This window comes from Peromyscus maniculatus, chromosome 4 (genome assembly GCF_049852395.1).
Source record: "Peromyscus maniculatus bairdii isolate BWxNUB_F1_BW_parent chromosome 4, HU_Pman_BW_mat_3.1, whole genome shotgun sequence".
In the NCBI taxonomy this organism is placed as follows: Eukaryota; Metazoa; Chordata; class Mammalia; order Rodentia; family Cricetidae; genus Peromyscus; species Peromyscus maniculatus.
In genome coordinates, this window is record NC_134855.1 from 134,856,084 (window position 1) to 134,974,180 (window position 118,097).

Here is a 118,097-nt window from a genome sequence, read left to right on the forward strand (position 1 = left end):
AAATATTTCAAAAATTATTTTGCATGTATGTATGTCTCCATGTGTATGGTCATGCTTGTGCAAAAGTGTGTGTGTGTGTGTGTGTGTGTGTGTGTGTGTGTGTAGATCAGAGGACAACTTTGTAGAACTGGTTCTCTCCTTCCACCATGTGGGTCCAGAGAACAAACTCAGGTTGCCTGGCTTGGTGGTGGGTGTCTTTATCTACTGATCCATCTCACCAGCCCCTAGGTTTTTGTTTTTGTTTTGAGAGTCTCCTGTAGCTCAGGCTAGCCTCAAACTTGCTATGTAGCTGAGGATGACCTTGAACTTCTGAACCTCTTGCATCTACTTAGTGAGTAGAGGGATTCCAGGCATACCATACCTGGTTTTGATCATCTCATTTTTATTTTGCTGTCCGTCTTCTTAAACTAAAGTTCATAGGTTTTCAAGGATGCAGGGAATGGAGGAGATAGGGAGCCACTTCGCCATCTGTGTGGGTAACAGGATTATAGGCCACATAAATACTTCTTGTCCATAGGAAGGCAGCATAGGAACAAAAGCAGGTCTTGAGTTGGCTTATCCAGGAGGATGGCTACAGGGTCCGAACTGAAGCCAATGCACCCAAGGCAGATTCTAGCCCTGCTGCTTATTAGCTGTGTGGTGTCGGGCAGATCCCCCTCCTGCACGGGTGAGAAAACTGGAACCAAGAGGAGATAAGTGATGTGTCCTACAGTGCCCAGAATATGTTCTTTTACCTTATTTGTATATGGTGTATGTGTGTGTACACGTGTGCATGTATGTGGAGGCTAGAGGTTGAGGAAGGGCGTCCTCTCAAGCGCTGTCTACCTTGTGTGTTACATCTGAGAGTACAGGCGTGTGCATGCCAGAGTGCAGATGTGGAAGCCAGAGTACAACTTTCCAAAGTCATCGTCTCCTTACACCTTGAGTTCCAGGGATCCAACTCAGGTTGTAGCCTTGTGAGACAAGTGCTTTTACCCATCTTGCCAGCCCTGTGGACCTTATTCAGGAGAGGCCTCTCACTGAAACTGGAGCTCGCTGATTTAACTAGGTCAGTTGGCCAATGAGCCCCAGGGACCCATTTGTCTCCGCCTCCCTGGTGCCAGAATTACAAGTGCTTGCCACCAGGCTCAGGGAGATGTGGCTTTTTGTTTGGTGTCCCTAATAGACTGTAAGCTTCCTCAGGAAGCTAATTAACTTTTTAATATTTCAGTTGCTTCATCTGTAAGATGCAGACATCCAAGGTTCTTAAGGTTATCAACAGATTTAAATTGTTCAATATGTATAAATGTTCAGAAGTATGCTTGACACAAATGCTATCATTAACAAGCAACAGATTAGCTGAGGCTTTGAGAGAGGCTGTTTCACAGAACATTTTAAATAAGAAGAATGATCCTACAACACCCAGGATTATTCTCGATTATGACTCAGGACAAAGAAAAAGCAAATCATGGAACTAGAGATATGAATCGGTGATTAAGAGCATGACTGTCACTGGGTGGTGACATGGGTGGCACATGCCTTTAATCCCAGCAGAGGTAGATGGATCTTTGAGTTCAAGGCTAGTCTGGTCTATAGAGCGAGTTCCAGCCAGGATTACACAAAGAAACCCTGTTTTGAAAAAAACAAAACAAACAAAAGAGTGTCGTGGGTAGCTGCTCTAGCTATGATCTTGAAGCACCGCCCCTAGTGAGGCAGCGGGTAACTGCTACACCTGCCTATGACCTTGAAGTACCTGCCCCTGGGGTGTGGCCACTTGGGGGGACACGGATGCATGTAAATGTGGGGCTCTTTTCTCTCTCTTATAGTTTGGATGCTGGGACTGACCAGGAAGATCTTGGACCAGGAAGAAGATCAGTGTGGGACATAGCTCAGCTTTCACAAACCCTACAATAAATACCCGTGCTGGAGTGAGTTACCCCCTAATAAATTCCTTTGTTCATTAAATAGACTCTGTGGATTTCTCGATTTAAAAGAGCATGACTGTTCTTGCATGGACCCATGTTCATTTCTTAGTACTCACGTCAGGTGGCCCACAGCTGTCTGTAACAATGCCTCTGGCTTTCACAGGCTCATATGCACACCCTCACACCTTATATGTACATAATTAAAATAAAAATAAAAACCTGAAAAAAGAAAAGGCAAATCAATTTCTCTTTGATAAATGGTTTGACTAGCATGCATTGAGTTCCTACTTTTCTATATGTGTCAAATGGACTTAAGATTTGCAGTGATGAGATTGTTAGTGAATATCAAACATGGAGAAGTTGAACTGGTGCCTATCTAGAAGCTTCACCCCTACTGACTAGCATTGATGGTACTGGGAGGTACTCTGCAGGATACAGGGGAGAAAGGCAATCACCAACCCAGCTATATACCTACAGTGGTTACCTGCCGGAATATAGTCTGGGACAACAGTGGTACAAACAATGTGGGAGTAATTAACCACTCTGGTTGGATTTGAGGCTGACTCCATGAGATGGAAGCCATGCCTGACACTTGGATGGTCAAGAACCTGACTGGATAGACCACAGAAGGGAAAACCAAGTATTGGTGTTGTGCTAAAGGAACATAACAACAAAATGACTCTTAATGTGGGGCTGGAGAGATGGTTCAGCGGTTAAGAGCACTGGCTGCTCTCCCAGAGGTCCTGAGTTCAATTCCCAGCAACCACACGGTGGCTCACAGTCGTCTATAATGGGATCTGATCCCCCCTTCTCTCTGATGCTCTCTTCTGCCATGCAGGCATACATGCAAATTACATAAAATGCATGAATAAATATATCTTTAAAAGTGACTCCTAATGACATTCTTCTCTACCTCACTCAGCCATCCTAAGAGAAGCAGTAGATGGGAACGCAGCCCCACAACTTGACAATTTACAGAGAGTGAGAGATACTGGAGCACTCAGTTCTAAATGGCATGTCTCCACCAAACCCTCCCCATAGAGATCAGGGACCTATGCCGAACAGGAGGTGGAAAGATGGTAAGATCCAGATAGATGAGAGGTGACAGATGACTCCAAAGAAACAGTGTCTTTCCTCCAGCTACAATAGACCTAGTGCACATATAACCTCACAGAAACTGGACAGCACATGCAGGGCCAGCGCAGATTCAAGCTGGATGGGCTCTCAGGACGGCAGCGGGGACTGGACACGGGCTCCTACCCCTAACCAAGGGGCTCTCTGCATCGGTAGGAAAAATTAGTCTTCTAAAATGCAATCTCACTGGGTATATTAATCACAGTTTACAGGAGGCTCCATCCCAGGAGTAGATGACCAACACAACGTAAACTAAATAGTATTTTTGTCGAGTTTGTGTTTCATATGGCTTTGTTGTTTATTTTATTGGCTTTTTATTTGTATATTTTGGTTTCTCATTTTATGGTTTTTTTGTATGTGTGTGAGTTTCTTTTTTTGTTTGGTTTTTTTTTTTTTTTTTTTTTTTTTTTTTTGGTTTTTCGAGACAGGGTTTCTCTGTGTAGCTTTGCGCCTTTCCTGGAGCTCACTTGGTAGCCCAGGCTGGCCTCGAACTCACAGAGATCCACCTGGCTCTGCCTCCCGAGTGCTGGGATTAAAGGCGTGCACCACCACCGCCCGGCTGTTTTTTTTTTTTGTTGTTGTTGTTTTTTTTTAACAGAGATAGAACATGTATGGTGATGGGTGGGAAGTGAAGAGGATCTGGTAGGAGCTGGGAGAAGGGAGAGGCATGATCAGAAGATATTGTATGAATTTTTTTGAAAATTTTTTCAATAAAACTATTTTTATCAAGTAGACAAACAAAGTCAGACAAAACCAGTACTGTAGCATCAGATTAAAAACAAGTTTGGCTCACACCTTTAATCCCAGTATTTAGGAGGCAGAGGCAGGAGGCTCTACATCTTGTGTGGAAAAAAAATAACAAATGGAGTTGGAGCAGCTACATCTCACTGTTTTCAGGGCTTATCACAAAATGGCAAAATAACAAGGCTGATTCGTTTAGTTGGGTGAGTAGTGCCCTATAGGGGTACACCGCATCTAAGTGGGCGGGCTCCATTCACTGGACAAATGTGCTGTGTTAATTCATTGATAGGTAAGTCATTCACCAGTAGGTGGCAGTAAAGTGCCTTGATACACAGCCAGAGGAGCACCTTTTTAAGGGAAGCATTACTTTGTATAAAATTTATACTATAACTGCTTAATGTGGGCAAACAGTAGAAGAAAGAATTAAAAATGGAAGAAATAGAATGATAACTACATGATTAAAAAATGAACAGCATCAAGAAGTGACCTCCTTGAAGGTAGGTAATGTTAGAATTCAAAGATCTGGTTTTTTTGGGTTTTTTTTTTTTGGGGGGTTTTTTTTTTGGGGTTTTTTTTTCGAGACAGGGTTTCTCTGCGTAGCTTTGTGCCTTTCGTGGAGCTCACTTGGTAGCCCAGGCTGGCCTCGAACTCACAGAGATCCGCCTGGCTCTGCCTCCCGAGTGCTGGGATTAAAGGCGTGTGCCACCACCACCCGGTCAGTTCCCTGAAAATTTTAAACTTCAAATAGCAAATAATACAAAGTCATAAAAGTTGTACAAATCATAAATCTGATGAGTCTTCACAAGGTACAGCATGTGTCTAATCAGCACCCATATGAAAAAATAAGAAATGGGCTGGGGAGACGAGGCAGCAAGTCAAGGTGCTTGCTACCAAGCCTGATGACCCGAGTTTCATTGCTGGGACCATAGGGTAGAAGGAAAGAACCAAGTTCTGCAAATTCCGACCTCCACAGAGCATGATAGCACCTGAGCAGGCACACACACGCACGCATGCACACACACACAAAGACACACACACACCACACAAGGACACACACACAGGCGCACACACACACACACACACACACACACACACACCACACAAGGACACACACACAAGCACACACACACACACACACCACACAAGGACACACGCACACACATACCACACCACACACAACACACACAAGGACACACGCACAGGCACACACACATTTAGAAAGAGGAGTAGAGAAGGTAGGGAGGAAGGGGAAAAGGAGAGGGAGAGAGGGGAGAGAAAATGAGCATGAATATACATTATGACACCATAAGAGCTCTGTCAAGTCACCTTCTAGAAGTTACTAGGACTCCCCTTAGGGTAAACAGTATTCTGACTTCTCACCCCACAGACTAGGCTTGACAGGAGTTCAGCTTTATATGCTGTAAATGGGGTCGCACGGAATGAAGCCTCTGAATCTGGCTTCTTTTGCTCAGTGCTTCTATTTTCTGGATTCATCCACATTGTTGCATGTAGTTGTAATTTATTCCGTTTTTGTTACTGGGTGGCATTTTACTATGTGAATATATTACGGTTTATCTGTTCTGCTGCTGCCGACTGCATCTGAGTTTCCACTTTAAGGCTATTTTTGGTTTTGTCGTGTATTGTTTTTATTTCAGACAGTGTCTCACTGTGTAGCTCCGGCTGGCCTAGAACTTACTATGAGTCTAGACTGGCCTTCAGCTCACAGGGATCCACCTGCCTCTGCTTCCTAAGAGCTGTGAGGAATGTCTATCTCGCCATTTGAGGGGTAGAATAGCTTAAGAGATATGCATCTTTTAAAAAGTTTTTCGTTTATTTTGTTTGGAAACTTGGCCTCTGTGTTGCCCTGGCTGTCTTGGAACTTGCTATGACGGCCAGGCTGGCCTCAAATTCACAGAAATCCACCTGCCTCTGCCTCCCGAGTGACGGTTTTGTTGTTTTTTGTTTGTTTGTTTGTTTTGTTTGAGTCTGTGTTCATTTTATGTGTATTGGTGTTTTGCCCATATGTCGTGTGCCATGTGCATGCAGTACCTGTGGAGGCCGGGAGAGAGCCAAGCGCTGGGATTACAGGTGTGTGCCACCACTCCAGGCCTCTAAATTTTTTAGTGTATTTACATTGGATATTTTTCCTCATTCTTTATTTTTGACCTCTTTGTGTTTTTGAATCTGAAGTATGTCTTTTTTTTTTTATAGACATTGAACTGCTGGATCTTATTTTTCTATCCCGTCTAATGAGGTTCCTTGATCAGGTTATTTTATCCATCCACATTTAATGTTACTGTTTTACAGTACTGGGGCTCAAACCTAGAATTTCATGCATACTAAACAAATGCTTTGCTGCAGAACTACATCCTTGGTCCCATTCCCATTCATATTGACTTCTTGCATCTTGGAATGATGTAACTGGCCCAGATTATTTTCTTCCTCGTGTGGAAATCTCTCTCAATTAAAAGATGATTTGTAAGAATCAGGCCTATAAAATCGATTAGTACAATAAAGGTCATTTAAAACTCTCCCTAAAGTTAAGCAAGGGGCTAGAGATCCTCAAATAGCTGACCTCAGTTGGAAGAGTGCTTGCCTAGCATGTCTGAAATCCTAAATTTAGTCTCCAGCACCACATAAACAAGGTGTGGTAGCACATGACTGTCATCTAAGCACTTGGGAGGCAGAGGTTGGAAGACAGAAGTTCAAGGTTGTCCTCAACTGCACAGTAAGTCTGAGGTCATCCTGGGACCCTGTCTCAAAACAAAACAAAACAAACGAACAAACAAAAAAACTGGTATGGAAAATACCAAAAGTTAATAGGCAAGTACTTTTAACTTTATGTTATTTGAGGCCTCAGGGAATAGTGTGACATTCTTCACAGTTCCAAGTTTCTTATTTCATTTCATAGTAGCCAATTATATTCTTAACATGAGGCAAACTTTCCAATGTTCCTTATGTCATCACAAGACGGTACAGTCTAAATAAGATAAAAGTGATTAGGAATAGAAGATCTTGGAGAGCACTGATCTTGTCTTTTTCACTAGTGTCTCTGGGGCCTTGGGCCATGCATGACAGAGTAGAGAGAGAGAGAGAGAGAGAGAGAGAGAGAGAGAGAGAGACACTTGCCGTGTAGCCCAGGCTGGCCTTGAAGTTATGACCCTTCTGTCTCAGTCTCCTATGTAGTAGGACAGTATTAAAATAGACTTCCTAAATCATCAGAATTTTAATAGTCAAGAACCTTAGCTGGATGCGCGGCTCACGCCTATAATCCAAGTTCTCAGGAGGCAACGGCAGAGCCCTGCTGGGAGTTCTTTCTAGCAGCCAGAGGAGGGGAAAGGTGGCAAGTACGAAAATATTGTCTCATTTTTACTTTTTAAATATATCTATAAATGTGCAGAAAGAAGGGAGTTGGAGAAACATGTGCTAAGTTATTGGCAGTGCTATTCTTGGGAAGTGAGTCCTTTAGGAGGATAAACTATATTATATATTTCTGAAATAATTGATATTTGAGTAATTGTCACATCGGTAACATACACGAGGCATGCTATAGAGCTTGTTGTGTTGCTATTGTGTCTTAACTTACCTGTATCATTCGGTCCTGTTTGCCTGTTTTATATTTTGTGGTGGTGGAGATTGAACCCAGGGCTTTGTGCAGGCTGGGGACGTGCTCTACCACTAAGCCACTGCCACTGCCTGGCATCTCTCATCTTATTAGTCTTTGTCTTGTTTAGGACTGAAGTCTAGGGCTGGAGAGACGGCTCAGCCAGTAAACGTTAGGCTCACAACCAAAATATAAGGACTGAAGTCTAGTGCCCGAAATACAGTAGATAATAAGACACACATGTGGTGGTTTGAATGGGACTGGCCCCAGGGACTCACGGTCTCCAGTTGGTGGAGCTGTTTGGGAAGAATTAGGTGTGGTCCCTTATTAGAGGAGTTGTATCACTGGGAACCGGCTTTGAGGTTTCAAAAATCTCCCAGCAATTCCTTGTGCTCTGTCTCTTATCTACAAATCAAGATGTGTGGTCTCAGCTGCTGCTCCAGCCACCTGTGGGCATGCCCTCACTCCAGCATCCTAGACTCTAACCCTCTGGAACCGTACGCTCAGTTAAACTCTTTCTTTTAAGTTGTCTTGGCCACAGTATTTTGTCACAGCAATAGACGATAACTAATACAGCACGTAGAAGTGACATTATCTATGAAAGATACTTGTCTGTTATGTGAAATGTTGTTCACAGCAAATAGCTCACCCAGTAGTTATGAAACTGGAACACAAGTTGTAGAGTCAGACATCCTGAAACTGAACCCAAGTTCTTCTTTTTAATAGGTAAGAAACTTTAGACAAGTCCTTTAAACGACATTTTGCCAATATCCTCACCAATAAGGTGATAATAGTATCCATACCTAACTTATGAGGTTTGTGACAGATTAGGTAAGATTATTCCCATAAAGTGCTTAACATTAAATGCTCGATAGATATCTACAACAAAAGTTGTTGTTGTTGTTGTTATTATTATTATTATTTTACTAGTACAAGTTTTAGAAACACAAAGTTGATTTCAGGTTGTCCTGGTGTCACAGGCTTCTGAGACGGTGAGCCTCTGAGACAGGGTGAGCCTCTGAGACAGGGTGAGCCTCTGAGACAGGGTGAGCCTCTGAGACAAGGTGAGCCTCTGAGACAGGGTGAGCCTCTGACAGGGTGAGCCTCTGAGACAGGGTGAGCCTCTGAGACAAGGTGAGCCTCTGACAGGGTGAGCCAAGATTTCCTCTCTCACTCTTACTTCCAACCCCACATGTTTGAGCACTTGGTCCCCAGCAGGTCATACTTTGATGTGATGATATTGTGTTCCCCAATATATTGTAAACACTAATAATAAGCTTATCTGGGGTCAGAGAACAGAACAGCCACTAGATATAGAGGCCAGAAAATGGTGGCACACACACCTTTAATCCTAGCATTCCAAAGAGATCCATTCAGATCTCTGTGAGTTCAAAGCCACACTGGAAATAGCCAGGCATGGTGACACATGCCTTTAATCCCAGGAAGTGATGGCAGAAAGGTATATAAGGACCAGGAACTAGAGCCTGGTTACGCTTTTAGGCTTTTGAGTAGCAGTTCAGCTGAGACCCATTCGGATGAGGACACAGAGGCTTCCAGTCTGAGGAAACAGGATCAGCTGAGAAGTTGGCCAGGTGAGGTTAGCTGTGGCCTGTTCTGCTTCTCTGATCTTCCAGCGTTCACCCTAATACCTGGCTTCAGGTTTGTTTTTATTAATAAGAACTTTTAAGATTTGTGCTACACTTTGACGTTTTTTTTGGAGGTTACAGAACCCCTGGGGTGGGGTAGGACCTAGCTGGAGGAAGGGGGTCTCTGGAGAATAAGGCTTGAGGTGTAATTACTGACCCCTTCATTCTAGTGCTGTCTCTACTTCCTGACCCACCTAGGTGTGAGCAAGCTCCCCTGCCGTAGCTAGGAGCTGTTCTGCCGTCATGCTGTCCCGGCCTGAAGGACTAGTTCCCCTCAAACTGCAAGCCAAGTTAAGTCTTTCCTCCCTTAAGTTGCAACTTGTCAGGCGCTCTATCACAGCTATGAGAAAGCAATTACATCAGTTAGACAGAGATCAAGCCAGAGTCACGGTTAAGCAATATTCTTTCTTTAATTCCCCTTTGCAAATGGAAGCCCCTGAGCTGATACCCACCCCCACCCCTACCCGACTGCCTGGGGACCTTCAAAGGCAAGGTCCCTGCCTCAACCTGGTGGAAAGGGGAGGATTACCTCTCCCTGTGATGGCCTATTTAAAAAAAATCCTAGTCACTTAAGAAATGGGGCCAGGTATAGGAAAAGGGAGCTGGAAGACAAGGCCTAGGTCAGACCAGTCTGAAGGTGTTGGGGTTGTGGGACCCTTGAGAAGGGTTTGCAAGCACATCCCTAAGCTCAAGGGCAGCATGGCTGAGAGAGGAGAAGAGACAGACAGACAATCTGACTCCTCAAGGACCTGCCTGCCTGGTCATGGACACTGACCATTACCACCAAAGGCCTCCAGTTGGAGAATTTTCCAGTTACTCTGGGATAGGGTTTGCTAAGCATCCCCTCTGGCCCCTGATCTGAGGCATCCATGGGGTCCCCCTGAGACCAAACCTGGGAGAAAGAGGGACTCTGGGAACATGCAAAGGCGGGGAGCAGAGATCCCGCCCACCCCAATGCTCTACAGAATGGTGGCTCCGGCTGCATCTGGGCTCCGAGGGTCCTTCACAGCGATGATGAAGTTGTTGGTTCTCCGACTGCCGTGGACCCAGGATAAGACATCTACCTTCTCCACGTGGTGACCCCTGGCTTCCAGGAACTCAATCTCTTCCTCGGTGAACTCACCTGAAAACCATTCGCCCCACCCCCCCAAACATATATTTAGAGCACTGGCTCAGGGACCCCACAGCCAGATCTGACTCGTAGTCTTGATTATTTCAGCCGCAGGAACTGTGTGATTTCGCAGAATTGCTTTAGTTCTGCGAGCCTCCTTGTCCTCATGCACAAAATGGGGGATTATAGAGAACCTATAATAATAATATATAATATAATAATAAAGTTGTTGCAGGGACAAAAGGAGATAAAGGAGAAAGCACTGAGCTTGGAGCCATACATACAGTCAGGGATCAATGATAAACAGTAATTTGTTTGTTTGTTTGTTTTGATTTTTTTGTTTTATTTTTTTCCAGACAGCGTCTCTCTATGATGTAGTTCCAGCTGTCCGGAACTTGCTATGTAGACTAGGTTGGCCTCGAACTCACAGAGATCCACCTGCCTCTGCCTCCCAAGTGCTGGGATTAAAGGCGTGTACCACCACACCCAGCCTCAGCAGTCATTCTTAATAATGGCAAAGGCCTGGACCCTAACTCTTAAGTGCCACCACTGCTCGTGGGGGTTAGTGCACAGTCTACTTAATGTTCATCTGCCCAGTCCTTCTTTCTCTTTTTTTTTTTTTTTTTTTTTTTTTTTTTTTTTTTTTTGGTTTTTCGAGACAGGGTTTCTTTGTGTAGCTTTGCACCTTTCCTGGAACTCACTTGGTAGACCAGGCTGGCCTCGAACTCACAGAGATCCGCCTGGGTCTGCCTCCCGAGTGCTGGGACTAAAGGTGTGTGCCACCACCGCCCGGCTCAGTCCTTTCTTTACAGCTTCACACACTAGCCAAAGGTATCCTCCCCCCCCAACCCTCCCGGGCTCTGACAGGTCTTAAAAGCCTCTAGGGCCCACCGTCAGCTGGGACCCTAGTCCCTCTCTAAAGTCCTCTCCTGAGCTCCTTCTGTTCTCCGCCTTGCTCAGCTCTCTTCCAGCCATACTGGTCCCCTTGCTGTCTCTTAAGTACAAGGCCTTTGCATCTGCTAGGGCTTCATTTTGGAATGCTTTCCCATGGAGGGTCACAAAGTTTTACTTCCTTCCTGTCCTTGGCCAAAAGGCACCCTCTTTGAGAATTTCCCTATTATCTAGAATATCAGTCCCTACCAAGTTTCTCTCTCCCTCTCTCTCTTTTTTTCATGTTGCCCAGCCTGACCTCAGACTCCCTATGTCCCTAGTAGCCAAGATGACCTTGAACTTCTGATCCTCCTGCCTCTACTGCCTGAGTGCTGGAATTGAGGGCAAGCACCAAAAGGTCCAGTTTATATGGTGCTGGAATAGAACCTAGAGCCTCATGTGTTCTGGGCTAGCACTCTACCAACTGCTACATCCCTAGTCATAACCTGCTATCTTATTTTATTTTGTCTGGTTTGAGACTGAGTCTCACTGTGAATCCTTTGCTGGCCTGGAAGTTGCTATGTAGACCAAGCTGGCCTTGAACTCACAGAGAGCAGCCTGCTTCTACCTCTCAGTGCTGGGATTAAGGGTGTGTGCCACTGCACCCACACCTCCTGCTTTTCCTCCAAAGTATTTACTACTGTTTCTACTGATTGACTGTATCTCTTTCCTTAATTTAAGGGTTTTAAAGAGCAGGTGGTCTTGTTTGTGATTGTCTGCCGGTGCTTAGAGAAGGTCATCACACTGTAAAAATTCAGTCTGTATTTGCAAGACTAGAGTTGTTTAACCTCTGGTTTGAGTCCAGATTTTCATCATCTCCTGCCCTGGGCCCTATCCCACATGCTTCTCTAGATCCATGCTCTCCTCTCTTCAGTCCACCTCCCCCACCTAAAGCCAATCAGGCCACAGTCTCTCCTCAGTTGAGGACTTCTAAACTTAGACCTCAACAACAGGCCTAGTTTATGTCACTTCCCTTGTTCCTTTATAAAGATTTGGTCTTCTTATGTCCCCAGACAGGGTGATTTTAGGTGGTATTAAGAAAAAGCATTATTATTTATTTGTTTGTTTGTTTGGTTTTTTTTTTTTTTTTTTTTTTTTTTTTTTTTTTTTTTTTTTTTTTTGAGACAGAGTCTCTCTATTATGTAGCTCTGGCTGTCCTGAAACTCACTCTATAGACCAGGCTGGTCTCGAACTCAGAGATCTACCAACCTCTGCTTCCTGAGTGCTGCGATTAAAGGCATGTGCCACCATGCTCAGCCACTAAAAACTCCATATTATTGAATAGCATCAAATAATCATATGATAAATCTAGTTCCTTTGTGGTTCACTTTTCATTCTTTTGATCATGGCAAGGATCAAGTTTCAGGCTGGTCTCTAACATTTCCTGAACTCTCACACAGTGAGAGTGATGCTCCCGGCCTTCTGCAGACACCACCACGTAATGATAACCTAAACATATTTGAGTTTTAAGTAACTACTCATCATCTGTTTGTTGCAAATGATGTCATTTTCCCATTTGTGATTTAGATTTATGTTCAAACTACACTTAGTAAGAAGGGAGGGGAGGGGAAGGCTGGAGAGATGGCTCAGAGGTTAAGAGCACAGGCTGTTCTTCCAGAGGACCTGAGTTCAATTCCCAGCAACCACAGGGCAGCTCACAACTGTCCGTCACTCCAACTCCAGGGGATTTGACGCCTTCAAATAGACATACATGCCCAGACAAAACACAAACGCACAGAAAATAAAAATAAATAATTTTAAAGGAGTGCATCTGTAGAGATGATGCAGAGTGACGTGGAGTTTGTGTAAAGTAACAAAGGTGCTGGGTAAATTCAGAAGGTTGGGAGACAGCTGGTCTTAGTAATGCTCTCCCACGCCATCCTTTCTGGCTCGTTCACAGACTGTCCCTCCTGCCCAGAAAGTCATTTATCACTACATGCCGAATTTCCACTCCCAATTCAGCCAGTCACCACCTCCTCTGTGAAACCTTCTAAAGCCACTTGCTGGTAGATTTTTTAACTAGTTTATAACCGCCATGAGCTTCTTGATCTGCAAAACAGTGATGACATTGACTAAGCAAGGACTGTCTCAATCAATTCTGGATCTCTTTGAACTAGCAGAGTAGATTATAATAAAAACTACTCAAAAGTGCAACGTTTTCCTATTTATAAAACTAAACCATGTCCAAAAGTAAGCTTTTGTTGTTAGGGGCAACTCCTCACCATAAACTGCTGAGGTCATGATCTGGTCCCTGCTCTCTCCTCTCTGATCTTAGCACATCCTCATTCACCTAGGTCTCTTTTTATTTCTTAAAAAAACCCACGAAGCCCAATTCTGCTCTGAGTTCTCTGCTCTTGTTCTTGGTCTACAAAGCTCTGCCCCAGTTTTTGGCATGGTAGGGGCTTTCTCACTCTTCAGATCTCAGCTTAGATGTCACCAAAGAGAAGCCTTCCCCGATCCCTGTAGGTCCAATTACATCATCCTGCTCTGATGCTGTGCCTAAGCGGTTCTTTTGCTGGTGCACATTTCTCTGATTATTTTTCTGTCTGCTTATAAATGCAGTATCCTTGAAGCTGGGATGATGCTTGGCACACAGTAGGTGTTCATCATACATCACAGAATGAAACTTTGCATAAAACAGCTATTATCTCATTTTATAAGAAGAAACTGAAGTCTCGAGAGTTGAGACATGGATTTCCTATTGTCACAAAGTCAGGAAATGTCAAGGTGGTTCCAATCCCCAGATCTTATATTAGCTCTACAGGAATTTGTCATGGGAACCGCCCCCCCTCCCCGCCCTGCCCAAACCTTCACAAAAAGGAAGAAAAGGCAGGAGAAACCCTGGGAGATCCCTTCTCCACCAATCCCTGTGCCCATCCTTTAGGATTTGCTCTGCACTCACTGTCCACCTGCAGGAGGTTGGACTGCAGGTCTGGGTGGAGTCGTCCTCGGGCCAGGCTGTCACTCAGGTTCCGGTTCAACGTCAGGACATTCAGTAGAACCTGTGGGCAGGCAAGGAGCAAAAACATCAGAGCTGTTCTGGGGACAATGATTCAAGACTTCATAGCTCTCATCCTGGGTCCAAACTCTTTAGTCTTCAGAAAGCTTACACTAGGTGTGCCATCTAGGTCTTGCAATAGCTCTGGAAACCTATGATAACTGTCCCCATTTTACAGAGGAGGAGCCTGAGAGCCACGTGACTCCATTTCAGAGTTGAAGGAAGAGGCACTACTGGCATTAGTCTTCTATAATCTAGCCAAGGGCTTCCTTTTCTTCTCCCTGAGAAGGCAGGGTTAACAGTGAGGGTGACTTAGGGATCAATATGGGTAGTTTCAGCTTAATGGTTAGGGGTTGGATAGACACTGGAACTGAACTTCCTACCCAATGCTACTAGCCAATGAACTTGAGCCAACTTCTTAACCTGTCCGAGCTTCAGTTTCCTTCTTTGTGAAATCAAAACAGTCATCCCTCCCACGGTTGTTAAAGGGGTCCACATACACATCACTAGCCAAGCACCTAGTAAGGACTCTGTGATGTTAGCTATTGTTATCTCCACTTCACAGGCAAGGATACTAAGGCACAGGATGGTTAAGGGATTTCCCCAGCATCACACAGCTGAAGACTGGCAGCCCTTGGGCCGGAACTCACGGGAGTCTAATTCCAGAGTTAGCTCATCAAAAACACGAGCCTGGTGTGTGTCAGGTGTTCAAGGCACTCATGGAACTGTCTTGAGGTATTCTGAAGAGCAGCAGGACCTTCCTTTCAAAATAAGACCCCACAGAGGGCTGGTGGTCTATTCAGATACAGAACAGGGGATGATGGGACTTGAGGCTTTCAGAACACAAGCAGCCCAGAGGTTAAATTATTTCTGAATTCTATGGGCCCTGTGATTTCCCCTGAACCTTGTGGAGACAGAGATCTTCAGGGCCCCACTTTCACTATGAAGCCTATCCCAGCCCATCTGTGGCCAGCCCAGGCCTGGTACAATGTAGTATAGCTCGAGATTGCCGGGGAAGTGATGAAAAACAACCCGGCGATACGTGGGGCATCTGCAGACCAGGTCACAGCATGGCTCCTGACTACAAAGGACTCAAAATGGAGTACATCTCACCTGGGTCAGGCCACTGAGGCCTCGGGCAGCTCCATTGGCCCCCAGAGCGAGGTAGGTCCCACAGAGCCCCTCTGCTGGTCGGACTACAGTGGGCAGGAGGAAGGAGAGGGGCCGCTTCCCTGGCTGGACTGAGTTCTCCTGTGGCCAGAGGGCAGAGATGGAAAGGGAGATGTAGAGCGGAGCGACACAGGGAAAGGACCAGTTTATCACCATACCCACTGCTCTTCCACGCGGCCCACAAGTTCAGCTCCTGGGAGATGGGTCCCTTCCTGGCAACAATGTGCTGTCTGTGAAAGAGGAAGTGTTCCTGGAAGACTAGCATGGGGAGAGCAAGTGAGCCGTGGAACCACTGAGCTGTGACGTTGGGATGGACGAATCGGGAAGAGACTGAGCCGAGAAAAATGGTAATGGGGACAGCAGAATTCCCATTGGACCATCTCTGTGTCTTTCCCCTATAGGAAGCTTGCCAGGGTGGAAGTGCTGGTCTCCAAGGAGACCGGTAATACCTAACTTCCTCCTCCTGGCCCCTAGCTGGTGTCCAGTCACAGATCTGAGCACCAGCCCAGCATTATATAACCTTAGCAAGAGCCCAAGCACCAAATAGGGGTCAGTGGTCTCACTGCCCATAGAGGAGGCAAGACTCCGCTTAGTCACACTAAGATCGTGACGGAACGGCACAAGGATTCCTTAGACCCACCAGCCTCCATGCTCCAGATTTAGCATGGATGGGGATGAAGTGAACATCTTGTTTCCTTAAAGGACACAGGGGGAAAGGAGGATCCATGGTGCTGCATGCCCTGTCTAGCCTCAAGGTCCCTGGGAGGATAGGGAAGCAAGAGCCTACCAGGCTGGGTGCAGAGTGGTTAGCAGTCCTGTTGGGCCAGGAGAAGTCCAGCATCTGGCTGTTGAGTAGGATCCCAGAGGGAGTGATGAGGCCACTACCAAAGGGCCGGTTCAGGGAGCTGGGTGGGCAGAAGAGAGGTTGAGTGAGCCCCGTGGCTGCCTTCACCTTTACCCAGGCCCCTGGTTCCATCCTGCTTGGAATGACTTCTTGTCACTGGTTCTAAGCCTGAGCTGACATACCTGACCATGGCCACAATGAAGTCGTCAGGGCCCATGATCAGCACCTGGGCGGCCGTGGGGGCCCCATCCAGCTCATAGACAGGGAGGAGTGGGGCAGGGGCTGCCTGAGAGTCGCTGATGTGGCCCCGGAAGTTGGCGGCCTCCACCTTGCTGCAAAGAGGGCGGTAGAGGAAAGAGCACACAACACCTTTGATTGCATCCCACCTGTCTGTGATGTTCATGTGATCACTTGGCTAAATCTGCCTTCTTTTACTGGGATATTAAGCCTGCAATGGTAGATCACACTGCTAATGCATAGGAAACTCCCAGAAAATAACAATTGAACCAACTTATTTAGGTGTTATTCAGAATCCAGGGCCAGCTTTTTATTTTACTTAATGTTCCCATCAAGAATCACAGTTATTTGGCTCTACTCCTTTCTATGAAAGTGTCTGGGGCCCAGTGGATGCTCTGAGATACTTGTTTGGAATAAACAAGCTTGATTGACTTGGTCTAATGTTTGTAGTTTGGAACTAAAGTTCATTAAGAATTTAGTTAGATGGGGCTCATAAGATGGCTCAGTGGGTAAAGATGCTTTCTGTGCAAGCCTGACAACCTGAGTTCAATCCCCAGAACTCACATTAAGGTAGATGGGGAGAACTGGTTCCATAAAGTTGTCCTCTGACCTCTACACACACCCAGTGGCAAGAATATGGCCCCACATGCATACATGTATCACACATTATCATCATCATCATTAAAAAATAAAATAAAGTTTTAAAAAACATTTAGTCAGGGGGCTGGAAAGATGGCTCAGTGGTTAAGGACACTGGCTGCTCTTCTAGAGAACCCAGGTTCAATTCCCAGCATCCACATGGCAGCTTACAACTGTCTGTAACTCCAGTTCCAGGAAATCCGGCATCCTCACATAGACATACATGAAGGCCAAACACCAATGCACATAAAATAAAAAAAATTAATAAAGCAAAACAAACAAAAACAAAACATTTAGTTAGAAGCTAGAAGTGTTTGGTGGTGACTAACTGTAATCTCTACACTTAGGAGGTAGAAGTGGGAGATTTCTAAGTGCTAGCTCAGAACTAGACTGTGTAGAGTTCCAGGCCAGGCTTGGCTATATAGCAAGATTCTGTCCCAAGAGGAGGAAGAGGGAGAGAAAGCTGCAATATTTTAGTTGAAGGAAGATTTTTGTATATGGGGATCTTTATTTGTTATTAGGTTTTCTATTTTCAGGGTAAAGAAAAGACAATAAGCCCTCAATAACTATTTACTAACTGAAATAGTTGCATATATTTCATGTAAATGCAGGCATGTTTTAGAGCTAAAGTTTTCATGCTTAAATTAAGCCAACTGAAGGGTTCTCCATTATCACTGCTAACAACTGTGTGTTGGGCTATTTGTAGTGATTAGGGGATGGTAAGTTAGCAAGGACTACCAAAGACATTCATTTGGTTTTCAACCCAAAAGGCTGATGACCACACAGTGAGCTGCAGGGCCTTGGGCAGCAGGCCAGGCTTAGTCTTCATGCTTTGATGTTCATTAGTTTTCAGTGCTCTTATTTTTCCCTTGTTTTGATCAATGATATTAACTTTGGTTTTTGTTTTTTGAGACAAGATCTCTCTTTCTAGCCCTGGCTGGCCTGGTACTCACTAGGCAGATTACATTGGTCTTAAATTCAGAGATCTGTCTGCATCTGCCTCCAGAGCGGCTGGGGTTAAAAGTGTATGCCACCATACCCAGCACGATAGTAACTTTTGTTATAGTTTAATAGAACTACAGACACCCATGCCGGGTTTTTATATGGGTAATAGGGATTCACACTCAGGTCCCCAAGCTTGTGCTGAAAGTGGTCTTACCCACTGAGCTATCTCCCCAGTCTCCATAGTTTTAAACTGACAGGTACAATTAGATGTGTTTCCTATAAAGTAGCTCACATTGTAGCTCAGGTTGACCTGTAACTTACTATGTAGACCCATCTGACCTTGAACTTATGGCAATCCTCCCGCCTCATCCTCCTGTTTGCTGGAATTATAGACACAAGCCACCAGCATGATGTTTTGAGGAGGAAGTACATACACATGGAGGAATGGTGAGATATTACTAATTAACAACTGTGATAATCCACAGTTATCATTTTTGTAGTGAAAATAGCAAACTCTTTGTATTACTCAAAATACAATGACTTGTCATTAACTAGAGTCACCATGCTATGCAAGAGGCCTCTTGAACTTATTCCTGCTATATTTGCAACTATGCATCCCTTTCTCTGAAACCTCTGAATTCCCATCTTTTTGCTTTTAAATTATATGTTGCTCACAATGCAATATATAGAGTGATGGTTGAGTCATAGTACAAATTTACACTAACCACATTTTTTGCTTTCTGATTTTCCTGGAGCTAGACTGTAAGTCAGGTACAGTAGCAGTCAAACAATAAACCCATTCCTACTCCTATGGCCAATTAATAATAATAGTTGCATTTATCGCACATTTACTATGTCCCCAGTTAATGTGCTATTTACATGTTATTCTTTTATTTATTTACAGGTTATTGTCATGAAAACCTCACAGAGTGGCTAAAGCACTGCCAGGCTCCTCGTGGACTCAGACTCAGTGAGTTTACATGACCCTCCCAGAGTGACAGCTAGCAAATGTTAAAGTGCAGATGTAACAGAGGCAGCCTTACCAGAGTCTAACCTCACTACCGCGCTGCCGGCAAAGATACAGCCCCTCAAAAGCCCCACCAACAACAGCATTTGCACAGAGACTATTCTGTTGCTCTCACACTTCCCTTTTCTACGCAAAGTGGAGACCAGCTGTGTCCATACAGGTTAGGTACATGCAGAGGTCAAGAAGGATTCATCAGCAGTTGACCAACTCACTGTCCACACAGGAAAGGTGATGCAGCCAGGGGCGCCTAGGGTCACGCTGAGTCAGGGTTCCGTTGAAAGGGACCTGACACTTCATTAGCTTTTTACCTGATCCCTTCTCCCACATCTATCCCGATTTCTACAGCACCCAGGGTCATGTCCCGGGACAAACCTGAGCATGTCATCCATGCTCTCAGTGATGGTAGAATCGTAGACAGGATCTCCCAGTCTGCTAGCCAGGGCCAATGCAATCTTCAGGGTCTGAAAACATAGCAAGGATGTGGAAAAGGCTGCCAGGCCCCTCCCAGCACCCTCACTCGGGGGATCCTCATGTTTAAGAAAACTCAAAGGTGTTTAGTCCTTCTCCAAGGAGGTACTCCATTTTCCCATTTCTGGTGTTCCCAAATCCAGGTGAGGTGGAAGAGCAGGCCTTACCTCTGCTACCCAGTGAAGCGCCTGCTCACGGGCCACCAGGCTGGTAAGGTTGAAGCCCTCTAGGATGTTGAGAGCACTGATGAGGGCAGGGCCTGTGTGTGGGGGTGGGGGACTGAGAACCAGGTGGCCTGAAAGGACAGGAAATGACCAGATGGCAGGAGAGGAGTCAAGTCATCTTCATATATCACATCTTGTATGCACATCCCACCATTATACACACAGCAATAGCCCTTGTTAGATGAGGCAAGGAAACCACTAAGAGGCAAAAGGACCCACTGAAGTTCACATGCTGGTTAGAGGCGGGGCCGAGCTTGAAATCAGGCACTGGTCTTCGGCTTCCTCTGCCAGAGGAGGAAACTAAGACTTAAGAGCTGTGTGGTACTCACATTGGAGGCAAACATACTAAATCTGTATCTTGCTCAGAGTCACATTACAGGTCACTGGCAAAGCAGGGACAGGTGAGCAAATGTATACAGAATCCATATTTGTCATGAACTTCCTTCAATCCCTGCCACAGGCCAGGAACTGTTCAAAGGCCCTGATGGTTCCTCTTAACCTGAAGCTTCTTGGGAGCGGCAGCCTTTCCTTCATACTTTGTTATTCAGTAGTTGGACATTAAAAGAACAATCATAACACTGGCATCAACTACCTGTCTCATCGAATCAACCCTGTTCTAGAGGGGCAGAATCTGAGGCATAAGAAGCAACTTATGGGACTAGAAAGAGATCAGGTGATCCTACAGCACTCAAGGCCCTAGACCACTGAGACAACCCAGCCTGGGGAGGGAAAACAGGAAACCCGGTATGTGTTCAGTGTCCACTGTGGTCAAGGCAATTTCCTACATTATCTCATTAGATCCTCATGGGCACCCTGAGATGTGGACACCATTACTGTCTCCATTTTAAGGAGGGAACCAAGGCTCAGAAGTGGGAAGTTCAAGGCAAGAGGTACAGCTGATGCTCACCTAGACCCTCCCAACTCCAAAGCTATATTCTTCCCTCTGTGTCATATACTACTACCTCTGGTTGAGGGATCAGGAAGACAGGAGCCTGGAACTTTGATCTCAGGGGAAATCTCACCTGGGGCTTAGGGTAACCTGTCCTTCCCAGAGAGGAGAGAATCTAAGAACTCCCGAGGGACCTAGAGCCCAACATCTTGGGCAAATATAAACTGCATTCATGCCGCAGGCTTGGGTTCCTGAATTTCTGATTGGTTTCTTGAGTCAGGCAGATTGTTCCCATCCCTCGCTAGGCCTCAGTTGTCTTTACGGTCAACGAGGGGCAAGTCTGTGATTGTCTTAAGGGTTTATTCTGCCCTTAGACGGACTTTGGTCTGACAAATTCTTCCTAGGAAGCATGGGTCAATGAGAAGGGAGCTAGGGGACAGAGTTGAGGCAATACAGAACCCAAATCAAGAAAACCTCAGCATCTGGGGATGTAATTCAGTCATGGGGAACTTGTCCTCTATGAAAGGCCCAATTCCCAGCACCATAAAAAAGCAAATAAATAACAAATCCCTACAAAACAAAAGGAAAAGCAGTGTTCAGAACCCCAAACTTCCAGGTCTTAGTCATTGGCTAGATGCCCCCCCCCCACCATATCCTAATCACTTAGGGTAACTGACCCCATGGTTATTTCAGAAGGTGGCTGGCTCTGGCATGTTTCAACAGTTGGCTGCCTAGAGAGCTCATTGCCTCCGCTTATCTCCTGTGACATGGAGAGGAGTTTCCAGGCCAAAAAGATGTGGCCATGGACTGGAAAGCTTCTCCTGAGTGGGGGCCCTTGGGAGCTGGGGGAGAGGTCACCTCGGTACACTCCACACACAGGCTTCTCCGTGAGGGCGCTATAGTTGCTGAAGTCCTCTTCAGTTATGACACCCCCTGCGTGCTGAGCCTGTTAGGGAGAAAATGTCCACCCATCACTGTGAGCATGTGGCTATGGCCCATGACACATGTCTCAGACATGTAAGCTCTTTATAACTTTAGTCCCTTCTGTAGCCAGCAGCATGTCCTTTGGGGATCCCATCAGCCCAAGGGAAAAGGAGGTAGAGGAAGTAACACGTGTGTAAGAATTATCAAAACTGAATTTGACATTTCACTATTACCAATTAAAGATACTCCAGGGCTGGGGGTAGAGATCAGTGGTAGAGTGCTTGTCTAGGATGCTCAAGGCCCTAGGTTTGAGACTTAGCATAGTCCCCCTCCAAATATTACGGCTCCTACAAAACTCTGAACTTTGAATGATCCTGACAGGACTCACCCTATTGGACATAATTGAGCACTCTTTCCTACCAATGCACCAACCTTGTACAAATCAATGTGCTTCCATTCTAGCAGCACATTCATTGTCAATCTTTTAAAAATAATTTAAAATTATTTTATGTGTATAGGTAGGTGTTTTGTCTGCCTGGTTGTCTGTGCACCACATGCATGCAGTGCCCATTGAGGCCAGAAGAGGGCATCAGATTCCCCCAATTGGAGTTACAGATGGTTGTCGGTGCTCTTAACCTCTGAGCCATCTCTCCAGCCCCGAGTTACAGATGGTTGTAAGCCCAGTGGATGTCAGGAAGCAAACCTGGTCCTCTGGAAGAGCAGCCAGTGCTCTTAACCACTGAGCCATCTCTCCAGCCCCATGGCAATTTTAAATTAGCATTACTACTATCAATCTTTGTTGTACTTTCTTGTACGTAAAACTTTTGACTTATCTGACCTTAGTGAACTATTCATTGAATTTCTTAGCTAGTATATAGTCATGTGTCTGGCAGTTTAATAAACTACGGTGCCTGGTACAGAGAATGTACTTCATGACTGAATGACACACCTATGTAATCCCCACAGTCTATAACAGTGGTTTAGATAAGTGTCCCCAGTGCATAGTACCACCCAATTGGCCTGTGCACCCTGATCTTGAACTTTTCTTTGACAGTATTCTCAGAATCCATGACTACCCTAGACGAAGCCTGTTTGGAATTAGAGGGTACCGTCCTACATCAATCTCCTCAGCCCTGATAGTTACCAGGGAAGAAAATATTACCATCAGTTATTGGAAAATCCCAGACAGAGCAGGGAAGATTCTAGGCCGGGTTTTCACCAGGCCTGGAAAGAAGTAGACCAGACTCCCGTACAGCTGGCACCGGCCTGAGAAGCCTAACGTCCCTGTCAAGACAGAGCATCTCTCTCCCTTGTTTTTCATGTCACACAGTAGTCAATGCTTCTCGCCCTTAATAACCACGGATCTCATTTCTGTCGCCAGAAGTTAATTTTGTGTATGAAGCATACAACCAGAAACTATGCAGAGGAGAAAGGGAGGGTGACATCCCTTCTGTAGGGTCACTGGGCACACCCCACCTCCAACCGTCACACTCACCTCGGCCACCATCTCCAGTGTGAGGTTGCCACCATTGTAGAAGGCGGCAGGGCCAGCGATGCCAAGTATATCCAGGACCTCAGCGAGATCGGGCCGTCGCAGCAGGGAGCCAGGCAAAGGTGGGTGGCCCGATGGCAGGAAAGTCTCCAGGAAGCGATCGGACGCATTGGGAGGCAGATGCTCCGCCAAGGCATGGGCTGGGGGAAGGTTGAGAGGCTGGGTGGCTGAGGCCAAGACTGGACTTGATGGCTGAGACTCGCAATAGGTGGGGTGGGTGAGGGCTAGGGGACTGGCCCTGAGAGTCTGGCTCCCCAGAAGCCTGTCATGGGGGGGCGGGCAGGGATACATAGAGGCTCTTCCCAGAACCTCTCACTGGAGGCTGCCTCCAGGTGGACGGGAAGTAGTCTGAGGAGCAAACTGGAAAAAAGAAGCCCTTTCCTTGGGGCCCAAATCTCAAAGGCCTCCCCCATTAATCTTGTACCCTCCCCCCTACCTCCAGGCCCCACTGACCTAGATCATGGGTCACGTTGAAGCCATCTTGGGCCACAGCTGCTGCGAAGGCCAGGACTTGGGACCAGGGCAGCCTGAAGGGGCCGGAGAGCAGGGGGTGGAGGAGGTCCTGGGGGGAGGAGGAGGGGTCCTGGGGGAAGGGGGGTTCCTGGGAAGGAGAATCCTGGCAAGGGAAGGGGATATTAGGAAGGGGAGTTGGGAAAGGAAGAGTCCAGGAGGACAGGAGAAGGCCACCCAAAGAGGGACGTAAGCAGAGGCCCCTGGTCCCCAGGGGAGGGTCTTTACCTGCCGTGGAGCTGATGAGCTTCATGAAGCCCTTTGATCATTCCGGGGACCCCCACCAAGAGCCCAGGCTGGGCGAGGCGGGCAGGCGAGGGAGAGAGGAGACCAGGTCACTGGAAGGGGGGGGCTGGGCTGAACTCCGCAGAGCCCCAGGCCAGGGATGGCTGGCACAGGGGAGAGACACAGGCCAAGTATCCCAGGAGAGGGTCTAGCTTTCCCCAGGGGGTACCTCTCCCTCATGCCCGATTTCCCTGATTTCCTGTGTGCAAATCCAGAAAGGTCTTTGTCTGCCATAGCTGAAGGACGTAATAAATTAAGCAAACCCTTTCAAGAGGCAGGACATAAATAATCTGGGTAAGGTTCTGTTCACATTGGGTAACGGGTACCCTTGTCTTTTTAAACGGGGAACAAAGGACCTCAGTCTAGCCAGTTCATCTTCATGCCACCATCATGTGAGCTGTGACAACTCGGGGTGTGTTTGGTTTTTCCCACGGCACTCAACACCTGCTTTCCCAAGTTACTGTTTCCTCCTTTGTGCTCACTAAAAAGTGAGGTTGTCTCTAGTGTTTCTTTCTCCTGATACGGCCCAGCCTGGCACAGTCACAGTCACCAGGCTGAGAGGGAGAGGGATGAGGTTTCTGTTGGTTTGTCTGTCTGTCTGTCTGTTTGTTTGTTTGCTCTTGTTGGTTTTGTTTGTTTGTTTTTAAAGACAGGGTTTCTCTGTGTAGCTCTGGCTGCCCTGGAACTCAGTCTGTAGCCCAGGCTGGCCTCAAACCCACAGAGATCCACCTGCCTCTGCCTCCCAAGTGCTGGGATTAAAGGTGTGTGCGCCACCACCGACAGCCGGCCATAGATGAGCTTTAAGGCCACAACTGAGTGATATCTCGGGTACTCAAAGGTGGCCTTATGCTTCCTTCCAGACAGGTAAGACTGCCAGAGAAGTAAGGTGTTGCGGTGTTATCTGTTATGAGTCATCCAAACTTTCTGTTCATTTTATTTTAAAATTATATTTATTTAATTAGTGTGTGTGTGTGTGTGTGTGTGTGTGTGTGTGTGTGTGTGCAGATCAAGGGACAACCTGTAGGAATAGGTCCTCTCCTTCTACTATGTGGGTCCTGGAAATCAAACTTAGGTTGTCAGGCTTAGTGGCGAATGTCATTACCAACTGAGCCGCCTCAGTTGGTCCTTGTGCATGATTTCAGATGGGGAGGTGGGCAAGCTGCCTGTCGTGATATAGCCTAAGAGCATTTTTGCTCAACTCATTTTGCACCCCATAGTAGATTTGCAGCAAACCAATGCTCAGATTAGCGGGAGGGAATGTAGGGAGACGCCCACCCCCTCCCCTGGGCTCTCTCTTCTCACCAGGGTCCTCACCTTGGTATCCCAGGACCTCTGCAGGGCCTCTTCCCTGAGGGCCCCTGGTGCAGACTCCCGGAAATCAATTAGGTGGCTCTCATTTCGTCGGATATCATGTACCAGCATCACACCCCCACTGCGAAAGACACAGAAAGTGGAAAGCAATGGGAACAGGTCAGCCTTCGGAACGATTAGACTACCACTCCCTTAATCCCCTGTGGTGAGGCTGTTTGCCACATTGGGTCAGAGGTTGGAGCTGGCTCCCCAGCAGGAATTCAGAAACTCAGCCAGCCTCCAAAGGGTAAAATCAAGGGGGCAGGGGACCCAGGTTACTGGAGACTTTAATCCCTGATTAAGAAAAAGGCAGAGACTGGGGGAACAGGCTGTTCTGTCCCCTCCCTAGACCAGAGCTGGACCCCCGCCAGCTTCCTGCACCTGCCTACTTGGTATACCCTCCCTTTCCCCAGGACTGGATTATGTAAGGATAAACCATGCGAAGCCAAAAGGGGAATTTTGTTGGTAGGGCCTGGAGGGTGGGTCCTACTAAGAGTGAATTTTGTCAGCTTGTTCCTTTTCGGTGGCATATTTACATCTGAGATGGGGGTGGCAACGTTAAATGTGTGCAGCCAAGTAACAAAATAAGGAAGGTGGGGGAGGTAAATAACAAAGTAGCTGGAAGGACAGCAAAGTGGTCAGCACCCTGACCCATCAAGGGAAGAGCTTTGCTCAGCTCCAGATAACTGTAGCCACATGGGGATGTGGACTCCATGTTACTAGATCTCCTGGTTGTTCCGGATGTTTATGAAAACTATTTCATAAATAGCAATCTGGATGTTTATGAAAACTATTGATGTTTTAACAACAGCAAACATCAAAAAAAAAAAATTTTTTTTTAAAATGGTCCAGGTGCTGGGTCTGGCTTTTGATTGTCCAATTTCTAGCCTTGGTTTTAAGAACTTCAAGCCTGGGGTATCTTTTCTGTGGACAAAGTCCACAGTTTTTATCAGTGTCACAAGAATTTGTGAACCTAAAAGTTGGAGCATTACTCCGTTAATTGATACCCCATTGCTGCCTGTGCAGCTCATTTTATTTTATTTTATTTTATTTTCAGAATTGAGGACTGAACCCAGGGCCTTGCACTTGCCAAGCGCCCTACCACTGAGCTAAATCCCCAACCCCTATACAGCTCATTTTATACACCCCAACATCTATCTCCTGGTGGAGAACCATGAACGCTTCTGAACACACCTCCAATTCTCCCTATGGTAGTTCTGCGATTCTGACTCCATCCAGGGAGAAAATGTGAAACTCTTTATTCAAAGAGAAAATTTGGGGCTGGGAGATGGTTTAGTGGTTTGGAGCACTGACTGCTCATCCAGAGGACTGGGGTTCAATCCCCAGCACCCACATGGCAGCTCACAACTGTCTGTAACTCCAGTTCCAGGGGATCCAACATCAATGCACTAAAACAAAGTTAAATTAAAGAAGGAGAAAATGCGAGGAGTATGGGCCTATCTTCGCCTTAAGCTCCAATCAAGAGAAACCTGCAGTCAGGCCACAAGAAGAAGGCCTGAGGGACCCAGGCCTCCACCAGGTCCTTACCCAGCTCCTTACCCGCCCAGGCCAGAACTGTGTGGAGCCACGATCCCCAAACACAAGGCTGCTGCCACAGCTGCATCCACGGAAGAGCCTTGTTTACTGAGCACCTCCATGCCCAGTGCCGTGCAACGGGAGGCGTCCGTCACCACAGCACCCTGCTGGAAGATCTGGGAGGCAAGAGAAGAGGGGCTGGTAGGGCTCTCCGCCACCCTCAAGTACCTGCATTAACCTAGAACTTTGACCTTCATGTCCTGATTCTCAGAGCCATGTCCTTTGGGAACCCTCCTCTCTCCTGCCATCTCTTCCCTTCCCATTTCCTAGCAGGCTCCCACCACCGCCATTCAGTTCCCATCGCCCTCCCAAGCTTTTCCTCACTCCCTTCTCCCCAGTCCCCTTCTGCCCATCTGCTGCCCTCACCTGAGGGTCCCCGAAGTAGATCTGCATGACGAGCGCCACGGTGACACCCGTGGCAAAAGTGAGGCAGGCGGTGACGATGACCGTGAGCCCGTCCTGGCGGCAGGAGCACTCGGCTGCTGCCGCTGAGAAGGGGTCCTTGCGTGTCTCCCGTAGTGGTGACCCGTCCTGACTGCCCATCTCGGATGAGGACGAAGGCAGCCGTTGCAGCCGGGCGGACTTCAGGAAGGAGTCCGGGTCTATGGGACGGCTGGGTGTCGGTCTAGCAGCCTCCTACCTGGCCCTGCAGTCCTCAGGGCGGGGCGTTCCACACGGGCCCCCCTTGCTCCGCCCACCACACAAACCCCACTGCCCTGCACCGCTCAGTTTATATCCACCCCAACACATCTTAGTGCCCCCCGCGGGAAGCCAGTCCCCAGGTGGAAAAAGACCTCAAACTGGCCAGCTGAAAGGTTGGATGTCTGCCTCTAGCAAATACCCATGAGACTGGTACCCGGGGCTGAGAACAGCCAGGAGTGTGAGGGTGTTGAGCCTCCCCTGGAAACCTTATCCCCTCCTAGTTGGGTATCAAAGCCTACAGGACAAGGAGGCAACTACCAAGCCAACTACCTTGGCTTCCAGCCTTGCTCCACGCACCCATTCATTCGATAGATACAAGCGCCTACTGTAAGTCTGCCTTTGCTAGTAGAGCAGCTAATTGCCACATTTGCATACGTTCTCGGGCCAATGGAGGAAAAGAAAACAAACAAACAAGTTGTGGTGGAGGTTATATAACATGAGGGGCTGGGGAGTTGGCTCAGTAGTAAGAGCGTTGCTAGAGTACTCAGGGTTAAGGTCTCTGCAAGCATGAAGACCTGAGTTCAACTCCCCAGCTCCCACATAAAATGCTCCTGACACCATTGAGGGGCAGAGACAAGCTGATCCTGAGACAAGTTAGCTCCCCAGTCAATCTCCCCAAAAAGGCCAGCTTCTGGTTCAGTGAGAGACTGTCTCAAGGCAATAAGGCCGAGAGCAATAAGGGACGATATCCAAAGTTCTACTCTGGCCTCTCTCTGCACGCGCGCGCGCAGACACACACACACACACCAGAGCACAGAATGAAATGTTAAGAGGGAAGGAGGACTGCTTACCAGGGAATTCAGGTGAGGGACTCCTGAGGAAATGACTTTTGAAAGGAGAATGAAGGGATAAGAAAAAGCTAACACTGGTAGAGAACAAGGAGTTTATGGACAGAATGTTCTAGGAAGAGAGAAGCAGGTTCAAAGGACCTAATGTAGGGATGAGTCTGACATCTGGAAGAAATAACTAAGGTCTGGTGGCTCTGGTGTGGCAGTAACAGAGTGGGGGGGGGTCAATCAGGGTGGAGGTCAGTCCTGTATACTGGTCCTAGGAACACTGGGAACTTGGCTTTGACCTGTTATGAGAGGCCACTAGTGAATAACACTGTGAAGCCATCTATTGGTTTGAATAAGAATGGCCCCAGAGACTCACACATTTGAATGCTTAGTCATCAGCGAATGGCCCTATTTGAAAGGATTAGGTGGTGTGGCCTTATTGGAAGTATATCACTGAGGATGGGTTTTGGGGTTTCAAAAACCGGTGCCAGGCCCAGTGTGTGTGTGTGTGTGTGTGTGTGTGTGTGTGTGTGTGTGTGTGTGTGTGTGAGTCTAATGCCTATGGATCCCGACATAGAACTCTCAGCTCCTTCTCCAGCACCACGTCTGCCTGTGTGCTGCCATACTACCTGCCAGGATTCTAACAGACAAACCCTCTCAAGCTGTAAGCAAGTGACAATTAAATGCTTTCTTTTATAAGAGTTGCCATGGTCCAGGTGGATCTCTGTGAGTTTGAGGGCAGTCTGCTTTACAAGCAAGTTCCAGGACAGCCAGAGCTGTTACTCAGAGAAACCCTGTCTCAAAAAACCAAAAAAAAAAAAAAAAAAAAAAAAAAAAGAGTTGCCATGGTCATGGTGTCTCTTCACAGCAATAGAACACTGACTAAGACACCATCTGTCTTGTGTTTTCAAATGATTCCTCTGGCTGCAGTGTGAGGAACAGACTGGAGGAAAATAAGAATGGAGGCGAGGGAGAGTTGAAAGCCACTTATGGACAAGCCACTTTAAGCCATGAACCTCACCTTCCTTATCCTAATAATGCAGCTCATCCCTAACAGATGGGCCAGGTACAGAAGTCAGTTCCTTTTCTACCTACATGAACTGCTGGGCAGGGCCGCACACACCCTGTCAGTCCAGCATTGTGAGACAGAGACAGGAGGATCCTGAGAGCTAGCTCCTCAGCCAGTCTAGCCGAAAAGGTCAGCACTGGTTCAGTGAGAGACTGTCTCAAGGTTTGAGGTAGAGAGTGATGGAGGAAGGGCCGGGGTCTTACTCTGGCCTCCATGTGCACTTGCAGTGGCACACACACCTTCTCTGATCCCATGGTCCTCTCCTCTGGGTGTCATTACACTTGAACCCATACCCCAATGACCAGACAGTTCTAGATATTTGTGAATGAGGAAATAAGAAGATGACTTTAACACCTTGTCGCTGTACTCATGATAAGTTCTCTGTAAGTTTAAATGTTTGAGTGATAACAAAATTTGACTGTCAGCTGGATGGTGGTGGCGCACGCCTTTAGTCCCAGCACTGGGGAGGCAGAGCCAGGCAGATCTCTGTGAGTTCGAGGGCAGCCTGGTCTACAGAGCGAGATCCAGGACAGGCGCCAAAACAACACAGAGAAACCCTGTCTCCAAAAAAAATTTTTTTGACTGTCATATTTTTCATGTTTACTTGACAAAAATCCAAGGTCTTTGACTTGGTATTTAAGGTCCTTCATGACTCACATCTCCATCTTTTATGGAAATAAGAAATCACAGACATAGATAAAATAATATGTGCAAAATTATTAGAATGTATTTATGGTGGGCACTTTTAGGAAAAGACACTTACTTAAGATTCTTATTTACTTTGTGTGTATGTGAGTGTTTGTGAGACAGGTAGCCCTAACTGACTTTGAACTTTTTAAGTAGCCCAGGCTGGCCTCCAACTTGAGGCAATCTGTCTGTCTTTCCCTCCTGAGTACTGTGAGTACAGATGTGAGCCACAATGCCGACTTATATTCCTTAAAAAAAAGTTTTAAATTTTATTATTATTGTTATTATTATGACGATTATTGTGTGTCTTTTGGACACACACACACACACACACACACACACACACACACAGAATTAGAAACAAAGATAGAAAGACATAGACAGAGACAGACAGAGGGCAGAGAGGAGTGTGTATGCCACAGCAGGTGTGATGGTCATAGGATTTTTCTGGGTTTCCATCTCTCCTCTCACCTTGTTGAAGCAGGGTCTCTCTCTTGGGTTTTTTGAGACAGGTCTTCTCTATGTAACAGCACTGGCTGTGCTAGACCAGGCTGGCCTTGAACTCACAGAGACCCACCTCCTGTGCTTCCTGAGTGCTGGGATTAATTTCCTCTGTAGACCAGGCTGGCCTTGAACGCACAGTGATCCACCTCTACCTTCTGAGTGCTGGGATTAAAGGCATGTGCCACCACTGCCTGCTAAATGTAATAAAATCTTTTTTTTAAAAAAAGCCAGACATTATGCCATGCATGTATAAGTAAGCCCAGTGCTAGGGAGGCAGATCCAGAAGGGTCCCTGGGTTTGATAGCCAGCCAGATGAGCCTAAGTGGAAAGCTCCAGACCAGTGAAACATCTTGTCTCAAAAGGAAGTGAACGATGTTTCTGATGATGACACCCGAGGTTGTCCTCTGGCTTCTGCACACACTTGCACACACGTGCATTCTCACACATACTCTCACACATGTGCATACACACAGAAGGATAAAAATCAAAAGGAATAGGGCTGGTGAGATGGTTCAGTGGGTAAAGGCACTTGCCACACAAGCTTGGTGACTTGAATTTGATCCACCAAACCCAGAAAGAGCCAGATGTGGTGGCTTGCAGATCTAAGCCCAAAACTCCTTCAGTAAGATGGCAGGCAGAGACAGGAGAATTGTCTGGAAGCTGGCTGGCCTTCCAGCTTGTGGTATGAAAAGCAGCAGAAACAAGAGGGGAGGGGGAGGGAATTGGAGGGTAGTGGGTCTAGTGGTGCACACCTTTAATCCTAGCACTTAGGAAGCAGAGGCAGGAGGATCTCTGTGAGTTGGAGGCTAACCTGCTCTACATAGTGAGTTCTAAGACAGAGAGAGCTTCTTAAAAGAAAGACCCTGTCTCCAAAAACAACAAAAAGAACTGGAGGGTGGGACCAGATAGCTTGCTCTGTGGCTAAGAGTGTGCACTGTTCTTGCTGAGAACTGGAGTTCAGTTCCCAGCACCTATGCTAGGCCATTCGCAACTGTCCATAACTCCAGCTCCAGAGGATCAGACACCTCTGGCTTCTGTCCTTACATACAGACACCCACCCACACATACACATAATTAAAGTCAAAAATAAAATCATAAAAAAGAATAGGCCAGGCATGTTGGCACACACTTTTAATCCCAGAGCTCAGGAGGCAGAGGCAGATGGATCTCTGTGAGTTTGAGGCCAGCCTGGTCTATAGATAGGATAGCCAGGGCTACATAGAGAAACCCTGTCTTGAAAAAAAAAAAAAAAAGAAAGAAAGAAAGAAAAGAAAAGAAAAAAAGAAATGGACTTTTATTTTCCTCATTATTTTATTTTGTTTTTTACAATAAGCAAATAATTTTTAATTTGCTTTAACTCTTTTGCTTTTAAATTATTTTATGGTATTGTAATTTTATATTCTGTATATATGTATATCTGTGCACCACACGTGTGCATGATGCTCTGTTTTTAACTTTTTATTTTTTTTTAAAAGCTGGTCATGCTGGAGAGGTGGCCCAGTGGTTAAGAGCACTGACTGCTCTTCCAGAGGGCCTGAGTTCCAGCAACCACATGGACACTCACAAGGGTCTGTAACTCCAGTTCCAGGGAATCCGATGCCCTCTTCTGGCATCCTCAGGTACTTCATGCATGTGATACACAGATAAGCAGGCAAAACACCCACATAATAAAATACTTAAAAAACAAAAAACAAACAAACAAACAAACCAAAGTTTGTCTTCCTGGGATCCCCCTTGGTCATGCTTGCACACATGATAAACCACAACATCATCACTAGCAGTCTGTAAATCAGAATTCATTGAACAAACAGTGTTAAATATCCACTGTGGTTACAAACCCCTCCTAGCCCCACAGAAGTATCAAAAGAAGGGCAAGAAGGGGCTTTGAACTTCTATTTATCTATTGTATGACATATGTGTATGTGTATGATGTATGTGTGTGCACATACATGTATGCTCTTGTATGTAACTTTGAGCATGGGTGGAAGTTAGAGGACAGCTTTGGGCAATGGTCCTGGTCTTCCATCTTGCTTGAGACAGAGGCTCTTGTTTGTAGCCGTGTACACAGGCTAGCTGGCCCATGTGTTCCTAGGTTCCTGCCTCCATCTCCCATCTCACTGTAGAAGCACTGGAATTACAAATGTGCCCTGTCATGCTGGGCTTTTTAGATGGGTTCTGGAGATTTGAACTAACGTCCACACACTTGGCCAGCACAGGCTTTACCCACTGAGCCATCTCCCCAGCAAGAGCTTGTATTTACTGATGCTGATGATACCCTAGGTTTTTTTGCATATATTTTCTCATTGAAGTATTTTCATGATTTCACGAGCTAGGCTCCATTGTGCTCACTTTACAGATGAAGAATCCGAGGCTAAGTGGGACCATCTGTCTAAGGCCATAGCATGAATAAGTGGGAGAATGGAGACTGTGTCACGTGATAGCCCCTTTCTGTTGTGCTATGTGGCGCGGGTAGCTATTTCCAATCCCCAAAGCCAATCTAATGAGCTAGGTGAGTGTGGTGGCACACATCTGTGATCCCCACACTTGGGAAGCAGCGGCAGAAGGATCAGGAGATCAAAATTTCCCTGGGATACATGAGGTCTTGTCTCAAAAAACGCAAATAAGCAGCCGAGCGGTGGTGGTGCACACCTTTAATCCCAGCACTCGGGAGGCAAAGGCAGACAGATCTCTGTGAGTTCGAGGCCAGCCTGGGCTACCAAGTGATTTCCAGGAAAGGCACAAAGCTACACAAAGAAACCCTGTCTCGAAAAACAAAATGCAAATAAGCAAAAATCTAACCTTACTGCCTAACTTTAGTTATTTCCAGGTACCCGCCTTTCAATTTGTTTTCTCCAAAGAGATAAAATGACTTCAGATGAAGATAATATGGTCCCACTACAACTCAGTCTACTTAAGATTATTCAACCAGCATACCAAGTTACTCATTTATTCAGCAAAATTAAATACTGAGGAAAAAATACCGAAAGTAGGGGGAAAAGTTTCTTGAGTACATGATATGTGCCCTGTGTACATGGTAGAGCAATAATCCCACTAATAAAAGCAAGATTACACATTGGGAAAAGATTGGTTTGAGGACAGAAGAAAACAGTTTATTAAAGACAGACACTGTGGTTCAAGCTTGCAATCCCAGCACTCAGGAGGCTAAAACATCCGGGTTGCCACTAGTTTGGGGCCAGTGTGGGTTACAATAGTAAGTTCCAGGACAGCCTCATCTACATAGTGAGTTCCAATCCAACCTGAGCCACAGAGTAAGAACTCAGTCTCAAAACAAACAAATGAAACCCAAATAAACAAAAACAAACAAACAAAATCCCAAGTAATTAAACAAACAATAACCCAGTATGTTTTAGGAGAAAGGTGGGTTTAATTTTGATTATCCCGAATTTGTGAGGCACAAGGAGTTGCTGTCTGAAAGTAGCTGGTCAAAATATTTAAGTTTGGGGGGCTGGAGAGATGGCTCAGAGGTTAGAGCACTGACTGCCCTTCCAGAGGTCCTAAGTTTAATTCCCAGCACCCACACGGTGGCTCACAACCATCTATAATGAGATCTGGTGCCCTCTTCTGGCATGTAGGCAGAACACTGTATGCATAATAAATAAATAAACCTTTAAAACATTTTAAATTTTCTTTCTCCTCCATATTTTTAAAAAAAACAGGCTATGATATATCCTAGGTTGGACTTGAATCCCTAGGTAGCCTAGTCTGGATTTGAATTCCCTTAAGGAGAGATTTCTGAACTTGGGAGTGCCATGATCAGAAGGACAGAGTGGCGAGTGTACTTGGGGTGAGGGTAGCAGCAGACTGAGCTAGGAACTTAGGAGTCACACAGGCACAACAGGCTAGTAGCTTAGTCTAGCGAGGTGATGGCATGGTGCTCGGATGGAATGTAGGAACTTCTTAGGAGGGAGGACATAGAAAACCAGGTCACATTTTGAAAGTGAGAAGAAAAGAGGGAAAGATTGAAAGGTGGCTTCCAGGCTTCTACTTTGGACACTGACGGAAAGGCAGCACCAGTCACTGAGAATGGCACCGGACAAAAAGGAAGTGTGTGGTGAAGACATGCTGATTTCAGCATAGAATGTTGAAGGTTGAGTATCCGCAAGATAAGTAGCAGCTAATGCCTAGGAGAGGAAGAAGGCTCACGCGGCTTCCTTGTGGAAAACAGGGAACAAAGGCATTTCCTAATCCTGAAGTGGTTGCTGTCTAGCTCTCCTTTCTCTGGGGCCTGCTTGGGATGCCTGGCACTTGATTTTGGAGAGTGCCAGACTACAGGCTAGCCAGGCACAACCAAGGTCTTGGCTAAGAAGACGGGGCAGTGCCACTAGGTGGCACTACTAGGTTGAGAATATAGAAGGTCATATTAGCCAACAAGCTGGTCTAGCCGGACCAAAAGACTCTTGGGACTTGGAAACAGGCCTAAGTGACGTGGCATCTAAATGCTTATATTGTTATGACGTCAAGGCACCCCAAGACAAGGCCCTGGGAACCTTGGTGAACACCTTTGTGGTAAGGTTTAAATTCCCAGAAGCTCAGGTAACCAGGGTCAGGCTGGATTTCTAGGCAAGTGTTCTACCACTGAGTTACACCCCCAGCCCCTCTTGGTTGAACTGCCATGCACATCAGGACACAGCCTATACTTAACTCCCCTAAGGCATTCTTGAGGTTTGGGAACTCCATTCCCTGTCATTATTTCATCCTGAGATCTTCTCTCTTTCATCTATTCATTCAACAATTATTTATTGAGGACCCAACACTTTGCTGAATGCTGGAGAAAGGATAATGAATTTTTTTTTAAAAAAAAAAGCTATGATTCCTGCCCTTAGAGGATTTATAGGCATGCAGTAATCACATCACTGCCCAAGTAAATAACCACAGACTTTTATAATGCAATGGCTTTAACAAGGGATCAGGAGATGACACATCAAAGATCTAATCTGTTATTTAGGACAGATGGGCATTCTTTATTGGAAGAGAAAACTAAGGCCCAGTACAGGGTAGGCACACCTACTACAATATAGTGAGTCAGGACTGCACTACTCAATCTCTGAATAGAAAACCTGGGTTGACCAGATGGCTGGTTCCACCAGCACATACTTTCCCAAACATTCTTCCTTCTACCACCAAGGCTAATCCCCCAAGAAAATTAGTTTTGATGGGCAGCTCTGACATTTGAGGACCCAAAGTCTCCATACCCCATCACAGGTAAATCCAGTCAGGTTGGTGGGACCTGCTGGTCAGAACCATATGACCAAAAAGTGGGAGAGAACTGCCAACTGCCAGGCCAGGAGTGACAACAGAACAGGAAGAGCTGGGCCAGCGAAGCAGCATCCACCAGTACAGAAAGGGATAAAGCTCAAGTGCAGGCACCCGGAGGAAGACAGAGAGGGAGGCAGAAAGATGCTCTAATGCCAGGAAGTGACGTTTAGGGAAAGAGGTCATAGGGATGCAGGATAAAGAATGGAGGGGAGTATAGAGCTGGGCCACATGGATAGGAGAGAGAGCACTAGGGAAGGAATACTAAGAGAGCTCTTGGCCCCCAGCTCTCTCTCAAGTCCTGCCTCCCTCCCCCACCCCCATCTCCTTCAGTTTCTGCAGAGGGTTGAGAACACAGTAAAATTTGGAGACTGCTTTCTGGGGAAAAAATCTTGTTGCTGACCAGACGCTCCTACCAACCCAGCTAACATCCGGGCCAGACCCACATCTCTGGAAGGGGTAGAGTAATCCACAGAACATCAAAGGCACTGTAGTCCCCAAGGACTTTGAGAGGTCATGCAGTCCATCCCCTTGTCTCCCAGTATCCCAAATTCTCAGACAGAAGGAAATCATATTTTCTTTACTCATCTCTGGACATGAAGAGATGGATTCTCAGCTCTTCTCGGGACTCAGTGCTTCCCATAATCCCTAGCTGTGGTGAAGTTCTCCTTAAGATCTAGACTCCATCCCCTCCTGCTGCAGCCTATGACTTGGTGTCTAATATCCTGTCCTCTGTCACTAAAGAGAAGCCTTTCCTAGGTGACCACAGCCGTTCTTTATAGGCTCTCCCCTCCAGCAGTCCTTCCTTCTCAATAGGTTCTTCCTAACAGGTAATCATAATCCTTCCTACCGCAATCCTTGCATCCTCTCCCGTGTCGCATCCTACGCCTCTAAGGCAAAAATACCCTTTTCCCCACCACACAGTTAACAGAGCTGAGGGAGAAGGGGAGAGGTCCAGGATGAAAGGATGGATGGAGGAGATGGGAGTCTGGAAGAGGATGCCCGGAACAGATGAAGGAGGACCGGGACCCCCCAAGGTGGGGCAGGGATGGGGCCAGAGGGCCTCACCGGTATCCGGGTCTCCCAGGAAGGCGTCCTCGTCCTTGCGGCCCCTCAGCGGGGCCGCAGGCGCTGGCTCGTCCTCGGGCAGCCGCGGGAAGCTGGTGATGCTCATGTAGTCCACTGGCGAGTAAGCGCCTAGGGCACTCTCCTGGCTAGCCTCGTTCTCTGCCGCCATCCTCGCCCTAACCCCCAGCAGCGCAGCGCCTGCCGGAAGTGGCTATGGAGGGGGGGGTGTGCGAGGGCGGAGGGCGGGGTCTGAGCTCCTGGACAGCCGGGAGGGGGCGCCCCCACCCTCAGCAGTGTCCTGGTCTGACTCGCCCCCGCCTCCTTCAAGTCTAGTGCTAGCAGCCTGCACACTGGTGCAGGAGGATGGGAGCGGGGAGGGCAGTGGAAGGTTGCCAGGAAGAGGACGCTGCTCTGGGCCCCTCGTGCAGTCCTGGTCTTTCCTCCTTCCAGTCTGAATCCCGCTCAGAGCCCATACGCTCCGAGGACCGCAGACTGACTTCTGATCGCAAACTCCACTTTGACTCCAGGTCTTTTGTCTGGACCACTCTCTTGGACCCAAACCTCTCTGTGGGCACCAAGATCTCCTCCTCTGATCTCATGCTACCCCTCTGACCCATCTCCGACCACTCACCCCAGACTTCTTCACCTCACCCCTAGATTCCTTTTAAAACGCCAACACCTACTTAATCCCGACTGCTTTTTCGTCTGCAGACCCCTCTTGAGCCCCTCTTTAGTCTAGCATCCTTTTCTGCGCTCTAATCTTTCTCCCACTTCTCTTTTAAACCCCAACTCCTTCTAGAACCATCCTGATGTGTCCGCATGGGAGAATGTCCCTTACTGTCCCCCAGTCCAACTTCAGGATCTTTAGAAGCAAACCCTCGGATTCCACTCCAGGAAACTAATTCGGTAGGCCAGAACACGATCTTTGGAACCTTAATATTCTTCTGTATTTTAAGAGTTCTTGATATGGTTCTGGAACTAAGGTAAAAGAAGTCATGACGGTGTGGGAGAGGAGGAGAGGGGAAGGAGGGGAAGGATAAAGGTGTCAGAACAGGGCCTTAGGGAGCAGCTATTTGGTAGAATGCTTGTCTGTGTGAAGGTTTAACCTCCAGCATTAGGAAAGAAAGAAAAAGAAAAGAAACGTAAGAATGAGAACACATTTCTGTGCCTAGGTGCCTGCCAAGTCCATCTCTAGAACTGTTACCCTAGCTCCTAGAATGAAAGTTATAAGTCCAAACTTCTACTGTTCAGCCCACAGGCAGAGAGATAGGGATGGTGAAGCTGTGGATAGACACAATATCCCTTCCTTTCATAATCCCTGGCTCCAGGCTCAGTGTGACTTGAACCATTTTAGCGGTTACTGGGGACACAAGGAGCCGCGGTACCACTTATGGACAGCAGGGGGCAGCAGTAGCTAGCGAACAGCTGCAGGAAGAGCTGTTAAGGGGAGGTGGGAGTAAGATGATGGTCTTCATACCTATAGGCAAAATTATATGTGCCTTCTTCCCCACAGAGAGGTCCTTATCTTACTAGTGATGTCTGTGGGGATCATTGTTTCCATGATCTCCTAGTCCCACCAGTGAGTTTGTCCCCACTAAATGAGGTCTGTGTCTGCTGAGCCTTGTCCACAAACTCCTTCAGTTTATGTGAATGCTCCTCAGTGAGGATTGAGCCCTCTCACCAGGGTTAGGGAAGTCTGCATCTCCTGGAAGGAAATCTGCGTTTCCTAGTCTGTTAATGCCATCCATGTCCGATAAGCAGAGGCAGAGCTCTTCCATGGGATCTGAGAGTTCCAGAAAAACCTGTGCCTCCTATAACACAGTTCGTGCAATTTCAACTAAGTGTCTGTCGATTCAGAGGAGTTGACGTGTTCCCTCTCTGAGATCTGTGTCTATTCTACAAGGTCTGTAAAAGCTTAGTGGGGCCCCAAGATCCTCCCTCTGGGATCAGGTAGGGTCTGGGTCATATGTCTGAGCACGAGGGGATTTTCAAGATCCTCCCTCCAGGATCAGGTAGGGTCTGGGTCATATATCTGAGCACGAGGGGATTTTTTTTCAGCTTAAGGTGTGATAAGCTTATGGTCAGTTGGACAAAGATGGGGTAGCAGGTGGGTAGATGAGTCACAAGCCCCGAATAGGGATCAAAAGGCAGGAGCTGCCTGCTTCTGACATCAGACTCACTCTAGTAGTTAGGCATTTAAAGATCCTTGTCATGACAGCCAGTCTGTTAGATGAGGTGGCCCCTTCGTGGTGATAACTGTAGGTAGGAGCTGGAGGGTGTCCTACTAGACTTCCTTCTGGGTTAAGAGGATAGCGGGAAGCCAGAGGTAAGTAAACTCAGTTTTTGGCAGATGGGAGTATACTTGGGTGAATTAAAGAATGCAAATGATTCCTTTTATATTTTTATTATTTTATTTTGCATAGACCTTGGTATCTTACAAGATCTAGCTTCTGTTTGCTCCTTGGTTTTGTGAAATTTCCTTTCCTTTCTTCCTTTTCTCTTTCCTTTCTTTATTTCTTTTTTTGTCGTTTTTCTAGATAGAGTTTCTTTGTGTAGCCCTGGCTGTCCCGGAACTCAGTGTGTAGACCAGGCTGGCCTAGAACTCAGAGATCCACCTGCCTCTGCTTCATGCATGCACCAACACGTGCAGGTCCTTTCTGTTCCTGATTTTGTGCAAAGAGAACTTGTGCTTTTGGCAAAGACCTGAAGGATCCTCCTGGTTTTCACTCAGAGTCTTGTACTGTAGATCAGGGCAGAGATTTACGGAAGCGAAGAAAATGACAACATCATGTCCTCGGAGGTGGGAGAGAATCAGAATGACCCGAGTTGGAAGGAAGGGTCATATTCGGGAGCTGTGCCCCCAAGGTCGCGGAGGAATTGTTCCATGAGAACGGAGTAGGGGTGTTGCTCGGCGGGAGACTTGGAGGAGTGTCGCCCAGAAGGAACTGTACTCCACTCGGTTATCCAGCTCGGTGGAGTGACAGAATTGTGCAATCAGACCACGGTGAGAGCACAACGGATGACCCAACGCCTCCCGTTGGCCGGCCATTTCAGGCTGCACGGCGCCAAAACCCAACCCCCATCCGTCACTCCAAGACCCTAACTTGGTCACTCCACAGCCCTGCCTCCTCTCCTGTCACTTCCAGCCGGCGACACCCCATCACTCCACGACCCGCCTCCTCGCCTGTCACTTCTGGCCCCGCCCCTCCCCTGTCATTTCCAAAGCCCCACCCCTCTTCTGTCATTCCCAGACCATTCCTTCGACTTTCACACTACGGCCACACCCCTTCCGGCAAGTCAGCTCCGCCCCTACCCCTGCTTTTCCCCCCCGCGGTTCCTGTTGACCCCGCCCCTTCACGCACGGCCCTACCTGCTATTGGATGCTAGAAGCACGGCCTCTCGCCTCAGGCTCCGCCCCTGCCCGAGGCCCCGCCTCTAGGGTCGACCTGTTTTTCCCCGCCCCGGCACCCGCAGCGACCGCGGCGGCGGCCAAGGTGCTCAGAACTTGGCGCGATGGGGCTTCCCGAGGAGCGGCGCAAGAGCGGCGGCGAGAGCCGGGCCCGGGAGGAGACCGGCGCCGAGGGCCGGGTGCGGGGTTGGTCCCCGCCGCCCGAGCTCAGACGCTCGGCACACGTCTCCTCTCTGCAGCGCTACCGCGAGCTGCACCGGCGTTCCGTGGAGGAGCCGCGGGGTGAGGCTGGGCCCGGGCGACTCTTGGGGGCGCCAGTGAGCAGAGGAGCCGGGCTCCCAGGGGCATTTACCGAGCTCCCTCGGGGAGGAGATGGAGGGCCCCCGAGGGAGATGGAAAAAGGGGTCCGAAGGAGATGGCGTTCCATGAGAAGAAGGAGGGATCTGCGGAGTGAGAGTTCCGAGAGGTTGGGGGACTCTCTGGAGACTTGGCGGTTTTGTGAGACGTGTGTTTTCACAAGGAGATGCGGGTTCTGTGGGGAGAAGCGGGGCTCGGTGAGGGGAGAACTCCTTGGGGAGACTGGAAAAGGGGTTTCCGTGAGGAGAAAGTTCCATGAGAAAGAGTCCCTGAGGTAAAAGAAGGGCCCCAGGGGCTGGAGAGCTGGCTCAGCGGTTAAGAGCACTGGCTGCTCTTCCAGAGGACCCGGGTTCAATTCCCAGCACCCACATGGCAGCTCACAACTGTCTGTAACTCCAGTTCCCTGGCATCTGACATCTTCACACCAATGCACATTAAATAAAAAGTAAAAAAAAAAAAGGGGGGGGGGTCCAAGGAGCAAGGGTGAGCCTTGAGGGAAGGAGAGCCCAGAAGAGAGGGAACCTTCTTTGCCTCCAATTCAACAGTTGCCTTCCTCAGAATCGAGTGCACTCATCTCACTTTGCTCAGCGGCAATGACAAGTCTGGCTCCCATCTTAGGGTCCTGCATCTATTTAATATAGTGGCAATCCCAATATACGATTGAGCAAGTTGTTATTATGTCAAGTTTTTTTTTTTTTAATAAATTTGGACCTAATTGTAGTAACTCAGGTTCTATGATAATTCTGTCTTTAAAAACGTGCCAGGACAGTTTAGGGGGCAAAACCACATCCTGGCCAGGCCTGCTGGCACACACCTTTAATTTCAAGCACTGAAGAGGAAGCGGCAGGTCTTTGTAAATTCAAGGCCAGCCTGGTGTGCATAGGTAGTTCCAGGTAGTTCCACAACAACCAAGGCTACATAGTGAGACCCTGCCAAAAAAGAAAACCAACGATAAAACACCACCTCCACATCCTGGTTGAGAGGCCACATGATGTTTGGTAACAGGATAAACACAAGCCACGAATCACACTCAGAAAAATGCATAAAAAGCTTTGCTTGCAATCTTAGACAGATTAAAAAAAAAAAACCTATCTTAAATTTACTCATCTCCAAGATAGGGATAATAATACTAGCTTCATAGATTATGAGGACTAAAGTGGGTAATAAAGGATCCATTATCGAACGTCTGATGCCCAGTAGCCATTAAATAAGTAATGATTTGTTTAATAACAACAATGTGAGTGAGGCAGATACTAAGCAATGCAAAATAGTATTGAATGGAGTGTGAAGTTGTTCATTGCTACCAGTAGTATCCAACTTTGGGTCCTGAAGTCTGGGTGTCTTTTCCCTTCTCTTTCTGTATTTTCTTCCATCATGAGTTACATCTGTTTCCCTGGGGTAAGCTCGTACTACCACAGTAATTCCTATTCTGCATATCTACCTCATATCTTGTATTTCACTTATATTCAGTCTCCAAATTTCATAGGACTATAGACCATTTGTGTTTCACACACCCTGATGATGTTATACTGAACTAAACGAGACTGTGCGTTTTCTCTCCCAAACTTGCTTTCTTCCCTAATTATCTTTTTCTTTCTTTCTCTTTTGCCCTAATCTTCTATTTTCTGCTGGTGTCAGTGCCACTACCCCAAACTACAAACCTCTTCCATCATCATCTTCTCTGATATTCTTTTTATACCTTATGAATTTATAGAACACTTATTGTTTACTGAGCAGTATTTCAGTTTGATTTGATCTGAGTACAAACCACATTTTACAGAGGAAGAAATAGGAGCTTAGAGAGACCAATTCATTTACACAATGTCATAAAGCAAGTCATTGATGGAGTTAGGATTTAAACCAACATGATCTTAACTAGAGAACCAATACTCTGAACATTACGCTGTTCTCTGACTCTACAGTTTGCTTTTCGCCAAATTTTGTCAAATACTACTAAAATATCTCTTAGATTGATCCTTTTTTCCCCCATTTCCATGGACATTTTAAGTCTGGAAAGCAGGAAGCCGTTTCCTAATTTGTCCCTTTCTCCCTAGTCTTAATACCATCAGTTGCTCCAGCAAACTTATCTAGACACCATTAGGCTGATATTCTGGGAACGCTGCCATTGTAAAGAATGACTTTCTTTCTCCTTCCTTCCTTCCTTCCTTCCTTCCTTCCTTCCTTCCTTCCTTCCTTCCTTCCTTCCTTCCTTCCTTCCTTCCTCTGTCTGGCTTTCTTTCTTTTTTCCTTTCCCTTCCTTCCTTCCTTCCTTCCTTCCTTCCTTCCTTCCTTCCTTCCTTCCTTCCTTCCTTCCTTCCTTCCTTTCTTTCTTTATTTCTTTTCTGTCAGGGTCTTGGTGTATAGTCCTGGCTGGCTTACAACTCACTATGTAAATATAGACAAGACTTGCCTCTCCTCTGCCTCCTGAATGCTACAATTATAGGCAGGTGCTATCATGCTGGGCTTTTTAAAATGGTTCCCCTAAATTAAGATTCTGATTTTCTTTCAGAGCCTCTGGGTAATCTAGCCTTGCCTCTTGAAGCTTATCTCTACTATTCTCTATTACATCTTCATATTAGATAGATCTTCTTGATATTCTGGATACCCCAAAGTCCCTTTCTATGTCTTTGGTTTTGCCCATTCCCTTCTGTGCCTATTCACTATAAAATTAGGATAATATGTATACTTCATAAGTTTATATTACAGCGATTAAATTAAATTGGGCCAGTCCTATCTTCTGTCTTTACAGTTTTGTATATTTACTAAATGTCAGTTTCCATTTGCTTTTTGAAAAAAATGGCCATTCAGTATTTTATTATATTACAATTTATGTTACTAGTTTTCACCAGTTTTTAATTGTTGGGATTTTGAGTTTGTTTTAAGGTGTGTGTGTAGATCAGAGGACAACCTTGGGTGTCACAGCAAGCCCCAGAATTCCACCTGTCTCTGCCCTCAAAGTACTAGAATGACACATGAGTGCACTCTGCCAGATCCTCATGCTTGTGTGGCAAGCACTTTATGAATTGAGCTATTTCTCCAGCCCTGGTTTTATTATTTATGAATTTTTTATAGTTAGGGTTTCAAATAGCACAGGCTGGTCTCAAATTTCCTGTTAGCTGAGGCTTGCCTTGAACTCCTGATTCTCCGGCTCTACCTTCCAAGTGCTAGGATTACAGGCCCCATCACTGTACCCTTCTCTAGTTTCACCTTTGTAGTGTTGTAATAAAAACCTTCTTAGTAATGCCTTATTGCCTTCTTTTGGGTTATTTTCTTGGAATATATTTGCAAAATTGAGTTAGCAAATAAAGGTTCTAAAAAGTTTTATAACTCTTGCCAGACATTCCCTTTTTTTATTTAAGAAACTTTTTTTATTCATTTTACATACCAACCACAGATCGCCCTCTCTTCCCTCCTCCCGCTCTGCCCCCTAGCTTTTCCCTCCCACCCCCACCCCTATTCCCTCCTCCAAAAGGGTAAGGACTCTCAAGGGGAGTCAGCAAAGCCTGGTACATTGAGTTAAGACAGGACCAAGCCCCTCCCTGCTGCAACAAGGCTGAGCAAGGCATTCCACCATAGGTAATGGACTCCAGAAAGCCAGCTCATGTACCAGGGATAGATCCTGATTCCACTGCCAGGAGCCCCTCAAACAGACCATGCTACACAACTGTCTCCCATATGCAGAGGGCCTAGTCTAGTCCCATGCAGGTTCCACAGCTGGCCAGACATTTCTTACAGTGCTGTTATTGTATAAAATTATCTGATTGCCTAGACAGATGTCATGTAGTGAAAGCATAGAATTAGATTTTAAAAATCTTTGCTAGTTTTAGGTATATAGTGGCACCTTGGGTTGATTTCATTTTTATTTCCTTAATAGATTGAAAGGTGGTATACCATGTGATTTAGCTTTCAATTCTATTGTTTTGTTTCAATATGCCAAATTATGAATTAGTTCCTGCTGATAGTTTCTTTATTTTCAGTCTCAAATAGTTTCTCTAAACATAAACCTTTGGTTTTCTCTCATACCATAGTAGTTACTTTCTTTTAATCCAAGGATATACCTGTCTTTTGAAAATTAGCGAACATGTCTTCTCATGGAAATTCTAATCTTGACTTAATAACCTGTGAAATCTTAGGCAAATTATTTAATGTCTCCAAACCTTGATTTTTCAAATCTATAAGATAAGAAACAAAATAATGTATACCTCTTAGGGATATAGTGAGGATTAAATAAAAAATACATATAAATAGTTTTAAGTAGCATCTGGCACACAGGAACACTTGTGCAAGTAGTTGTAAAGGGAATGCTCAATAAATAATTGCTAAGAGAAAATGAACAAACTAAGAGATGATCGTGGAAGACTATCTGGGTAAAGAATTTCTTATTTATTGATTGCCTACTAGGTACTGTTCATTGTGCTAGGTTCAGCATGGATATGATACTTTTGATATGAAACTATGATACTTTTGAGTGTGTGTGTGTGTGTCTGGTAGAGATAAGGTCTTACTATCAAAAGGCTGGCTTTGAACTCCCTATGTAAAGGCTGGTCTTGAACTGATAATTCTGCCTCCACCTCCCAAGTGCCTGAATCATAATAAGTATGTGCCACTACACTCGGATAGACAACTTTGTGTATAGAAGGAACAATCTGAATTGAGATTCAGGAATAGACTGTAGGCAGGAGAGTAATAGGTGATTAGATTAGACAGCTATTGAGTCCTGGGACAGGGTGATTATAACTTGGTCCTGTTCATATGCTAGTAATCCATCTGATAATAAATATGTTTAAAACCCTTAGTGATATGTGGACATCTCTTTTGGTTGCAGAGTTTTGGGGAAGCATTGCCAAGGAGTTTTATTGGAAAACCCCATGCCCTGGCCCATTCCTCCAGTACAACTTCGATGTGACTAAAGGGAAAATATTCACTGAGTGGATGAAAGGAGCAACCACGAACATCTGCTACAATGTGCTGGATCGAAATGTCCATGAGAAAAAACTTGGAGATAAAGTTGCTTTTTACTGGTAAAATATAGTCTATGAGAGACAAAAATCTCATATTCATATAGTGTTTCATAATTCACAGTGTGCCTTATTTTTATATTGAAAATTATTAAAATTAACTAATCAATCAGTGTGAGTGGATGAGAGAACCAACTTCTGAAAGTTGTCCTCTGACCTTCACACTGTGGGTCCTAGGGATTGAACTCAGATCATCAGACTTGGAGACAAATGCCTTTTACCTGCTGATCTTGCTACTCCCAATCCCTACCTCCAGATTTTTTTGAGATAGAGGTCTAACTGTGAAATCCTGGTTGGTCTGGTATTTGCTATGTAATGAAAACTGGTGACTCCTAACCGATGGAATTACAGTTGTATGTCATCCACACTGGATTGTCACAAAGTACTTTAAATCCACAAACTTACTTGATCCGTACACCAACAAAGAAAAGTAAGCCAAGTATCATTAATTTGATATTTCGGTAAGGAAAAGTACATCAAGGGAGTTAAATTATTTTCTTCAGATCACATAACTTCTGGTAACCTAGTCAAAAGAAAACCAAGTGGCCCTCCTGTTCTTGGTTTATGGTTGGAGATGAGGAGAATGGGTTTATAGAAGAGAACAGGACTAGGTTGCTTTTTCTTCATTCTTGCTTTGGGACCAAAAAATGAGTGTTAAGTTTTGTCACCAGCTCTATCATTGTTATCATTACCTTTTATTGAGTTAAAGGTTGGATACTGTGTTTAGGAGCTTAACAAATATCTTATTTGATGCTCACAGTAACTACAAAAGCCACTACACCTGGCAAGATTTCTTTCTTTCTTTTTCTTTTTGATTTTTCGAGACAGTTTCTCTGTGTAGCTCTGGCTGTCCTGGAACTCACTATGTAGACCAGGCTGGCCTCAAACTCAGAGATCTGCCTGCCTCTGCCTCCTGAGTACAGGGATTAAAGATGTGCGCCACCACTGCCCCAGCAACCTGGCAAGATTTCTTTTTCAAGATGTATGTTTTAGCCGGGGCGGTGGTGGCACACGCCTTTAATCCCAGCACTTGGGAGGCAGAGGCAGGCGGATCTTTGTGAGTTCAAGGCCAGCCTGGTCTACAGAGGGAGATCCAGGACAGGCACCAGAACTACACACAGGGAAACCCTGTCTTGACAAACCAAAAGAAAGAAAGAGAAACAAAAACAAAAACAAAAAAAACCAAACAAAACAAGATATATGCTTTATTAATTCTTTGAGCCTTTTTGTTTGTTTGTTTGTTTTTGTTTTTTTTTTTTTTGTTTTTCGAGATAGGGTTTCTCTGTTTTGGTGCCTGTCCTGGAGCTTGCTCTGTAGACCAGGCTGGCCTTGAACTCACAGAAATCCACCTGGCTCTGCCTACTGAGTGCTGGGATTTAAAGGTGTGTGCCACCACCACCTGGCTTCTTTGAGCCTTTCTTACAATGTATTTGATCATCTTCAATTCCAACTTCTCCCCTAGTTCCTCCCAGACCCCTCACATGCCTACCCCCACAAAACGTGTCTGCATTGGATTCCCAATGTATGTTTGTTAACACTTGCTCTAAGAAACAGTGTTCAATGGAACACCAATTTGGGAAGCGCTGAGTTAAGTAATCTCCAAAGTTACTTCCAATGCAAAATTCTGTTAACTCTGTGATAAGAATTATTACCTGGCTTTTACATGATACTTGTTCAACAAGAATTTTTAAAGATACTAAGTACCAGAGGGAGACAGCTCAGTGGTTAAGAAAGCATACTGCTCTTGCAGAAGACTCAGTTCCCTGAGCCCACATTGGGCAGTTTAAACCACCTATAATTCTGGCTCCAGGGAATCCTTTTGTAGATGCCACATGCACCTGCACACACACACACACACACACACACACACACACACACACACACACACACTTCTCACCCTCCTAAATGCTTAAGGTAAGTTCCTTGTCTGTGTATCCTGCATAATGGGCGTTAACAGCTTAGATGCAAGATTGTAAAACATCGGTAGTGAACTTCTGCCCTCCGGGGTTCTCCCATTGTGCTGTAAGCCTGTATTTAAGACCTCCTCCCTCCTTCAATAAATGGCATTCGGCATTATAAAAAATAAATAAATAACTGAGGAGCCCCCATGGAATTGGACCAGGCCCTCTGGATAAGTAAGACAGTTGATTAGCTTGAACTGTTTAGGAGGCCCCCAAGCAGTGGGACCAGGACCTGTCCTTGGTGCATGAGCTGGCTTTTTGGAACCTAGGGCCTATGCTGAGACACTTTGCTCAGCCTTGGTATAAGGAGGAGGGGACTGGACCTACCTCAACTGAATCTACCAGGCTGGGCTGACTCCCCAGGGGAGACCTTGCCTTGGAGAAAGTGGAAATGGGGGGCAGGTTGGGGGGAAGGCTGGGGGGTCGGAGGAGGAAGGACAGGGGAATCTGTGGCTGATATGTAAAATTAAATTAATTATAAAATAAAAGTATTTTTTAAAAAAGATATTGAATACTCAGCCTCAGTATTAGGTATTATAAATTCTGGAGTAGAGAATGGGAAAAAGTATCAAATGAACAATTAATTTTCAATTCTTTTACGTTTATAGTAAACTATGAATGGACTGCATTTGTTATAATAAAACAAAGTGCAAATATGCTATGCTGGAAATATAGCTGCTTCCCTTCCTTGAGCCCATATCTGTAAATATACTTACACTGCTTCCTCTTCCTTCTCTTTCTTCCTCCTCTTCCTCTTTCTCTACTGCTGCTGCTGCTTTTTGTGGCACTGGGTTAAATTTAGGACTTTTGCACATGCTAAGCAACTGCTCCACCACAGAGCTACACTCCCAGTCCCCTTCTACTTGTCTTTAGAGGAGAGATTGGCTTCCTGTTATTGTAGATGAGAATTTAAATCTCAAACGCCCCTTTAACTTCTCCCTTTCACTAAACATAATTTTAAAACTAAATTCAAGCTTTGTAAGAGTAGCGTAGTAAGTGTATTAAAATGGATCTTCTCTAGGGTCTCACATATCTCAGGTTAGCCTCAGGAACTATGTAGCCAAGGATGACCATGAAATTCTGATCCTCTGCCTCTACCTCCCTCTACTGAGTACTGGAATTATATCTATACTACCATGCCCAGTTTATGCTGGAGACTTTTGTATGGCAGGAAAGCATTTTACCAATGGAGCTATATCCCAGCCTTTGCATTTTCTTTCATGTACAATTTTTTTGTTTTCTCTGGAGTCATCAATTATCTACCATCTTTTTCTTGTACTATCATATACTCAGAATGACCCAAACTTTCTTACATGTATATTCTAAGACTTTCTTTCTCTGCCCCCAAGTCTTCTCTGTTAGGATCCGCCTTTTTTTATTGCTGCTTAAAAAAATTTTTTTAATGATTTTTTTTTCTGGCCGTACTGGGATTTGAACCCAGGGCCTTGTGATATATATATATATATATATATATATATATATATATATATATATATATATATATGTATCAAGAGGGTCTTTACTATGTAGCCCAGGCTATTGTGGAACTCATTATGTAACTCAGTTTGGTCTCAAACTCATGGCAATCCTCCTGCCTCAGCCCAGATACTGAGATTACAGGCATGAGTCATCATATCTGGCAAGCTTTCTTATCACTTTCTTCTCAGCTTAGTGTCATTTAGATGAATGCAGTATTATTAGCATACCACATTTACAGTTAATTTCTCATCTTGGGACGTGTGTGTGTGTGTGTGTGTGTGTGTGTGTGTGTGTGTGTACAGAAGTAATTCACAAGGAAAATAGCACTCTTAAGAGCATACTCTAGTTAGCTAAAACAAAACCACCACAAGGAAGAATTTGGCATTTTACTTTGGCTTGGCACATAATAAATGTTTATGGAATTATGTTATTTTTAGAACTCTATGTGACTGTTAGAGTCCATATAGGTCAACTTTCTTTATAGATTAACAGATCTAAGATTAGCTAGAGAGGGAAAGTGATTTCTCTCAGGGTTATATACCTGTTTGAAGATAAAATGGAGACTAATCTCCAGATAGTTTTATTCCTGGTCAACTATTCCTTTCTTTAATATTATACTGCCTCATTCAAGGAGTCCAACACTAGGCTATGGCAGATAAAAAGAGAAATTGCCATGTTAGTCAAATTAATTTATTTTCAAATTGAAATTTAAAAAACAGATAAGGTTTGTTAAATCTGGTTTTATGGGGTTTACATTCTATTTGGGAAGACCAAATAGGTATTTAAAATTGCTGCCACCAAAAAGCAAACAAAAAATTAAACGGCAGCCACTCAGGAGGTAGAGGCAGAAAGATCAGGAGTTCAATGTCAGATATGGCCACATAGAGAGTTTGAAGTCAACCTGGGCTACATGAGACCCTATCCCCAAAAACCCAGAGAAAAAATAAAATATACATAAATAAAAATACAACAAAAATAAAATATACAAAATAGCTTTTATATTATGGAATTGTCAACTGAATAAGATTAAATACGGTAACAAACTCATGTGTTCAATATCCTGGTATGGTGAAAGGGCTTAATAGATATTGATCACTATTACTGTAGTTTTGGACAGTAAGTCTCGCCAAGTGGTCAGCTCTGAAATCATATACATACAAGCAACACTAAGCAGACTTAGCAGGTTGTATTTACATATTTATTCACATATGTAAAATAGTAATCATTTTTTAAAAAGAGACTGAATTTGAGAGGGAGTGAAGAGGGGGGTAGGGGAGGGGGTTGGAGGGAGGAATGATATAATTATACTCTAATTTTTTTTTTTTTTTTTTTTTTTTGGTTTTTCGAGACAGGGTTTCTCTGTGTAGCTTTGCGCCTTTCCTGGAACTCGCTTTGGAGACCAGGCTGGCCTCGAACTCACAGAGATCCACCTGCCTCTGCCTCCCGAGTGCTGGGATTAAAGGCGTGCGCCACCACTGCCCGGCTTTATACTCTAATTTTTTAAAATTGCAAAAAATAAAAATAATTTGGATTAGAAACAAAACAGAACACACCAATCTCTTTAGAATAAAAGGCTTGTGCAAGGAACAATTTATTTATTCAACCAATACTTGTTGAGAACTTACTGTATACCAGGCATTGTGCTGCACAAAACACAACATTCTTTTTTTTTTAATGCAGTGTGAAGAGACAGAGAGTGAACAAACAAAATAAGACAAAGAGGGTTGAGGAAACAGCTCAGTGAGTAGAGGGCTTTCTTTACAAGGACTGAGTCCGATCCTCAGAACACACAAGCTTGCAGACACATAAACAAATAGAGCAGGCAGTGATAAATGTTATATAAAAATGCAGATCACCGGGAAAGGGAAGGACAACACACAGTGGGACTGATAAGGGAAGATCCTTTGATAGGGTGACATCATTTGGGCCGAGATTTGAAAGAAATGATGCAGATAATTGGAGTAGGGAAGAGAAATGTTCCAGATAGATCGAGAAGCAAGTGTGTCCTGATGCTTGGTGTGTCTGAAGATCGGTAAGTTAGTATAGCTCAAGCCATGTAAGACAAGGGGCAGGGGAAGTGCTGAGGTCCACAGGCTGCTAGGTCATTTAGAACCATGGAAGCTCATGTAGATTGTGGCTTTTTTTTTGGGGGGGGGGGGGTTTCAAGACAGGGTTTCTCTGTGTAGCTTTGCGCCTTTCCTGGAACTCGCTTTGGAGACCAGGCTGGCCTCGAACTCACAGAGATCCACCTGGCTCTGCCTCCCAAGTGCTGGGATTAAAGGCATGCGCCACCACCGCCCGGCTAGCATTTTCTTTTTATTTATTTATTTATTTTTATTTTTATTTTTATATTGTGGCTTTTTATGCATAGTGAAATGGGAATGCACTAGACAATCTTGAGCAATGGCATGAAAACTTGGATTATACTTAGGACCTGTATGTTAAATTGAGAATAAAAAGTAGAAAGTGTGAGACCAATTACAAGGTTGAAACCTAGGTGAGCCATGATGATTTACGTAATAGTGGCAGTTGTGAAGGTGGTTAAAAGTGCTCAAAATCTGGATCTATTTTGAATCAAGAGTGCATGGAATTTGCCATCATGGAAGGTTCTACATGGTCTAGCAGCTGCTGGCCTTAACACTTCTTTAATAGTGGATAAGGCTCAGGAATAGAAGATCAGTACTCTTGAGATTTGTTAGAAGATTCTTAAAAAGAAGAATGATGTGGCCACAGCTAGATTAAAAAAAAGGTTAATCTGGAGCTGGGAAAGGTGTCACACACCCTCACATTTGAGAGGTGGAAGAAGGAGCATCAGGAGTTCAAGGCCAGCCTCAGCTACATTGCAAGTTTGAGGCAAGCCTAGTTATTTGAGAATCTATCTCAAAAGTAAAAAAACAAAAAACAAACAGAAAAATGGGTATGGAAGCAGGAGTGTGTATCCAGAGAACTGACAGTTTATTATTCAGGGGAGAGATGCCTGAACTGGGTGCTGTTGATGGGTAGGCAATACCAAAATTGTTGGGCTTTGGTGACTGGAGACATTTCTGGAGTCACCTAGAGATGGAATTCTAGTACATATAATGAAAATATCAGTCATCAACCATTCTTCACACTTTCTTCTCATAAACCTTATTTAGCTAGGGCTGGTCTCAAACTTGATGTGTAGCCAAGGGTGGTCCTGAGCCACTATATAGGCTGCATAAACCAAATTGCTTACTCTCTCAGTGTCCTTTCAATATACTAGTTCTCACTATTTGAGCATCCTATAAAATCTTTCACTTGTTATCTCTCCCTGAATAACTATCCTAATATTTTGTGACCAATTATTATATTATATATATGTAAGTAATCATTATACCTACTGTGCTAAAACAACAATAGTGACAGAGGGTACAGACAAATTCTTATTTGGAGGACAAATTTAACCCTTGTTAAAAGGAACATGTGCCTTTGAAAAAAACGTTGTATTGTTGCTGGAGGGCTTCTCTCCAGGTTCCCCAAGCCCCGCAGTCCCACAATCCACTTATAAAATAATCACTCAGATGCTTATATTACTTATAAACTGTATGGCCATGGCAGGCTTCTTGCTAACTGTTCTTATAGCTTAAATTAATCCATTTCCATAAATCTATACCTTGCCACGTGGCTGGTGGCTTACCAGCGTCTTCACATGCTGCTGGTCATGGCGGCGGCTGCAGTGTCTCTCCGCCTCAGCCTTCCGCTTCCCAGAATTCTCCTCTCCCCTTGTCCCACCTACTTCCTGCCTGGCCACTGGCCAATCAGTGTTTTATTTATTGACCAATCAGAGCAATTTGACATACAGACCGTCCCACAGCATTGTATTAAACAAGAGAATTCTTTGTTCTTTCCTAATTCTTCTCTGCTTCTATTCCATTCACATTTACCTATAATAGTTTCCTTCCTCTAAGTGACTAAAATGTTATCTTCCCATTCCATTCCCATCAACAAGTCTGTTCTCGCTTACCATGTGGGTTCTGGAGATGAAACTCAAGTTATCAGGCTTGGGGGCAAGTATTCTTATCCAAAGAGCCATCTTGCTGGCACAAGAAGGCCCTTTTAAAAAGAGGTAATGCTTAACTAGTCATCCTAGTTTTTATTTGGATTTCTTTTACTTCTGCTTGAATTATGAACATACTGATTACAACTTCAAAATTCCATATCTAGGGTCTTTGAACTCCAATTTCTTTGAACATTTTACTTTAGGGTCACTTTTGTTTCTTTTCTTTTCTTTTCTTTCTTTCTTTCTTTCTTTCTTTCTTTCTTTCTTTTTTTTGTTTTTTGTTTTGTTTTGTTTTGTTTTGTTTTGTTTTGTTTTGTTTTGTTTTTCAAGACAGGGTTTCTCTGTGTAGCTTTGTGTCTTTCCTGGAACTCACTTGGTAGTCCAGGCTGGCCTCGAACTCACAGAGATCACCTGGCTCTGCCTCCCGAGTGCTGGGACTAAAGGCGTGCGCCACCACTGCCCGGCTTTTGGGTTTTTGTTTCTTTCTTTTTTTGGTTTTTTGTAGGGCCACTTTTATAGTCCATGAATTCTCCCTGCTTCTCAAATTCTAATACCATCCCTAAACATTGATGAGTTCAAATTGGATTCATTCCTTAAGTTATCATACTCAAGAAACATAGAGCTCTGTGGGATATGCTATATGGAAGGTAAAAAGAAATTACTAGGAATTTCATATTTTTGTTAACTGCCTTGTAGTTCCTTATGACAAACCTAGAAATAATCCTGTAAATAAATTAAAACCACAGAGTTACTCTGTAAGGTGTTTTCAATAATGTTTAGCTACTGGAGGATGCTCATCAGCAGAGACATCAGCATATCTTACCTCTTTAAGTCTTAGTTTTCCCGTCTGTGGAATGGGAATAATAACAGTTTCTATCACAGATTGTTGTGAGAAGTCACTAGGATAATTTTTGTAGGAGCACAGCTAGAAGCTCAGAGCCACATTACATTGTTTCCTTTCCTGTGTTCCTGTGGACTCTGATATAAGTGCATGGGAACTTGCTGAGTTCATGTGAAATCTTTGATCTATTGAAGTGTTCTTGTTGTTCTGTGGATGAGGTAACACTGAGTCCACATTCTCTGGTTCCTCACATGATACAGTTTCCTCAATAACCGCTTTGTCATTAGCCTGTCTCCTCCAGACATACTCTAGTTGGCTAAGAGCTCTCATATTGCAGCTGCGGTCTTCCTCACACATCACACTGTTACCATGCTTTGACTTTTTATGTCTATGATGATAGTAGCTACACAGGCGGCTGTGTTTAACCACCCAGCCTCTTACAGCTTTCCATAATACCCAAGGTTGATTGATGATTTCTTTCTTGTCTCTTTTCCTTAGAAATAGGGTCTTTGTTGTGTAGCCCTCACTGGAAATCCTCCTGTCTCAGCCACCTAAGTGCCAAGAGTACAGGTATGTGCTAGCACTCCTGGCTATAAATTTCTCTACTCTTTATAATAATAAACTATGTATCCCATTTGCTACACTTATGTGTTTGTTCCCTTATTTTTTTTTAACCTGGGTATGGTTCATAACATTTGACAGATAAGGAACTTGGGGCTCAGATAGTACAAATGCCTTGGCCAGAGTCTTAAAGTAATCATAACTTTTTTGTTTTGTTTTGTTTTTTTGTTTTTCGAGACAGAGTTTCTCTGTGTAGCTTTGCGCCTTTCCTGGATCTCACTCTGTAGCCCAGGCTGACCTCGAACTCACAGAGATCCGCCTGCCTCTGCCTCCCGAGTGCTGGGATTAAAGGCATGAGCCACCACCGCCCGGCATAATTATAACTTATTCTAGACAGGAAGACAATTTCTATTTCTTCTTCCAGACACCATGCTTCTACTTTCACAGCCTTTGCTTCTTGGACGCTTGGTCATTTGTCTAGTCAGTAGTTTATTAAGAGGGTATAGGGCTGTTTTTGGAAATGTCAACTACTACTTATAAAGCTAAAGATATTAAAATGAAAGCTTAATAAAGTAGTATCTTTTCTTTAACTGAGAGATGCTCACTCATTAAATAATTTTCCACTGAATATGTGCAACATATTACCTTGAGAATAAGCTTAGGGCATACAGAGGGGATCAGCAGAGAGGCACTTTTGTAGTTCAGGAAAGAGCTGACAATAGTGATAATGGTAGAAGTCATGAAAAGGGTCAGATTTTATATATTAAAAGGGCAGTAGATTTTACAGATGAGCTTGATATGTGATCTAAGAGAATGAAGTAAAAAAGTATCTCCAAGGAGGGCCAGCAATATGGCTCATCAGGTAGTGGTGCTTGCCACCAAGTCTGATTACCTGAGTTTGACTCCCAGAACCCACAATTTGTCTTCTGACTTCCACACATATGCTATGGCATGCATACATGTACACATACACACTGAATAAATAAGTAAATGTAAAAAAAAATACGTTAAAGAATATCTCCAAGGAGCCAAGCATGGTGTCATAAGTATAATCCCAGCATCAGGAGGCTGACCTAGGAGCATGAGGCTAGGCTACATAGAGCAACTACATTTCAATAAAAATAAACAACAAAAAGACACCTCTCTTAAGTTTTTTCCCCACCTCTCTTATCAACTAGAAAAATGGAATTTCCGTTATTCTAGATGGATAAGGGATTTGAAAGAGAAGTTCTGGGGAAAGGACCAGGACTTTTTGTTTCATATACAAACATATAAAGTTGTAGTTGTGACAAGTGCTAGCCAGTTATTAAAGGGTTCAAGTATGGATATGACATGTCAGGTTTAGATTTGGAAAAAAAACATTCTTTTGATCATTAGTATATATAAAAGATAAGAAGCCCAGCCTGAGGATTTGTAGGTAGAGGCCCTAGTTGCTTTGGGATCTTAAACAAATAATGACATCCTTCTTGAGGTTTAGTTTTCTCACCTTTCAAAAGGGATAACAAATCTTGTCCATCTCAAAAGATTATAAGGGAGCCAAGTCTGGTGGCACAGGCCAGCAATCTAACTACTCAAGAGACTTAGGCAATAGGATTGAGAGGTCAAGGCCTGCTTGTGCTGTAGAATTAAGTTTCAGTCCAACCTGCGTGACTTAATGAGATGCAGTCTCAAAATAAAAAATAAGTAAGAAGGTTAGGGATACAGCTCAGTGGTAGTGTGCTTTTATGTGGGTTCTAGATTAATCTCCAGTACCATCAACCAAACCAAACCAAACCAAACCAAACCAAAAGAACTGCTATAAGGATTATCTGAAGTTTAAGATGAATAAACATACTATGACAATTAGAAAATTATCAAATTTATAGAAAAGTTGCAAAGACAATACAAATAACCTTTCCCTGAACAATTTGAGGGTAAGATAAATAAGAACTTTCTCATGCATAACTGTAATATGACTTTCAAAACAAGGAAATCAATATTCATATATCACTTGCCATCTAACCCTTGGACTCCATTGCTGCTTTGTTGAAATTTGTTCCAGAAATGTTCTGTATAGCAAGAGGGTTGAGATAAATAGAATTAACATATAACATATAATATTAATATATTATATATGGCTGCTATGTCTTTTTAGTCTCCGTCAGTCTAGACTAGTCCTCCAGTCTTTACTCTCTTGGTTTTAAAAGGCTATCTTTCTAGCCGGGCGGTGGTGGCACACACCTTTAATCCCAGCACTCGGGAGGCAGAGGCAGGCAGATCTCTGTGAGTTCGAGGCCAGCCTGGGCTACCAAGTGAGTTCCAGGAAAGGTGCAAAGCTACACAGAGAAACCCTGTTTCAAAAAACAAAAAACAAAAACAAAAACAAAAAAAAAGAAAAAAAAAAGGTTATCTTTCCAGTCTTAACAGCCAACAAAAGGTAACCTAGATACTAAACTAAAATAAATTGGTTGCTATTTATCTTATACCAATGTATATTCAGTTAGAGATTCTTAAATATGATATCTAGATTTAGTGAACATCTATCCATAAATACTCTATCAGCCTCTAGCAGCAGGTTTTAAACTTTTTGATATTTATAGGTAAGTTTCAGATACTACAGTAACTATTTAGGTGATAAACAAGAAAAATCTGGTCTTTGTCTTTATGGAACTCACACAATTGTCAGCTGCAAATCTTCTTTAGGAATGAATTGTTAGAATCAATGTGAAATAAGGAAACAAAGAAATGTAAAAAGGGAAATTATTTCAAGGGAGAGTGTGGAGATGTGGAGGGCATGTCTCTAGGAGCAAGCAAATGGCTATACATGTGCTCCCATGACTCTTGAAATGCCAGGGACTATTTTTCTTTTACATTTATTTATTTATTTGGTGTGTGTGTGTGTGTGTGTGTGTGTGTGTGTGTGTGTGTGTGTGTGTGAAAGCCAAAAGACAATTTGTTGAAGGCAGTTCTTTTTTTCCGCCGAGTGGGTTCTGAGAGTTGAACTCAGGTTGGCACCTTGGCAGCAAGCACCCTTACCCACTGAGCCACCTCACCAGCCACCACGGACTGTTAAAGTTGACATAGGAGTTCTTCTTTGCTTGATTGAGGTTGTAGGTCTTTCAGGAAATTGTCAAGCAATTGAAAAGATCATGGTAACTGTGGTCTTGGCCACAGTTTGAAGTTCAAAGTAGATGGGAGTGTCCTTAACTTCCCACAATGCTTGTAGAGGATTTCAGGAGAGTGATTTCTCCATGTTCATTTGGTGCAGTGGAGTAAATAGTCTGGAATTCAAAACCTGGGTCTTAGTTACAGGTTTACATTTAATCCCCTGTGTGACCTTGGCAAGCCTCTCCCTCTGGATTTCTTGTAACTTTAAAATGAGAATAGTAATACTTGTTCTACCTACTGCTAGGGTAGTTGTGAGGATCAGGTTAAGGATGACCTTTAAATCGGTTATATACTGTAGTCATGTGAAGAATAAACTGCACCTGTATTGATTTATTCAACATGTGAGCAGGTATGGCATTACTTTTCTTTGTTCTTTATATCAGCTAAGTTTTCCCTCTACCCCATGTAAGCAAGTATTCAATTGCTGTATAAGTTTTATATTCTGGGTCTTCCACGAATGAGCCAACTGCAGAAACTCAGGAACACTTGTTGACCCGACCCCAAATTCTGCTTGTTTCCACCCTCTTCCTTTCTGTGTCGACATATTTTCTGTGAAACTGATTCCGAGAGTTGCTCCCCTACTGGAAAGGAGAAAAGAACCAACAAGTTTAAGATACACTCGAGATTTTCCTATCTAACACCAGCCTTTCCCCTCTTCCAACTCTCTTTTTCCATCTTATATTTCACAGAGAAAAAAAATAGAGCCTGAGTTTGTGCAAATTCGTATATTGAATTAGGGATAAACAGTAAATCTAGGTCTAGTAACTCCATATTAGAACTAGGGGATCCTGCATTTTTACATGCAAAAATAAGCACTTGAAAATCTTGTGAGAAGTTCAGAACCCCATCCCAGACTATTTATTTATTTTTATTTTATATGTATAGGTAGGTGTTTTGCCTGCATGTATGTATGTGAACCTCATGCATGCAGTAGCTGTGGAGGCCAGAAGAGAGTTCAGATTCTCTGGAACTAGAGTTACAGATGGTTGTGAGCTGCCATGTAAATGCTGAGAAGAGAACCTGGGTCCTCAGGAAGAGCAGACAGTGCTCTTAACATCTCTCCAACCCTGCCAGCCTATTTAACCAGAATCTCCAGAAAATAAAACCTGAATCTATTTTTATAAACTTCTCAAATAGTTGTTATATAGGAAGAGAGTACCCCTGAAAATTCTTTCAGCACTAAGGTAATAGATCAGTTGAAAGCACATACCTAGGATATGTGAGGCATAGGGTTCAACTATGTCCATAATAATGTTTAGGATAGAAAACTCTGACTTTTTTGTTTTGTTTTGTTTTGTTTTTTAAGACAGGGTTTCTCTGTGAAACAATCCTGGCTATCCTGGATCTTACTCTGTAGACCAGGCTGGCCTTGAACTCACAGAGATCCTCCTGCCTTTGCCTTCCAAGTGCTGGGATTAAAGGTATGCCACCACCACCACCCGGAGACATTTTTTTAAAACATAGAAGAAAGGGTAATTATGAAAGAGAGTGGGAAAAGAAAATCCTCTCCAGATCTCCCAATAGATCAGTGTTAGGAAAGATTACATACAGAAATTGAAGAACTGAATTTTTAGCCTCTTAAAATTTCTTGGCTGGGCCTTGGTGGTGCATGAAGGAGTCAGAAGCAGGCAAATCTCTGTGAGTTTGAATTCTTTCAACCATACAGTTCTCAGAGCTTTAACACATTGATTTTCTTCCTTACCTTCCCCTCTGGCTTTGGAAACATTCCCCTTTGGAAAAGGCCATGCTATTTAGGAGGGAAATGTCTTCAATAGACATCTAGAATGTCAAGCTGCAGTGTCCAATGTGATGACTACTAACCACATGTTATTTTATACTTAAAGTATATTATATTTAAAGTAAGACTAAATAAAACTTTCTGTTTTTCTCTCACATTTTAAGTGTTTACTAGTAATATGGCTAATGGCTACTTGTTGGACAGCACCACTTTCGAATAATGTAATGTGCTAGGGAACCCCACGGCCATCACTTACCATTCCTGTGCCTTAGGGTAAGTAAGAATGGTAGATCTCAAAAGCTCCATTCTTCTTTAACCTTCTTGGGGATTTGCGATTCAAGTTTGGAGGTTTGCATCCCTCCACCTTTCTTTCAACCTTTCTGCTACAATGAGAGCAGAAGTACCCACAGGGAACATTAGGTTGCTAATTTGTCAAATTACATTGTTTCCACTTCCTACTCCCTTGGTAGAAGGAGAAAATGACCTGAGGGTATGTTTACATTAGAGTTCCATACATTTGTGCAATACTTTACGGGTCATAGAACTCTTTCATGTTGTTTCTTCATTTTTATAGTTTCAAAGTATTCCTTTTCTGTTTTTGTTTTGTGTATCTCTGTAGAACAGCCCTGGCTGTCCTGGAACTCACTCTGTAGACCAGGCTGGCCTCAAACTCAGAGATCTGCTGAGTGCTGGGATTAAAGATGTGCACTACCACGCCTGGCTCAAAGTATTCTTATTCTTCCAGGCATGTAATGTTGTGTTTGTAATCTCATAACCCCAGAGGTTGAGGCCAGCTTGGGTTAGTGAGATTTGGCTTCAAAAGACCAAGTTTGGAGATGTAATTTAGTTCTAGAGCATTTGCCTAACATGTACCTTGAGTTTGATCACCAATACTACTCAAATAAAATAAAAAAGAAGTTGGAAGGCCTTAAAGTTAATTTTAATAATCTTCATGAATATAAATTATATGGGGAATTTGTAAAATGAGAAATCCAAGATTGGTGCGGTGGCACACACCTATAATCCCAGCCTTCACTGGAGGATTACCAGGAGCTTGGAGCCAGATGAGCAAGACTCTGTCTCAAATACCAAAACTCTAACAAAAAAATACCAATGCCACATTCTCTGGAGAATCATCTAGTACAAATAGCTACTAGAGTCTTCCTGGGCAAACTGAACAACCCTATTCTTCAATTCTGTGGTATATGTTTAGGAGGGTGTCTTAGAAACTGCATTATTAGCATTACTTGAGCATATTTTGAGAAAGACTGGTTTTGCTTGGTTCTCATGACAGGATTGATTTTCAGTATCTCTGCAAATCTTAAAATTCTACATGTTACCTCACTCAGAGTTAGAGAATTCCCAAAGGAGCCCATCCTATCTTTGGATACCTCTGACACTTTGAAGGACTCTCTGTAAACCCAGCTTTCCAAAGAGACCTAACTACTCCACTTGTAGGTACATAGTGCTAACCTGCTTCATTCCCATAATCATTTTTCAGAATTAGTTCATTCAGAAAAATCTATTAAGTACCTACTATAAACAAGTTTCTGTGCAAGACATAGGGATTCAGCAGTGAACAAAACCAACTTGGCCTCTGCTTCAGGAGCTAGGGGAAACAGCCGACTTTCTTTCATTGATTTATTATTAGTTTTGGTTGTGTGTGTTTCTATGGTGTGTATATGTGTACATTTTCATATGTGTGCAGGTGTATATGGAGGCAAGACGTCGACATTGGGTGTCTTTTTCTCTGTTGCTACCTTTTTTTTTTTTTTTTTTTGAGACAGGGTCACTCACTGAACCTGGAGCTCACCAATTCAGTAAGACTAGCCAGCTTAACAAGCCTCGGAGACCCTCATTTCTTTGACTTGCCAGGTGTTCGGGCACATGCTACTGCACCCAGACATTTTAGTGGGGACTGGGGATCCTAACTCAGATCCTCATGCTTGTACGGTGAGCACTTTACTAACTGAACCAGCTCCCTAGCCCCAAAACAGCCAATTTTAAAAGTAAACCATGGAAGTATAGCTTGAGAAAAATACAAAGAACACAAGCAGAATGTGATGATGAGAAACAAGAAGGGATGGTGCTATTTAGAATGATGAGAGAAAATCTCACTAGGTAGTTGATATTTAAACTGAGATCTGCGGCATAAGATAGAACAATTCAAAGAACAAAGGAAAGATAGTAAATGAGCATGGGGTGCTCTGTCTACAAGAAGGCGATTGTGTTTGGAGCCTTAGAAAGCAGAATAGGCTGGGCGGTGGTGGCTCACACCTTTAAGCCCAGCACTCGGGAGGCAGGGGCAGGCAGATCTCTGTGAGTTCGAGGCCAACCTGGGCTACAGAGTGAGTTCCAGGAAAGGCGCAAAGCTACACAGAGAAACCCTGTCTCGAAAAACCAAAAATAAAATAAAAAAAATTAGAAGAAAAAATTAAAAAAAAAAGCAGAATAGGAGAATGGCACAAGATGAAGAAGAGGAAGATACAAGGTACAGAGGTTTGGTTTTCTTTCTTATATTGTTATGCCCAGATCGCGGGGACCCCCAAAAGACCACCACAGACACCAATTCCTGTGTGTAAAAGCAAAGAGCCTTTATTTCAAGCTCTGGAGCTTGGTCCCTCTGTCTGTCCAACACAGTGGTGAGAGCAGAGAGCCCCAAGCTAAGGTGGGGTAGGGTTTTTTATCATAGCAGAGGTTGGGGTGAGGGGATTTCCAGGGTCCAGGAAATTAGCTGACAATTATCTAGGGGTATCTGTAAAACAAAAAATAGCCAGGCTATGGTGGCGCATGCCTTTAATCCCAGCACTCAGGAGGCAGAGGCAGGCAGATCTCTGTGAGTTCGAGGCCAGCCTGGGCTACAGATTGAGTTCCAGGAAAGGCACAAAGCTATGTGGAATAAACCTGTCTCAAAAAACAAAACAACAACAACAACAACAAAAAATAGCTAGACTCAAGGACATCTGGCCACCTTTTCTAATTGTTGGAATGTGGAATGTTTGGGATGTCAGGTACTTCCTCACCCCTGGGTAGATCCCTGGGTAGTATCAGCTTAAGGCTTTTCCTGAATCTGGGTGTTGCCTGCCAGTAAGCCTGTCACAGAAGCTGTGTCTAGGCCCCTAAGCCTGTCATGGCTGCTGTGTGGTCAAGCTATTTTGCAGCCCCTCCACAATGTAATGGAATCAATTGATGAATTTTAGGCAGGAGGCTATGTGGTCTGATTTATGTTTTTAATTGAGCATTCTGAATGATGTGTAAATAAAAGGGGGCAAGAGTGAAATGGGAGATTGTTTGGAGGCCATTGTGGTCATCCAGGCAACAAATAAAAGTGGCTATAACTAGGTGAAGGCAACAGAGATAAGAGCTATCTTAAAATTGCTAGGGCACCCCTTAACAGCTTCCCCCAACCAGATAAACATTTGGTTAGTGCTTCTCTCATAACAGGTTTGACTTCTTATTAGAGTGTTTGTTCTTTGAACATCCTGGCCCACTAGGGTAGAACCTCCCCCAAAACAGTTCTATGAATAAACCAGTTTTCCCGTTTATCTTTTATTTGGAGGCAGGGTATTGGAAGATCTTAGTGCATGCTGGGCAAGTACCCAGGCCTACCACCCATCTTTCTCCCAGTCCTTTGGCCCTATTTTATGCTTTATTTCCTGGTTGTAAGGAATTAAAATCTCCAATCTGATGCCTCTCTTCTCATAGGAAGAGAGGATCTCTTGTCTTCTCTGTTGTTAATCACGTAACAGTCTTCTGATGATTTGACTATGACCGTGAGTAACCTATTGTGCTGGCCTAAGTTGGAAGAGGCAGAGAAAAACCATGACCCTTGCCCTCTGGGTTTGATAGGAAAAATAAGACCCATATAAATGCAGTACAAGGTTGTGTGTGTCAGGGTGTCACAGGAAAATGGAGCGAAAGGCACTGAAAGGGTGAAAGAATTTTCAGTTTGGGGGGCAGGTGGGGGGAAAGAGAAACTAAGAACGGTTTCAAGGAAGATGTTCCTTTTGAAGGGGAGGAGTGTTCTTCCATGGGATAGTCCAGGATAGCCTCACTGAAAAGGCAATGGTTCCTGTAATCCCAGCACTTGGGAGGCTGAGGCAGGAGGACTGCTGTGTGTCTGAGGCCAGCCCAGGCTACATAGTGGTTCCATCCCAGCTTGAGCTACAGAGTGACGCCCAGTCTCTAAATAAATAAAACAAGCCAACATTTCAGCGTGATTGGAAGCTGAAGAGCAAGCCATGTGGTCACCTGGGGGAAGAGTGCTACAAGTGGAAGATAAGGATTCTGGGATTGAGTTCTATCTCCTTAGTCAAGCACTAAGGCAGTCAAGTGTAAGAAGCAGAGGGAGCTGGGAGGGAAGACAGAACAAGGACGTGTGGGTATAAAGAGGGACTAGATCATGTAAGGATTAATAGACTACTGGAAGGACTTTGACTTTGACTCAAAACTGTGTGAGAACCAACCTGAGTGTTTTGAGCAAAAGAATAACACCCCTCACTTACCTAGTGGTGGTTTTGACAGGGACAGTAGAAATAATTGTGAAAACACACATATATACATATATATTTAAAAGTTTATTATTTATGTGTATGTATGTGTAGCTGTGCATGTGCCCAAAGAGGTCAGAGAGGTGTTAGCTCCCTGAAGCTGGAATTTCAGGTAGTTGTGAGCCACCTGATGTGGGTGCCAGCAATCAAAGTCAGGTTCTTTGCAAGAACAATATGTGCTCTTAACCACTGAGCCATTTCTCCAGCCCCTAAATCTATTAAACTAACAGCAGATTAAAGTTGGAGGGTATAAAAGGGCTAGTTTGAAAAGACTCTCTGTAGAAGATTGCCCAGAGGAGGAACATAAGAAGGACCTAGTGACTGTGTATCCTGTGTTAGCCCCACTAACCTCATGGCCTCCAAGTGAAGGGCAAGTAGTAAGGTTTATGGCAGAAATTCTCAATCAGTAATCCATCAGTTAAATATCTCATTAATAGTTCTGTTTTGTTTACGGTGTTTTAAATTTTTGAAAACTAGTTATCAGTACTTAAATTTTTGACAAAAATAAATTCCACACCCTTACAAATAACAACATTGAGCCATTAAACGAAATTGAACAGGAACTAAATTTAGGTACTGGATGCCAAAGCATGTATTGTGTTTTCTAGTTGATTTCTCTATTGTTGCCCCTAAACTGAGCTAAATATAGTTTTACAGATATTGTTGCTCTCATATAGAAAAGCTAAGAGGAAAAAAACAATCTCCTGTCTCTGTCAAATTTTAGTTATGTGATCTACTTCACTCATTTGCCTGGACATGATTAATTTTTTCCCATCATGCTGAGAATTGAACCCAGGACCTTGCACTGAGCTACATCTCAAGCCCAGTCCTTGTTAATTTTTGATCTTGCAATTCCCCTGTGGAAGAAAGAGGACTGAACTCTGAATCCTTGTACCTGTTCTTCTGCAAACCACCCTTTGATCCCAATCATAGCAAACAGTCTCTTGGAATCTCAGAGTTAGACCAAATTAACTGTTCTGTAAAAGTTCAAGAATCCTAGTGGGCTTTGTATCTTGAAAAGGCCAGTTTTTGTCCCTTCCCCCTTCTAACTAGCCAGGGTCCCCAGCCTGGTGTCTGTGACAGAGAAAGAAGACACTGGAATGAGTAATGTACCTATATCAATAATATATAGCTTGCGCACATAGCCAAAGAGAGGAACACTGTGTGTGTGTGTGTGTGTGTGTGTGTGTGTGTGTGTGTGTGTGTATAGGTGGGTTCAAGTAAGCTGTGCATATATAAGCTGTGCACATCTGTTCCTATTCATCATCCATATATCAATCTTTATTTTCAGTGCTAGAGATACAGCAGTGAACAAGACATGCTAGGTCTCTGCTCTAATGAGGCCTATATTCCTGTAAAGGATATGAATAAGAACAAGCAGGTAAAATAAGTGAGATTATTTCAAATAATGGAAAGTTTTATTAAAAAATAAAAGCAGAATGATTTGATTATAAGTTTCTAAAAAGGCAAGCTGTGCATCTAGGGGGTGTGTAAATGTACTTTCAGGCAGACTCATGTTTGAATTCTGGGTACATACATTTATGCTTATTTGTGTTCATGTGTGTAGCTCAGCAGCTATTGTGAGTAGAATATTTCTGTATTAGTATATATGGCTTTATTCAAGTGTATATACAGAGGTGAGCTGGTACGGGGTACACACTGGGGGTGCATGCATGAGGACACACATAGCAGCTGTAGCTGGAAATGTTTTGAAGTTTCTGTAGCATTTGTCAGTGGGCAGCTTTTCTGCTTCTGGCATTCAGGGACATTTGCCAGCTTCCTCTCTCCTTGTTCTGTCCCGTTTTAGTAACCTTGCTATGCTTGGCTTCTCTCAGCCCTAGGAGGGTTAAAGCCAAGGAGAAGATAGTAACTGACTCATCAAGCCAGAAGCTGGAAAGAAGCTGATAATTTCTGTGTAACTTCTCTCAGTAAGAAAAGGCCTGATATCCTTGCCAGTCCAGTCCCTTACACTGTGAGCAAAATAGTCCTGACTTGAAATCAGAAGATCTGAGGATCTATTCTTGGCTCTGTCACTTATTATTGTGTGACCTTGGCTGGCTAGGTCTCTCTAGGTTTCAGTTTCCTCCTTCATAAACACCCTGGATAGTAAAGAAGAGGGGGAGCACAGACGGCTTGTTGGGGTATTATATAGTATTGCATCTGGAGGAGGAGAGCAGAAGCAATGGTATGGTAAGACGTGTGGGAGAGGTGAGCAGGCTCAGCACCAAGCCTGATGACCTGGGACCCACATGGTGGAAGGGTGGGACCAACTCCTCCTGGCTGTCCTGTAACCTCCACATATGTGCCATGGTATGCATCCTTCCAAACAAACAAGCACAAAATTTAAAGTGAAATTTTAAATGTAGAGGTAGGCATGAACTTTGTGTATCAGGGAAGCCAGAAAGAATACCACTTAGAATAAAATTTAAACTTACCACTCCCACAAGGGCCTACCTGATTTGACTGATGCCTAGCTCTTGTTCTCATTTGATCTTTTGCTCACTGTATTCCAACCACATTGAGTTCCTTTCTGCTCTTTGAATAGGCCTCAAGACCTTTACGTTTGATGCTTTCTCTGCCCAGAATAGTCTTCCCAAGAACTGATATGGTTACCTATTTCTTATCAAGGTCTTAGCTGAAATAGCATTTCCCTAGGCTTTCCCTGACACTCTTATCTAAAGTGGTTTTCTCCTAATAGTTATCAGTATATAAAATGCACATATCTTTGGCCCCAAAATTGCATTTCTAGTAATTCATACTATGGATATATTTGCAAATGATATATGAATAAAGATGACCATTGAATTATTATTTGTTAAATATACAAATAGTAGATAAAGAGAATGGAACCATTCTTTTTTTAAAAAAATATTTATTTATTATGCATACGTGTTCTGCCTGTATGTATGCCTGCAGGCCAGAAGAGGGCACCAGCTCTCATTACAGATGGTTGTGAGCCACCATGTGGGTGCTGGGAATTGAACTCAGAATCTTTGGAAGAGCAGCCAGTGCTCTTAACCACTGTGCCATCTCTCCAGCCCCAGAACCATTCTTGATAGAGAATAATGCCAAAGGATATGTTTAAATTTTTAAAAAGCAAGCTGATTGAGTTATACATTTTTGTTGTTGTTGTTTTGTTTTTTTAATTTTTTGAGACAGGGTTTCTCTGTGTAGCTTTGCTCCTGGATCTCACTCTGTAGACCAGGCTGGCCTTGAACTCACAAAGATCCGCCTGCCTCTGACTCCCGAGTGCTGGGATTTAAAGGTGTGCGCCACCACCGCCTGGCTGAGTTAAACATGTAACATTTGTTCAGTTTATTGCTTGTATATAGTAACTAAAGGCTAAAATTTTACCTCAATGGTAGAACATTTGCCTGGCATGCCTGAGGCTCTGGTTTACATCCCTATCATCACATACACACATACACCCCTACACCTGCTTGGCCTATAATAGGATCGATCCCTCAGGAAGCTCAGACAAGAGGATTGTGATCTTGAGGTGAGCCTAGGCTGCATAGCTATACTCAAAAAGAAGCCATAATTAAAATGCCATCATTTGTGTAGAAAATTAGAATATGTAAGAATACATGCACATAGACAACTTTGTCTAACAACTGTGTTTCCTGAATACAGCATTGTTTCCTAAACTCTACTACCCCATGCTGGTCTAGACTGTGAGGAGCTTATCCCTTAAGACATGTCTAATATTTTAAATTCCGTTTTTAAATTTCTGCCTCCATTGGTATCCTAAGGATCTTATGAATGATGCTAAAAGTATAGACTTCTTTCCAACACTCTAAGTAGCCAGAGACGACTTTGAATGCTTGATCCTTCTGTGTTTACCTCCAAGTACTGAGACTGCAGATGACTAGAATTTTTTATGGTTTTTTTTTGTTGTTTGTTTTTGTTTTTGTTTTAGACAGGGGCTCATACTATAGCCATGGCTTGCCTAGAACTTACTATGAAACCCAGGTTGGCCCAAACTTGAGGCAGTTCAACTTGAGAACTTCCTACCGTAGTCTCCTGGGTAGTGATATTATAGGAGTGAGTCATTACATTAGGCTTTAATTTAGTCTTGATACTTTATAAAAGTCATATATTGCTGGATCTGATGGCACACATCTTTAATCCCAGTACTCAGGAAGCAGAGACAGGCAGTGAGTTCTAGGCTAGCTTGGTCTACATAGTGAGTTCCAGGCATGAGACCCTGTCTCAATAATAGCAACAACAACTACAAGGCACATCTATTGTGTCATTTTCCCTTAATACTACCCTAGGATAAAAGAGAAGGGCTTGTCACTCCATTTTGTCAACATAAATAAGACTCAGAGGTAGAGAGTATATGTTCCAGTCTCATAAAACATGCATACAAAGTATCTTGAGAGGCCAAAGTGTCTGTTCAGTCAGCTCAGGATGTGGTATCAAGGGACTGGAGTGATGGCTCAGCAGTTAAGAGCACTGGCTACTTTTCTCGAGTATCTGCACTCAATTCCTAGCATCCACATGGCAGCTCACAACCATCAATAGCCCCAGTTCCAGGAGATCCAATGCCTTCTTCTGACCTCTGATGCAATAGGCTTGCAAGTGGTACACAGACATACATTCCAGAAAAACAGTCATACACATAGAAATTTTAAATTAGTTAATTAGAAAAAATTTTAGGAAGATATAGCAGAAGATTCACTGACAGGAGAGCGTGAGGCATTGGTATGAGCAGATGGAATTTTGTGACTGCTCCTGTCTTGTTTATGAGATCAGAGCTGTGTCCCTAATTCCTGATTCTTTCTGATGTATCTCTCTCAGGGAGGGCAATGAGCCCGGGGAGACCACCAAGATCACATACCGTGAACTTCTGGTCCAAGTGTGTCAGTTCAGCAATGTTCTCCGTAAACAGGGTGAGTATGGGGTGCAGGAGAGGAACTATAGGACTTAACCCTGAGCTCTCTGAGGAACTGGAGAGAAAGAGAACAAGAAATGGAGGGAATCTGGTATCCGGAACAGAATAGTTAGCTGGGAGGGGCCCTCTGAGTGGGTGGGAGCAAGGAATAGCAAGAAAGGTCCATAGTTCCTGTTCGGTGTCCTTTTTGTCTATAGGCATTCAGAAGGGTGACCGAGTGGCCATCTACATGCCTATGACCTTGGAACTCGTGGTGGCTATGCTGGCGTGCGCTCGCCTTGGAGCTTTGCACTCCATTGTGGTAGGAGCGTGGGCTGGCGATGGGAGCCAAGGGTGAGGGGCAGGGTTCTGGTAAAGGAAATTGGACCTGGATGGTGAGAGACTATAAATACAGGTCTAAGTCAGTTTTTCAGCATCTTCTGGAACCCTGTTTTGGAGATGCTAAATTTCACGAGCATCTTCCATCCTTCATCACTCAATCCCTAGCCCTCGCCTTCCCCTCAGGTTGTTTTTGTTTTGTTTTTCTAGTTCGCAGGCTTCTCTGCAGAGTCTCTCTGTGAAAGGATCTTGGATTCCAGTTGCAGCCTTCTCATCACCACAGGTGACTAATTCTCTCACCCCTTCTTCAGACCCTCCTACACCTCAAATCCAGGCTCCTTGTTGACTTGGGGATACTTAGGATGGAGGGTAGGGACTCTTCGCCTGCCTTCTCCTCATCCTATCTCAGCTGACTCTTTGTCAGCCCAAATCATCTGGAAGAACCAGAGTCAAGAGGCCTATTCAGGAAGGGCCCTGTGGACATTAGACCCACTGGGGAGCATGGTGTGTACTAAGGCCTGGAATGTTTATTGCTCCCCAAAGATGCCTTCTACAGGGGGGAGAAGCTTGTAAACCTGAAGGAGCTGGCTGATGAGTCCCTGGAGAAGTGTCGAGAGAAGTAAGTGTGCTGACCTATTGGCTACTGACTTGGGTTGACAGGATCTTTCTCCATTGCCAGCCTCCCTTTGTCCTTGCTGTCTACTCCTAGAGGGGCGTGGGAACATCTTGCCAACTTCTTTTAGTCCACTGGACCAATACTTCAGCCTTTCCTTTTCTCTAGGGGTTTCCCAGTGAGATGCTGCATTGTGGTCAAACATCTGGGGCGGGCAGAGCTGGGCAAGAATGACTCCCCCAGCCAGTCTCCCCCAGTTAAGAGGCCATGTCCAGATGTGCAGGTGAGTCTGACACTACTGTACTCTGCTGTGGGCTCTAATTCCCTCTCTCTTCTTACCCAAGGAGTTCCTATTTTTTCCCTTGGCTTCCTCATCATAATACTGAGATCTGGGAACAATTCCAGGAAAGCTTCCTCTAATAGGGCTGGCTGAGAGCAAGGGGTTTTGACCTTGAATATGGTAGAGAAGGAACTTAGCATGAAAAACTGTGAAGGTTGATAAACAGAGGGGACCCTTAGGGCTTAGGCTTAGGCTTGGGTTGGAAATGTGCTGACTTGGTTGACTATATATATTCATTTTGATTGGACTGAGACTTGAATGAGCTACATTTGTGGCTTTGGAGCCATCCTTCTGCTGAAAGCTTTAGGAAAGTTCCATTGACAGCCTACAGTTTGGAGGGGCATAGATATATAAAATCTGGGGTCCAAAAGGATAGAGGATCACTTAGATTCTTTGATTTGAAGTATCCTGAGTAGTGTTGGAACTAGAGAGGCTAGTATGGGACTAGGGAGATTGGGAAGCCCAATCAGTATTAGAAATACTGTACACAATAGGGGTTAGGAAATTGAGGCTGAGGGGACTAGTGAGGGGCAGCTGGGAAGAAAGAAGGCATCGAGGGGGTTTAGGGAACACTCACCCTGCCCTCTCTCACCTCTATCTATGGACCCTGCTCATCAGCCTTTCCATTCCATGGGCTCTTAACAGGGTAAGCTGAAAGAGAAATCCAAGTGCATCTGACCCCAGGTATCCACTTCTTCACTGCCCTTGGTCACTGCTTCCCTGTGTGCTTGTCTGTCTGTTCATCTGCTCTCTGTCTGTTTGCTCCAGTGAGGTTATTGACAGAGCTAAGTCTGTTCCCTTCGTTCCTGGGCCCCTTGACATCCATGTTATTCAGAAGGGTTATAAAATCAAATGTCTGTTTCTGCCTCTGTCAACTCACATATAACAAGGATCTCAAAGTTAGCAACAGACTTCCCAGTTCACTCCTGCTGCATAGGTCCTTTGTGGGAGAGGGGACTAGATAATCTGTGAGAAAGCATATGCTGTACATTTAGCTAGGGGGTAGAGCCAGGAAAGACAGGAAGCATATGGAGGAGGTACAAACTCTGATCTTGAGATTTTACCATCAAGTTGGGAAGTTAGATCTATAATGTAAAAGGAAAAATAAGTTTTGTATGGGACAACAGAGAAGAAATTCCTAAATACATTCATATGCAACTTGAAGTTTATAAACAATATATAACTCTGACATAATTAAGTACTAAATTCAACAAAAGTCACACTGTAGGTGGTACTCAAATCTTATTAGTATGTAGCAGTGGCTTGGAGTCCAGGGGCCAATATTTAGTTGTATGACTTCAAATAAGTCATGTCTCCTCTCTGTACTTCACTTTTTAAAGAATCAGTAATAAAGACATGATATATGATTAAACCAAATAGTTTCCATCCCTAAACCAAATTCAAAGGCCACTGTTCCTGTGAGCTCCACCATCTTCACAGGTTACTCTGACTCTTCACGGCCGACCTCTTGTGCTGGTGGCACATATGAGTATGTGGACACAGACCTGACTTCTGGGAAATGTTTTCCTTATGAAATTTAGTCAGCACTGAGTATGGGAATGCTCGTCTTTTATTCCTACACTGGGGAGACAGAGTCAAGGATCCCTGTGAGTTCAAGACTAGACTGATCTACATAGTGATTTCCAGGCCAGCCAGGGCTGCATAGTGAGACCCTGCCAAAAAAGGGGGGAAAAAAAAAGAAGAAGAAAAGAAAAAAGGAAGGAAGGAAGAAAACAACAAAAATCCAAAAACTAAATGAAACTTCTTTTGAAAGAGGTACCAAACTTGGTGGTTTGGGATGTAGGCTCTGCAGCCAGACCACCTGGGTTCAGATCCTATCTATCCCCCCTGCTACAATGTAAGCTTGCTTGCTTCACTTTCTCTCTGTATTAGGTAAAGACAGTAACTGTACTTACAGGATTTTATCAGTATATATGGTATTTGGCATGTAGTAACTATTCAAAATATATTAGATGTTGTCACCGCCCTTAAAAACATCAGACAGACTGTCAATTTCCAGGAGGAAGACTGAGATAAACAAACAAACAAACAAATAAAAACAATAATATTTATTGTAATTCAGCCTCAAGCAGCAAACTCCTGGGTTTTGTTGTTTGGAGAAGAAAGTAAAATCAATTAAAAAACGAAACAAAACAAAATCAAAACCAAGCAAGCAAAGAAAATTAAATTAGTCTCACAGAGTTCGGGTTTGCTGTGTGAAAACTGTAGTAGAAGCTCTAGGAACCATGGCAGGCCTCCAGGCTCCTGCCTTGTTATGCAGTCTTCAAAGAAGGGCCTGGAACGTTTTGCAGGTGTCCTTGCCGACCAGACCACTTACATACTCCATATCCCCTTACATACTCCACGACTGTTCTGGTCCAAGGGCAAGAGCCAACTCCTCAGTTTTTATTTTAGAAAACGTAACCCCTTTCCTTTTTCAAGGCCATGGGCCTCATAGGTACACATGAAATCCACAAGCAATGTTTGCTTCACTAACAGCTCATTCTGCTCCCCGGTGCTCACTGTCAGCTCCACACCTGGAGTACCACACCTATTCCACTCCTCCCTACACACACAAACACCTACAAAGGAAACAGTGTATAAAAGTTCTCTCATTGCCAGACCACAGTGTAACTGTGTCTTACCACGACAATTCAATGTACTATAGACCATTCATAAAGAATATGTCAGCAAAGAATATTGGCATAGTTCCACTTAAAATCATTAATACCCTCAGCTCAAGTAATAATTTAACAGGAAAAAAGTATCCACGTGACAGTGTACACATAAACTCATACAGATCAGATCTCCCACCAAAAGACAGGGTACTTTATGTTCTCTTGCTGGGACAGCTTGTCTGTTTTCCTCCTACTGCCCACCACACCTAAGACAGGGTTTCACTGTATAGCCACAGCTGACCTGGAACTCCCTATGCAGACCAGGCTGACCTTGAATTCAACATGCCTCTGGCTCCTGAGTGCTGAAATTAAAGGCATATGCCACCCTACCCAACCTCTTATTTTTAATGACACCCTCACTTAGATCATTTTTATAATGCTCATATTCTCTTGAGTAAAGGGCAGGTTAATTCAGAAAAACAGGAGTGGTTAGAGAATCATTTTCCAATTTATCAAGATATATATCTGACACTTTGGGATTAAAAAAACACAAATATTCACATAACAAATTAGCATATGCCTATGTATTAGAGAAAGGAATTTATTTAACATTGCTATATCTACCAGCCAACCAGGTCCATTGAACATTCAGGAATTTAATAGAAGCAGACATAATGGCATGTACTTGTCATACGGAAGCTGAGACTGGAGAACTGTAGTTGGAAGCAACCCTAAAATCTCATCCAAAAATACAACAAAAATAATTTACTGACTATGAAAGGGCTTTAAGATAGCCAAAGCAAACCCCAAACATTCCTCACCATCTTAACCTTTTCCCCAGTGGTCATTAAACTTCCCTCACCTTTCTGACATTAGTTAGTCCCTCTCTGCCGCAACAATCAAAGGCCTGCTGTTATTAGACGGCATCTTTCTCTGTTGACATTTATAAAATCCTGTCTGACCTTTAGGGCAAAGGGAACTTTCCTTGTTTAAAGCCCCTTAAGGGGCTAGAGAAATGGCAGAGCATTAAGAGCACTTGCCACTCTGGAGGGGAGTGGGGCTCCCACCACTCACATCAAAGGGCTCACAACCACCTGGAACCCCAGGTCCAGGGGAACCAAAGCCCTTATCTGGCCTCCACAGGCACCTGCATTCACATGGCACAGAAACATACATTCACGTCCACACACACATGCACATCAATAAAAAAAGAAAAAGTCAGGCATGGTGGCGCAAGCCTTTAATCTCAGCACTTGGGAGGCAGAGGCAGGTACATCTTTGTGAGTTCAAGGCCAGCCTGGTCTACAGAGTGAGTTCCAGGACAGCCAGAGCTGTTACACAGAGAAACTCTTTCTTGGAAAACCAAAAAGGAGGAAGGAAGGAAGGAAGGAAGGAAGGGAGGGAGGGAGGGAGGGAGGGAGGGAGGGAGGGAGGGAGGGAGGGAGAGAAAGATGAGTGACTTCCATGGTCATATGGCAAGAAGATGGAACTCCAGAGTAATTTTAGAGACATCTAGAGAATCCAACTTCACCAACAGAATTTAGACTGGAAAAACTAGTTTTCAAAGAGGTAGCATAGCCAGGAAAAGAACATGGTTTCAAAGGAGAGGTGAGAGAAACTTCAGGTAGCAGATCCTGAATCATCAAAGGCAATCCAGGATAGCAGGACATCCCTTCCCTGAGAGGAATTCACCTTGGTGCTTCTCTACCAACTTGAAACAAGACTTCCTGCTGAATGGAGGCTCCTAAAGTAGGGGCTGCTGTGGGAAACCTTATTGGTTCCATTTCTATAAAGATACAAGAGAAACTTCAGAACGGGATGGGATCCAAACACATAGGAAAAAAAAAATTCCTGGATGCAAATTGTTGGGTTCTCTTGCTGTTAACTAACAGGATAAGTGCTCACCTGCAGGCAGTGACTAATGTTGTTTTCCCAGTTGTGTGGTTGTCTACATCCCTGCTCATGTGCCACCAGTCCTACAGCACATATGTGTGTATTCGGGCTGTGTATGCATAGTTACTTATCCAACAAAAATGTCTTCTGAGTATCAGATACAGTACTAGGTGCTAAGGCTCTGGGGGGAATATGCCACTGCCCTCCTAGAGGGCCCTATCTAGTTGGGGGAGATAATAATCAAGAAAACAAAGTAATTGGAAATATGTGTTGTAAGGGAAAGGAACCAAGTGTTGTGGTGGGATGGGAGTCTCAGATACTGTTCAGGGACAGTCTTTCTAAGAAGGTGGTATTTCAGCTGAGTGCTGAAGGGATGAAGTGCCAGGAAAGTGGCGTTCCTCAGAGTAAAGGCGGGTAAGGGGGTTCTGGGGTAGAGCAGAGAGAATGGCAGAGAAAGTCTGTTCTCTCTGCTCCACTGTACCCTTGAGGGGCCCCCTTCTTTTCCTGTACCCCTAGATGCAGGTACCAGGTAGGAGTGTCTCCTGCCTCTGCCTGAACTTCTTACAGTTCTTCCCTGCCTATTCCTGCTTTCCTCTTCAGATCTCCTGGAATGAAGGCGTTGACTTATGGTGGCATGAACTCATGCAAGAGGCAGGGGATGAGTTTGAGCCTGAATGGTGTGATGCTGAGGACCCACTCTTCATCTTGTATACCAGTGGCTCCACAGGCAAACCCAAGGCAAGTGTGTGTGTGTGTGTGTGTGTGTGTGTGTGTGTGTAAGGGTGAAGAGTGAGTTTCTGGGGAAGCTTGGAATGACCAACAGAAATTATTAGATGGAGTACTAGGAATGTAAGTGGTCGATATATTTATGTGATATCACAGTGTGATAAAGGAGGTGGAAGAGAGACAAATGCTATGAAAGGGCATCATAGGGTTAAAATCTTTAAGAAGGATCTTCTTCCACCTCTGTTCAGGCTCCATTTGTTGGTCAGTAGAGGTGGACACAAAACGCCAACCTGAGGCCCCATATTCTCCCCACAGGGTGTGGTGCACACAATTGGAGGCTACATGCTCTATGTGGCTACAACTTTCAAGTATGTGTTTGATTTCCACCCGGAGGATGTGTTCTGGTGTACAGCAGACATTGGCTGGATCACTGGTCATTCCTATGTCACCTATGGGCCACTGGCCAATGGTGCCACCAGTGTTTTGGTGAGATGGGAGCTGGGACATGGACAAAATTCTTCTTGGTGACTACCACCAAGGCTCCTTAAGTCTAAAGATGGGAGACTTATTCAGGGACCTACTTCCTACAGAAAGAGGAATCCCGAGGGGTTGTATGTCCTAGAAAGTTTCCTGGCTTGTGTGATCAGAGGGTAAAGACATAATTGGTCAGAAAGGGTGAATACTGAACCTGAGGGAATGACAGGGGAACGGAAGGACTATTGGGAAGGGCCCAAAATAACCAGATTTCACTGGGGTCAGTTTGAGGGGATCCCCACATACCCAGATGAGAGCCGCTTGTGGAGCATTGTGGACAAGTACAAGGTGACCAAGTTCTACACAGCACCAACAGCAATCCGGATGCTCATGAAGTTTGGAGATGACCCTGTCACCAAGTGAGACCCCTCCCCATCTGCTGTCCCATAGGTATCCTTCAGAGCTGCACTGTCCTGTGTGTAGTTTCTTTCTGTTGTCTCAATGTCCTGACCTGGAATAAGGGAGGGGGCAAAGGAACGCTGAATGCATGTGTATTTTGGCTCCCAGTGGTACTCAGAACTTTCTTCTCTTCCACTTTCCTGCCCAAGGCATAGTCGGGCATCCTTGCAGGTGCTGGGCACAGTAGGTGAACCCATCAACCCTGAAGCCTGGCTATGGTACCACCGGGTAGTAGGTTCCCAGCGTTGCCCCATTGTGGACACCTTCTGGCAAACAGAAACAGTGAGTGAGGGATTGAGGAGGTTATGGCTTAGGGACGACATAGGAAAACTGACTCAAACCCCTCATCTCTGACTTCCACAGGGTGGCCATATGCTGACCCCTCTCCCCGGAGCCACACCCATGAAACCTGGTTCTGCTGTGAGTAAAGTGCTTCTGCTGGTCCTAGGCTTGGCAGGGATAGGTTTTAGGACTTTGGGCCTATTAGAGAGTAAGGTGCAGAGCTGAGAGCTATGAGGAACTTGGGGCTCTGGGGCTCATTGGAAACTGAGTCAGAGTTGCTTCATTCCTCTTCTTGGATTGTGCCTCTCATTTGCTTTTAGTCTTTCCCATTCTTCGGTGTAGCACCTGCAATCCTGAATGAGTCTGGGGAAGAGCTGGAAGGTGAAGCTGAAGGTTATCTGGTGAGAATCTGGGATTTTAAAGGGTCTGCTAATGATCTTCGTTTTAGAGTTTATAACCTTATCATTATAAATAGTTGAGAGTTTGTCCTCTGCTGAAAGACACCAGTGGAAATCCATCCAAATACTCTGCCTGCATCTTAAAGCCTTTTTAGAGTATGTTCCCAGGCTTGTGATGATGCTTTTGGAGTCAAGAAGGCTTAGTCCAGTTCTTCCTTAGATACCCATTCTAGATTAAGGAGTCTTGGTAGCATAAAGAACAACCATTCGGGCTCTGGAGTCAGCCTGCCTGTATCCAGACCCTGACTTTGCCTCCTCTGTGACTTTAGACAAGTTGTCACCTAATGCCTTTGAATGTAATCTTCTCATTTGCAAAACTGGGTTATAATATGTATAAATAATGGTACTTTACCTCCAGTGTTTTATTGAATTAGATAATCCACACAAAGGGTTAGCCTGGAACTGAGAAGTCAGTGCTCATAGATGTTAGCTGATGCATTTTTTGTGTAGTACCCATCAGATCCCATCCCATTTCACTTTCCCAAGATCAAGTTAGGAACAGAGGCAGGACTCAAATCTAAGCTTTCTTACTTAATCTAGAATTCTGCTGACACAGAATACTATTGATTGGAAATCACTTACTCACTCTTTTTTTTTTTTTTTTTTTTTGATTTTTCGAGACAGGGTTTCTCTGTGTAGCTTTGCGCCTTTCCTGGGACTCACTTGGTAGCCCAGGCTGGCCTCGAACTCACAGAGATCCGCCTGGCTCTGCCTCCCGAGTGCTGGGATTAAAGGCGTGCGCCACCACCGCCCGGCCACTTACTCACTCTTATAGGTTCTATTTTTATATGACTTTTTTGCCTTTTAATGGGACCTGCTTTCCTGAGGAATTACCCAAAAGAAACCCCAATTTTCCAGATGTTTATTACTCACAGAACACTGTGCTAGGCAATTTTCACATACTATTAATTTAACCCTTATAATAACTTTAGAGTATATTTACTTTTTTTTTTTTTTTTTTTTTTTTTTTTTTTTTTTTTTAGTTTTTCGAGACAGGGTTTCTCTGTGTAGCTTTGCGCCTTTCCTGGAACTCGCTTTGGAGACCAGGCTGGCCTCGAACTCACAGAGATCCGCCTGCCTCTGCCTCCCGAGTGCTGGGATTAAAGGCGTGTGCCACCACCGCCTGGCCGAGTATATTTACTTTTATTTGCAGATGACGGTCCTGAAGTTCAGAGAAGCAAAGTTACTTACCTGAGGCCATATAGAATTGGGATTCTAAGCCCAGCTCACCTATCCCCAAACCCTATACTTTGCACTACTTCTCAGGGATGGCATTTGGGGTATTTTCCTTCACGCTTAGCAATGCTGTAGTTGTCTTCCTGTGTGATAGCCTAGAGGATGTGATCACTGTATCTTCTGCATTCCTCAGGTGTTCAAGCAACCCTGGCCAGGGATCATGCGCACAGTTTATGGGAACCACACACGTTTTGAGACCACCTACTTTAAGAAGTTCCCTGGCTACTATGTGACAGGAGATGGTGAGCCTTGGCTGTCCTGCCCCCAGCCCTCTCTTCAAAACATATACCTTTACTTTCCATTTTCAGAAGAGTTGGCCGGGGGTGAAGCGTAGAGGAAGGAGTATGTCCTGAGGTCCACATCTGGCACCCAGGAGAGCTACAGTAAGGCTGTGAGGGCAGGGCACTTGTTGAGTGGCTAAGAGCACTTGCTGCTCTTCCAGAGGACCTGAGTTTGGTTCCCAGCACCCATGCCTGGTGGCTGACAACCACCTGTAACTCCAGCTCCAGGGGACCCAATGCCCTCTTCTGTCCTTGGTGGACACCCACACAAGTGGACATACTCAAACAGAGATACACACACATATATAAATAATAAAGAATAATTTTTTAAAAAGAGAGGAATGAGTGCTGCAGAAAGTCTCATACCATCTGAGATTAGATCCTAGGGAAAACAGGCTCTTATTTTTCACTTTAGTGTTGACAAAGATGGGCATGTAGAAATGGATATTACTATGTCACATTTGCCCTCATGTCTGGAGCCTGCTTGTCCACTGTCTGTCTTCCGGTTCATCCATCCATCAGTATTTATTGAGTGCCTACTTTGACCAGGTACTGATCTAATGAGCACATGGTGTGTTACTGTGAATAACATTGTCATATTCTCTTATCTTATGGGGCTCACATTTTACTAAGGAGAGGACAGACAATAAACCAATTTTATTGGTTACAGGTTAGTCATAGGTAGAGATAAGTGCTATGAAGAAAAGAATGAGATAGCGCCTCCAAGGGTGGTCAGAGAAGGCTTCTCTGAGTGATACTTGAACAGAGGCCTGAGGGCGGAAAAGCGATCAAGCATAGAAAATCTACAGTAAGAGTATTGTAAAGAGGGGCTACAACCTGGAAGTTCACAAGGAATGGACTGGAGCCGTGAAGCTGGAGTGAAGTAAGCCTAGGGAAGACTGTTTCATTAAGTCAGAACATAGGTAAGAGATAATATAGAGTCATGTAGGCGGGGTAAGCAGTCTAGATTTTATTCAAAGTACAGTGGTAGAGCTGGGATATGGCTCAATTTGTAGAATGCTTGCCTAAGCATGCACAAAATTCTGGTTTCTGTTCCCAGCACCACATTAAACAGAGCACAGTGCAATCTCAGTACTTGGGAGGCAGAAGCAGAATTAGGAATTCAGGACCAACTTTGATAGATAGTGAATTTGAGGCCTGCCTGGGGTACATAAGACCCTGTCTGAAAAGGAGAGAGCCGGTGGAGATATAGCTCAGTAGTAGCATATACGCCTAGCATACCTGAAGTGTTAGGTTTAGTCCTCAGTAACACACACACACACACACACACACACACACACACACACACACACACACACACACACAATGACGGATGGGGGGCAGCTAATTTGGAAAATAATTTTGAATGTTCTAAAAATATACTTGAGATTGAGTATATTATTTATTGCCATGGAACAAATTATGCCCTAAGATGGCAGCTTCAAATAACACATTTCACATAGTTCTTGAGGATCAGGATCTGGGAATGTCTTGGTTGGGTGGTTCTCAGTCAGGGTGTCTCATGGGTTAGAATCAAGCTGTTAGTGGGGGCTGTAGTCATTGAAAAGTTTGAGCCTATGGGCCTGTTTACATGCTGGCTCATATGGATTTGGGCAGGAATCCTCAGGCAGTTGTAAGCCACCATGGGTACTGGGAACAAGGGTGCATGGGTGCTTGGTCCTCTGGAAGAACAGCAAGTTTAGGCAGGATCACTCACATGGCACCTGTATATACCCAGAACAAATGATCTGAGAGAATATGACCAAGATGGAAGCTAAAGTCTTTAGTAAGCTAATCTCAGAAGTGACATCTATTGTTTCTGCCAAATTCTGCTGATCACATAGACTAATGCTATATAACAAGAAAGGGCTGTAGGGCTATAAATACTAAGAGATGAAGATCAATGGGGCCATCTTGAAAGCTGGTTGCCAAGGCAACAAAAGTGGAATCAGGAAAGATTACCATAAGCTACTGTAGTAGGCGTGGTAGTTTTTATAATATAAATTGTGTATCCTGCTGTAGGGTATTTACTATGTTGAATATTTCTTCCCAGGCTGCCGGCGGGATCATGATGGCTACTACTGGATCACTGGCAGGATTGATGATATGCTCAATGTATCTGGTGAGAGGCCTGTATCCCCTCCCATTTCATTAGTTCTTTCCCCCTTGTAAATCCTAGCAAAAACTTCAAAGAGCGAGCAAGGACCATCCTATTTTGAGGCTGTGGCATAGAGTATGGCATTCAGTCCTGGGCCCAGGTTTTGGAGGAAAAGTATAATGCATGTTAGAACATGCCAGGAGAGGATCTAGGACGGTCAAGACATGACTGGAGATGAGCCATGGGAAGAGAGAGTGAAAGCCTTCCCTATCTGACCAGAATAGGTCAGCCCTGTGGGTGCAGATGGAGCAAGAGCCGGGGCAGGAAGGCTGAGATCCCTCTCATGCATTTCCCTTTTCTTGACAAGGACATCTTCTGAGTACAGCAGAGGTGGAATCAGCACTTGTGGAGCATGAGGCTGTTGCAGAGGCAGCTGTGGTGGGCCACCCTCATCCTGTGAAGGGTGAATGCCTCTACTGCTTTGTCACCCTGTGTGATGGCCACACCTTCAGCCCCACCCTCACCGAGGAACTCAAGAAGCAGAGTAAGGAGCTTCCTGGGACGGGAATTGAAGGTTCTGCAAGTTACTGGGGAGAGGCTGCAGCCGACTACAGATTCCAGTGTCGTGTGGGGCGACTGGTGTCTTCCCACTTAGTCTCCACTAGTCTCTACACTGGGACGGTAACCGCCAAGAGTTTCAGGGAACTCTCCCTGTGTCAGCACCAGGATCAGCGCTTTATTGCTTTATCCCATTTAATTCCTGTAATTACCTTCACGAAATAGATCCTGTTGTTATGCTAGTTGTAAAGATGAAGAAACTTCAGGTACAGAGAAGTTACACTGCTTGCTCAAGGCTGTGCTGCCAGGTGTGATTTAAACTCTAACAGGCTGATTCTAGAGACCGAGTCCCATGGGCATGGATTAAAATAAAACAAAGAAGTAAAGAGACACTGTGTTAATAGAGAACAGGGAGCGGTAAACTTCAGAATGGCTCTAGGCAGAACTCTGAAGAAGAAACAGCTGGGGAAACAAAGTCATGGCTTTAGAAAGTCTGGTTAACGGCACTAAAGAAATGCTTGATGATTTGTTGTTACAGTTAGAGAAAAGATTGGCCCCATTGCCACACCAGACTACATCCAGAATGCACCCGGCTTGCCTAAAACACGCTCAGGTAAGTTCAGAGTCCTGCAGGGATTGGGACAGGCTAAAGCCCAGGGGTGGCAGGTATGTGGATGAAAGTCCTTAAAAGAGCGGGGATCAGTCAGCATTGTTACTAAGTAACAAGAGGTATGTGGGTTACCAGGCAAAATCATGAGGCGAGTACTCCGGAAGATTGCTCAGAATGACCATGACCTGGGGGACACGTCTACAGTGGCTGACCCATCCGTCATCAGTCATCTCTTCAGTCACCGCTGCCTGACCACCCAGTGATCAAGACTCTTGTCCAGGATTTCCCTGTGCGTGGCTCTCCGAACTTCTGCCCATCCACCCTGCCCCCTGCCCAGGAATACAAGAGCCAATGCTGATTGACACTTTGGTTGAAACTAGGGAGCGTTTCCTAGACTGCCAGGTAGAAGAGACAGGGCACAGGTCAACTTCAGACTGATATGCTCCTAGACTCCGGAGGTCTCCAAGCCCAGAACAGAGACTTAACACTACATCCTCAACCACAGTTAGCTAGTCTGAGTGTAAGTGAGGGCCTAGACAGAAGCAGGGCAGTAATCCTTTCAGCTTTCTGGAAAGCACCAATTCTTATCTTGGGCAAGCCCAAGCCTTTAGAAATGACAGTTTGTGAGTCTATGAATAATTATTTTTTTAAATTCTTTGTTGTTTCTGTTCTGAATCTGAATTCCTTGCCAGATGGTAGCACTGTCTGCCTGTTTGCTCTAGAGACTGCAGGTGGGTTCAGTCTCCAGACTCTAGAGGGTTTTCATAGCATCTGCTTCATTGAAAGAGTAAGATACGCTCTGTTCCTAGAACCAAGGGAGTTAACAACGTTCCTAGTCCTGCCCCATGAACAGAACCCTGCCCACAAGGGGCACTCTTAGGTGAAACTCTTCTTGTACTTTTTGTGCTCAAGACTCACTGTTGTAGGAATAAAGTTTATGGGCTCAAGAAGAGAACTGGTTTTTTTAGGTATCTGTGTGTTCATTAGCTGCTCTGATGTATGTGGTAGATGGGAAGAGCATTGCTAGTCCCCAGACTCCCCCAGAACCCTTTGTTTGGGCAGAACCAGGCAAAGCTTCACTCTCAAGACCTCTGACAAGCCCCTAAGCAAGAGTGATTAAAGCCAGTTTACAACTATGATGTCACATCTGGTGCTTCTTCCTGGGACCCTGTCTTGACCCTACAATCCTCTGGAAGCATTAGCAAGTGACTAAGGATTAGGACTCGAGGGTCTCATCCACAGGATCTGAAACCAGTGAGATCCCCCGTACACCCAGTCACCTTTCCAGCCTATCTACCTCCCATGGGCTGCCCTCCTCCCTTTGGTACATGAAACAATGAATTGTTGAATCAGCATCGTTGCTTTATTGAGGGCAGAGCTGGGGAAAGTCTATGCTGTTCTAGCCCCTTCCTCCTGTCACTTAGTCCTACCCCAAGTCAGGCACTAGAACCCCTGGAAAGGTTCATGAGAGGGTAATGAAGATCTGCAGGGCTACGGCCTTTACCTCGAGCAGCTTCCCCCACACTCCAAGATCTGGGGACCTCCAGCACTCTTCTAATGGAATCATAGCTTTTCTGGTCCTCAGATGGAAGGCTGAGAGAAGGTACCCAGGATTTTCCCTTCCCTGAAGACCCTGGAGGTCTATGGAAGAGACAAGCTTCCCTAAGGTGGGGACTGGAGTAGCCCCTCAGGAATTAGGAGAGGAAGGCCAAGTACAGGGTAGAAGGTCTCTCGAGTGAAGTCAGGTGCGCCCTCACACAGGGTAGGGGTTGTCCAGGACTGCGACTCCCGCTGCCACACCTCCGTCTGCATGTTCAATGGCTTTGGTTCGAAGCAGATGCCCCACATGCTTGTTCATCACAAGTGTTGTTCCCTGTCTGTAGAAATGGGGTCAGGAGACACACATTAGGAAGCTAGGCCCTTCTCTGGTCCCACCTGACTGACTGGTAGATTGGAAGGGGCTACATTTAAGAAATGCTAGGACTTTAGAATCAGATCGGGAGTTGCATCCTAGCTTGAAAATTATAAGCCTAGAAGCTTCCTAAAAATGTCCTTAATTTAAAATTGAGAAATACCTCTTCTATTACAAGATGGTCATATGGATTAAATAAAGCAAGAAAAGCATATAGCATGATTCAGGTGTACATTCATGTCCTGGGGTATGCATTTCCTGTTACTCAAGGTGCCTGTGGTGAGTCGGTGTAGCGAGAGAGAGTAGCAGGCAAAATGCCGCAAGTGCTTAGAGGGGAAGTCTGTTGTGAGGGGAGGCTGTGGCAGAGGGCATGGCAGATCTTCACCTTGCCCTGACCTTGAAATATTTTGCAGGAAGTTGCATTAGGGCCTTCTTCTTTGCCAATTCCAAAGTCCTCCTCTTTTCTTTTTTCTTCCTTTCTCTCTTTCTTCCTTCTTTATTTGAAATAGGGTCTAACTATGTAGCCTTGGTGGTCCAGGAACTCACTGGCCTCTAACTCATAGGCCTGTCTCTGCCTCCTAAGTTCTGGGACAAAAGGTATACACTAACATGCCCGCTTTCTTCTTGATTCTTACTTTTCAAATCCAAATCCAGAAGCCTCCTCAGTATTTCAAAGCCACTGAATACCCTCCTCTCTCTCATCTTTCCCTGGAATTCCTATGGTTTTAGAGCTGGACCCAAACTTTCATATTCCCTGGAATCTCCTATTCCTTCTTCCAACCATCTTTTCTCAGTTCTCCTCACACCACGAAGGATGTCTTTAACAGCTGTAAAGCATGTCTTTTCCGGGATTCACTTGTTAGCTCTGTGGGCTGGGCAAGTCTTGGGTCCTTACTTAACAGACAAGGAAACAGGTAAGAAAACTAGGAACTGGCAGAGCTGAGACTGCAGCCCAGGACTCATGGCTCTATTCAAGGTTCCTTCTAGGCTTTCTCGGCTGGCACTCTTGTAGGGAAGTAGTAGAAAGAGCTGCTCCTGACTGGCTTACCTGACATAGACTCCAAAAATGCCCAGTTCTGAGATGCACTGGACCACTCGGGCAGGGCTGCCAGGCCGTAGCAGGCAGCTCCCAAAAGGCTCGGGTTCAATCTTCTCCATGAGGATGTAGGAGGCCCTCTCCTCGCTGTCCTTCAGCTGCTCCAGCGCTTGCACCATTTCTTCCCCATACAGGTTATTACCTGCAATCAAAGCGGCCAGTCACACAGAGCATATCTGCTTCTGAGAAGCAAAGGTCACCTTAACAAGAAAGCCTTAGACAAGTGAACACACCTGCCACCACACCGTTCTGCCTGTTCTGCCCCATCTATGGACATTTCTCCTCAGCCATCTTACTGTTTCCTTCTCTTAAATGTTGGGGTTCTCTGGGCCTGGGGAGATGGCTCAGCCTGTAAAGTGTTTGTTATGCATGCACAAAGACCTGAATTCTGATCCCCAGCACCCACGTTAAGCTAGGTGTGGGTGTGTGTATCCATAACACACTCTCCTCGTGCTGGGGAAGTGGAAGGTGGAGACAGGTAGATCCCCAGAGCTTGCTGGCTAGTCGCTAGTCTAACTAGTTGGTGAGTTCCAGGTTCATTGACAGACTATCTAAAAAAAGTGGAGGGCAATAGAGGAAGAAGACACTGGATACTAACCTCTGACATCCACATGTATGCACATATGTGAACATGCACACACATGTGCACGCATACATACATACACAAAGATGTTGAGGTTCTCTAGGAATTCTCTACCCTTGCTCTGCTCTCTATGTACTTTTGTTCCTAAGGTTTCATCTGCACTGTATAAGTTAACTCCCAAATCTTTAATTCATGCTCTTTGTTCTAGAAATCAGAAGCATGCAAACTCAGCACATCCAAATGGAAATGTGTTGCTGCTAGAACTTGCTTCTCCTGAATCTTCCTACTGCTAATGAAATGAAAGGCATCCCTGAGTCCTATTTAAGTTCACTCTCCCTGTTACCTATGTTACTAAATCAGAAATGCCTCCACCTGTGTTCTATATTGTTATAACCCTAGCCTGGACCTCTCCATGGGTCTTCTTGACAATGGTATCAGCCTTCTTCCACGATCTCTGTCACAAATATCTCCTCTCAGTCCAATAAAGCTATAAAGGCTGAAGCACCAGCTTTACAAGCTTTCATCACTGCTAAGTTCCTGGATAGTTCATGTGCCCTTTCTCTGCTTGAAACTTTAATGGCTTCCTTCCTCAGTTATGATACATACAGTTTATAACATACATTTGTGTCTATCTGTGTATGTTATGCATATACATGTGGAAGCAGAGGCCAATATTGAGGATCTTCTTCAGTGGCTCTCTACCTTATCTCTTGAGCAGGGTCTCTCACAGAACCTGGAGCCCACCATTTCAGCTAGACTGGCTAGCCAGTGAGCCTCCAGGATCTGCCTTTCTCTGCCCTCTACCCCCACGTCCTAGGGGTAGAGATGCTTGCCATCATGCTTGGCTTTAATGTGGGGGTAAGGATCCAGTGCTTTATTGACTAAGCCATCTCCCCAATCCCAAGTTTTCTGAAATATTTTCAGTGCTCTTTGTTTGTTTGTTTTTTTGTTTTTTGTTTTTTTTTTCAAGACAGGGGTTCTCTTTGGAGCCTGACCAGGAACTCACTCTGTAGACCAGGCTGGCCTTGAACTCACAGAGATCCACCTGCCTCTGCCTCCCGAGTGCTGGGATTAAAGGTGTGCACCACCACCGCCGTCCAGCTTCAGTGCTCTTTTATAATATTCCCAGCCCATATTCCTGCCATCTCCAACTCTAGCCTCACCAGTTTCTCATTAACCTCTAGTCCAGTCCATGTGGTCATGGCCCACTGCTTTTGCTTAAATGGCCTTCAGTTTAGAATGATCTTTCTCCTTTTCTACCTGGAAAACTCCAACCTAGCCATTAAGACCCAAGTGGAAAATCAAGTCTGTACAGCAGACATGATCCCTGCCCTCAGGGAGTTTCACAGTAATACAGCCAGGTACCCCCTTAGGCCTCCTAGTGTGCACCATCTGTTTCTCTGTAATCTACCCACAGGCACCTCAAACTACGGTTGTCCAAATTCTCCAGTGTTGTTCATCCAATCCCCTGGCACTCCCAGTTCCAGGGTGCTGGGAGATGCTCCATGCTGGGATCTGTGTTGCTTTCTCTTATAACCACTAAGCCTGGGACTGTATCCACACCTCGAGTGCCAATCAGCACTGGCAATAGCCTGCAGCCCTTCACTGGGCAGCTCTGCAAAGGAGATCGGCCTACCTCCACCCTCTCGCTGGGGCTTCAGCACAAAGTGGCTAGGAGCAGCGAGGGCTTCAGCAATGGCCCGGTCCCCTTCTTCACCCTGACAGGAGGCAGAAGGTGGTCACTAGAATGCAGGCTAACAGGACAGCCGAGGTTCTGCTGCGCATGCACAGTGGCATGGCGGGGTGGGGGGGGGGCACACACAGCAGGGGGGACCATTGTAAATGCCATCAGGCTAGACACTCCATTCTGGAGGTGACCCCTAACTCCCTTGCAGCACTAGACATAGAACAGGCTCTTTAGGACTCTGCAGAAAGCCTGGAGAGTGGGTACAGATGCTCCCTAATTCTCCCCACTCTCCTTAGCCATTTCCCTGGGTTTCCTTTCCATCATTGCTGAGGGAATGGGTTTTAGTCCCCAGATTCTGGCCTCAAGGGTTCTCCAGAGCACCAAGGATGTGAGTCATAATGCCAACCATAATGCCAGCTGCACTGTACCCTCCCCAACACATTTGGGTCCAGGTTTCTGCTATGTGGCCTATGGCAGGAAAACACACTACATACCATGTCCAGTGAATAGAGGCCAGCAAAGGTGGCCCGGAGGCGGGCCACAGCCTCAGGCTGGCCTGGGAGCAGCATTTCCAGCAGGCCCGGCCTGCTCAGTTCCTGCTGCACCTTCTTAGTCCCAGCCAGCTGTGTGGCAATGTCTGGACACTTGGCAGCACATGATCTCTCTAGCAGTAGGCGTGCTTCCCAGTTCTGCAGAGGTAATAAAAACCAAAGGGCCTTTACTTTACTGGATAGGTGCCAGACACTGTGCCTTTTAATCTTCAAGCTGATTATCGTTACGACATCCTAGTGAGGCAGATATGGCCTCTCAGTCTGCGGGATTCTTGCCTTTAGGGAGTTTGTGATCTAGCAAACTAATACAAGTTCATAATTAAATGGAAAATTACTAGCAAGGAAATGTCTTTGGGTATGAGGGACAGGGTCTCACCATGTAGCCCTGTCTGGCCTGAAACTTGCTATGAAGACCAGGCTGGCCTCAGATTCACAGAGATCCACCTGCCTCTATCTCCTGAGTGCTGGGATTAAAGGCATGTGCCACCACATCCAGCAGAAAAGACATTTTGTAAGAGTATAGAAAAATTGGTGAGTTTTTCTCCCCCATCCCTCTATCTCCTTTACTCATCCTATCTTTTGAGACAGTCTCACTTGGTAGCCAGGCTGGCCTGTAACTCCCTAGATATCCTGGGCTGTCCTGACTCAGCCTTCGGAGTACTAGGAGAGTTGTTATTTTAAACAGGATCTGGTTATGGAACCCAGGCTGGCCAGGGCTTGCAGTTGTCCTGCCCCAGCTTCCTGAGTGCCAGGAGTATAGCACGTGCCACCACACCTGGCTGGATAAGGTTTGAAGGGCATGGGACTCTTGATCATATACTCAGCTTCTCATTGTGCTCCAAATAAAATCCAACACTTCAAAATCTGGTTAACCATACAATCTATAGCCTTGTATCAAATAAAGTCCATTCCTTACCATGACCTATGAGACCCTGTGAGACTGTGTTCCCCATGGTTTTTTATCTCATGCTGCTGCCCCCAGCTTCTCCCTCTAACTCTTGACTCCCACATTCTAGCCAAATAAGTCTGTAATTATCAGATTTCACCCCTTCTTCAGGGCCTTTTATGTTCTCTTTTCTTTTGCCTGCTTTCCCCCATGTAACGGATAGCTACATCCTTCTCATCCTCAAGTCTTGGTTCAGTCACTTCTCCCCTGACCACTCTAATTAATGTGGGTTTCCCCACAACCCTCTACCTTTTCATCCCGTTCTGTCAGTCAAAGCCAATTACCTCTCAACTAGGGATCCCCCCTCAAGCTGGATACAGTATTACGTATTTGTAGGGTCCTGAGCACAAAGCAGGTCAGTTACAATGAGTTCCAGGGGCAGCCTGGGCTATAGAATATGAGTCTGTCTCAATAAACATAGCAAAATCAAAACTCAAAAAAATCATTTGTCCATTGTTTTTCTTCCTGGTGCTCATCTCCCTGCTCAGGCAGTGTAATTCACCATGAGAACCAGACCCTTAGTTTCTGCCTTGTTTTCTGTTAGGTCCCCACAGAACAGCAGGTTCTGACACTCCACAGGTACTCAGTATCGGCTATTGTTGCCCAGTGCAGTGAAATCTGAGTAAGTCCCTGACAACAGGCAGTGTGACAGGTGAAACTCACTGGAGAGTGGGTCCCCAGGTAAACAGGATCATGTGAACAAAGGCCTGCAGCTGGCTAATCACAGGGTGGGTGAATAGTCTTGTGTTAGGAGCTTAGGATACAAGAGACGGAAACACCAGAGGATCATGCCTCCGAGCTCTGGTCCCCATTCTCAGGCACTGGGTAGAAAACCACCTTTGTCCAGATTCCAGACTCCTGTCCACAGCTGGAGCAAGGCTAGGGCCTAGAGCGTATATCCTGCCCCCTCCCCAGTGCTATCCACTGGAGAGCTTTACCTGATCTTCATCAGTCATCCAACTACTGGCCTGGTGTTCTGGGCAGTCATAGAGGCCCAGAACATGAGATAAGACTAGAAAAACATCTCACAGAGAAAGCAAAGCTCCAACACAAGAGTCATCTAACAAGTCACAAAGCCTTGAAGCTCCATGTCCACGTTCTAAGCGTAGGTGAGCTGCTCCATGCACACCACTGCCTTCCTTGGCGCACTCTCTCCTCTTCTGCCTCCCTGTCCTGAAACTGGGATCTGTTTTCCCTCTCTAGCAGCAGGTTGCCAGCACTCTAACCACTTCTCTGGTCAAAAGGACGCTCCCTAAAGCTGTCCTTCGGAAGAGCAGCACCCTGTAGAGCTCAGCCCCAAGGGACCCTACGTGAACTATAACTCTCACAGGTCCCTTCATTTCCATGGGTAGCTGAGAGCCTGGACGGGTGGGAAAGCGACTCACAGTCATGACTCTCAGCTCACTACCCAGGGTATTGTAAAAAAGATTTATTTTTATCTTATGTATGTGAGTGTTTTCTGCATGCATGTATGTGTACTGTGTGTGTGCCTGGTACCTGTGGAGGCCAGAAGAGGCCACTGGATCTCCTGGAACTGGAGTTACAGATGGTTATACACTACCATGTAGTTGAGAACTAAACCTAGGTCCTCTACAAAAGCAGTAAGTACTCTTAACTGCTGACCCTCTCCCCAGTCCTTCCTTCCTTCTTTCTTCCTTCCTTCTTCCTTCCTTCTTCCTTCCTTCCTTCCTTCCTTCCTTCCTTCCTTCCTTCCTTCCTCCCTCCCTCCCTCCCTCCCTCCCTCCCTCCCTCTCTCTCTCTCTCTCTCTCTTATCCATGAAAGCAGGGCTGTTCAGCCTTTCCTCCATGATATAGATACTAACAGCAGCGAGAAGAACAGCATATTCAGAATGCAATGGTCTGAGAGTCAGAAATCCTGGGAAATTCTTGTGGAATTTTAGACAAGCCTCTGCGTGGCTCCAAACCTTAGTTTCCTCATCTGTGTAATGGGGATAATTATAAGTCTCACAGGATGGTTGTAAGAGTTAAATAAAATGTGTAGAAAGTAATTTTTGAAACTACATAGTAGTTAGTGGGATGAGGTAATATCAGGATTGCCATGAACATAAATGAGAACATGATAAAACAAACAAACAAAAAAACCTTTCTGATTTCGATAAAGGAGAAATAAGGAAAATAAAAATGGTCAGTGGAGCTGGGAATGATGACTCATGCCTGGACTGTCAGTACTTGGAAGGCTGAGGCAGGAGAATGCCACTCATTGAGGCTACATAGAGCTTCAGGTCAGCCTGGGCTTCAAAGAAAGACCTTGCGCCTCCCTACCCAAAGAAAAAGCCACAGAAAAGAACAAACAAAGATAGGTGGGAGGGTGGCCTAGAACTCTTGCATCAGCTAGTGAGGGCTGACTGGATCCATCTCTTTCCAGATCTTTGTTCAGAGCTGTTAAATTGGGTAGCTCAAAATTATACCATGGAAGTCAGCAATGCTATAAATCGGGGTCTTCCTCTAGAAAGATGTTCGTTCACCAACATATCTCCAGACAATGTGTGAACGGCTGAAACACTACAGGTAGACTCCTGAGGATTCAGACCCTAAAGACCCTGGAGAGTGAAAGGTAACAAAACACTTGCAAGAAGAAAGGCATTTCCAGCAGCAGCGCCCTGAGCAAGAGGTGAAGCAGAGTTCTGATGCTTGAGCTGGGTTTCGGTGGCGCTCTGGTAGGTCCCTGGAGGGAGAGAATGGTCTAATAGAAAATACCTACCTGTGGATTATACTGACTGGGCATGTAGCCATCTCGGAAGTAAACCACAGCAACTTCCTGGCCATCCCTGTAACACAGGATGAAAAAAACCTTCTGAATGAAATTATTACTGATGTGTTCAGTGGTTCAGTCTATTTCAGGATACATCAGAATACATGTGGCAGTCCATAAGGCAAGCCTGGGCAGGGTTCACTAGAACTGGTGAAAGCAGAAACTTGGTACTTCTATTAAAAACAGGTGTGCAACACGCAATGTTTTAGAATATTCTGGACCTAAATTTATTTTAAGAAGGCTACAGGGTAACAAGGAGGTTAGCACAGGTAAAATTAAAAACACATGTATCCAAAATTTTGGGTGGAGGAATCATATTGTTATGATCAGCAAAACAGAACTGAATTACTTATTTCTACGGCTTAAAGTAGCAGAAAGCAGACAATCTAAGATCTCTAAAACTGGTGATGGGGATGTGCAAAAACCTGACTCTAATTAAGATAAGCTCTTCCCCTTTCCCTAGTTCATATTATCTAGTTTATCTAAAAAGTAAACTAGCTACTTTGTTTTATTATGATAACAGCACATTTTGAAATATCTGAAGTGGGATTATGAAAGTCCATAAAGGCTCTTAACTTTTTTGTTACTTTGTTTTTTGAGACAGGGCCTCTTATATCCCAGGATGACCTTGAGCTCACTTTATACCTGAGAATGACCCAGAACACCTGATCTTCCTGCCTCCACTTCTCAAGTGCTAGGATTACAATGTGTGCCATCACTACTGGCTACATTCTTTTGTTTGTAGACGGGCTCTCACTACGTAGCTTTCTATGTTTCTGGAACTTTCTATGTAAACCAGGCTGGCTTAGAACTCAGAGATCTGCCTGCCTCTGTCTCCGGAGTGCTGGAACTAAAGGTGTGTGCCAGCATGCCCAGCCCTGACTCAGTCTGACTATGTAAGCTGCAGTGCCTACCCAAATGTGTTGTACTAAAGCTACAGTGTGGTGGCCCATGGGAAAAACAGGGCCTGGCTTAGAAGACAAACCCAGGCTACAGACCAGAGTAGCAACCACACGGGAAGAAGGAGCCTGCACCCCTGCTGCCCAGCCCAACTGCTCAGGCCTGTCTTAGACTAGCCACAAAGAGAGGCAAGAAAAATTTTAGAACCTCAGAGTTCTACATGAAAACCAAGATTATCTTTAAGGATGATACCCTTATCCAGAAGGCCAACAGCTCTGATATATCCCGTTAGAAGCAGAGCATGGCTAGACATTTCTAAAATTTCCTGGAAGGATGAGGTATTTCAGAAATTAGGAGAAAAGAAAACAAGCTATCATAATTCCCAGACGAAAAGCTCTTGAGTGATAGGAGCTATCAAGAGAGGTTCTTAATCCAGCTGTCTAGTGGCTCCTTGGGGATGCTTACACAAACAACCTTCGGTTTTGGTCTAGGGAACCCCTTTCAGAGACATCTTCAAATCTTCGTCGGATTACATGGATGTTCCTGGGAAAGAAAGGTGAGAATCAGAGGTAACAGGTGCGGTGTTTGGAGTGCCCTTCCCACTTGGGGTCACACCTGAAGGTCCCTCCCTTCACTTGCCTGTCCAGCAGCTCATTCTCTATGGCACGCTGGTCAAATATGTTCCTTTCTTTCTCTTGCGCGATCAGCAGCACCACAGCACTGGAGAAAGAGCAGAAGTGAGCAAGGTTGCTACAGGGCTCATGCCCCCTGCCACTCCCTTCAGATGAGGTAAGAACTCAGCTTCTCAAGCAGTCCCTGCTGAGGCAGGCCACAATGCCCGCACTCGGGGTGGGGGCGGGGCGGGGCCAAGAAGATGGTGGATTTGAGGCCAGGCTGGGCTACATAGCAAGACCCTGTGTCAAAACAGAGAGGAGCGACTGAGAAGGTGACTTGGCCAGTCAAGTGCTTGCTATGCAAGCCTAAGGACCTGAGTTTGAGCTCCAGAACCCACTTGAAAAAAAAGCTAGGCAGCATGTCTGTCACCCCGTCTCTGGAGAAGCAGAGGCAGGAGGATCTCTGGGGTTTGCTGGCAAGGCAGTCTAGGCAAACTGGTAAGCTCCAAGTTCAGTGAGAGACTGTCTCAAAACTAAGATGGAGAGAGATTGAGAAGACACTAGACTTGGCCTCCACAGGCATGTCCACACAAGACAGACAGACAAGAGACAGAATACAGCTTCCCTGCAAGAACAGACGCTGCCTCAAATTAGGACTGCCTGAGACAACAACACATTTCTTACAAACAGGAAACTTGGGGGGGGGCAGCTCTTGTCTGTTCTCTAGGAGGAGATGAAATATTGTAATGAGAGCAAATATCATACAACTTAAAATTTAGACTTAAACCCATCTATCCTTACCCACTTCTTCCCCTAGAAGGCATCCTGAGCCATGTATGATGGCTCACTCTTGTGATCCCAGCACTCAGGTAGTAAAGGCAAGATAACCAGGAGTTTAAGACTGGCCTGGGCCAGTGGTAGCACATGGCTTTAATCCCAGCACTCAGGAGGCAGAGGCAGGCCTCCCTGAGTTAGAGGCCAGCCTGGGCTACAGAGTGAGTTCCAGGACAGCAGGGCTACCCAGAATAAAACAAAACAACAACAACAACAACAACAACAAAAACCCAACCCTTGTTTTGAAAAACAAAAACAAACAAAACAAAACTGGCCTGGGCTACATGAAACCCTATCTTAAAACAAACAACAGAAAACCTAACACAGTGATACGGTGATTCAAAAATCGGTCTGGGAAAATAAGCACTGAGGAATGTTTTGTAAATCAACAACAATGCTGGGGTCAGATACTGAGGACTCCATTATCAGACAATACAGGATATGATGATCCAAGAGTGGAGTTCTTCCGTGAAAAAAACAGAAGAGCTAAATGGAACTCCCCAGAGGCAACTACAAACAAGACATCATCTCTGGGGACCTCTCAGCAGCTCTGTGATGTCCACAGGGCCACATTTGGTCTCAGTGTTAATGGGATCACTAACGCTTACTGAGCCTGCTCCTCTCTGTTTATCCACAAGTTTCTTAAAGGAGCAGGGGCTTGGACACTCAGGAAAGAGCTTACACCAGTTGAGATATTCTCAGTGTTAGACACAGGCTCTTCCCTCCCTCAATGACTCACAAGGCCGCTGTTTTATAGTACCAAAGTCCCTTTCTGCTGTAGCTGCTCTGGTGTGTGCCCATGGCCTCTTGCTCAGACCCCTGCAAGTCCAGACTCTGGCTTGGTACTCTCGGCACATGTTCTGTATTGACCTCTTATCTATCTCTGCTTTTTCCAACCTTAGCTGAACTTCTTAGTCTAAACTGTGTTCACTTGACTTCTTTCTACTTGGCGAAATACTCTTCCAGCCTGCCTCAAGTCAAGAGGACAGATAGGACATTTAAACTGAAAACTGACTTTAGGCTGGGATCTGCAACACAAAGTGGAAATAGTTTCCCAGAAGCCATCTTGCCTTGAGAGGCCCAAGGGCCAAAGGTCTTGGTCTTCATTTTGTATCCTGAACCACTCTGCTCATGGGTAGGTGTTTGGGGTGGGTGGGTAGGGTGGCACCTGGCCCAGGATGGCTCACCTCCAAGAAGAGGCAAAGGAGGAAGCCTGAAGGCTGGAGGCTGAAATGGAATTTCATACACTGGCTAATTAAGCCAGCCTTTCCACTTGCCAAACAATGAAAGCCAGACTCAGAAAACACACTCTACCTCCTATTGCCTTCAGTTCTGAGAAATCGGGACAGAGTGGAACTCGGAAAGCTGTCAGCTGAGGAAGGTGAACTGGAAATAGCACGCAGGCTGGGAGAGAGGACCCAGCAATCTTAGTCCTGGCTCTGCCAGTGACTTGTGGTGTCCTTGAGCAGGTCAGTTAACTTCTTTCTCTGAGCCTTGTCTCGTTTATGAAATAGGAATGCTAATCAGATCATATGTCCCAATCTTTTAATATCAATAATCATCCTTCTTCTACTCATTCTAACTATGGGCCCTGTATTTTACTGCTGTTGTCTTAAAGATTTAATTTATTTATGCATGCATGACTGTGTGGTTGTATGCCATGTGCATGCAGGTGCCCTCAGAGGCCAAAAGAGGGCATCCAATTCCCTGGAGCTAGAGATATGGGTGGTTGTAAGAGACCCCATGTAGGAGCTGGGAGTCAAACTCAGGTCCTCTGGAAGATCAAGAAGCATTCTTAGCCTCTGAGCATCTCTCCAACCTAGGCCCTGTGTTTTGAATGCATTTGTTTAACTGAAATCATAATTTTATAGAATGTTGTGAGCAACCCATATGGGAATTGAACTCAGGTCCTTTGAAAGAGCAATAAATGCTCTTAACTGTGAACCAACTCTCCAGCCCCACTGAAATCATAATTTTATAACCAGGACTGGAGGTGCATGTATATAACTCCCAACTTGGGAGGCTAGAGCAGAAGGACTGTCATGAGTTCAAGGCCAGTAGAGGGTATGTAACAAGACCCTGTCTCAAAAGCAAACAAGACCGGGGAGGCAGCTGAGTGGTAGAGTACTCTCCTGGCACACACAAGGCCCTAGACTTGATCCTCAGCATGACCAAAACAGTTCTTTAAAAAGCAAACAAAATTATAATTTAAGTCTCTTAAAAACTTTTTTTTGAGGCAGAGTCTTGCTATATATTCCTGGTACGAGGCTCACTATATAGGTCAGACTGGCCTTGAACTAAAAGGCCCCCTCCTATCTCAGCTTCCTGAGTATAGGAATTACAGGTGGTTTTATTTATTTATTTTTTTAAGATTTATTTATTTATTATGTATACAGCATGTATGACTGCAGGCCAGAAGAGGGCACCAGATCTCATTAAAGATGGTTTTGAGCCACCATGTGGTTGCTGGGAATTTACCTCAGGACCTCTGGAAGAGCAGCCAGTGCTCTTAACTTCTGAGCCATCTCTCCAGCCATGTTTTTTTTTTTTTTTTTTTTTTTTTTTTTTTTTTTTTTTTTTTTTTTTTGGTTTTTCGAGACAGGGTTTCTCTGTGTAGCTTTGCGCCTTTCCTGGAGCTCACTTGGTAGCCCAGGCTGGCCTCGAACTCACAGAGATCCGCCTGGCTCTGCCTCCCGAGTGCTGGGATTAAAGGCGTGCGCCACCAACGCCCGGCTCATGTTTTTGTTTTTTGAGAAAGGATCTTGATACATAGAGTTGGCTAGCCTGAAACTTGCTATGTAGACTAAGCTGGCCTTGAACTCATAGAGACCCACCTGCCTCTGCCTTCCGAGTGCTGAGATTAAAGGTGTATATCACCATGCCCAGCTCAAGACAAAAAAAAAAAAAAAAAAAAATCTCAGAGAAAAGACGTGCCAAGGCCATATGCTTGCTCAGCAGATGAGCCTTACCCACTCTGACAGTGGGTAAAGCCAGTGCCTGCTCAGGGCCACAGAGCTTTTACCCACTGGTGCCTAACTCGGGGCACGTGAGTGTTTCCTCCCCACATTACCCTTGGCCTGGCGAGAGACTTCCTCTGCGGTGTTTGTCACTGGCAGTTTCTCAGGTGACCCCATCCCCTGACTTCAGTTTCTTAAAATGGAACTTGGCAGAGGATTCTACTTGACACTGTTTGTCCACCTTGTAAATGCTCAGAGCTTGAGGCTTCCTGGAACTTAGTGAAGCTTAGCAAGCCTGGAAAGGCTCACTTGGAGGCAACAGTACCATTACATATGCAGGTTCCAGGAACTTAGCACCGGGTCCTACTACCAACTCACCAACTGACTTCAAGCAAGTCACTGTACCTCCCTGAACCTCAGTTTCCTGATCTGTAGAATGGGAAGAGGACCAGCACCACCTCAGAGCACTCCCTCTGAGGGCTCAGTGAGACCCTGGGTGGAAACACTCAGCACAGGTGGGCTGTGCTCACACTGCGCAGCTGCTAGCAGTGGCCTCTCAGCTATCTGCAAGTCACTTACCTAGCATCTTCCCACATCTGGAACACGGTTGAGAAATAGGAAGAAAGCAAAGAAAACACTTCTAAGCAGTTCAAATGGACACCATGAAATTCCCAGATCAAACCTGACCTCACTGAAGAGGTCCTCACGCTTTTTACACATGATTAGAACAACCAGGATCCCTGTTTTTCCCCAAACCACAACAAGTTGGGAGGCAGAGGGACAGCAGCAGAGGATTCCTAGTGCAGGCACACTGACAGCAGTAAATGTAAAAGTGGGTGGTGAAGAGGCCGACATCACAGAGCTAGTGGACGGGAACTTAAAGCCAGCAGCACAGGCGCTTTCTAAGCCTAGCTGGCACCAGTGTGTTACAGCAAGATGCAATCACTGTCCGTCATCACGATGAACCCCACACCACAAGGGAACAGTACGTTAGAGTTAGCATCTCTTATTTTAGAAGGAACCCAGAACTCCACTAATATATTTTTGGCACTGAAATGTGTAAGTTTCTATCCCTGGAAACACCCTTTTCCGCTACTGATGTCTAGCAAAGGAGAAGCTGCCCCACCCCTGAATGCTGACACTAAAGTGAGACACTACCACCATCCTTCCACATTCTTACTTATCTGAGCCATAGAGCTCCCAGGCTTTGGCGATCCCCAGGGCTAGTCCCTTGCTGGGATTATTGGAGAGGATCTTGGCAGCTTCTTTGGTCTTTTGCAGGACGTTGAGAACATGTCTGTTGGAAGAAAGATAGCTGCTGAGTAATTGAATGGACCAGGATACCCTTCTGCCCATGACCTCACAGATACATATAGGAGCATTACTCTGAAAATCAGCCAAGTGCTTAAAGGCTCCTTACCACACCATTCCTGGAGGACACACCACAACTGGGATATGCTGGGCCATCCTTACCTAGATGTACATGCCCAGAGGAGTCCTGAGACCCCCGTGTGGCCACTCCACCCCAACTCAGTTTCTAAGGGAGCTGGAGCCCCTCACCTTGGGCTCCGAGGTGCTATATGGAATCCTGCTGCAGACCATATGGAACTGTAGTGAGCATGAGGGCCAAGAAACCACTACTGTGGCCCAGCTCTCAGATGGCAGTTTCTGAATTCCCCTCTGCTTTGGATTCAGAACTGCTTTCAGGCCTCAGCTACGTCAGAGGCCTCTTGAAGGCATCATTCTCTCAGCCTGGAGGGTTAATTTGTATATAGAGAGGCAGGACTCATATGCTATGAGACTGAGGTCTCTTCTTTGTCTGTCTGGCATCTGATTTCAAGTAGAAAACTGTTATGGGGAGAAGATGGAGGCATGGAGAAACCATGATTCAGGGGCCAGGAAGGCACAGTCACAGAAGGAGACCCTTGGCTTAGCCAGTGACTATCCGTCCACTGAACTCTTCCCCATAATGCACTGCACAGCTGCCCTGGGAACCCACCGGTGCACAGCAGGAGTTCGGGAGGCCAGGCCCGCAAAGCTGGCAGAGATCGTGTTGATTTCTATCTGTTTCAGGGCTGTGGAACCGTCTGCACTGCACTGGAACATGTAATCGGAGCGATTCAGGCCCAGGAACACAGTCTGTGGAGAAAACTGAAGGCTGAGGACTCGGGCCCAGGAGCTGACTCTGGAGGTCTAGCCACACTGCACTCTGTAGAGCTAATACTCTACACGGAGGACCAATACGCCCAAATACCAATACTAATACTCCCAAACCCAGAGGATTCATTCTGTCATCCCCGGACTGGTCCCTGGGGTGGAGGCCCAGCTGAGACCAGTCCGAGGGAGATTCTTACAAGGAAAGACTGAGGCCAATTGTTCTAGTCAAAACAAAACAAAAACAAACACCAGAGAGCAAAGAGACAAGTTCCAGACAAAGGAAGGGCTAGGAATGGGTACCTGGGCAATGCCCTCTTTCAGGACTTGCTTGTAGATATCAAAGAGACGGGCCGTATAGTCATCCTTTTTGATGGTGCTAGAGAAGAAAAGAACATTCCAGGCTACACAAGACCCTACAGGCCATGAGTCCTACCCTTACCCACCCACCTCTAGATAATTTCTGGATCGTGAATACCCATTCCAACCTAGCAGAAAATAGTGCCTAATAATCTACTCTAGAGCCAGATGACCTGGGTTCAAATCCAAGCTCTACCAGCCACTGTGAGGCAATCTCAGTGGATCCTATCCCCTCTCTGCATCTGTTTGTTCAACTGTGAAGTGAAGAGGAAAACAGTTGCTTATACAACAGGCTGTGGGGAAGGGTAAACGACACAGCATGGTTTTTAAAACTTCAAACAGCTTCCATAACTGATGGCTGGTGAGTTTTCTGGCTGACCTCAAGTTAACTCTCCATAGCTCCCCCTGCACTCCGGTCTCCTCCCAGACAAGTCCCCCCCCTCCTCCAGGGCAGTTCGCCATGTGCCTGCAGGTTTTTCAGGCCCAAAGTACACATCCTGGTTTCTTTCGTAGGTTAATCCTCACGTGATACCACTTCCTTGGAGAAGCCTCACTATCTGAGTCAAATGCCTTTCTAGGTGCTCCCACAGCACTGTGAACAACATCTCCTTTACAGAGCTGACGCAAGATGCAGTTTTCACTTTATTATATGGCAACTAATGTCATCTCTCCCATTGAGCTAGAGACCGCATACAGGTGGGGCTGGATCTAAATGGGCTCGTCCTCTCAGCCCAGTGTGCTGCTGTGGCATGTGACGAGCTAGGGGCGCATCCAGAATGTTTTTCTGGAGCCTTAGGAAGAAATGCAGCAAGGAGGGGTCCACAAGTCCTTAACACCACGTTGTTGCTTCTCAAGATTCAGGGCAAACTCTGTGTCTAGCCATGCCAGGCCTGTAGGCTGACCTAGTTACAGAAGTTTGGGGTGGAGCAGTGTGGGGCAGGCAAGAAGCTGTCTTGAAGGCTCTCTAGAGGATGAGTTCTTTCACTGGGGCCTTGCTTAGCCCTCGGTGAGGAGAAGAGTCCCCAGCTGGGCCTTAGCCTCCAAGAAAAGTAGAACACATTTTCTCTTCTCTGAACAAGAGACACCTTTCAACCCCAGGCTCTAGGCTATTGTTTTCCCTTGAGGGGTGGTGGTGGTATGTATGTAGAAAGGAACAGGGAAGGTTGAATTACTGAGAAGGGCTTTAGAGCAGGTCTCCCACATAATCACACTGTCAGGTGTAAATGAACTAAACCTGGCTGCTTGCAGTGAGCATAAGCAAGCCCGTCCAGAGAAAGAAGGTGGTAACAGGGTTCACATATTCATGACCCCCTGGATTGTTGGTTCCAAAACAATGGTTTCCAAACTTCCTATGATTATTATTCCTTCTCACATTCCACCTGTTACCAAAGAGCACACATCTGAGAAAGATTTGGTCTCTAACAAAATAATCTAGTTTTCCATTGAAAACTTAATCATAGATACACAGTTATACACATATAACATACACATAAAACATTTATTTATATATATATATATATATTTAATTCTAAAATCAGCAATTTATACTTAATTCCAAAATTAACCAAGAAATTTCACTTGCCTTAGGACCTGAAGTGGGAGGAGAGGATCTAGCTAGAAAAGGCAAGGGCATGACTATCTACTTGGATCTTGGGTATGGCTCAGTCTGCATTTTGTCCTACCCAAAGACATGAGGCTTTAGGTGACAAGAAAAAGTCATTTAAAAAATGAAACACATCCTTCTAATGGTGGGATGAAGAAAGAAGGGCCTTTGCTTAGAAGTTGAAATCTGACTTTAAAACCCAACAACTCCCTAAACTCTTTTCTTCCCAAACCAGGTCGTTTTCCATAATTCCAAGTGGAGACCTTTGAAAGACTTACTTTTATTTTATTTCAGTGTATGAATGTTTCACCCGTGTGTGTGTGTGTGTGTGTGTGTGTGTGTGTGTGTGTATGTGTGTAACTACACTTTGTCTAGTACCCAAGGAGGCCAGAAGTGGGTGCTAGATCCCTGGAACTGGGCTTATGGAAAGCTGTGAGCCACCATGTAGGTGCTGGGAACTGAACCCTGGTCATCTACTGCAGCAGCCAGTGTTCTTAACCACTGAGCCATCCCTCCAGCCCTCCCTCTCAGCGGAGATTTCTGTCATGAGAAGCAGGAGGCCACTGATCACAGAATCATAGCAACCCTGGGTCTCAGCCAACCTCATTTTCTAGATTAAGAAACTGAGGCTCCGAGAAGAAGGACTTTCCTTTTGCTTATCACACAAAGGGCAGCAGAGCCAGGAGTAGAAGGCAGCTCTCTTACTTCTCTTCTATTTTTTATTTCCCCTGAGGGGTGCCTGCTCCCCACTCGACCAAGTTAACTAACACAGCAACAACTCCTGGATCCCCAACCTTCCCATTCCAAGCTTTTGGCATCTCTGGCCCCAGAGGCCTTAGCACTCAGTACCTAGACAGAGTTTGCTCCAGGAAGGTCGAGTTTTGGCTGACAGCATCCACCAGCATGTTGAAATCCATCTGCACAGCGTAGGCCTGCTCCAGCAGAGCACTAGGCACTAGTGAGGGGAAGAGCGTGAACGGGGCGAAGGTCACCACCTGATCAATGAGAAAGTGGGGCAGAGGGAGAGCAGCTGTGAATGGGGTGTCTTCTTGCAAAGCCAGGCCGATGCTACTGAGCACACAACTGCAGAACAGCAGTTACTTCAGGGAGGGAAGAGACGAGAGAAAAGTAAGAAAGGGTACAATGTCAGCTTCCAGGTTCTGTGACAACTCTAGCGGACTTTCTTTAAATGAGAAGCAAACAACAAACTCAAAACTCCCACACAAATGAAGCACTTACTGCATGCAATCATTGTGCTGACCACTTAAAAAGGGTTCACCGTGCATATCATTCTGTGAGGAAGGTACTATGTTATCCCAACTTAGCACACAAAGGACTTGGGATAGAGGTTATGGAACAGGTCTAAAATATATTCAGCTGCTGGCGTTTGGACTTGCCCCGGCTTGGTTACTAAACCACTCTAACCCACTCAAACTACATGCTCATCTGTACCCACTCTGCTGCCTCTGCTCCTGACTGATAGTTAAGCCAAGTCTATCCCCAGATCAGGAGCTCACACCCCAGGCCTCTGGCCTTCTGGTTGGGGTAGAGGGAAACGCCTACTGGAAGGGCTGCTGAAGTGAACTGTGGCTTCCTGAGTAGAAGCCAATAGTGCCATGCCCCTGTCCTGGGGCTAGAAACGACAACTCAGGTTAACAGGCTGGCATCTAGTTAGACTCTGGGTTCTTTGGACTTTGACACAGTCATGAAATCAAAATGTCATTTAAGATAGTTATTCTAAAAGAGAGCAATGCATTCTGAGATTTCTAACAACAAATGAACTGGAACTTGGGAGATGATAAATAGACCGTGACTTGAATGATTCACCCTCTGAGTTAATATCAATTTGCCATTATGGTAGAAAGGGTTTATGGTGGTAGAACTTTCATTAATATACTTACTTAAAAAATGACCTTGAACTAGATAATACAAACACCATACACATTTTAAAAGAGCTCTAAATAGCCAGGTGATGGTGGCATATGTCTTTAATCCCAGAACTTGGGAAGCAGAGGCAGGCTGATCTCTGTGAATTCAAGGCCAGCCTGGTCTACATAGTGAGATCCAGGACAGTCAGGGATATGTAGAGAGACCCTGTCTCAAACAAACAAGCAAACAAGCAAATAAATAATAAAAGAGCTAAGGGTACATAGTGAGAAGTGTGTTTCAATCCCACTTCGGCCTCAGTCACCTAGTTCTCACCCCAAGACAAGGTCTACTTGTATCAGATGTCTTTATACTCATATACATGTTCACAAATACAGTATCTCCTTTTATACATGTAAGATTTTATACATATAAATCCTGTCTCAAAAACACAGGGTTATTGCAGACCATGTGAAGGGTGACCTAACACCCAAAGCACATGTAAAAGATGACAACTGGCTTTAGACTCAGGACACTGCCTCTCCCAACAAGTACCATCCAATTCAAACACTTCCCAGAGGTTTTCTGCCAAGACTTCTCTCTGTCCTGCCCCCAGAACTCATTGTACTTGAATGTAGGATGGCTAGCACACAGCTGTTCTCTGCTGCCAAAGGCTGGAACACACAGGCTCTCACTGTTTAGAGAAAACAGCAGCACATGTATGACAGTAACACTCTGCTTTGTCTCCAGGAGACAACAGGAATGGTAAGATGGTGAGGGGAGCAATTGCTCTTACCCCCCACGCTGGCTCACTCCGGACTGGGGGGGGGCTTGAACCTCTTTCTTTTTACTTATATTATTATTTGTGTGTGTGTGCGTGCGTGTGTGTGTGTGTGTGTGTGTGTGTGTGTGTGTGTGTGTGCGTGTGTGTGTGTGTTCTATGGCATGGAGATAGAGGACACTTTCTGGGAATTGAGTCTTTCCTTCTACCACTAGGTTATGGAGTCAAACTCAGGTCCTAAGGCTTAGTGGCAAATGCCTTTACCCATGGAGCCCTCTAGTGGCCCAGTCTTGAACTTCTGCTCCTCCTGATTCCACTTCCCAAGTGCTGGGATTACAGGCATGTGCTACCACACCCTCCCAGTTTGATTTGGATAGATAAACTGGGTAACTTTCCATCATTATTAATTATATTATTTGCATGTGTGTGTGATGTATATACTTGGTAGTGTGGGTGAGTACATGTGTATTGAGTGTTGGGTGTCTTCCTTGACTGATCTCCACCTTAGTTTTTGAGACAGGGTCTCTCACTAATCTTGAAACTCAGATTTGACAGGCCTGGCTAGCCAGCAAGCTTCAGGGATCTGCCTGGCTTCCAGCCCTGGGGTTCTAGGTGCCTACTACTGTCCCAGGTGTGGACTCTGGGATCTGAACTCAGGTTTTCATGCTTGCTCAGCAGGTATTTCACAAAATAACCCATCTCCCCAGCCAGCCCCTGCTGTTTTAATGTTGGCTCTGACTTTAAAAAAAAATAATGCTGGTGTAGGGCTGAAGAGATGGCTCAGTGGTTAAGAGCACCAGTTGCTCTTGCAGAGGACCTGGGTTCAACTCCAAACACCCACATGGTGAGATGCAGCTCACAACTGTCTGAAATGCCTCTTCTGTCCTCTGTAGGTAGTGCACATGCATACACTTGGGCGCACACACACATAACACACACATACACATAAAATAAAAGTAAATGTTTTAAAATAAAGATGCTGGTAAATTTTTTAAAAAGGAAGGAAGACAACAGGAACAAAACTGTAAAGGCGGCTTGCCTTCGAGGGGAGCAGTGCCTGGATTAGGGAGCCTGTGAGGGGAGCAGTGCCTGGATTAGGGAGCCTCTCTCCACACAGAATGTGCTTTTGAACAGGGCACCCAGCTCCTGTGCCGCCTCTTCAAAAATGAACTCCCTCCCTCCTGCAGGTGCCAGATGTGCAGCCCACATGTGGCTGGTCTGCTCTGCTGATCTATAGGGTGAAGGTCACAGTCCCCTCCGCCCAGTATCAAAGCCTCTTGGCTGTCTGACCTCACCTGACTTCACCCGCTGACCAGCCCGGCCTAGAACATTTTTGGCCTCTCCCTACTTTGGGGGCCCTGCTCTACTGTTCCTTTCCGCCATCTGTCTTTTTTTTTTTTTTTTTTTTTTTTTTTTGGTTTTTCGAGACAGGGTTTCTCTGCGTAGTTTTGCGCCTTTCCTGGAGCTCACTTGGTAGCCCAGGCTGGCCTCGAACTCACAGAGATCTGCCTGGTTCTGCCTCCCGAGTGCTGGGATTAAAGGCGTGCGCCACCACCGCCCGGCCCGCCATCTGTCTTTTAAGTTCTAATTTAACTATCATTCCCCATTTGACCTCTAGTCAAAATGAATTACTCCTACCAGGCTTCCCAAGAGGACGGGAGAATATGCAGAGCATGGCCTCGGAGCCACACTCTATGGGATCAGATCCCGGCTCTGCCAGGCTCCCCACGATTTCAATGACCTCAGCTGGGTTATCTAACGTCTCTGGGCTGCAGTTTCTCCAGCGCTGCTGTGGTGAGGGTTAAAAGAGTCAGCAGTTCCAGAGTGTTTAGAATAAAGCCTGACTCACGGTGAGTGGTCATTAAATGACAGTTAATGCTGTACTGCCTGCACCTCCTCCTCCAGCGACAGGCCTGAATTTTATTCCCTGGTCCGTTCTCCAACTAAACCCCGTGCTACAAAGGTGAGAACCTCTGGCTGACTCACCTAGTCTTCCATGTCAAGGCTGTGCTGACCTGGAGCCAAGTATGAATTAGAACAAAATCATATATGCCTGCACCACACACACACACACACACACACACACACACACACACACACACACACACGGGGGAGGGTCTTTTTCCTCTCTCTTTTTAAAAACATTACTTTATTTTAAATGATTTGTTTTGTGTGCACTGGTGTTTTGCCTGCATGTATGTCTGTGTGATGGTGTCCAAACCCCTGCAACTGGAGTCACAACTGTGAGCTGCCATGTGGGCGCTGAGAACTGAACCCTGGTTAGTGCTCTTAACTGCTGAGTTCTCTCTGCAGCCTCGTCTTTTTCTCTGCATTGGGAAGGTCACTGAGGACCAGGGAGATGGCTTGGGGGGTCAAAACAAAACAAACACAGCAGCAAAACGGGCCGTAGTGGTGCACACGTGTGATCCTAGCACTCCTAGGGCGAGGTGGCAAGCAGAGACAGGAGAGCCTCACGGACGCTCTGGGGCCCAGGGCCGGCAAAGACAGGAGAGCCGTGCGGAGGCTCCTGGGCCGGCCGCCTGGACTGCAGCACAGCAGAAGAAAGGTGGAAGCTGAGAACCGATTCCAAAAGCTGTCCTCTCACCTACACGTGGGTGCCTGCACTCACACATACACATACAAACTCATACATACATACATACAAATAATAACAAATGTTTAAATAAAGACAGCAAAATCTCACTGAGAGTCAAGGAAAGTGGTACACATCTAAAATCTCAGGACTTGGAGGCTGAGGCAGGAGCATTGCCGTAAGTTCCAGGCCCTGACTCAAACTATCCTCATTTCCCCAAAGAAAGAAGTCTCACTGAGGTCTGTGCCTGTTGTAGGCCCCATTAAATCCCAGAAAGATTAAATATTAAACTTTCACATGATACCCATTTATTAAAGGAAGAAATAAAAACTTGAACAAGAAAACATTCCACCTTGGATTCTGGTAATTCATAAACCTGAAGTTCCTAGGCCAAGCAATACTATTTCCAAAACCAGAGGCCAACCTCCCACAGTATCAGCCAGCTCTCAGTAACTGCCATTCTCATGTACTCGAGCCTCGGCAAGCACCTGAGTCTGGACCATCCACCAGGCCCATACCTGAGCCACACAGAAACAACAGAAGAAGAGGTGACCAGCGTGGGCAGAGTTAAAAGCAAATGGCAGGGAGAAAGACAGGAAGGGAGGGAGGGAGGGAGGGAGCAAGTGAGCGAGCGAGTGAGCGAGCGAGCGAGCAAGCAAGCAAGCAGGGTGGGAAGGACAGAAAAGAAAAGAAAGGAGCAAAAGACAGAGGAGCTGGTCTAGTCCATGCCTTTGCATACACAGAGGGAGGGGCTGGGTGAGGAGGTACACAACAGGAAGTACAGCCACTCAGGAGCCTGAGGCAGGAGAATAGAGGGTTAGAGGCTGGTATAGACTACACGGTGAGACCCCATCTCAAAACAAACAATTGGAGAGGAAACAAACATCTAGCTATTTACCTGTTATTTATTCATGATCACCCGGAAGGATAAGTAAAGCACTAAGCATAGGCTGCCTTTAGGAGAGGGGGGCTGGGTGGACAGGGAATGCGGAGGAGTGGGTTAATCGACTCTTGAAACTTTTGCATTTTGACACAGGAAAATGTTTTCTGAATGTATTATCTAGTTGCAAAAGAAACCGATTTCTTTTTGCTTTGATTATTGTTTATTTTATGTGCAGCTGGTGCTTTTGCTGCATGTGTGTCTGTGTAAGGGGCTGCAACTCCCAGAGTTGCGATTACAGACCGTGGTGAGCTGCTGCCACGGGGTGCTGGGAATTGAACCAGGTCCTCTGTTCTTAACCGCTGAGCCATCTCCCCCAGCCCCATTTTTGTTTTGTTCTAAGGATAGCGGTTTTTGTTTGGTTGCTATTGTTGTTTTGAGATAATATCTTAGTATGTTGTCCTGTGGGTCTCAACTTGTGCCTTCAAGCAATCCCCCTGCTTCAGAAGTGTGACTAAGCCCAGGTAAAGGAGGAGATGTTTTAAGTGTGGATACAGCAGCTCTACATTTACGTATCAGTCCTAGAGAAACACACACACAGCTGCCCAAGCACGCACGCATGATTCCTTGTTGTGCTATCTGCAGACATAACGTTCCCTAACAGCCCTCGGTACAGAAAGTTAAACCGCTGGAACACTAGAACAGAATGAAATTGTCCCTGAGCAGGACAATTTCATACGAATAAAGTAAAATGTGACGGTGTGCAGCAAGACCTATGACAAGCAGTGAAAGCTGGTGGTGGCAGCACCTAGGGAACTGTGCAGTGTTCTGCTCTGAACATGTCAGCAGGTTAGAGCTGTAGGGCTGACTGCAGGTGTCACAGAAAAGCTTCATAGTGACGACAGACTCAAATCAATATATCAGAGCATCAAAAACTGGGAAAGTATGGCATTAATGACAAGCGCATTTGGCTAATATATAAGTGAACCACATAACAGGTTAATAATTACAAGAAACTTGGCTACCTTCATAATTATGGCAACAAGTATAATACCAGATGATTATGTGTGGGAAATAGTAGGTATCTCTAACAGAGTATTTCTCAAAAATGATACATTAAGCCGGGTGGTGGTGACACACGTCTTTAATCCCAGCATTTGAAGGCAGAGATGAGCAAACTCAGAAGAGTTAGAGGCCAGCCTGGTCTACAGAGCAAGTTCCAGGACAGCCAGGGATATACAGAAAAAAAAAAATCCCTATCTCAGAAAAACAAACAAAAAATACACTAAATTTCTTTTAAAGTAAGTATGTGTGGAATGGAGGCTGTAAAGTAAGAGAAACCCTTGAATTTAAACAAAATTTTGCCTTTGACTGCCTTGGTCAGTTTATTTAATAGCCTATTCTTGAATTATAAAATAAAATATTCTAGAGCCGGCGGTGGTGGTGCTCACCCTTAATCCCAGCACTAGGGTCGCAGAGGCAGGAGGATCTCTGAGTTCGAGGTCAGCCGGGTCTACAGAGTGAGTTCCAGGACAGCCAGGGCTACACAGAGAAACCCTGTCTTGAAAAAGCAAAAATAAATAAATAAAATAAAATAAAATTGCTGCCTGATAAATTGATATACCAATGAGTGTTAATCTTTGCATCACAGAACAGATTTATTCAAATAATACTGAGCGTTACCACATACTTACACAAACGTGACATAATTATGACACTGGGGGCAGTAGGCCTAGAGCAGAGAGAATAAGCACTAGAATTTGGCCTTTACTCTTAAACATTTAATCTGTTATAGCCCTTGACAATAAAAATAAACTGATACTGTTTTATCAAAATATAAAGCTAACCCTCACAGGAGGCTAATTCCTTAGAAAGAGATTTAAGACAGATTGCTAAACAAAAATTAAAATTACAGCAGAGAATAATAATATGTATGGTTCAACTTGGATTTTAAGTTACACATATATGTATATTTTATATTTTAAATTACATATATATGTGTATGTGTATATATATACATATGTATGTGCACAAAAAGCTGAAGGAGCATATCAAAAACCAAGCTAGGCATGGTGATGCATACCTAGGGTCCCAGCACTTAGAAGGGAGACGTGGGAGGACCGCCATGAGTTCAAGGCCCTCCTAGTCTATACAGTGAGTTTTAAGCCAGCTAGGGCTCCATGCTGAGACTCTGTTTCAAAAGCAAACAAACAAACAAAAGCAATTGCAGAGAAGACATGTGATTGGGGGTGCTTGATTATGATAGGTCCCCTGACAAAGTGCTTCCTGGGAACGATCTCCTAATTGCCTCACATGGTCAATTATGTAGTCATACTGTGTTCACCTACTGGAAGAAAGTACACCTTACAGGAATTAAGTAGCTGCCTAAATCACACTTCAACCCTCAGATTTAGGTTTGATTACTCCAGCATGCTGCTTTTTACTTTACATACTTTTAGGAATCAACTTTAGTTATTAAATAAAATAAGGAAAGAGATGTAGTCTTTGACCCAAAGGGGCTGCCCCCATCCCGGGAGGGTAGGCTCTAAGCAGCTTACATCCGAGGAGCTGGGATTCTGTGCAGACCTCAGCAACACGCCCTCAGCCAAGGCTCGGTCTATGGCCTGCTGTGCCAACTCTTCAAGCTGCTTCTCATCCTGCAAGATGCTCCCCCAGCTGGCAGCCATCCCCACCTGTGAAGACAAGAGGGCTTGGTGACAGAGGGCCCAGCAGCCATTGGAATGTGGCTACAGCCAATACTGTGAGACTTGGCCAGTTCCATGGAGGGGCAGTTGTGGTAGGGAACAAACTGTTTCCACTTCCTCCATGTGCACAAAACCAGTCCCACGGTGCTTCCAAGGCTGTCCCTTCCCTCTTTGGGGTCTCAATACAACAAGGGTATGCCTCTCACAGGGAGGAAGCCAAGGTTCAGAGGAGTAAAACGACTTGCTGGAGACAATGGCAGGTCTAGGTGGTGTTCCAGTGCAGGTCTCTGGACTTCCGGTCCTAAACTCCTCAATGGAGAAAGAGGCTCTAATGCCATATGTGACTGGAACAAGTAACTTCCCCTCCCAGAACTACGGTTCCCTATCTGTGCATAAGTAGGAAGGGATAAATGGGTTTCCAAACCTGGCTTAACATTCTGGGTTGCTTGGGGAAAAAATACATATTACTGGGCCCCACCCCAGAGATTATGACTGAAGGGCTCAGCGGGAGGAAGGGGTTGAAACTTCATTTTAAAATGTTTTCCTAAAATGGAAACTGTTAATTCCCCTTCTTTAATTTTTTTATTACATCTATTTGTGTGTGTGTGTGCGCGAGAGCTGGCATGGAATGCTTGGTAGAAGTCATTCGACACTCTGCAAGTCAGTTCTTGCTTTCCACCACATGGCTCTCCAGGATCAACCTGAGGTCGTCAGCCTGTGGCAAACACCTTGACCTAATGAGTCATCTCTCTTGGCACTGATTCCCTTTCTTATTCCTACATCAGTAGATATCACACAAATTACACAGCAGGTAGGGGAGGAGACTGTGCAATGTCATGAAATGCAAATAAGATCAACTGTTGTGGAATATCTCTTTACACGGTGTGAAGATGTGTCACTGTGACTGGTTTAATAAAGAGCCGAATGGCTAACAGCTAGGCAGGAAGAGGTTATCAGAACTTCTGGGGATAGAGAGGTCTTGAAGAAGAAGAAAGGCGGAGTCATCAGTCAGCCCTGGAAGAAACAGGATGGGCAGAACTGCAAAGGCATCCCAGCCACATAAATGAAAAAATATGGGTTAAATTAAATTATAAGAACTAGTTAGGAACAAGCCTAAGCTAAGGCCGAGTTTTCATAATTAGTAAGTCTCCAAGTCATTATTTGTGAGCTGGCGGCCCAAAGAAAAATCCGTCTACAGTCAATTTCTCCCTTATACCAGGAGCCAGTTTACTAGCACAAAGCAATTACATCTTTATGTGGACATTTATCAACACATATAAAAGGGACAAAAAATATTTTTAAGAAGTCACATTATCATTAATCTTGGCACTTGGGAGGCCGAGGCAAGTGGATCTCTGTGAGTTCGAGGCCAGCCTGGTCTACAGGGTGAGTTCCAGGACAGCCAGGGCTACACAGAGAAACTTTGCCTTGAAAAACAAAGCAAAAAGAAAAAGAAATTACTTTATCAAAGTAGAAATACCTGAAACTGAGCTGCCCGGCCCAAAGTGAAGAAGTACTCTGCCTGGCTGCCAGAGGTGCTAAGAGGTCCACCAGCTCACATCTGGCTATTCATTTATTTTATAGCAGGTTCGGGCTTCAGAGGATCTGGATAAAAACCTGGAAACATCTATCTGGTCACTATTCTTGTCCTACCCTGCTGTCACTTAATTCCAAGAAACAAACATGGCTGCCGTACTCAGGGGTCGTCAAGAAGGGAGATGGACAATGATAGATAACCTCCATCATTTTCAGCCTCTGTCTCCTCCTCGTGGTTTTAGATCATTCATCCAAGTCAGTCAGCCTCAGCACAATGCTTTGACAGAATGAACATGTGATCTCAAGACAGAGATCCCCCTGCCTCTGCTTCCCGAGTGCTGGCATTAAAGGCGTGCACCACCACTGCCAGGCTCAAAAATATATTTCAAATAAGAAGTTTTATTACTTTCTTTTTTTTCTGGTCAGGATTTTGCTATGTCACTCAGACTGGCCTCCAACTCAGCAATCCTCCGCTCTCCCAAGCAATGGCATCACAGGCATGAGCCACCACACCCAGCTGAACAGTTTACTAATTAAGCTCTCTGGTTTGAATGCTGCAGGGCATGGTGCTGGCTTGGTGAGGACTCCCTGGCTGACAGCCTTTCAATGATGGGCATGTCAGCAGGAAGGAACCGAATAGCAGGACTCAGGCTCACCCATAGCAACTCACTCCTATCTCAATGCCTTCCAAGGCCAGCTTCCTTAATGATCTAGGGGCATCCCACCAGGCCTCACCTCTTAAGGGTCCCACTACCTCCCAAAGTCACCACATTGGGGACCAAGCCCAACACATGAACCCATAGCAGAGTGCTGTATGTAGGAACTTGTCTTGGCTGTACCCACTTCACAAGCAGTGGGAGACTTGTTAAAGGTCATATAGCAACTTAGTAACAGGGCCAGAGGAGAACCCATGGCTCCAACATTAGACCAACTGGACCTCCACTAGTCCCCATCTCTACATACCTAGAATTCCAATAGCTGTCTATTGCCGGGTTTTGCTTGGCTTACTAATGCCAGGCCCTTGGCTAGGTACTAGGGACATTAAAAATAATTACTATGGATGGGCATGGTGGTCCAGGCTTTCAATGCCAGCACTCAGCGAGTAGAGGCAGGAGAACCATGAGTCTGAGGCCAGCCTAGGCTACACAGGAAGACCCTGTGTCAGTAATAACAACAGAAGCAGGGCTGAGGCAGTGGCTCAGTTGGTAAAGTGCTGGCCACACAAGCATTAGGCAAGAACTTAATCCCCGAGCGGGGCCGTGGTGGCGCGCACATTTAATCCCAGCAGAGCCAGGTGGATCTCTGTCAGTTCCAGGCCAGCCTGGTCTACAGAGTGAGATCCAGGACAAGCACCAAAACTATACAGAAAAACCCTGGCTCAAAAAAAACAAAAAAAAAAAAAAAAAAGAGAGAGAGAGAAGAAGAAGAAAGAGAAGAAGAAGAAAGAGAAGAAGAAGAAGGAGAAGGAGAAGGAGAAGGAGAAGGAGAAGGAGAAAAAGAACTTAATCCCTAGCACTCACAAAAGATGGCCACAGTAGTGTGGTACTCTTCTGAAGCCCCGATGCTGTGGACATTGTAACAGCTAGACCTCTGGAGCTTGCTGGTCAGTGACTGTGAGTGAGCTCCAGGTTCAATAAGACCCTGCTTCAAAAAATAAGGGAGAGGGCTGGGGGGTAGCTCAGCAGGTGGAGAGCCTGCTACACAGCATGAGGACCAGAGGTCAGATCCCCAGCACCCACATAAATGCTGGGCAGATGGGGGTGACCTATATATAATCCCAGAATTTGAGGGGCAGAGACAGAGGTGAAGAGTGACCAAGTGACCTGATGCTCAGTTTTCCACATGTGCGTGTACATATAAACGCACTCTCACATGCAAACAGACACATCTGTACACACACACACACACACACACACACACACACACACACACACAGCTCCAAAGGGTGTATCACAACTGAGGGAAACAGAATGTCAACTGTGGGCGTCCATGCACACTCATGCACACAAACCCTATAACAACAACAGCAACTAGAAAACTGCTAACTGGTTTTCTTTCTATAGACTTAACCCTTCTGTGACTTGTTTGGCTAATGACACTTGAGTTTGCATTTTCACAGCAAGTACTTCCCTGGTTTTCCAGCAGAATATTCAGCTGCTCCCTGGGATGCTCCTCCTCTGATGAATCTCCCCCTGGCGCCCAGGCCTCCCCTGCATGCACTTTTCCCCCACATCCCATCTCTTCCAGTCCTGTGGATCCTGCTGACCTAGCGCAGTGCTCTGAATTCCTCTATGTCTGCCTCTCCCAATCACTGGCCAACCCCCTCCTCGTCCCCGGGCACCAAGTAGAATCAGAGTCGTCAAAGCGTCTTAAGTGACTGAGACGCACCACCCTCTCTCACTTCCTAGGTCTCGCAGGCAGATGCTGGTTTCCCTGCGGCTTTAAAGGCTCTCCCACTGAGCTACGTCCACGGTCGCTGTAGTCATCCTGGAACACTCCCCACAACTCTTGATTTAGTTTTGGAAGCCATCCCTGGACGTCCCTGTCCAGGTTCGTACCTCTACCATAAAAACAGCATTTGCCTTGATACTTCTCTGCTAGTGCTAGATCACAGTAGCCAGTGATCTAAGGTTAACTAAGTAGTGGTGAGTGAATCACGAAAAACTTTAAATAAACGCCCACGTAGAAATCCGGCCGGACTTTAATCCCATGGGCGAGGCCAGGGCGGGCTCGGGGCCTGGAGCTACAGCAGGGTAGCTGGCCCTGGCTTGTCCCCAGGATGGGCCCCGTTCACTCCCCATCCCTGGACAAAGTTTGGTCCTGGGCTCTCTCAGTTTTTGATGGTGGCTTTTTAATACGTTTCCTGGAACTCTGGCTCTAGCCCCGCTGACCGCGTCCGAGCTGGGAGCAGGCGAGCTAGAGATCCAGGTTCAGCACGCGCCAGCCCAACCCCCTCACTGGACCCAAGTTCCCCCCGGTGCCGGCCGCCGTCCCGGCCGCCGCGTCTGCCCGCCCGGCCGCCCGGCCGCCGCGTTCCAATCGCTCTCAGACCCCTCCCTCACAGCTCTCCTCCCGAGGAAACTTGACCCTCGCCAGCCGCCGTCGCCGAGCCCCGACCTACTCGCTCGTTGTCCAGCTGCTCGCCAAGCTCCAACGCCTCACGCCGTTACCCAGGCTCAGGGGGCGGGGCCTCGGCAGGACCCAGGGCGCCTGCGCAGACCGCCCCGCTGGGCTCGAAGAGCTGGGAAGGGAAGGCGCCCTGCGTCCGTGAAGCTGGACGGCGGCCGGGAAGGGGCACTTCGTGAGAAGCGACCTGGGCTCTAGGGATGCATCGGTACCCTGGGGAACAGGCCTCGGGAAGTAGGGAAGGGGTGTGACTCCATCGGCGGGATGTTGCCTGCAGGCTTAGATCCCCGAGAGTGAGATGGGACACTGTAGAATAGGGAGGGCATCGGGTCCCCTGCAAGAGCAACAAGTACCCACCCGTAACCGCCCTCTCTGGGGCTGTCTTTAAATACGCAGGTTCATGATCCTCCTACCCCTACGCAGACCCCTCATGCTCTGGCAACCCACAGCAATGTGACTTTCTTATTCCCAGATTGTGAGAGGTTTGTTCAAACTCTGAGGCGCCTGTTAAAAGGTTACTTAAATGAAACGTATCTGACCAAACCCTAGGGAATTAATTATGACTAAGATACCAAACTCCTAATTAGTTTGATGTCAATAAAAGATGAGCTCTAGAGTGTGGGGCAGGCTGTTAAGAGCCCCAAGCAGCGAAAAGAGACAGTTTCATATGTTAGGTGCGGGCAGATGCGGGCAGATTTCAGGGCTGAGGCTGAGGCAAGCCATGGTTGTGGAGCTAGAGAAAGGGGATGTCAAATTGAGAGAGGTGTATGAGGGAGAATTGTTACTGTAAATCAGTGGCCCAACCCAGGGACCAGAACGCTTCACTCCCTAGATAGAGCAGGTACGTCTTTCCCCAGGACAGATAGCCCTCAGATAGGTGGCCTGGTAGTTGCTGACCAGGTAGGAAGCAGCAACCCCAAGTGACAGGCAAAGGAAACCATTTCTAATTCATAATGAAATTACAATAAGCAGGGAATCCTGGGCTTGAGCCTTTAATTCCAGCCTTTGAGAGGCTGAGGCAGGAGGATCTCAGTGAGTTCTAGCCCAGCCTGGTTTACATAAGAATTCCAGGCCAGCCCGAGTTAGATGGTGTGAGCTTGTCTCAAAACCAAAACAGACAAAAATGAAATTATAATGAAAACAAAAGCACCATGACCCAGGGTTCTCTGTACAGGTTCCTCTCCTCTGAGCTGGATCAGCATGATATACCCGGTGACTATGGGTGAACTGTGGGCAGGATCCCAGATCTTAACAGCCCATTTGGTTAAGCATCCACACATTGTGGCTTTGTTTCTGTTCTGTAGATGTGGCAGCCGAGCCTGAGAAGTTACCTAACTTGTTCAGAGTGATGTGGTGAATGGTCAGAGTGGGATGAAGGGTCAAAGGTCGTCTCAGCGAGGCTTTTTACCCTGTGCTCCTCTTCTCGGATGATTTACTTCTAAGTCCTGGCCTGGCCGGCTCCTTGTCATTCAGATGTTTGCCCCTTAGATGCCACCCTGCCTTGCTAGTCTGTCTCATAGCAGTTATTAGCACCTGAAGTTACTTATTTGTTGTTTCCATCTCCTGGGTGCGAATTCCATCAGCGTGGCCATCGGCTGTCTAATTCACTACCCCCTGAAAGGCCCAGGAAAGGAGAAGACAAAGAAGCAACCTGAGAAAATACCAAAACCCTTGGAAGGGAGAACTCTAGATCAAGAAACCAGGGGGACTCACTGTTCTCTTACAGCAGTGGTTCTCAACCTGTGGGTCACAACTTTTAAGATTGAGTGACCCTTTCACAGGGGTCACCTAAGACCATCTGCATATCAGATATTTACATTATGATTCATAACAGTAGCAAAATCGCAGTTATGAAGTTACAATGAAAATAATTCTATGGTTGGGGGTCACCACAACGTGAACTGTATTAAAGGGTCGCAGCATTAGGAAGGCTGAGAACCACTTCCCCAGACCCTGGAGTGGTGCCTGGAATGATGATCTGATAGGATGGGAGGGAGGGAGGGAGGGAGGGAGGGAGGGAGGGAGGGAGAGAGGGAGGGAGGGAGGGAGACACTGACATTAGTGAAAACTTTACAATATCTCAGGTACTTCCCACCAGTTCCCTCATTGAATTCTTCCACAGCCCTTCAAGGTAAACATTATCTCCAGGAATTGGTTTGTTTCTTCAGGGCTGAGGCTCAGGTGGTAGAATATTTGCTGGCATGCATGAAGCTCTGGGTTCGATAACCAGCACCACATAAACCGGGTGTGGTGGTGGACACCTGTAATCCTACCATTTGGAAACTGGAGGCAGGAACACTGGAAGTTCAAGATTACCCTAGGCTACATGAGACCCTGTCTCAAAACAAACAAACTGAACAAACAACCAAAAAACCCTATTCATTGGATGGAGACGTTTGTGTATACGATGTGGAGAAATTAAAAGATCTAAGATGAATAAACTCAGTATGGAGGATTGATTGGGATGTATCATGGTGGTAGTGTGGTTGCTTAGCATTGTGAGGCTCAGGGTTTGATCCCCAGCATCCCTCAAAAAGGATTTAGAAGGCTCCCACTTTGCTCCCTCATGAACACTTCTTCAAAAGCTGGCCACAGGGGTGTGCATCTGTACCTCCAGAAACCTGGGAGGTTGAAGTGGTAGGATCACAAGGCCATCTGGGGCTGTACATAGATTGCATCTCCAAACAGAAACCCAGGATGAAGGAGTTTTCCCAGGGTATTCCTAGCTCCATGCCTTTGCTATTGCATGTAGTAGACAACAGAGAACTGACTGAAGATTCACAGAGGTGGATGAGGATGCAGTGAGCCTTGGTATCTAAGATCTGAGTTCAAATCCTGACTCCACAACCGAGCACTGTGACTACAGCAAGCCCTCTGGCCTCTAAATCCACAGCCTGACTTCCAAAGTGGAGTCTCTTTTTCCTTGTCTTTATTGCACTGGTCACAAGGGCTAGGAGCTTGGCTACTTCCTTCTTGCATCTTTTTTTTTTTTTTTTTTTTTTTTTTTTCCAGACAGGGTTTCTCTGTGTAGCTTTGTGCCTTTCCTGGAACTCACTCTGTAGACCAGGCTGGCCTCGAACTCACAGAGATCTGCCTGGCTGTGCCTCCTGAGTGCTGGGATTAAAGGCCTATGCCACCACTGCCCGGCTTGGCTACTTCTTTCTTACCACCAGGGTTAGTCCAGTAGCATTATGGTCTCCATTCTTACAGCTGGGGAAGTGGAGGCTTGAAGACGTGTCCTGGTTTGCCAGAGGCCACACAGCTCTGCACTCTTAGCCACTGGCCCTCTTCCTACACTTTGGGATGAGGTCAAGCTTGTCAGAGCTGACCGGTAACTCCGCTGCAGTCTATATTGAAGGGTTCACGGGAACATTTGAATATGCATTAGAAGACAAGCAAGGCTGCCTTTAACTTTGTGCTTTATATTTGCCCTGTGATAGCCTCTCCAAGTCTCAGCTGGCTTTATGGAGAGTGAGATTGACACAGGTCTCGTGCATCTTGTTACGGAGCTGAAGATACCCTTGCACTCCTGATCCTCCTGCCTCTACTTCCCAAGTGTTGGGATCACAGCCATGTGCCATCACACCACACCGAGCTTGGTCTGGCCTTTTGATTGGGAAACCTCCCACTGTCCCAGGGTCTGCATCGCACATGGCCGATGTCTCTTTTTAGCCATGACATCACCCTTCTGGCACTACAGTTTATGAGGCTAGCTATCTCCCCACCTGGCTGGGGGCCACTGCTTCAGCTATTCAGAGTGGAATTCCTGTGCCTTCCAGCCTCTAGCACGGGCCTGGCCCAGACTTGCTGCTCAGGAAATGCCTGTGGAATCCAAGTGGGGCTCTTGCATGTGTTGAGGATTTACTATGTGCCAGACCTATCCCTGACA

At 45.4% G+C, this 118,097-nt stretch overlaps 3 protein-coding genes and 1 non-coding gene across 11 annotated transcripts; 1 reads left to right on the forward strand and 3 right to left on the reverse strand.

Moving 5' to 3' along the window:
• Positions 1-8,076: 8,076 nt before the first annotated feature.
• Ggt7 (gamma-glutamyltransferase 7) lies at positions 8,077-37,133 on the reverse strand. 5 transcript variants are annotated; one of them, XM_006988249.4, is made up of 15 exons: positions 36,809-37,133; positions 27,095-27,330; positions 26,693-26,844; positions 25,097-25,214; positions 23,726-23,793; positions 23,441-23,514; positions 22,931-23,127; positions 21,370-21,457; positions 19,566-19,693; positions 19,303-19,391; positions 16,265-16,414; positions 16,026-16,143; positions 15,182-15,319; positions 13,973-14,072; positions 8,077-10,152 (listed from the first exon to the last, which is right to left on the reverse strand). In XM_006988249.4, exons 1-15 carry the CDS (start codon positions 36,975-36,977, stop codon positions 9,989-9,991), a joined length of 1,989 nt encoding a protein of 662 aa, XP_006988311.2. In that variant the 5' UTR covers positions 36,978-37,133; the 3' UTR covers positions 8,077-9,988. The 5 variants fall into 5 exon arrangements, with proteins under 5 accessions (XP_006988311.2, XP_042132511.1, XP_042132512.1 ...); XM_042276577.2 differs by having other exon boundaries at positions 8,089-10,152; positions 26,681-26,844; positions 36,809-37,001; XM_042276579.2 differs by having other exon boundaries at positions 9,947-10,152; positions 13,980-14,072; positions 36,809-37,028.
• A 3,111-nt stretch (positions 37,134-40,244) lies between these two features.
• Acss2 (acyl-CoA synthetase short chain family member 2) lies at positions 40,245-83,104 on the forward strand. Its single transcript, XM_006988252.4, has 18 exons — positions 40,245-40,499; positions 45,400-45,595; positions 68,694-68,785; positions 68,985-69,088; positions 69,316-69,388; positions 69,649-69,724; positions 69,887-70,001; positions 75,170-75,307; positions 75,611-75,781; positions 76,055-76,188; positions 76,378-76,510; positions 76,592-76,648; positions 76,831-76,911; positions 78,338-78,446; positions 80,539-80,607; positions 80,951-81,127; positions 81,680-81,754; positions 81,887-83,104. Exons 1-18 carry the CDS (start codon positions 40,322-40,324, stop codon positions 82,012-82,014), a joined length of 2,106 nt encoding a protein of 701 aa, XP_006988314.1. The 5' UTR covers positions 40,245-40,321; the 3' UTR covers positions 82,015-83,104.
• LOC121829229 (small nucleolar RNA SNORA18) lies at positions 53,737-53,867 on the reverse strand. The gene has a single exon (XR_006072012.2). It is a non-coding gene; the product is annotated as a small nucleolar RNA SNORA18 (small nucleolar RNA).
• On the reverse strand, positions 83,093-114,331 carry Gss (glutathione synthetase). Of its 4 annotated transcripts, none has more exons than XM_006988250.4 (13): positions 114,204-114,331; positions 109,400-109,534; positions 101,571-101,716; positions 99,062-99,137; positions 98,604-98,743; positions 97,785-97,901; positions 92,839-92,919; positions 92,665-92,742; positions 91,249-91,315; positions 87,524-87,718; positions 86,979-87,060; positions 84,712-84,901; positions 83,093-83,628 (listed from the first exon to the last, which is right to left on the reverse strand). In XM_006988250.4, exons 2-13 carry the CDS (start codon positions 109,526-109,528, stop codon positions 83,505-83,507), a joined length of 1,425 nt encoding a protein of 474 aa, XP_006988312.3. In that variant the 5' UTR covers positions 109,529-109,534; positions 114,204-114,331; the 3' UTR covers positions 83,093-83,504. The 4 variants fall into 4 exon arrangements, with proteins under 4 accessions (XP_006988312.3, XP_076427073.1, XP_076427072.1 ...); XM_076570958.1 differs by having other exon boundaries at positions 114,145-114,247; XM_076570957.1 differs by having other exon boundaries at positions 114,200-114,219.
• Between the last annotated feature and the right edge of the window lie 3,766 nt (positions 114,332-118,097).

Coding starts and splice junctions, on each gene's coding strand:
- Ggt7 (XM_006988249.4), bottom strand. CDS start 36,977: ATGGCGGCAGAGAACGAGGCTAGCCAGGAGAGTGCCCTAGGCGCTTAC. Junction 26,845..27,094: donor TCTACTTCGGGGACCCTCAG/GTGAGGGCAGCA, acceptor CTTGCCTCCCAG/ATCTTCCAGCAGGGTGCTGT. Junction 14,073..15,181: donor GCCTCAGTGGCCTGACCCAG/GTGAGATGTACT, acceptor GCCTGCCCACAG/GTTCTACTGAATGTCCTGAC.
- Acss2 (XM_006988252.4), top strand. CDS start 40,322: ATGGGGCTTCCCGAGGAGCGGCGCAAGAGCGGCGGCGAGAGCCGGGCC. Junction 45,596..68,693: donor GATAAAGTTGCTTTTTACTG/GTAAAATATAGT, acceptor TATCTCTCTCAG/GGAGGGCAATGAGCCCGGGG. Junction 69,725..69,886: donor CTGGAGAAGTGTCGAGAGAA/GTAAGTGTGCTG, acceptor CCTTTTCTCTAG/GGGTTTCCCAGTGAGATGCT.
- Gss (XM_076570956.1), bottom strand. Junction 97,902..98,603: donor CGAACTCCTGCTGTGCACCG/GTGGGTTCCCAG, acceptor TTCTTCCAACAG/ACATGTTCTCAACGTCCTGC. Junction 84,902..86,978: donor GCCCCAGCGAGAGGGTGGAG/GTAGGCCGATCT, acceptor CTTTGATTGCAG/GTAATAACCTGTATGGGGAA.